Source organism: Hemitrygon akajei, chromosome 18, assembly GCF_048418815.1.
Source record: "Hemitrygon akajei chromosome 18, sHemAka1.3, whole genome shotgun sequence".
In the NCBI taxonomy this organism is placed as follows: Eukaryota; Metazoa; Chordata; class Chondrichthyes; order Myliobatiformes; family Dasyatidae; genus Hemitrygon; species Hemitrygon akajei.
The window spans coordinates 46,042,090-46,186,268 of NC_133141.1; the positions used below are offsets into that span (position 1 = coordinate 46,042,090).

The 144,179-nt window shown below is 40.5% G+C and overlaps 1 protein-coding gene and 1 long non-coding RNA gene across 6 annotated transcripts; one reads left to right on the top strand and one right to left on the bottom strand.

Annotated features, from left to right (window-relative positions):
* The first annotated feature begins 19,038 nt into the window (after positions 1-19,038).
* LOC140741424 (uncharacterized) lies at positions 19,039-22,352 on the top strand. Its single transcript, XR_012102060.1, has 3 exons — positions 19,039-19,237; positions 20,426-20,461; positions 22,305-22,352. It is a non-coding gene; the product is annotated as an uncharacterized lncRNA (long non-coding RNA).
* Positions 22,353-23,835: 1,483 nt separating this feature from the next.
* LOC140741423 (MAGUK p55 subfamily member 3-like) lies at positions 23,836-104,172 on the bottom strand. 5 transcript variants are annotated; one of them, XM_073071601.1, is made up of 20 exons: positions 104,033-104,172; positions 80,657-80,749; positions 74,160-74,278; positions 73,704-73,781; positions 70,779-70,859; positions 68,748-68,885; positions 66,503-66,584; positions 63,482-63,567; positions 59,862-59,936; positions 57,916-57,957; positions 55,185-55,381; positions 49,798-49,862; positions 48,823-48,843; positions 46,763-46,804; positions 43,030-43,191; positions 42,634-42,714; positions 38,465-38,558; positions 36,608-36,716; positions 31,631-31,759; positions 23,836-24,690 (listed from the first exon to the last, which is right to left on the bottom strand). In XM_073071601.1, the coding sequence occupies exons 2-20, from the start codon at positions 80,679-80,681 to the stop codon at positions 24,607-24,609; spliced, it is 1,710 nt and encodes a 569-aa protein (XP_072927702.1). In that variant the 5' UTR covers positions 80,682-80,749; positions 104,033-104,172; the 3' UTR covers positions 23,836-24,606. The 5 variants fall into 5 exon arrangements, with proteins under 5 accessions (XP_072927702.1, XP_072927701.1, XP_072927698.1 ...); XM_073071600.1 differs by having other exon boundaries at positions 23,836-24,693; XM_073071597.1 differs by having other exon boundaries at positions 23,836-29,646.
* Between the last annotated feature and the right edge of the window lie 40,007 nt (positions 104,173-144,179).

Genomic DNA, 144,179 nt, shown 5'->3' on the forward strand with positions numbered 1-144,179 from the left:
GCCAACCTTATGGAGCCTTTCACGGTACCTCAAAACATAGTCAATGACATTGACTTGCACATTCGGACTAGACCATTTTTCTTTGAGTAAGGTTAAAGGTCCTCTGGGCCTGTGACCAAAAATGAGCTCAAATGGACTGAACCCCAGAGATTCCTGAACCATGTCCCTCACTGCAAATAACAGAAGTGGTAATGCATCATCCCAGTGTTTTCCTGACAGTAAGTTTTAATCATGGTCTTTAAAGTCACGTGGAATCTTTCCAATGCTCCTTGAGATTCCGGGTGGTATGCAGAGGCTAGAATTTGTTTAACTCCCTCCTTCAGATAGTATCCCTCTGGTTCTTTATCAATCTCTACTACAGAAAGAGCTGATTCTCTCAACACCACAAGCTCCTCATCACGACTCTGTTCCTTTATAAATTCCCTCCTGGCTAAGGATAGATCTACCTCCTCTCCTTTACTCTCTTTCACCCCACTATCCTCCATTTTACCACCCTCTAACCCCTCTTGGTACAGGGTCGGTAAAAACATCTCCGTTAAATCAACACTGGACTCATTTAAACTGGCTCCTTTCTCAGCCGCCTGTCTAGACATGCTGCGAGTGATTGTGCATGTGGGATAAATCTTGGAATCTGTGGGCGGGTCCTCAGCGCTTACAGGCTTACTTGTCAATTTCACTGCTAAATACACATCACCACCTGCCAGATCGTTACCAAGTAGGACGTCAACGCCGTCCATCGGTAGTTTCGACTGCACCCCTACTTCGACTGGTCCAGATACCAGGTCACATTTCAGAAACATCCAGTACAAAGGTACGGCCTCGGTCCCTTTTCCGATACCTCTTAACACAACCTCCCCAGTCTCAGTCTCCGGACCAAAATCCAGCACCTGCTTTAAAAGCAATGACTGTCCAGCCCCAGTATCTCTCCAGATCCACACTGGAACTGGGGTTTCACTCTCCTTCACAGACACCGTCCCTTCCGAGATAAACTTCTCACGCCCCTCTTGGGCTCTATCTAACTTTGCCTTCCTCATCGATCTGTTGACCAGCTCAATGCAACCAGTCGGAATTGCTGTTTTCCCTTTTCCTGTCTCCTTCTTCGGAGCAAAACACTTAGATGCTATATGACCAGCTTTCCCACAATTATAACACGTAAAGTCGGGAACCTTCCTGCCAGCCTGCTTTTCCTCCTCCTTACCTTTTCCACTAGCTCCCAGCTTATTCTCTGCCTTAGACGGTGGACTTTTTCTACCGTCCCTACTGCCTCTCTGGTAGCTCTTATTTGAGGAAAACTTTGACTTGTGGGTTAAGGCATACTTGTCTGCTAACTTGGCAGTCACAGACAGAGTTTCTGTCTCCTTCTCATCCAAGTACGTCTTCATACTCTCAGGGATACAACCTTTGAAATGCTCTATCAGTATTAACTGTAACAGTTTATCATAATCTCCAACAACCCCTTTTGAGGCGCACCAACGTTCACAATACATTTGCATCTCACGGGGCAAACTCTAAATATGTGTGGTTCCACGGCTTTCTCAAGTTCCGGAACTTCTGCCGGTATGCCTCTGGCACCAACTCGTAACTCCTCAATACAGCCCTTTTTACTTCCTCGTAATCCCTAGACTCATCCATGGACAATGCCGACTACACTTGCTGAGCCTTCCCCCTAAGTATGCTCTGTAACAGAACAGCCCATTTCCCCTTAGGCCAGTTCTGATTCACAGTCACTTTCTCAAAATGGAGGAAGAACTTATCGACATCCATCTCCTCGAATGGAGGTACCAACTGGATCTCCTGACCAATCTTGAACCCCTCATTTGGGTCTGCTGCCCGGTCTCTTCCCTGCTGTACCTTTAATTTCTCTATTTCCAGCTCATGCTGCCTCTCTTTCTCCCTTTCCTGCATCTGCTTATCAGCTTCCTCCTTCTGCCTTGCAGCCTCCAACTCCTTTATCTGGAACTCGTGCTCCCTTTTCTCCTTCTCCGCAGCCAACCTTAATCTTTCTATCTGTAACTGAACCTCACCCTCGACAGGCTTCCTCTCAGGGAACAGGTCCAACACATCCGATGTGAACACACCCTCGGATGCATAATGGATAGCTATTCCTCTCTGTATATCTAACTTTCTCATCGACGATTTCACCGCCGAGAGATTTAATCATTTTGCAACTCTCACCAATTCCGCCTTCCTGGCATCCTCCAATGCCCCCAAAGTCGGATCTTTAAAAAATTTGTCAATTTCCATCTCTGCTGGTTTCCCGTCTGGTTATCCACACAACCAGATCAGATAAGGGACTTCTATCCCGATTCACTGACCCCCCAATTTGGTAATCAAATCCCGGAAGATGAGGCCCCAATTTGTTACGTACCCCGTAACTGGGTGTCTGACCAGCAAAGACAGAAGTATCCATTGGAGTCTGGTGGTATTATATTCAAAAGTGTTTATTAGTAAAATAAGCAAAACAATACCAATAATGCAAATATACATATAACACGGGTTAGCAATAATAAACCTAAAAGTGTAGGAATAATAATAATCAATAATAAACAAGCTCTATCAATATCTAGGGGTAAATGAATTGTCATAGGAAAGTATAGATTTCAGTTCATAAACGCTGAGGTGGTTATGGTTGTTGTATTGAAAATGTTGGGGAGAGAGAGAGAGAGAGAGAGCGAGAGAGATGTAACAGCAACTGTTGCGGCAGGCAAACCTTTTACTCCTTTCTTAATCCGTCGTGTCATTGTGGCCATTCAATTATGACCCCTCTGTCATTCAGCTAGACCACTCTTCTGTGGTGGACTCGTCACTCTGGCATGAGTGGACACACACACAAGCCCCCACCGGCCCTGCTGTAACACTGTAAGTTTAACTGACCGATCTCCTGGTTTGGTCTCCGATGTCCCCACCTTTCCTTGTGGGTTCCAACACTCAATCAGTGCCCACTGGTGTGTCTCCTGGTGTGTCTGAAGGGTGTCTCTCCAGACCTGTCTTTTATCCCTACTGTGACTGTGTCCATCAAACCAGCCCACTCCTGTAGTCCACTGAGGAATGTTAATGAGCAGAATAGTAGAAGATAAATAACCCTTGCAGAAGTCATAATACAGTAAATCAACAAGTCTCTCTCCCCTCTCTTATCTGTAGCAGATGTTCTTGCATGTTTTCCATCTCTCTCTCTCATGAGCAGCATAGCAACAGTAATGGTTCGTGATTCTCAGGGAGGGGGGATGGGTAACTCTGCACCCCATTGTCCATCAGATCTGTTCATCACTCATAGCACCTGTAATCTTTGATTTGTAAATCTTGTACATCTTATTTTAAGGTAACTTATTTTTATTCTTTCTTACTTTTCTTCTAATATTTGTATATCTGTGCACTTGTAATGCTACTGTGATGCTATAATTCCCTTTGGGATCAATAAAGTATTTATCTATCCATCGAAAAGGTGAGTTCACAATCTCTAAATATACTGTATATAAATAAATAAATAGATAAATAACAAACAAGGTCAAGCGGATAGTCAGTGGGTTAAAGTCAGATTGGATCAGAGGAGAGTGAACCCATAAATGTTTGAAAGATTATCCAATGATAAATAATTTCTTCCTAATTGAATAATAAGTGAAATTATTTTGTCAAATCGTGCCTGTACAGTGGAACAAAGATGGAGTGTCATAAAGGACTTCATACAGGCATTAGCATTTTTACAGGAGACAAGGTAGGAAGAGGTATAGTCAAGATAGCCATGGGAATAGGTAGGTTTATGAAAGATGTTGGTGAACAGTTTGACAGAGAGGGGAGAGAGGCATCGAGGAAGGGCAGAGAGGTATCAGAAATGGACCAAGTAAATTTAAGAGCAGGAAGTTGGAGGCAGTATTGATGAAATTGATCAGCTCAGCATGGGTGCATGAAGCAGCATCAGTGCAGTCGTCAGTGTGACACAGAAATAGTTGGGGAGCATTACTAGGAAGGGTTTCGAACACCGACTGTTCCATATGTAACCAATGAAAAGGCAGGAATAGCTGGGGCCCATATGAGTACCGATGGCTGCCCCTTGAATTTGGAGAAAGTGGGAGGAGCTGTAGTAGAAATTGGTAAGGGTGTGGGGACTGGTTGGTTCTTTAGTTGGGAAAGAAGTGGTAAGCTTTAACGCCCTCTTGATGGGGGATAGAAGTGTATAAGGACTGGAAATCCATGGTGAAAATGAGGTGGTCATGGCCAGGGAATTGGAAGTTGTTGAGGAGATGGAGAGCATGTGAAGTGTCATGGATGAAGGAGGAAGGGACTGAACCAAGGGGGATAGAATGGAGTTAAGGTAAGCAGACATGAGTTCAATGGGACACGAGCAGGCAAAGACAATGGCCCTACCTGGATAATCAGGTTTTTGGATCTTGGGTAGGAGGAAGAAACAAGCAGTGTGGGGTAAGAGAACTAGGAGTTTAGTGGCAGTGGATGAGAGATCTCCAGATTTGATGAGGTTAGTGATGATGCTGGAGAGAGTGGCCTGGTAGTTCAGTGTGGGGTCCTTATCAAGGGTTAAGTAAGAGAAGGTGCCTGAGTGTTACCGCCTGGCCTCAGCAAGATAGAAGTCAGTTCACCACACTACAACAACACCCCCTTTGTTTGCAGGTTTGATGGTGAGGTTGAGACTAGTGTGGAAAGAGTAGAGGGTAGTGTGTTCAGCAAGGGTAAGGTTTGAGGAGGAGATTTCTTTTAAAAATACAATTTACCTTTTGCACTTTTACACACATTGGAATTTGTGGACAGAATTGTGTCATTTTGCACAGTACTGTCCTGGAATATTTTTCCCGATTGAATGAGGGTTTTGACCACAATCTGGTTCAGAAATGAGAGTACTTGTAATAAAATTATTCCTAAATTAAAATATATTTTGTGCTTCTGATGAATTAATATAATTAAATGGATATAATTTTATTTAACTATGAGAAGCAGTATGCCATGACAAAGCAATATCAAAATAGTTAGGCATTGAAATACATTGACTATATATATGTCACAAATACATTTATGACATCATTGCCTCATGTTGAGGTAAACTGAGTCCCTCTTGCATCACATATCCTTAAGCGAGGATATATTGTACGCTTAACACCAGAAATCTTCCTTCACTTGAAGGCAAACACTAAGGGTAAGTTACATTTTAACACTAACTATTTAGTTCTAACTTACTTTTCTTTAGACAGAAGGAGCCATTGGAGGAGATCACAGCAGAAGGCATGCCAATCAGCAGAATTGCTCAGCATTCCACAGACAGAATGAGCAGCTGTAATGTGAAGTAGCTTTTTAGCTCTGTTGTTTAACAGCTGGCTTGCTTTAGTGTCCTCCTCTTCACCAGAAGCTAGTGAAAGCTGCCCATTGGGCAAAAAAGGACAGGCATTTCCTTCAACGACCAGAACAAGCGGAGCCAATTGTCCACAAGTGTTCATGGTCATGTTTGACTTCTTTCCAAGGCGAACTTTGTCCACAAGCAACATGCTCTCATTCCCAAAAATAATAGCACCCAGATGGAGGAACTTAACTGGATTTGTAATTCCAGAGCCCAAATGACATAAATTAAACCATTTCTATTACCACTGCAGAACTTTTTTCCAAAGAGTTTACCAAAGATCTTATTTTGACTTCCTGATCTCATTTAGTTGTTCATCGGCTTGTTGGTAAATAATAAGGACTCATCAGTTGAATATGGAGAGAAAGAACTGTGATGAAGATTTTTTTTAATATATCATTTATCCAGATGAATATATTGTGGGAATTTCCTGGAATTTTATTGATGAGAGGAATATGAATATAGACTCTTATTCCTTTTCTCCATCCCTATGAATTCAATGATTTAATTATTTCCCTTACAAGACTTTTTTTCAGATTTTTAGTTTTGCTACTGATTTTGCTGGAGCACTACTTATCCTTGGCAAGGTAGGTATTTTATATGCCACATCAACATGTGCCTGTCTTTTGCCCAGATCACACTGCACTTCCATTTTCACCCTGTAAGCATTATTTAACCAGTATTTGCAGTCCATTATCTTATTATATTTGCAAACTGCCATGTTCCCACTACTATCTGATCCCTCAATATTATCAAAAAGTTATATCTTTTTCACAACAGTGCAGTTCAGGAACTGGCCCTTCAGCCCACCATAGCTAAGATGACCAAAATACCAATCTAACAAATCCCATCTGCCTGCACATGGTCTGTGCCCTGTGTATGTATCTATCTAAATATCTCTTAAACATTGCTGATCTATCTGCTTCTAACACCTCCTCTGGCAACATGTTGTAGATATTTATATAACCATATAACCATACAACAATTACAGCACGGAAACAGGCCATCTCGGCCCTTCTAGTCCATGCCGAACGCTTACTCTCACCTAGTCCCACTGACCCGCACTCAGTCCATAACCATCCATTCCTTTCCTGTCCATATACCTATCCAATTTTACTTTAAATGATAATACCGAACCTGCCTCTACCACTTCTACTGGAAGCTCATTCCACACAGCTACCACTCTCTGAGTAAAGAAATTCCCCCTCATGTTACCCTTAAACTTTTGCCCCCTAACTCTCAACTCATGTCCTCTTGTTTGAATCTCCCCTACTCTCAATGGAAAAAGCCTATCCACGTCAACTCTATCTATCCTCATCATAATTTTAAATACCTCCATCAAGTCCCCCCTCAAACTTCTACGCTCCAAAGAATAAAGTCCTAACTTGTTCAATCTTTCCCTGTAACTTAGGTGCTGAAACCCAGGTAACATTCTAGTAAATCTTCTCTGTACTCTCTCTATTTTGTTGACATCTTTCCTATAATTCGGTGACCAGAACTGTACACAATACTCCAAATTCGCCCATATCAATGCCTAGTACAATTTTAACATTACAAATCCCTCTGAGCATCAAACTTGCTTTGTAAATCTCCAAACCTTTCTATCTCTCTCCTTAAACCTACACTATCTGGCATTTGACATTTCTACACCAGGAAAAAGAATATCCAAGCTGTCCAAGCCTGAGATAATTTTACTTATTTCTATCAAGTCTCCCTTCAGCTACCAGACACCAATGAAAACAATCCAAGTTGCCCAACCTCTTCTTATAGTCAATACTCTCCAATCCTGGCAAACCTCGTCAATGTTTCCATGCCATCCTGCAATGTGTTGAGCAGAATTGCACACAATATTCCAACTGTGGCCTTATGAATGTTTTACATAGCTGCAACATGACTTCCCAACTTTTATACTCAGTGTCTCAACTGATGAAGGCAAGTAAGCCGTATGCCTTCTTAATCATAACTTATTTTAAGAATTCACATTCACAGTTTCTGCTACATTTGCTTTGTCAATGTATTTTATTACTTCCATAAAGAACTATGTATAAGAAGTGATGTTTTTAATAGATGTTTCCTGAATGTGCATACCAATTCGTTGACTATCAATGAGAGTACAAAGCAATTTTCCTTAGGACTATGAATTGTGTGCCGATTTGTATCAGTACATGTTTGTGTGTCAACCATTTAAACATTCCTTCATTACTCTGACTATATATCTCATTTCTTCAGCAAAATCAATGATTGATGACAAACCACCCAAGATCTATGTTAAGAGGCTTGTTAAAACAACCTGGGAGAGAGAGGTAAGCCTGTTACAACAACCGGAAGACTAGTTCTCTATGTTCATGTGTAGAAGTGATTTCACAATATTGCAGTAAACAAATCCTATTTCAACACCATGTTATTGAAAATAGATTATCAAATGATCCAATATTAGATTAGTAAAAAAATACACTTCTTAAAACTCATCAGCTAATTAATACAAGTCTTGATTCATTATCCTGTTTCTTCTGTCTTAAGCCCATCATCCCTACTGGGCATGGGCTGCCGATAGCTACATCCCAGAGTCCTCTGTCCTGGGACCATCCAGAGCAGAGCTTTGATTCATTATGCTCATTGCCAAATGTGATCTAAAATTCCATTTGCTAAATATTTGTTTTAAGATGCAATTTAGTCTCTTAGGTATTGAAACTAAAACACTAAAAATGCACTAGTTTTCTACCATGTTGTTTAAGGACAGACAAGGTATTCTTAATACAGAAATGAAACAAGTATTTGAAAATTTTAAAAAATGCTGTAATTGCCAGAAAGCTGAACAGAAAATTCAGCAGGTCAGGCAGCATCTCTGGAAAGAGCAATTGCCGATGTTTTGGGTATGAGCTCCTTTGTTCAACTTGGAAAAGAGAGAAATACAAAAACATTTTCAGGAAGAGAGAAATGTGGGACAGAGATCAAACTGAAGTCTTACTTACTAATGGACTAATAAATAAAAGAAACTTGCAGTAGGTTACATGGCATATTCACAATGATGTGAGGCATATAATCAGACTTATGGAAATCAAGGGGTAAGCTTACATTTTCTTTGGTTTTGTTTATGGTGATATTCACTTTAGTTTTTCAAATGTAAACCTTCATCTGGTGGATAAATTACTTAAGAAAATGAAGGTCACTATGCTGAATAAGTCATCAGCCTTACAGTTTCCACTTGCAGATACAATAGTTTATAACATATGGAATTCCTTCATACTGGCTGTTTGGAATGTTTCAGATGGACAGACAAATAGCTGCCATTAAAAAAGATAATCTGAAGATGATAGAAAATCTGATTCATCAGTTGCAGAGGCCCCCAACAATTGACTGCTGGAATAACGCAAAACGAGGAATGTATGTCAATGGTTTTAGATTTTTTTCCTCTTATATTTGTCAGCAAATTTTGTTATCTTCTTATTCAGTTTTTAACTAAGGTGTCACTTTGATTTTAAATCTGCTTTTCATTTCTAACTTAAAGGTAAGTCATAAACAAAAAATGCAATAAAGTGTCCAGTGAGCCAGAAATACTTATAAATTCAAGCCCAGCTAGTCATAAAGTCTAACAGCATGGAAACAGGCCTGTTACCTCAATGAGCCCATGCTAATCAGCAAGAATCTATTTACAAAATCCCTTTTATTTTCCTACAGACTCATCAGTTTTTCCCAGATTCTACCATTCACTTTACAGTATGCAACAGTAGGCAGTCAACTTACCAACCTGCTTATCTTTGGGATGTGAGAGAATCTAGAGCTTCCAGAGGGAATGCAGAGGAGAATGTGTAGTTTTCACAAAGACACCACCAAAGGTCATCAAGTTACCCAAACGAGAAACATGTCAAGAAATTCCAGTATACCCAGATGCCGTGGTAGATGGAAGGTGGCAATTTTGGTCATGGACCTTTGGCTCTACTGAACTAGATGTACAATGAAATTAGAACAGACACGCAATGAACTAGGAAGTGTAATGCCCAGGACCAAGACCAGGTCCTGGGGAGGAAAGTAGGCCAGCTATGTAGATTGTGGATCGGGCTTGTGATTGAGTTGATGATTAAGATTACAGTGGGTGCAGTTCAGTTCAATTCCATGGAAATTGTAGTCATGGACAACAGTGGGGTGAGTGGCTGAGGAGCTGGATTGAATCAGAATCAGAATCAGTTTAATATCATTGGCATAAGTTGTGAAATATATTGTTCCTTATTGTGGTCTGGTCCTCATGGGTATCACAAGGTAGGCTCACTCACTTAACCTATCCAAATCCATTTCCAGGATCTATGTGTCCTCAGAATTTGCTAACCAGCTATCTTTGTAACATCAGTAATTGTGGCTACTATACTTCCAACTCCCTTCACTTGAATCATCAGTGTAAATTTAAGTCATTGAAATTGATCCCACAATTACTGACTCAATCTCTGTTACACATTGGTTACCATCTATATTAATAAATCAAATGCAACTTGTGTGTATATATCTTGTGCAGTATCCTTTTATATGACAACTTATGGAATGCCTTCCGGAAATCTAAATGCACCATAGCTACCAGTTCCTTTCATTCACCGTGTTGGTAATACTCTGATTCTATAAGGATTGTAAGCTGATCTATACAAATACTTAAATATCTACTCCCTTAGACTACCGTCCAATATCATTCCCACCACTGATGTCAGACTCATCAGCCTATAATTTCCTGAGTTATTCGTAGATCCCTTCTTAAGCAACAGAATAACATTCAATACTCTGGCACCTTACCTATGGCTGAGGACATTTTAAATGTCTCTACTAGGGCCTCTGCAATTCCTACGCTTGCCTCCCACAGTATCTGCAGGAACCCTAATTATCCACCCTAATTTGCCACAATAGAGCAAAAACCTCATGCTCTGTAATCTGTATATGGTCCATGACCTCACCGCTGCTTTGCCTCACTTCTATAGACTCTTTGTCTGTTTCCCAAGTAAATACAAATGAAAAAAATCCATTTAAGATCTCCCCCATTTCATTTGGCTCTGTGCATAGATTACTACTCTGATCTTCCAGAGGACCAGTTCTGTCCCTTGCAATCCTTTTGCTCTTAACATGTCTGTAGAAGTCCTTGGGATTCTCCTTCACCTTGTCTGCTAGAGCAACCTCATGCCTTCTCATCAGCCTTCTTAATTTCCTCCTTTGGTGCTCTCTTATATTTCTTATACTCCTCAAGTAGCTCATTTGTTTCTGTCTGCCTATACTGGCTATGCACCTCCTTTTCTTTAACTGAAATAGGGCCTCAATATCTCTCAAAAATCAAGGTTCCCTAAACCGGTTCTCCTTGCCTTTTATTCTGGCAGGAACATACAAACCCTGTACTCTGAGAATTTCACATGTTAAAGCCTCCCTCTTCCAAGTACATGTCAGTCAAAAAACATCCTGTCCCAAACCACACCTGCCAGGTCCTTTCTGATCCCTTCAAAAGAGTCCTCTCTCCAATTTAGAAACTCAGCTGAGGACCACACATATCGTTCTCCATAATTATCTTGAAACTAATGGCATTACTTCAGAACCCTGTTAATAATGGCATTATTTCAGACCCATTGTCCTCCATAATTATCTTGAAACTAATGACTTGAGTTTCTGGGAAAAATGAGGAAGGTGAAGGATAGATGTATTCAAAAATAAAAAAAAATACTCAAATGGCAAAATAGTACAACCGTGGCTGACAAGGGAAGATAAAGCTAATGTAAAAGTAAAAGAGAGGGCATACATCAAAGCAAAAATGTGTGGGAAGATAGAGGATTGAGAAGCTTTTAAAAACCTACAGAGAGCAACTAAAACAGTGGTTCTCAACCTTTTCTATGCCCCACACCCCTTGGATGTGGAAACTATAGAAAGGGTGCAGAGGAGATTTACAAGGATGTTGCCTGGATTGGGGAGCATGTCCTATGAGAATAGGTTGAGTGAACATGGCCTTTTCTCCTTGGAGCGACAGAGGATGAGAAGTGACCTGATGGAGGTGTATAAGATGATGAGAGGCATTGATCATGTGGATAGTCAGAGGCTTCTTCCCAGGGCTGAAAATGCTAACACGAGAGGGCACAGTTTTAAGGTGCTTGGAAGTAGGTACAGAGGAGATGTCAGGGGTAAGTATTTTACACAGAGAATCGTGAGTGCGTGGAATGGGCTGCTGGCGACGGTGGTGGAGGTGGACACAATAAGGTCTTTCAAGAGACTCCTGGATAGGTACATGGAGCTTAGAAGAATAGAGGGCTATGGGTAACCTTAGTTAATTTCTAAGTAAGTACATGTTTAGTACAGCATTGCGGGCCAAAGGGCCTGTATTGTGCTGTAGGTCTTCTATGTTTCTAGGTTTCTAAAAGATGTGCTGGCATTGGGGAGGTTTCAGAGGAGGTTTACAAGGATGATTCCAGGAATGAAAGGGTTATCATATGAGGAATGTTTGATGGCTCTGGGCTTGTACTCGCTGGAATTCAGCAGGATGGGAAGGGATGTCATTAAACCTTTTGAATGTTGAAAGGCTTAGACAGAGTAGATGTGGAAAGAATGTTTCCTATGATGGGGTCTCTAGAACAAAAGTGTACAACCTCTGGATAGAAGGGTGTCCATTTAAAACAGAGATGTGGAGAAATTTCTTTAGCCAGAAGGTGGTGAATTTGTGGAATTTGTTACCACAGGCAGCTGTGGAGGCCAGGTCGTTGGGTGTATTTAAGGCAGAGGTTGATGGGTTCTTGATTGCCCATGGCATCAAAGGTTATGGGGAGAAGGCTGTTAAGTAGGGCTGAAGTGAGGAAAGAAATTGAATGGCGGAGCAGACTCGATGGGCCAAATGGCCTAATTCTGCTGCTTTGTCTTATGGGCTTATGGTCTTATTATGATCACTAGATGCAAAGTGTTCCCCTACATAAACTTCTATCAGTTGCCCTGTTCCACTCCCTAATAGGAGATTTAGTATCGCACACTCTCTATGTACTGATTAAGGAAATTTTCCTGGTCACAGTTGACAAACTCTATCCCATCCAGCCCTTTTACAGTGTGGGAGTCCTAGTCAATACAGGGAAATTTAAAATCACCTGCTATCAAAACCTTACGTTTTTTGCAGAAGTCTGCGATCCCCCTACAGGATTGCTTCCCTAACTCCCATAATTTCCTTAACATGGTCATACCTTTCTTGTTCCTCAGTTCCACCCACATGGCCTCAGTAGACGAGCTCTCAAGTCTGTGCTGTCTGAGTACTGCTGTGACATTTTCCATGACTAGTAATGCCACTACTCCTCACTTAATTGAGTACACCTCATTTTCCCTTATGAGAGAGAGAGAGAGAGAGAGAGAGGGGGGGGGAGAGGGAGAGAGAGAGAGAGAGAGAGGGGGGAGAGGGAGAGAGAGAGAGCGGGAGAGAGAGAGAGAGGGAGAGGGAGAGAGAGAGAGAGAGAGAGAGAGAGAGAGAGAGAGAGAGAGAGAGAGAGAGAGAGAGAGAGCGAGAGAGAGGGAGAGAGAGCCTTTGGTATGCCGAATACCGGGTGAACGAGTAGTCCTTGGGGAGTCTTTATTGATGCTTTGCTGCACAATTGAGTGCTTGATGGGGGTGCCGATGCCTTTTTTGTTGATGGGGGAGGGGGGATCTGGGGGATAAGATACCATCCAGGAATCTTGCTCTCACCATAGAAATTTCTGTCTGTTTCCCTAACCAATAAATCTCGCCTCATCTCCCCACTTCCCGGCTGAGCCACAGAGGCAGTGTCAGCACCAAAGCCAAAGTCAGCACTGTGGCTTTCCTCTGCTAAATCATATCCTCCAGCAGTAGCCAAAGTGATACCTGTTGAGGGGAACAGCCACAGGGCTCGTCTGCACAGGCTGCCTATTCCCTTTCACCCTCCTGATGGTCAGCCAGTTACACCCTCCAGCACTTTGAGTGTAATTACCTCCTTGAATGTCCCATCGATCCACCCCTCAGCCTCCTGAATGATCTGGAGTTCATCCAATCCCTTAACATGGTGATGCACCATCAATAACTCACTCTGAGACGTAAAGGCGAGATATCGGCTTTTGACTGGAAGAAGGAACAAGCAGTGATTGACCACCATACTACATCCTGGAGACAGAGAGGCCGGGCCCAGGCTTCAATCGCCTTTATCCAGGGGTCTGTGGGAGGAGCCACAGGAGCAGTCAGCAGGGGGCGTGTCCAGACAGGTATATGTAGTTCACCACACATGGTCTGTTAGAAACTGCAGCTGGATGCACTTCTTGCAGGTGAATTCATCGAGGACACTGAAGGTTTGCCTGCCTTCCCACATCTGCCGGAGGAGCATTTTACTATCCTGCCTGGCATCCTCACTGCTCTAACTCTTCAATGAAAAAGAAAGAAAGAAAATCTACCTCCAGTCTTCACCTTTCCTCACCAAAGACGAAACTCCTCGCTCTAACACTGGTCCACTCGCACAATGGCCACTCCCACAATGTCAGGCTTTTCCTTATCTTGTCTGTGGAAAAGTTTCCCTGATCTTCTAAACATTTATATAACCCTATAACAATTACAGCACGGAAACAGGCCATCTCGGCCCTTCTAGTCCATGCCGAATGCTTACTCTCACCTAGTCCCACCGACCTGCACTCAGCCCATAACCCTCCATTCCTTTCTTGTCCATATACCTATCCAATTTTACTTTAAATGACAATATCGAACCTGCCTCTACCACTTCTACTGGAAGCTCATTCCACACAGCTACCACTCTCTGAGTAAAGAAGTTCCCCCTCGTATTACCCATAAACTTTTGCCCCCTAACTCTCAACTAATGTCCTCTGGTTTGAATCTCCGCTACTCTCAATGGAAAATGCCTATCCACATCAACTCTATCTATCCCCTTCATAATTTTAAATACCTCTATCAAGTCCCCCCTCAACCATCTATGCTCCAAAGAATAAAGACCTAACTTGTTCAATCTTTCTCTGTAACTGAGGTGCTGAAACCTAGGTAACATTCTAGTAAATCTCTGTACTCTCTCAATTTTGTTGACATTTTTCCTATAATTCAGTGACCAGAACTGTACACAATACTCCAAATTTGGCCTCACTAAAGCCTTGTACAATTTTAACATTACATCCCAACTCCTATACTCAATGCTCTGATTTATAAAGGCCAGCATACCAAAAGCTTTCTTCACCACCCTATCCACATGCGATTCCACCTTCAGGGAACTATGCACCATTATTCCTAGATCACTCTGTTCTACTGCATTCTTCAATGCCCTACCATTTACCATGTATGTCCTATTTTGATTAGTCCTACCAAAACGTAGCACCTCACACTTATCAGCATTAAACTCCATCTGCCATCTTTCAGCCCATTCTTCTAACTGGCCTAAATCTCTCTGTGAGCTTTGAAAACCTACTTCATTATCCACAACGCCACCTATCTTAGTATCATCTGCATACTTACTAATCCAATTTACCACCCCATCATCCAGATCATTCATGTATATGACAAACAACATTGGACCCAATACAGATCCCTGAGGCACACCACTAGTCACCGGCCTCCAACCTGACAAACAGTTATCCACCATTACTCTCTGGCATCTCCCATCCAGCCACTGTTGAATCCATTTTACTACTTCAATATTAATACGTAACGATTGAACCTTCCTAACTAACCTTCCATGCGGAACCTTGTCAAAGGCCTTACTGAAGTCCATATAGACAACATCCACTACTTTACCCTTGTCAACTTTCCTAGGAACCTTTCAAAAAACTCAATAAGATTTGTCAAACATGACCTTCCACGCACAAATCCATGTTGACTGTTCCTAATCAGACCCTGTCTATCCAGATAATTATACCCTCTCTAAGAATACTTTCCATTAATTTACCCACCACTGATGTCAAACTTTCAAGGCCTGTAATTGCTAGGTTTACTGTTAGAACCCTTTTTAAACAATGGAACAAAATGAGCAATACGTCAATCCTCTGGTGCCATCCCTGTTTCTAATGACATTTGAAATATTTCTATCAGAGTCCCTGCTATTTCTACACTAACTTCCCTCAAGGTTCTAGGGAATATCCTGTCAGGACCTGAAGGCTTATCCACTTTTATATTCCTTAAAAGTGCCAGGACTTTCTCTTCTTTAATTGTCATAGTTTCCATAACTTCCCTACTTGTTTCTCTACCTTACACAATTCAATATCCTTCTCCTTAGTGAATACCGAAGAAAAGAAATTGTTCAAAATCTCCCCCATCTCTTATGGCTCCACACATAGCTGTCCACTCTGATTCTCTAAGGGGCCAATTTTATCTCTCACTATCCTTATGCTATTAATATAATTGTAGAAACCCTTTGGATTTATTTTCACCTTACTTGCCAAAGCAACCTCGTATCTTCTTTTAGCTTTTCTAATTTCTTTCTTAAGATTCTTTTTACATTCTTTATATGCCTCGAGCACCTCATTTACTCCATGTTGCCTATAGGTATTGTAGTATCTCTCTTTTTCCGAACCAAGTTTCCAATATCCCTTGAAAACCATGGCTCTCTCAAGCTTTTAACCTTTCCTTTCAACCTAACAGGAACATAAAGATTCTGTACCCTCAAAATATCATCTTTAAATGACCTCCATTTCTCTATTACATCCTTCCCATAAAACAAATTGTCCCAATCCACTCCTAAATCCTTTTGCATCTCCTCAAAGTTAGCCTTTCTCCAATCAAAAATCTCAACCCTGGGTCCAGTCCTATCCTTCTCCATAATTATATTGAAACTAATGGCATTGTGATCACTGGACCAGAAGTGCTCCCCAACACATACCTCCATCACCTGACCTAGCTCATTCCCTAACAGGAGATCCAACACTGCCCCTTCTCTAGTTGGTTCCTCTATGTATTGCTGCAAAAAACTATCCTGCACACATTTTACAAATTCCAAACCATCCAGCCCTTTTACAGAATGGGCTTCCCAGTCTATGTGTGGAAAATTAAAATCTCCCACAATCACAACCCTGTGCTTACTACAAATATCTGCTATCTCCTTACAAATTTGCTCCTCCAATTCTCGCTCCCCATTAGGTGGTGTATAATACACCCCTATAAGTATTACTACACCTTTCCCATTCCTCAATTCCATCTAAATAGCCTCATTAGACGAGCCCCCTAATCTATCCTGCCAGAGCACTGCTGTAATATTTTCTCTGACAAGCAATGCAACACCTCTCCCTCTTGTCCCTCTGATTCTATCACACCTGAAGCAATGAAATCCAGGAATATTTAGTTGCCAATCACACCCCTCCTGCAACCATGTTTCACTAATAGCTACAACATCATATTTCCAGGTATCAATCCATGCTCTAATCTCATCCACCTTTCTTACAATGCTCCTAGCATTAAAATAAATGAATTTAAGAAATTCTCCACCTCTTACTCTCTGTTTATCACTAACGGTGCAAACAACTTTTCTATCTTCTTTTTCTTCCTTCTCCCATACATCTGTTCCTACACTTTGGTTCCCCTGCCCCCTTGTATCTAGTTTAAATCCACTGGAGCCTCTCTAGCAAACCTACCTGCAAGAATATTTGTCCCCCTCCAGTTCAGATGTAAACCGTCCCACCTTCCCTGGAAAACTGTCCGATTATTGCCTGCACGTGGCACTGGTAGCAATCCTGAGATTGCTATCCTGGAGGTCCTGACATTTAACTTGGCGCCTAACTCCCTAAACTCACCTTTCAAGACCTCCTCACTCTTCCTACTTACGTCATTGGTCCCTACATGGACCACAACATCCAGCTGCTCACCCTCCCTCGAGAATACTGAGAACTCGATCCATCCCCCTAACTATTGAATCCCCTATCACTACTGCTCTCCTCTTTTCCCTCCTTCCCTTCTGAGCTGAGGGTCCAGTCTCGGTGCCAGAGACGCAACCACTACAATTTGTCCCTGGTATGTCGTCCCCATCAACAGTATCCAAAATGATATACTTATTATTGGTGGGAACGGCCACAAGGGTGCTCTGCTCATTCTGTCTGTTCCCCTTCCCTCTCCTGACAGTCACACAGCTAACTGTGTCCTAACTCTTAGGGGTGACTATCTCCCTGTAACTCCTGTCTATTTCTGCCTCTGCCTCCCAAATGATCCAAAATTCATCCAGGTCCAGCTCCAGTTCCCTAACACGGAGTTCCTTGGTGTTTGTGAGGTGACGTTTAATGTGAATAAGTGTGAGGTTATCCACTTTGGGAGTAAGAACAGGTAGGCAGATTATTATCTGAACGGTGTAGAGTTGGGTAAGGGAGAAATACAAAGAGATCTAGGAGTCCCTGTTCATCAGTCACTGAAGGTGAATGAGCAAGTGCAGCAGGCAGTGAAGAAGGCTAATGGAATGTTGGCCTTTATTACAAAGGGAATTGAGTACAAGAGCAAGAAAATCCTCTTGCATTTGTACAGAGCCCTGGTGAGACCACACCTGGAGTATTGTGTACAGTTTTGGTCTCCAGGGTTAAGGAAGGACATCCTGGCTGTAGAGGAAGTGCAGCGTAGATTCACAAGGTTAATTCCTGGGATGTCTGGACTGTCTTACGCAGAGAGGTTAGAGAGACTGGGCTTGTACACGCTGGAATTAAGGAGATTGAGAGGGGATCTGATTGAAACATATAAGATTATTAAGGGATTGGACAAGATAGAGGCAGGAAATATGCTCCAGATGCTGAGAGAGTCCAGTACCAGAGGGCATGGTTTGAGAATAAGGGGTAGGTCATTTAGGACAGAGTTAAGGAAAAACTTCTTCTCTCAGAGAGTTGTGGGGGTCTGGAATGCACTGCCTCGGAAGGTAGTGGAGGCCAATTCTCTGGATGCTTTCAAGAAGGAGCTAGATAGGTATTTTATGGATAGGGGAATCAAAGGATATGGGGACAAAGCAGGAACCGGGTATTGATAGTAGTTGATCAGCCATGATCTCCAAATGGCGGTGCAGGCTCGAAGGGCCGAATGGTCTACTTCTGCACCTATTGTCTATTGTCTAATAAGGTCAATATGGATGGGAGCAACTTTAAACTCTGAATTCAGTGTTAGATTGATGCTTGAAGGCCTATGCAGTTTCCTTCTTTCCCAAGTGAACAAGATAAAAACGTCACAAACAAATGTCCTGCTAGGCCATTTTCAAGTGTGTTTAAGAGTTAGTCAGATTACTTTTCATAACTCAAAAAAAATCTCTTTTGTGTTATTGAGCTTTTTAATATAATGACAAATGGGATGTTTCTATTAAAAATAAATTAGTTATACCTAATGATAAACATAATGCTAACGTACATACACACTAGTTATTCAGGGTTTTATGTCATAATTTTCCTCAGTTTAAATAGGCCTGGAAAAGAAAAGAAACTGAAAGAAATCGCAGAGCATAATGTAGCCTTGGCAAAACGCCTGGAAATAATTGCGAACAAACCAGGAATATACAGCTATGATCACATACGTCAGAAGGTAACTTCTTACATCAGCATAAATGCATTCCTTTGTTAAATCTACAGAGTGGAAATTTGTGAAAGGTCAGAGCGGGGAATAGAGGAAGGTGGGGGTGAGGGAAATATGTTCACTGGAAGGAGAAATCGACATTCATGCAATAAGATGGAAATGGAATATAAGGTGTTGCTCCTCCACCCTGAGGTATAAGAGGAGGCCATGGATTGACACGTCGGAACAGGAATGGGAATTAAAATGTTTGTCCACCAGGAAGTATTGTTTGTGGCAGATGGTGCGGAGGTGCTTGACAAAGCGGTCCCCCCAATTTACGGCAGGTATCACCAATGTAGAGGAAGCCGCCTCGGGAGCACTGGACACAATAGTCGACCCCAGCAGATGTGTAGGTGAAGTGTCGCCTCACCCGGAAGGACTGCCTGGAGCCCTGAATGGAGGTGAGGGAGGAGGTGTGTGGGCAAATGTAGCACTAATGGTGCTTGCAGGGACAAGTGCCTGGAGTGAAATTAGTGGGGAGGAACGAATGGACAAGGGAATTACGGAGGGACAATCTCTGCGGAAAGTGAGCTGGGGGGTGGTAACTGTATGTTTAGTGGCTGGATCCCTTTGGAGATGGCGGAAGCTGCGGAGGATAAGGTGTTGGATACAGAGGCTGATGGGGTGGTAGGTAAGAAGAGGGACTCCGCCACTATTAGAGCGAAAGAAAGATGGGGTGAGCATGGATGTACGGGAAACGGAGGAGATTCGGGTGAGGGTAGCAACAATCGTAGAGGGAAGAAAACCCCGTTCTTTAAAGAAGGAGGACATCTCTGATATCCTGGAATGGAAAGTGGCGTCCTGCCCTGATATAATTTCAAATATTCACATTGCCTGCCTTTTGCATGAAAATGTTTATTTTATGTTACTGTGATGCAGTAACATAATAGTAAATATAGCTATTTAAAACCTGGGCAAATTGTTTTGCTGTATTCTCCAGCACCGAAGTAAACTGCAGAGGTGATGCTGTGGAGCAGTGTACATAAGAAACGCAAGATGCTGCAGTTGCTGGAAATCGGAACAGACATTCTGGAATATTGTTGGAAGACTGAGTTGGTGCAGCAGCATTGTGGTTAGGAAAGGAATTGCTGATCTTTTGGGTCCTGATGAAGGGTTTCAACCTGAAAAGTTAGCATTTCCTTTCCTGCCACAGATGCTGCTCAAAGTGCTGAGTTCCTTCAGCACAGAGTTCATTGTTCCAGTGCAGACACGAACAGGACAAAGGCTTTCAGCTCCTCAAGCTTGTTCTGCCACTCTGCTTTACGGTTCAGTGGCACCTTGAATCAATTACTGCTTTGCTCTGTTTCCTGATGACTTCACCTGACCAAAAATCAGCCCATCTCATCTTTTTTTTGTCTTTATGTGTATGTAGTTTTTCCTTGATTCTATTGTCTTTCTTTGTTCTATTGTGAATGTCTGAACAAAAACTGAATCTCAGGGTAGTAGATAGTGACAAACTATATTTGTAATTTGATAATAAATTTACTTTGAACTCTTTAAACATTTAAAGGCAGTTTTCTTATTAACTTAGATGACATTTAAAATATATTCCAAGAATTTATTTTTTAAAAAAAATTATGTCTTTACAGATGCTGAGATTATAAGAGTTGAGTTGGCGATGATTGGTAAGTTCATATTTGTTCTCTAGAAATTGCTGCTACTAGTGCTGCAAATTATATTGATATGTCGAACGTCACCTATAGGGCCGAAACAAAAGTTACTTGTCTGATTTGTATATTTTTCAAACTCATGTTTGGCAACTAACAGTCACTGGCAAAGCTGGCATTTATTATGCAACCCCAGCTCTGCATGAGAAGGTGCCACTGCAGTACTGGTGAGAGCACTTCCGTAGCGTTGTTCTGTGAGAAGCTCCAGAAACTGAACCCAGTAAGAAGGAAGGTCTCCAAGTCAGGCCGATGTACAAATTAGAGGGGAACCTGCAGGTGGTATTCCCAGGCACTCTTGCTCCTATTGGCCTTCTTGCACACAGCGCACGCAAGTGGGAGAGGTGCTCACAGAGTAACCTTTTGCTGGATGTGCTCTGCATCCGTGGCAGAGGGAAAGAAAGCTTGAATGGTAGGTAGACGGGGTTCCAAAGAGAGGCTGTTTTATCCTGAATGGTGTTGGGCTTCTTGGTGGTTTTTGGTGCTGCATTCATTTTTTATATGGCTGTTCTTGTTGGATTTTTGGTCAAAATAACCCCTAGGATATTGATGCTGGAGGAAGTGGGTGATGGTAATGTCACTGCGGTGTCAAGGGTAGATGGTTGGACCCTTGGAGATAATAATTGTTGTGTGAATGTTATTTGACTCTTAACGGTCCATGTCTGAATGTTGCCCAGGTCTTTCTGCATGCAGGCGTACGCTACCTCATTTACAAATGAAATTGTTCATTGTGCAATCAACGAAAAGCAATTGTGACATTATTATAGAAGGAAGGCTTTGACGTAGCAGTTGGGTTTAGCTCATTGCCCTGAAGAGCTCCTGTGGTGATGTCCTCGGGCTATAACGATTTCCTCCTACAAGCTCTCTTAATTTGTGCAAGGAATGACTCTAACCACTGCTGTGTTTTCCCTTTGAAGCCCATTGACTTCCAGTTTTATCTGGCAGCTTGATATCACCTTGGGTCAAGTGTTGTTTTGATGTTAAAGACAGTCACTTTCAGTTCTTTTGTAAATGTTATTTACAACTGGGTACATTGCTGTTAGATACCTGAAGGTTTTATAAATATACTTAGTGCAATAATAGTGAAAAGTAGGAAACATTTGCCGTTGTCCTTCTCAATGATCCCAATGACTCTCTTTTGACCACAGGCATGACAGGCTGTTACCATTTCATGTTCATTTGTGTACAGAGAGTATTTACTTCTATAGTACACATGGAACAAAAACTGAGTCCTGTTTTATTTCAAACAAGCTCAGCTTGCACATTCTTGACCCTCATTCAGTTAAGGAATTTACCTGAACTGCTACCTTGGTGGACTGTAGTGTTATTATGGCAACACTGTAACAAGTGTTATAAACAAAACCTTTTGACTTCCAATAATGGACTGTTTGTCCCACTCGCATCGGAGAGGAGGCTACATAGAATCCACGGCAGGACCACCAGACTCAAAAACAGTTACTTTGCCTAAGCAGTAAGGCTGATCAACAACTTCACCCACTACCTCACCCCTCCACACCTCCCACCATTACTTTATCATTTACTGTCCGTCACCTTTCGTATAGACTCTCCTGTGCATAGCATCAATTTATGAATGTATAATCAAGCTACGTATAGAAGATACACTATGTTTTTATATTTATTGTTTTTTTAATTATTGTGTTCTTAATCTTATTGTGCTTTTTTCTGCCCTGCATCAGATCCAGTGTAACAATTATTTTGTTCTTCTTTACATTTGTGTACTGGAAATGACATTAAATGGTATTTAATTATTGATCTTAATCGAAGCTAATTTTAATCCTTGCAGGCACAGAATGTGTACACCAGCTCACAACCAACCTCCCGCCTGTCATCAGACAGAAGACTTGGGATTTCTCTACCATTTTTCCTTTCTCTGGTTTTGCTTACTATTAAGTTAGCAATAAACTTCGGTGTTTGTTTAAGAAATCAGTTCTTTACTGCTAATTGCTGCCCTGGCTTTTATCCATATGTCTGTTCCTGGAATGGAAATGCCATACAGAAAAAGGTGTTCAGCCCAGAAACTCTTCTGCAACAAGAATTTGACTTAATAATTTAAGTCTTGTTGAACTGGCAACTAACTGGTTTTGGGGGTTTCCACCTAGTTTAGTAATTTAACAGAATTGAGATTCCTCCTGAACTCAGTCCTGGCAGAACTCACAGGAGGCAACATTAATGATATCCTTCACTGGAACCCTTATGTTAAGAACATTTATACAATCTGAGCTGTTGAGAACTTTGCTCACCTGAAACAATGCTTGAAGGTCTTCAGATATTCAGGAGCCATTCTTGTGAAATCATACATATTGATAAATAATCTGACCGTATTTTTAGACTGTTTTGGGAATCTTGTGCTGCTATCATTATGCTTATTTTTACACCCACATATAATTTATGTTAATTTAAGATTATGCTAACATGCATTTGTCGTGTTTGTAATGTAATCTGCTGTTGCCGGAAAAAGCTAATTTTCATGGCATTGTGCCTGTATGCCTATGATAAAAGTAAACCTGATACTCGAATTCTGTTGCAACAGCTGAGCAGAAATCTCAGAAATGGCATTAAGTAACCGGAGAACTAGGATAAACTAAGAGAATGCTTTCATTGTTTCTTATGCTGCAATTTAATTCCACACCCAGAGGCAGATAGCAAGGTGTTACAGGTGTTATAAGGAGGTAACTAGTACTATGGAATCAGTGTGTAAATCCAAGATCAATAGGTCTCGGGAACTACTCAACAGAAGGACAAGAACATGATGAAATGATTTTTAACAATATAGGGACAAGCATTTAGTGAAGGATTGTGGATCAGGATTCAGACCATCTATTTCCAGGTTCATATGAGAAACTGAAGTCTAATCCCGTGTTTGCTGATGATAACCTGAAGGCAAAGAGATAATAAACAGGAGTGACCAAGATTAAGTCTCTTGAAACCATCAGACAGTTGCATTGGGATGGAGGGTGCAAACATTAGAGAAAAATTAGTTTGTCCGAATGAAAGCAGAAGAGAAAAAAGTTACAGAGGCTAGGGCATGGAGAAAAGAAACAAGTGGTAAATTTGGTGAGAAGGGCAAGAATTCTTTGGGGATTTCCATCACAACAGCCTGCCAGGTGTGTGTGTGTGTGAGAAGAGGTTGTCTCATTGTGTCCTTTGGTCGAGAGTGCAGTCACTACTGGAATAACTATTGGTGGTGGAATGTAAATGTGGACCCTTTGAATCTACAGTGAGTTTACAAATAATTAGACAAGAGAATCTCTTGAATGCAAAGATCTTAAATTTTTACCAGTTATGATGATAACCTTCTAAAATATGGTACATTAATATTAATACAGCACACAATGATTACCAATATACTTTATTCTTGTGAAGATTTTTAAAGTGCTTCAAATACACTTGTCTGCCCATAAGCTCATAACCACACCTCTTATAACACAAATTAAGTCAATGCACCCACAAAATATTTTCCACTTTTTCAAACATGACACTTTTTGGTGTTAAGTACATACGAAAATAATGATTTGCTTTTGTTTACATTGTGAGCTGTGGATTGTTCCATGCTTATTAAATTATCCTCTATTGCACACGAAAATTATATATTAATTAGAGGTAATTTTGACTTTGAGTGATGATGTGCTACAACTCGTATGTCTCCAAATTAACAGAATATCACCTGCTTTGCCACAATAAGACTTAATTCCATTATACATCCCTAAGTATTTTTTTATAAACTATTTCATTATTGATTATAAGGGAAGTGACAAATGTTTACACCAGATGTAATTGGCGTTGGTCAAGGAATATATCTCCTTTTTAATTTAGAGACAAATACAGGAAATCGACATCAGATGGTGGCATTTTGGGGTAATTATTTGGTTACTGTTACTGAGATTAACTAGTTTCCTTAACTTTATTATTTAAATACTTGGATTTAATTTCTCTATTTGAAATTTAGGATGATAATAATTTTACAAATGACCTGCTTGCTGCTTTGAGAAATTATTATTCACATTTTAAAATTGAGCACGAGACTAGATTTGATTTCAGTTTCAAAACCAATGCCAACAAACAGCACCATGTAGACCTACCTAATTTCATTTTGACTTTTGGATGAAGAAGCAGTTCATTTTGCCATGTGATGTAATGTTAGTCCATTCTGCTGATTGGTCAGAACACAGCTGCTAGAATATAATCAGAAGCAGACGATCTGTAAATGTCCCTGGGGGCAGAGTCATCTCGAGCTATAGACCCAATGCTAGAATTGTATTTAGACTGGGTAGAAAGTTATTTTCCAATACAATGAAGGAGGCCACCTGGCCCATCATATATGTTGTAAATGTTCTATTGTTTTATAATTTAGTCAAGCATTTTCACTCCAGATCAGTGTCAACACATGCATTCCCAATGTTGAAATTTAATTTTATCACAGTAGCTCTATGGGTTGTAGGATTGAACATTCATTTCCCAGACCTTAGTGACAAGTTGACCATAGAAAGATACTCCGCAGATATCTTATGTATCAGTACAGATAGAACTATTACTATATATGTTCTGCTGAGGTGATTAAATGCATGTTTGACAGAGTGGTGAATAAACTTTAGCCTGAGTTTAAGCTGGGGGTAAGTAAATATGAATGGTAATTGGCCCCTTTCTATGCTGTAATATTAAATGTAATCCATGATACCTTGACTATTTAATGCTGATATTAGCACTATATCTTATAATTTCAATTCGCTGAGATTTTAAAAGGATGGGAAAAAGAAATTGAATTGACAATAGGTAGTGTTGAGGAAGCAGGGGGTCTGCAGAAGGGCTTCGGAATGATTGGGAGAATGGGCAAAGAAGTAGTAGATGGAATATAGTGTGGGAAAATGTACGGTCATGCACTTTAGTAGAAGGAATAAAGGCATAGACTATATTCTAAATCGGGGATAAAATCATAAATCTGAGTTGCAAAGGGACTTGGGCATCCTCGTGCAGGGGTTCTCTAAAGATTAACTTGCAGGTTGAGTTAGTGGTGAGGAAGACAAACGCAATGTTAGCATTCATTTCAAAAGGACAAAAATATAAAAGCAAGGACGTAATGCTGAGGCTTTATAAGGCAATGGCCAGACTGCACTTGGAGAATTGTGAGCAGTTTTGGACCCCTATCTAAGAAAAATTGTGCTGGCATTGGAGAGGGTCCAAAGGAGGTTCACAAGAATAATTCTGGGAATGAAAGGGTTAATGTATGAGGAATGTCTGATGGCTCTGGGCCTGTACTCACTTGAGTTTAGAAGGATGGGGGGGGGGGGGGATTTCATTGAAATCCATTGAATATTTAAGTATCTAGAAAGAGTGGATGTTGGGAGGATGTTGCCTCTAGTGGGGGAGTCCAGGACCAGAGAGCACAGCCTCAAATAGAGGGACACCCACTGAGAACAGAGATGAGGAGGATTTTTTTTTTATAGCCAGAGGGTAATGAATCTGTGGAATTCATTGCCACTGAAGGCTGTGGAGGCCAAGTCATTGGCTATATTTAAAGAGGTTAATAGGTTCTTGATTAATCAGGGTGTCAAAGGTTACAGGAAGAAGTCAGGAGAATGGAGTTGAGAGGGAGAATAAATCAGCCACGATGGAATGCTGGAGCACACCCAACGGGCTGAATGGCCTAATTCTGTACCTATGCCGTATAACCAAAGACCACAACAGTTGATTGTTTTCCTGAAGCCTAATACAAGTGTAAAGATGCCAGCAGGATCTCACATGAATAAAACAGTTAACCTGTCTTTTATTGCAATAATCATAGTCTAGAACAGATTTGCGGGTGATATCAATAGACAAGTACTTAATGGTTAGACAGTTCCTATAGACAATAGATAGACAATAGACAATAGGTGCAGATGTAGACCATTCGGCCCTTCGAGCCTGCACCGTCATTTTGAGATCATGGCTGATCGATTCCTATCAATACCCGGTTCCTGCCTTGTCCCCATATCCCTTGATTCCCCTATCCATAAGATACCTATCTAGCTCCTTCTTGAAAGCATCCAGAGAATTGGCCTCCACTACCTTCCGAGGCAGTGCATTCCAGACCCCCACAACTCTCTGGGAGAAGAAGTTTTTCCTTAACTCTGTCCTAAATGACCTACCCCTTATTCTCAAACCATGCCCTCTGGTACTGGACTCTCCCAGCATCTGGAACATACTTCCTGCCTCTATCTTGTCCAATCCCTTAATAATCTTATATGTTTCAATCAGATCCCCTCTCAATCTCCTTAATTCCAGCGTGTACAAGCCCAGTCTCTCTAACCTCTCTGCGTAAGACAGTCCAGACATCCCAGGAATTAACCTCGTGAATCTACGCTGCACTTCCTCTACAGCCAGGATGTCCTTCCTTAACCCTGGAGACCAAAACTGTACACAATACTCCAGGTGTGGTCTCACCAGGGCTCTGTACAAATGCAAGAGGATTTCCTTGCTCTTGTACTCAATTCCCTTTGTAATAAAGGCCAACATTCCATTAGCCTTCTTCACTGCCTGCTGCACTTGCTCATTCACCTTCAGTGACTGATGAACAGGGACTCCTAGATCTCTTTGTATTTCTCCCTTACCCAACTCTACACCGTTCAGATAATAATCTGCCTTCCTGTTCTTACTCCCAAAGTGGATAACCTCACACTTATTCACATTAAACGTCATCTGCCAAGTATCTGCCCACTCACCCAGCCTATCCAAGTCACCCTGAATTCTCCTAACATCCTCATCACATAGTAAGACCATGAATAAAGAAGCATTGTAAAAATGTGTTAACCTAACCTGTCAAAACATATTCATTAATAACAAATTACTTGATGGTTGGCACTATCATTGGCCATATGACTTCTGTAATCTTTTACTTAATACAGCTTGTAAGGAGTAAATTGTTGTAACTTAATCTTAAATTTCAGTTGAATATGAGAACTGCAGAGGGCAGCATGGTAGCGTAGTGGTTAGACCAATGCTTTACAGTTCAGACGACCCAGGGTCAATTCCTGCCACTGCCTGTAAGGAGTTTGTCCATTCTCCCCGTGACTTCGTGGGTTTCCCTCGGCTGCTCCAGTTTCCTCCCAGGTCCAAAGACATACTGGTTGGTAGGTTAATCGGCCATTGTAAATTGTCCTGTGGTTAGGCTGGGGTTAAGTCAGGTGATTTCTGGGTGGCATGGCTCGAAGGGCTGGAAGGGCCTATTGCACGCTGTATCTCAGTAAATAAATAAATGTTTAATTTCTTTAACAATATCTTCATCACAAAAGTTCCCCATTAACTGTCTTCATTGCAAGCATTCCCTTCCATGGAAATGTTTTATGACTACAATGACTCTTAGCAACCATGTAACAAAATAGGTGCTTCAAAACAAAATGCAGTTTGAATTTTTTTTTGTCAAAATGTTGATCTCTCCAATTGGTTGTTTTACACACAATATAAGTAATGAAAGGTAATTTTTCCAGAGATGTAACATATTCTCAACTCACAAATCATAACTCATGTGATTTCATGATGTGTGAATATGGATGCTGTAGGATTCAGTCTACTTATTCCATGATCTATACTCATATAGGGAAATTACACAAATAAATGCTTCATCAGACGACGGAAATGCATCTTGATGGATAGGGTTTACTGTATATACAAAAGTCCGTTGTAGTTCAAAAATACCTCAGTTTTCTAAAAACTATTTGGTTGTCACAATCATTCTTACAAAAGGTTTATTGACAACATGCAAAGTGACTGTTAATTTATTCACAGGACTTGGACAGTACTAGCAATGATGGTATTTATTGTCCATCCTAATTTCCCTTGAACTGCGGAGGCAATTAAGAGTCAATCACACTATTGGGCCATGAAGCCACATGAAGCCTGTACTCTATTGGGAAAGGACAGCATTGTATCCTTCCCTAAGCAAAACTACTGAACCACATGGGCTTTTTTTTTCAATAAATTAGCAGCTTTACAGTCACCTTTATTGTTAAAAAAGGATCTAGTGCGTTCCTGGCGTTTATGACGAATAAGCTCTTCTTCACTCACTGTGCAGTTATTTAATTATTTAAACCTAAATCCTCCAACTGCACTGGTGGAGCATGATTTCATGTCTTGGGATTAGAAGTCTAAAGCTCTGGCTTCCAGTCTACTAGCTTTCCTAAACAGTGTAGCTTAAAATGTAGCTTTGTGCACCTCACTCAATGCATTGCTCGCAAACACCTGGGCAGCAAGTTGTCAAAAATGTCATCTCTATCTTCATAATGCATGCATAATACAATGTACAGCCATCGTTATATTGCAAGTTAACCAAGTATGAATGCCTGCTCTCAGTACACAATACACAAGCTGAAGTCATGACTCTATATGCTCAACAGCCTACTTTACAGGCAGTGCAAATACATAATTTTGTATTCCTTTGACCAGCTGCAGTTTCTCTTCACTTATTTCTACAGTAGTTCATTGTAAATCTATCTTTATAGACTGAATTCTCAGAAGTAGAATTTTTCAGCATTACCTGGTACAACTCAGCTGAAGGAAGATGCCTCTGGATGCTGAGTGTAGGAAAATGTCATTACTCCTACAACATATATATCTCTCATCATTCTCCTCCTCAACTAAACAGCCCTCAAGTTTAAACATTGAACTTGAAATTCTTTATCCCATTTTCACCACTCACGTATTGCTAATAATAAAAAATACTTTTTTCAACTAAGTTAAAAGTCATAGTTGCAGTGATTTATATAAATTCCTTGTCAGCATATACGCACACAACTAAGAACGGAAAGACTCAATTGAATTATAGACATTTGCCATGCACACTAATGAGATATTAGCTTTTCATGTGTGTAAACTATCACTAACAGTAACAATAAAATTTATTTCAGATCAATGTTTTTGATTTGTTTAAAAATAAGATGGGACATTTTTACGATAGCGGAATTTGGTTCGTAGAGCTACGGACGGACCCAGCTAGCTGGGACCCAAGTCGGTTCCCTTTCTATATTCTCCAGAATAACTTTTAATTCATTGCATGCAGTTTGAAGGTCGCCTTTCACCAAGACTTTGTCGATGAGATGACCATACTTCTCTTCGATATGGGCTGCTGACTGAGTCATTTCCTGGTAATCATCTTCCTACGGTTAGAAAACAGAATATGCACAGGAAGACCAGAACCATTTGAAATGAAAAACAAATGGAATAAGTGAGAAATAGAAATTCATACTGGAGCGTGAAATGCCAGCACAATGATCCAAGCCGCTGATGCACCATGGACAGTTAACATATCCTGAGTTTCACCAAAAATATGAGCAAGGTTAATAACAATCACTACTATTCACATGGGAATTGGACAGCAAGGTCTAAAAATGAGATTTAATAATAAAATCCAGAAGTCACTGTCTGAGATGTGACAGTCATCCAAAAGTTTGCTGAAACAGCATCTCATTGTTTCCCCTATTCAACTAAATCGCAAAGCTAAAAATAGACTAAGCTTATTAGGAAAAGTTAAACATTACCTATTCTCTACTACATACACATTGAGTATCATACTAAGCTCCTGTTCAGATTGGCAACAACATCTCCTCCCCAATCTCCATCAGCACAGGAGCACCACAAGGCTGTGTGCTTAGCCCCCTGCTCTACTCGCTTTACACTAAACACAGCTCCAACGCCATGTTCAAGTTTGCCAATGACACCACTGTCATGGGCCGAATCAAAAGTAGCTGAGTGGTGTCATAACAACGACCTCACTCAATGTCAGCAAGACCAAAGAACTGATTATAGACTTCAGGAGAGGGAAACCAGAGGTCCATGAGCTAGTCCTCATATGAGGACCAGGAACAGAGGTGGAGAGTGTTAGCAGCTTTAAATTCCTGGATGTTACTATTTCAGAGGACCCTGTTATGGACCCAGAACATAAGTGCAATTATGAAGAAAGTATGGCAGTGCCTCTACTTCCTGAGGAGTTTGTGGAGATTCAACATGACATCTAAAACCTTGACAAACTTCTATAGATGTGTAGTGAAGAGTATACTGACTGGCTGTATCACAGCCTGGTATGGAAATGCCAATGTCCTTGAACGGAAAATCCTACAAGAAGTAGTAGGTTCAACCCAGTCCATCACGGGTAAAGCCCTCCCAACCACTGAGCACATCTACATGAGATGCCATCCTAGGAAAGCACCATCCATCATTAGGGACCCCCATCACCCTGGCCATGCTCTCTTCCCACAGCTACTATCAGGAAGAAGGTACAAGAGCCTCAGGACTTGCACCACCAGGTTCAGGAACAGTTATTACTCCTCAACCATCAGGCTCTTGAACCAAAAGGAGATAACTTCACTCAAATTCAATTGCCTCATCATTGAAATGTTCCCACAACCAATGGTCTCACTTCCAATGACTCTTCATCTCATGGTCTTGATATTTATTTATATTTGCATTAACACAGTTTCTGCACTCAGGTTGAACACCCTAGCTGGGTGGCCTTTCATTGATTCTGTTATAGTCATTATTCTAAAGATTTGTTGAGTATGCCCACAAGTAAATGAATCTCAGGGTTGTATATGGTGACATATATGTACTTTGATAATAAATTTACCTTGAACTCAGAACATTTTATTACCAAACAATTTCTATCGCTCTCATTACTTCACATTTAAATTACCAGCAATTTAATAAATAACACCAATAAAAGTCGAATGTATTTTTCACTTTTATATTTAGTGCTATGGGTTTGGTCACATATTTGGCAGATTTCATTCCCTGAAGGACATTGATACAATAATCCAGGGATGTCATGATTACAAATACTGATATTAGATTTTTTATTTCCTATGTTTTAATTTCCCAGCTGCCATAGTGAGTTTCAATTCTCAATTTAATGCTGCACCATTTCCTTCTCATAACTTAGTGAATGCTGTTGGAAACTTAATTGAATGCCAAAATAATATAGTGAGTTACAAATATTGCAGGGATAGAGCTTAGAACATAGTAGTGTTCTGCTATTTTGAATATTTTCCTGATTCTTTTACATTTTTTGAAAGGTTAAAGTGAGATTTATGAAAAACTTTGTAGCAAAAATTACTTTAAGTGTAACTTTGCTGTGATTAGACTTACCCCTAATTCCTTAATGACATCAGTCTCTGCTGTTTCAGCTGCTGTTGAGTTGGCCCGTGGTTCTTGAATAAACGGCTTGACAAATATCACATATGGTTTAAATTCTGCTGTTCTGAGATGTTTGATTGTCTGTAATTTAGACAAAAGCGCAACTCAGTTGTACAAAAAGATTAACTATTGTACAGACGTAGCTACAAAATGGATATTATGCCAGAGATCAGTCTACATCAGAATATTTAAAAAGATCACATTTTAGTATCATGTCCCTCATACAGATCTCAAAGTTTGGAACTTTCAATAAGCATAAAATGCAAATTTACTTTGTAACATCAATGCTGGCAATTTTTAAATAATAACATCTCACAAATAACAATGAGATCAATAATTAGCTGATTTGCTTGTACTGGCATTAATTAAAGATAATATTCGTTAAGACAGTTCCATGAGATGCTATCGTTTCGGTCTGCAGATTTCTAGCATTTTTTAACTTCATTTAAATACCTGCCCTTCACTTGTGCAGTGTTTCAACCAGATTAGAGGTTCTGCTGCAGTTCAAAATAGTATTTGTCACCTGAGAAAAGATTCCTTCAAACCTGTGTTCTACATTTGGCAGGAGGTACAAGTCAGTGTCAAATGTTACTTCAAAGTCAATTTATAATTGAATGCAAAATAAGGTGCAGAGTAGTGCACTATACTTGATGATTTCCAAAATCAATATAAATAGTATAAAGTGCTGGGTAAATGGACTGGAATCACACTGTTGAATAGAGTTTGGCAAACAGTCGTGTCTATTAAGGCAATCATCATCATTCCCCCTCTGTTCCACTATTGTTTTCAGCCAGTGTGTGTCTTCTGACCCAAGCAGGCAAGTTCCCATGAGTCCATTAAGAAGCAAACTTTTATGGATACTGTTGCAAGTATGAGTGAAAGAGTGAGTCAAGCCTTTTAGTATTTCTGCTTCTGTGTCTAGCATACGTGGGTAATAAAAACAGAAACTGCTGCAAACACTCATCAGGTCTGGCAGCATCTGTAGAGGGAAAAACAGTTGATATTTCAAGTCCAAGACCTTTTAACTGGACGAAAGCTTGGACCTAAAACATCAGCTGTTTCTATTTCTGCAAATGCTGCCTGGCCTGCTGGAGTGTTTCAGGCATTTCTGTTTTTATTTTGGATTTCTAGTATCAACAGTTTTTTTTTACAATTTTAATTATACATAAGTACATGTGGCATCACTGTCGGATATATTAGGTCACGTGTGAATCACTACAAGCATGTATTTAATTTGAAGAGAATTTTAAGAGTCACAGCATACTGCAGCACAGAAACAGACATTTTGGCTGATCTAGTCCGTGCCAATCTGTTATTCCGCCTGCTCCCATCAACCTGCACTTGGACCAGAGCCCTCCATACCCCTCCCATCCATGTACCTATCCAAACTTCTTTTAAACATTGAAATCAAACCCACATCCATCACTTCCACTGGCAGCTCATTCCACACTTCACACCACTCTCTGAGTGAAGAAGTTCACCCCCAGGTTCCTCTTAAACATTTCACCTTTCACCCTTAACCTATTCTAGTCTCGCCCAATCTCAGTTGAAAATGCTTGCTTGCATTTACCCTAAAAACGCTCATAATTTTGTATAGATCTATCAAATCCCCCCTTCATTGTGCCAGGGAAAGTCCTAACCTATTAAACCTTTCCCTATGACTCAGTTCCCCAAGTCTCAGCAACATCCTTGTAAATTCTCTTTCAATTTTATTGACATCTTTTCTGTAGGTAGCTGACCAGAACTGCACACAATACTGTATTCCAAATTAGGTCTTACCAATGTCTTATACAACTTCAACACAACATCTCAACTCCTGTACTCAGTACTCTGAAAGTCAATGTGCCAAAAGCTCACTTTAAGATGCCACCTACCCGTGATGCCATTTTCTAGGAATTATGGATCTGTATTGCCACATCCCTTTATTCTACTGCTCTGCTTAGTGCCCTACCGTTCGCTGTGTAAGTCCTACCCTGGTTTTAATTAAACTAATGTCACATTCTGGAGCTTTCAGTATTTTCACATACTTTGTGCACTACTTCACATTAGCTTGGAGCATGTGCATTCTAATATTCAAGTTAAAAGTTCAATAGTCAGATGACCTTCTTTAATGAAATCATAAAAAGGAAAGACCTGCAGATGCTGAAAATCTGAAAGTAAAACAAAAGTGCAATAAACACCTAGGCAGTTAGGCAGAATCTATGAAAAAAGAAACAAAGTTAACATTCCAGGTCAGAACCTTTAGCGAATCTGATCCGTAGTTTGCCACCTAGACTATGTCACTTGGCCTGATGTAATACTTTCTTTCTGCATCTGTTGAATGCACCATAATGAATTGCTTGCAGTAACAAGAATTGAAGTTTGATCCTTACCCATTTCTAGGTGATGTGTTTTAAATTTGTCACTTCTCATAGCTTAAAAGCTGCCACACCGATGATGAAGTACACCATCTCTGTCAATGTGCCAGCACAGCTTTAGTTAATAGAGGAAAAAGATGTTTGAATATCAAAGCACAGATCTCATGGTTTACCAGAAAGGAGTGCTTCCTACACTCTTATCTTCACTGAGACTTGGATCACCTGTGGCAAGCACCCGAAGGCATTGGAAAATACCACAGACTTGTCTCCACATAATCCTCCAAGTTCACCAGAAGAAAAAGGAAACCAATGTCCATTCGGTTTTGGCGATAAGGCAGAAGAATGGGGTGGAAAAGGAAAATAGATTTCCTATGATCGAACGGTGGAGCCGACTCAATAGGCTGAATGGCTTAATTCTGCTTTTATATTTCATAGTCTTCTTCTAAGCCAGCGGCCCCAGTGATACACCCTAGACAGGTCACATTATTTTCATGCAGTTTCCTAAAACAAACACTCTATTCTGAGCTCTTGTGGAAAGAGATTACCAGACAGATGGAGAAAAAGATTTAAGGATACAATCAAAGCCTTCTTGAGAAAATGCCATATCCCCACATGACACCCAGGAGTTTCTCAGTTTTGAATGCTCACAGAGCAGAAGCTTTTGGGATAATACTAAGAATGTCAAGTTCATGCATCAGACATGCCTAGAAATGCTGCAAAGCTGACGGAAGGGGCACACCACTTCACACCCTTCAGACTACGGAGAGGGATTGGATAAGTGCTCTTCAGAACACCTGCATTCAGTCTGCAGAGCAACCCCGAGCCTCCTGTTGCCTGGCCCTTTAATACACCATCCCACTCCCTCTCTGTCCTATCAGTGTATGCTTTCCTACACGGTCACTGTGATGCTCACAGTAAGCTTGAGGAAATACCGCCTCCCCCCATCAATATCGCCCCCCCCCCCCCAATTTTCCCATTGGGTATGTTGCAGCCTTCTGGATTCAACACTGAATTCTACAACTTTGGCTAACTTGATTTCTTAGTCAGAGTCAGTTATCCATTTGTAATATTAGCTCAGCTTGCTTTGTGTCCTCTTTTTCTCTCTGGGAGTGTATGAGATACCAAGCCTTGCTTTTGATAACTCACACATTCTTTTGTCAAGGTGTTTCTGTTTCTGTTCTCACTCACTGACCGAATAACCTTCCTTTCTGGCTGTTAGAGACACACCCCTTCACCACCTTCCCTGCTGCTTTACAAACTTTTTGTGTCACTTTTTCGGTTTTCATGAAGGATCTCTGACTTGAAATGTTAACTCTGTTTCTCTTCCCACAGACACGGCCCAACCCACTGAGTGTTTTCAGCATTTTCTCTTCTTGTTTTAGGTTTCCAGCATCTGCAGCTTTTTTGATTTTCTCTGGCATCTACTTACTAAGGACACATAGATAAGAAGGAATTTCTAACTGCCTTCTTCATTTTTATCTTCAAAGACTCTTCTGCTGGAATAATTGCATGAGACATGATGGGCAGGATATACCACCTCCACTCAAGAGATGGAATTAATCTAATATTTATGCACCAAGCTCTGGTGTCTAATCAGTGGAAGTCACAAAGTGTTCACCTTCTAACAAAGAGATGGGAATGCTACTGCTAAATCAAACATCTTGTAGTTTAACCAACAAATACAAAATGCTGGTGGAACACAGCAGGCCAGGCAGCATCTATAGGAAGAAACACTGTCGACGTTTCGGGCCGAGACCCTTCTTCCTATAGATGCTGCCTGGCCTGCTGCGTTCCACCACCATTTTGTGTGTGTTGCTTGAATTTCCAGCATCTGCAGATATCCTCGTGTTTGGATCTTGTAGTTTAACTATTGTTTTCCAAGCCCTTAATTGTTCTGTATTGTTTGATGGCTCTGGGCCTGTACTCGCTGGAGCTTAGAACAATGAAGGGGGATCTCACTGAAACCTATTGAATATTGAAAGGCCTAGATAGAGTGGATACAGAGAGGATAATTTCTGTAATTAGGAAGTTTGGGACCAGAGGGCCCAGCCTCAGAATAAAAAGATGTTCCTTTAGAAGAGAGATGAGGAGAAGTTTCTTTAGCCAGAGGGTGATGAATCTGTGGAATTATTGCTACAGATGGCTGTGGAGGCCAAGTCATTAGGTATATTTAAAGTGGATGTTGATAGGGTTTTGATTAGTAAGGGAGTCAAAGGATACAGGAAGAAGGCAGGAGTATGGGGTTGAGAGGGATATTAAATCAGCCATGACAGGAGCTGACTTGATGGACTGAATAGCCTAATTGCCCTATGTTTTGTGGTCTATGGTCTAATGTAAACTAAATGAATCTGGAACATTAAGTCTGTAAATACAAATCAGCTCAGATTTATGATAACCTTTATTTTAATTTAGCAGCATGTTCAGGACAGACTTGGTGGGCCGAAGGGCTGTTCTCTACTCTGTTCTGAAGCTTTATTTGATGAAAATATTTTCACATTCATCATTGCTAACATTACAAATTATTCACCTCACTTTGACTGGAATAGAAAGCAATGGTTACCAAAGCACTTACTTGAGGATTTGCATCCACTAAGCAAATCTTCTTTTTTAACATTACTGTGCGGATGGAATCTACATTTATTCCATACAGATTGTCCTTGTATTCCCCATGTTCAACAAATCTAAATCAAAAGAACAAAACACAGCAAATCAACCCTCTGGACTCAGTATCAAGAGCTTGTCTGATGTCTGATAATGGTCAATATTCCTCCCTCAATCAACGCCAGTGCAGAAACTCATTCACTGTCTGTGGAACTTCACTGGCATATGTTGGATGATATTTCCCCTATATTACGACTGTGAGTTTAGAAATATTTAATGATATGACTAAGCATGTAAGGCTTTGACGCAAAACTCTAACAATTCCTTTCAGCCTACAGATGCTGCCCGACCTGCTGAGGAGTTCTTCCAGCAGATTGTTTGTTGCTCCAGATTCCAGCATCTGCAGTCTCTTGTGTCACTCAAGTACACTGTTTTGTTACCTTGTGTTACTGCAGCTATCTAACAACAGGCACATCACAAACACAAGAGATTCTGCAAATGCTGGAAACCCAGAATAACACACATAAAATGCTGGAAGAACTCAGCAGGTCAGGCAGCATCTATGGAGAGGCCTTTTGGACTGAGACCCTTTATCAAGACTGGAAAGGAAGGAACCTGATAGAAGAGCAGAGTGGACTATGGGAGAAAGGGCGCCAAACGGAGGTGATAAGATTCCTTCTTCTTCAGCCCTTTACCTTTTCCACCTATCACCTCCCAGTTTCTCAGTTCATCCTCCCAAGCCCATGCACCTGGCTTCATCTATCATTTTCCAGCTTATCTTTACATCCCCTCCTCCCCCCCACCTTCTTATGCTGGCTTCTTTCCCTTTCTTTTCCAGATCTGATGAAAGGTCTCGACCCAAAATGTCGACTCTATTCCTTTCCGTAGATCCTGCCTGATCTGCTGAGTTTCTCCAGCATTTTTGGTGTGTTACTAACCAGGGGCACCTGCTGCTTTTAACAACAAAAAACTTTTAAACTCTTACATGGGCTGAGCTGCAGTGACTCGGAAGTCAATGCACCGTACTTTCAACAAAAAAGTGCATCGAGTCCAGGACGTTTTAGACAGATCTGGAGTATTAACCTTCTCCAGCAAAATGGCCAATATTTAGGGATAAATGCTTTGTTTTTTGCCGCCTTCTCTGCTTTCTTATCTCCTTCTCCGCTGGTAGAGTAGATCAGAATTTCTAGACAGCCCGAGATATTGTTTTTGGCTTCTGATCTACAGGGGACCTTTCACCATTCCTTAAGAAAATGATCTTTGTGGTGTTAAAATATTAATCAACTGCTCCAGAAATAACACAATGGTGATACTGCATCTTAAGAGCAGTATAAGTGGTGGCATCAGTTCCGCTCTGTAGGATACAATCTAGGAAACCAGGACCACACTTTTTGGAATGCTCTTGAATACAAATGAAAATTAACCACAGTAATTCTGTGTGTTTTGGAGAGATACAGGAAGTGAAGACACAAGATAAATGCATTGCAGGAATCTTGTTTATAAAAAGGCAAATATTTGATTTAGAATCTAGCTTTTAGCCAGACCTTAAGAATGTAGAAATTGCTGGATGAAATAAAACTCATTTCAATTGCCTTCTATCAGTCTAGTAACTATATGATGAATGATCCTAGAGTGGCTGACTAATTATTGCAATAAAATATTCATAATGCAGAGAAGTTCCAATGGATTGGTTGCCATAGAAACTCATTTAACATTAATTTTTAATTCTTGCTGTCAAAATTAAATTGAAATGGAGGGCTTTGTTACAGAACAAAAATGGACATTCCTGAATTTTATAGGGCATATCCTGTGAACAAAGCATCCCTACCTGTTCTTCTGAATATCTGCTTCAAATGAGGGTTTGCTGACAAAATGGTACTCCATGCCTTGCCTCTCATGGGCTTTCTTTTGCCTTGTTGTTGCTGAATTCAAATAAAATAAGCAATTACATATATAATAACCTTTCCGTTGAGATCAATGGACCAATTCTTTGCCCATATCATTCATACCAGCCTTTGATTTTAGTTGATTGAACATCACCTTTCAATCTAGAAGACTTGGGTTTAAATCCCACCTGAATTCACTTATACTTAAATGTCTTTCAGATGGTAATATATAGGTAGAGAAAAAGAAAGAAAAAAAGTCATTACTTGCACATTGCCACAATAACTGATTATAAACACTCAGGGACGTCAGCATTGGACCCAACACATATCTATTGGACACCATGTAATCCCTTTTTAATATTAGACACCAACACTAGTTAGGCCATAGTTGGACTCTCCAACCCATTGCTACCTGAACATCCACCTGATCGCTTTCAAATCTGGGATCTTGATGTTTCATTTCATAAAAATGTGAAGTCACAAAGTACAGAAACTATTGACCTACCTTGTCCATGCTAACTATGATGCTTATCTACATTAATCCTTTTGGCTTACATCTCTCTATGCCTCTCCCATTGAAGACAGAAATGGGTGAATTTATTATGGGGAACAAGGAAATGGCAGAGGAGTTGAACAGGTACTTTGGATCTGTCTTCACTAGGGAAGACACAAACAATCTCCCAGATGTAATAGTGGCCAAAGGAACTAGGATAAAGGATGGACTGAAGGAAATTTATATTAGGCAAGAAACGGTGTTGGATATACTGTTGAGTCTGAAGGCTGATAAGTCCCCGGGACCTGATGGTCTGCATCCCAGGGTACTTAAAGAGGTGGCTCTAGAAATCGTGGACGCATTGGTAATCATTTTCCAATGTTCTATAGATTCAGGAACAGTTCCTGCTGATTGGAGGGTGGCTAATGTTGTCCCACTTTTCAAGAAAGGAGGGAGAGAGAAAATAGGGAATTATAGACCGGTTAGCCTGACGTCAGTGGTGGGAAAGATACTGGAGCCAATTATAAAAGAGGAAATTACGACACATTTGGATAGCAGTAGAAGGATCAGTCCGAGTCAGCATGGATTTATGAAGGGAAAATCATGCTTGACTAATCTTCTGGAGTTTTTTGAGGATGTAACTATGAAAATGGACAAGGGAGAGCCAGTGGATGTAGTGTACCTGGACTTCCAGAAAGCTTTTGATAAAGTCCCACATAGGAGATTAGTGGGCAAAATTAGGGCACATGGTATTGGGGGCAGAGTACTGACATGGACTGAAAATTGGCTGGCTGACAGGAAACAAAGAATAGTGATTAATGGGTCCCTTTCGGAATGGCAGGCTGTGACCAGTGGGGTACCGCAAGGTTTGGTGCTGGGACCGCAGCTGTTTACAATATACATTAATGATTTAGATGAAGGGATTAAAAGTAACATAAGCAAATTTGCTGATGACACAAAGCTGGGTGGCAGTGTGAAATGTCAGGAGGATGTTATGAGAATGCAGGATGACTTGGACAGGTTGGGTGAGTGGGCAAATGTATGGCAGATGCATTTTAATGTGGATAAATGTGAGGTTATCCACTTTGGTGGCAAGAACAGGAAGGCAGATTACTATCTAAATGGAGTCAAGTTAGGAAAAGGGGAAGTACAACGAGATCTAGGTGTTCTTGTACATCAGTCAATGAAAGCAAGCATGCAGGTACAGCAGGCAGTGAAGAAAGCTAATGGCATGCTGGCCTTTATAACAAGAGGAATTGAGTATAGGAGTAAAGAGGTCCTTCTGCAGCTGTGCAGGGCCCTGGTGAGACCCCACCTGGAGTATTGTGTGCAGTTTAGGTCTCCAAATTTGAGGAAGGACATTCTTGCTATTGAGGGAATGCAGCGTAGGTTCACAAGATTAATTCCCGGAATGGTGGGACTGTCATATGTTGAAAGATTGGAGCAACTGGGCTTGTATACACTGGAATTTAGAAGGATGAGAGGGGATCTGATTGAAACATATAAGATTATTAAGGGATTGGACACACTGGAGGCAGGAAGCATGTTCTTGCTGATGGGTGAGTCCAGAACTAGAGGCCACAGTTTAAGAATAAGGGGTAGGCCATTTAGAACAGAGATGCGGAAAAACTTTTTCACCCAGAGAATGGTAGATATGTGGAATGCTCTGCCCCAGAAGGCAGTGGAGGCCAAGTCTCTGGATGCATTCAAGAGAGAGTTAGATAGAGCTCTTATAGATAGCGGGGTCAAGGGATATGGGGAGAGGGCAGGAACGGGGTACTGATTGTGTATGATCAGCCATGATCACAGTGAATGGCGGTGCTGGCTAGAAGGGCCGAATGGCCTACTCCTGCACCTACTGTCTATTGTCTATTGTCTATCTATGTGCCTGTCCAAATATATTTTAAACATTGTATATGTATCTGTCTTCACTACTCCATTCCAGATATTCATCACTCTATGAGTAACAGAAGTTTCCCTTAAATCTTTCTGATATGCTTTCTACAAGAAGAATTTGTGAAGTATTTCACACTTAATTAATTTAAGAGTTTAAATGCGACAATTAAATGAAATTAATGTGACAATTACATGAAATGGAAACTGCTTCACTTAGAATCAAGCAAGGAGACATATATTGTGTTCAGTTCTGGTCACCTTATTTTAGGAAGGATGTGAAAGCTTTAGAGAGGGTGCAGAGGAGATTTACCAGGATGCTGCCTGGATTAGAGAATATATCTTATGGGGAAAGGTTAAGCAATTTAGGGCTTTTCTCTTTGGTGCGAAGAAGGATAAGAGGTGAACTTATAGAGGTGTGCAAGATGATAAGATGCAGAGATGGAATGGACGGCCAGGACCTTTTCCCCAGGGTGGAAATAACTAATATTTATTAGTGGAAGTGGAAGTGTAGAGGCATTGTCAGAGGTAGGTTCCTTACACTGAGAGAGGTGGGTGTGTGGAGCATGGTGTCAGGGGTGGTGGTCGAGGCAAATATATTGAGGACAATTAAGAGACTCATAGATAGGCACGTCGTTGAAAGAACAATGAAGAGCTCTGTGGGCGAAAATGGTTAGATTGATGTTTAAGAAGGTTAAAGGGTTGGCACAACATCGTGGACCAAAGGGCCTGTACTGAGTTGTTCTGTTCTATGTTCTTATTAACTGATTAATGCCAAAAAGCACCTTCTGCAATGCTATTGTGGAAAAGAGCTTGACCTTTAAATTGAAAGCCTCTGTTAAAGGACAGGCGAAGCAAAGCAACTAACCATTTCATGCAGGACTAGCATTTCGTAGTTTTCAACACAGAAGCTGTAAGTGCTGTTGTACAGGCCTAACAGGCAAGTCTGGCATAAGACAGAAGTGTTATCAAAGAGGTGAGAGACCAGATAGGGGTAGAGTGGGGGTTAAAGGGAGGGGGATGTGTGTGAGGAGGGTCATGGATCAATAGGAAAATTGCTGTGTGGAAATTGGAAGGAGGGTGCATAGATCTTCATGCAGGCCAAGGATCAGTCGTCAGGGAGTATGGGCTGCAGACTGGTAATTGGGTGTTTGGGCAAGGATTGTGAGCTTGTGGTAGAACTGGGAAGGGAGTGGCCAGATGAGTTTATTGGGGTTGAAACTTGAGGATGGTTTGGAAACTTGAAGGAAAGCCAGCTAAGCACATTATCTAATGGATGTTCCCAGCACCGGAGTCTCAAGGTTTGGGATATGCTCAGGTTCACTAACTAACTCCTTTACAAAACCCTGGAAAAGCATGTGGTCCTAGGACCACCACTCATAAGACCCCTACTCTGGGATTCAGAGAATACTGTGAACTCCAAGTGTGACTGATGGCGATCACCTCAATTTTTGATGTGTAGTGTATAGGGCAAGGTGTGGGTGCTTGCCCTTTGATTTAAAATTTGAATTAATTTAAGAAGTATACATTTCACTAATTGTTAGTGGTGTATCTGTAACATAGTTGGAATTTGGTGCAACAGCCTAAAGGTTAGAGTAATGAATTACCGACCCGTGTGAACATTTTCTAATAATTACTTGGAATTTGCAAATTAGTTAACCTCACCAGTCTGTGTTGAATGAAAACACACTAGAGAAGTGCACATTTAAACACGCTTGTACTTACAAGGGACAGCCACATTATAGCGATTGGGATTTTCTGCTATTATTCTTTGCCTCATCTCATTTATTTTTGCTCCTAAAGATCCTGGAAGAGTGCACAAAATCAATGAGGTATATAAAGGCACAAAATATAAGATCTGACCAGTTTATTAAACTATGATATTTGGCCAAAATGCTAGAATAGGTACATTGTTATAAAATATTTAATTTTTCATTTTTTTCATTCCAGTGGCTTTAAGGGATTTTGCATCAACCCAGCATCCAGCAGTGATAGGACATGGCTTTATGTGATATTAATTATACACGCTGAGTGTTCTTCATCGGCTGCACACCCTCTCACTACAAAAGTGTGGAAGCAGTCTGCATGATCATGATACTTCCAGTGCGCGATAGGACTTACCAACCAGTACCACCAGTCTGTGTGTATCATTAGGGCGACGCTGGTAGATGGCCACTTCTTCGTAGGTTAGGTATTCCACACTCTCATTCTGCTTGGTCTGTTTTTCAGTTTGGTTATTCTGTCGGCATTTCCTGCTCAGCCGAAAGCTTCTCCGTAAGCCAGCTGTAACACAACATCAAGGACACAAGGACAACTGAGGAAGAAGGAAACAGCTCATTGGGGCTCAGCGCAGGAGACATTGTTACCATACAATTCATATGAATATAATACAAACACAATGCAAACTGATGAACATTTCCTTTCAAAATACATACAATTTTTAATTCCATTGGAAATTTCACAGAGATAAGTTAATCTGAGCAAGTCCATCTGGCCCACACTGGTTATCCTTCCAGAATCTCAGGATCTTTTCAATTAAAAGACACATAAGAACTTAAGACCTAAGAGCAGAATTAGGCCATTTGGCCCATCGATCTGCTCTGCCATTCCATCATGGCTGATTCTCCCAACCCCATTTTCCTGCCTTCTCTCCATTACCTTTGATGCCCTAATTAATCAAGACCCTATCCACCTTAAATATATCCAATGACTTGGCCTGCAAAGAATTCCACAGATTCTCCACCCTCTGGTTAAAGAAATATTTCCTCATCTCTGTTCTAAATGGACATCCCTCAATTCTGAGGCTGTGCCCTTTGGTCCTCGACTCTCCCACTATAGAAAACACACTCCCCCACATCCACTCTATCTGGAACTTACTCTACAATATAACCATATAACAATTACAGCACGGAAACAGGCCATCTCGGCCCTTCTAGTCCATGCCGAACACTTTCTCTCACCTAGTCCCACTGGCCCGCACTCAACCCATAATCCTCCATTCCTTTCCTGTCCATATACCTATCCAATTTTACTTTAAATGACAATACCGAACATGCCTCTACCACGTCTACTGGAAGCTCGTTCCACACAGCTACCACTCTCTGAGTAAAGAAATTCCCCCTCGTGTTACCCTTAAACTTTTGCCCCCTAACTCTCAACTCACGTCCTCTTGTTTGAATCTCCCATACTCTAAATGGAAAAAACCTATCCACATCAACTCTATCTATCCCCCTCATAATTTTAAATACCTCTATCAAGTCCCCCCCTCAACCTTCTATGCTCCAAAGAATAAAGACCTAACTTGTTCAACCTTTCCCTGTAACTTAGGTGCTGAAACCCAGGTAACATTCTAGTAAATCTTCTCTGTACTCTCTCTATTTTGTTGACATCTTTCCTATATATTTCCTATATTCGATAGGTTTCAATGAGATCCCCTATCATTCTTTTAAACGCCAGTGAGTGCAGGCCCAAAGGTATCAAACACTCCTCACATGTTAACTCTTTCATTCCTGGGATCAATCGCTTCAACTTCCTCAGGACTCTCTCCAAAGCTAGCACATCCTTTCTTAGATTAGGGGCCCAATACAGCTGGCAATACCCCAAGTGTGGTCTGACCAATACCTTATAAAGCCTCAGCATTACATCCTTGCTTTTGCATTCTAGTCCTCTTGTAATGAATGCTAACATTGCATTTGTCTTCCTTACCACCGACTCAACCTGCAAATTAACCTTTATGGGATCCTGCACAAGGATTCCAAAGCCTCTCTGCAGCTCTGATTTTTGAATTTTCTCTCCATTTACAAAATAGTCATGTGAATCATTATGGAAGAAATTCTCAATTTCATTCCTGTGATTGATTTATTTCTACATTAGTTGTTCTATGACTAGCTGTCATTATTAGCTTATTTTACTTCCTTTAAGGAATGAAACTCTACTTTGATTGGTATTTTAGTGTACTAACATTCCCCAAAACTCAGTAACTCCCTGGTAGAGCTCATGTGGGTCATCATGTAAATGGCAATGAAATTGCTGTCGTTGTTCAGCCACCTCCGTGAGTGGTTTTCTACTGATGTCTTTTTGGGCGAATGCTTCCAAATCAGTAGATGTACTAGACATGAAAGGTCAGTGCAACAAAAACACTTTGTTACACCAACATTGGACAGGAAATGTTATCAGATAAAATGGTTTACGTCATGTTTTAGCTATTGATTGGCTGAATTGTTATTGATTAGAAACAGAACATTTCCTCTTTACAGCCCTTGAGACGCTATGATGGCCTTCTAACTTAATAATATGGAGAAAACATTGAAGATTTCATGGTTGGTACAAAATTGCTATAGAATCAGAATAAGTTGCTGGACCGAGGTTGGCCAAAAGTAGAACTGATACTATATTTGCGTTGTGGCTCTTTGCAGTTTTTGGACAAATGTGACCTTGTGAGAAGCCAGGAGAAGCCTTGGATTTCTACAATCAACATAAACTATTACTGGTTACATGTAATGTACTGGACCATAAATCCTGCAAAATTTGTAAGAACTATTAAATTTAAAAAGGGATGCAATTTGGAAATGGATGGAAATAATTGGAAGTTATGATTTATATTTAAACTAAACACTCCTATCAGCTAAATGCACAAATTAGCATAATTTATTATTGCTGGCTGTATTTAACCTTTGCTGAAGGTTACAGTAGTTCACATTTTCTATTTTCTTTCACAGTTTACGTTCACTGGGAATGGACTGAGTTCTCACACAGACTACAACTTTTGCTTTACAAAGAATACATTGCATGTTTTCACTTAACAGCAAACTATTTACTGCTGTCAATTGTTCTCCTAATTGATTTGCTCTCAATGCATAGGGAGGGTGCGTTGGTGTAAATCAGTTTCATGTTCATAAATCTGTATTGATTTTAGAGTAAGATTTAGAATGAACGCCAATTTATTCCAAAAAGAAAACACAAATATCATTCTGAATTAACAATCATTCTCTCTGTATCTATCAGTGAAACATACAACAATGTATATTCATTGATCTATTATTCCTGTGACTGTTAGAATGGAATCCATAGCTTCTCATCTTTACATTAACTGTTGAAAAAGTGAACTTCATGGATCGGATTCTCACAGTATGTACTACATAGTGTCATGCTAACAATTCAATTTAAACTTTTCGTTTTATGTCAGTAACTTGAAATGAGTGACCATTGCTAGTGTTAAACTAACATGATCACAGAATTTACTTTCTTGACTGACAAATACTTTAAGAGTCATTTGGAGAAGAACTTGATAGCTTTTACTACCCATGGTATTGTGGTCATGTAGCCTTTTAAGAGAGGGTGATAAAGGACAGGAAATTGTGCAGAAAGGAACAAAAGCATTTATACTGGAATTTACAGGCACAGGATGAAGCAGGTTCACTGTTCCAAAGCCTTCAACTGATACTATGCATCAGACTACACATAGGATTGGGAAACAGATACAAATTAATTTAAATTTGACCCATACATTTCAACAAGCAAACCAAGGTGACAAAAATGTCATATTTTGAAAGGAGTTTCATTGTAATGTCATGAAAAGCACATTTAGGTAAGACCACTGTTTTATGATTTTAGGTAAAATAAAATCCTGTTTATATTAACTGCGATTCTGATATTTTCCATGGATTTCAGGGCAATTACATTTAATTATTCCATTAATTTGTGCTTAAGGTTTTGGTTTATCTTGCTGCTGAAGGATTAAATCCCACTTTTGGTTGAGATTCCAAGATTTTGGGATCAAATTTGATCATCTTTTTCCAATAAATTCTAAAACAGTGGCCTTTAGAAAAGTACTGAGCAGAATCTCGATTCTCACCTATATACAGCCCATTCAAATACCCATCACAATCACAGTCCTCTATGAGGCAGAGAAGCAGCAAATAGAAAGGGAAAGAATGATCAAGACCAGAAAATAAAAAGCAGAAAACCACTCAGTTTTTGAGAAGAGCAAATCAATAAGCCACCAAACTCTAGAGTAACAATAGCAAAATGCTGCAGGTCCATGTCTGAACCACACTTCCAGGAGTTCTTTAATACATCCTTGTGCAAGTTCTTGTGCTTACTCATTATCTATTTATACTTTAAAAATTTATCTATGTTAATCACATTTCCTCAATTACAAAAATTTACATTTTAATTAGGTTTCGAGCATTTTTTCAGAAAATGGCACTCGATCCATGACCTAAGCATTTACTCCTTCCAGAATTGGTTGTAGTGTATACGTTTTACAAGATGCAAAGCAGCATTCCCATGCTTCTTCAACAATAGCTCCCATATCTTGAAGGACAAAAGCAGCAGATTCATGGAATATTGCCCACTTGTACTTTCTACTCCACAACAGACACAAAATTAGAATCAGATGTATTACCACTGTCCCATATGATGTGCACTGGGACTTATCACTGACCCTTCATTATTATAGACCTCAAATCCTGGATCTCCTTCCCTTCTTGTGGGAGTTCATAGATAGAATGGCTTCAAGAGGAGGCATCATCATTTTCTCAAGGATATTTAGGGATGGGCAATAAAAGGTGGCTTTGCCAGTGATGCCCACATCCTACTGATAAACAAAAGTAAGGCAGAATATCTTAAAAGCTCTCCATCTTTGATGATACCATAAAGATATTTCTTTACATCACTTTCATTATATCCCCCAAACACATTGGTGTGGTAGAGTTAGGTCCAGCTCTGAGGTGGGAGATGGATGGTGAAATGGATCCATTGATTCATTAATTCAAAAAGCACATGTTTCAATAGGATCTATAATAAAATAAAGAAACCCAGGCTAATTAAAACAACAAGCTTTCCACCTCTGCCTGCTTTGCAACTGTTCAGTGGAAACCCCTTTCTAGTGCAATGAAGAATCTTTGGCTTGTAATCAAGGTCCTCGTTAGCAAAAAAGCATCATGCCGTTGTTTCTAAGAGAAATAAAAATAAATTGAAATTCAAATCTGTTGTCCTTATCTGTTCAGGTTGGTATGCAACCCAGAGCAAAGAAGCTTACTCTTAACGGCTTTACTCTCTGTTATGACCTAGTGCACCACACTGCCAATTAAGTGAAAATAAATATTTTTATGCTTCAAACATAAACATAGAAAGTTGAATAAAATCAGAGAGCTGTTGCGATTCTTATGATAAATACTCTTTAGACAAGTTCAGAATTGAAATCATAGAAACATAGAAAACCTACAGCACAATACAGGCCCTTCAGCCCACAATGCTGTGCTGAACATGTACTTACTTTAGAAATCACCTAGGGTTACCCATAGCCCTCTACTTTTCGAAGCTCCATGTATCTATCCAGGCGTCTCTTAAAAGACCCTATTGTATCCGCCTCCACCACCATTGCCGGCAGCTCATTCCATGCACTCACCGCTCTCTGTGTAAAAAACTTACCCCTGACATCTCCTCTGTACCTACTTCCAAGCACCTTAAAACTGTGCCCTCTCATGTTAGCCATTTCAGCCCTGGGAAAAAGCCTCTGACTATACACACGATCAATGCCTCTCATTGAAACAGTTGTTATAAAAAGATATTAATGTAAAAAGAATTCACTATTGATCATTCACTGGCTGGTTTCTTAATTGCAAGCCAGAAATTAATCACTTAAATCAATTTAAAAGTGGAGCAATTTTCCTCGTTCAATATTTAACGCAATAGTGCTTTACCGCATGATAATTAATCTGAAATAATACTGTTCACACCTTAATCTGTGTGCATTAATCCTTCTATGATCTTGGAAACAAAAATAAAATGTTAATATGTGGATATGTTCTATATTATTGGTAAATACTGAAGAGTTACATTCATTATTTAGCTATGCATGGTTGTTTATCGTGAAAATGTACATGCAATTTACAGATGTGGAGCACCCACCTTTCTCACAACTTTGGTCATCTAAGAATAGCATTGATAAAGAAAAAGGAAAATATTGAAAAAAAAATTATTGTCACCAAAAAACTGATCTGGCTCATACGATTAGAGAGGATATAGGTATTAAATCAAAATGTTAGGGTGCTCAGATTCATATAAACTGAAATTTCCTTTTCAACAGAAACACTTCACTTGTAACACAATGAACTATTAATTGTAATCCTTTTAAAGAAAATGTCACTCCACGTGTATAGGAAGAAAGGTGGGATTTACTGACTCTTTGATGATATACCCTTGCTCAGGGTATTCTGATGAAAAGCTTATGCCCAATGCCTTGTGGAAAAACTACATGTACAGATTACAGAATAAACTGTCTTTTCTCTTTACAGATGATGACAGATCTGTTTTGGCTAAGAACATTTTCACTCTTAATTCAGACATATTGCACTGTATTTTTATTTCAGTTTGCACTCCACTGGAAATCATGAGTAATGTTTTCAGTCATGAAGTTTGGAAGGTCCTGAGGTAGTTGGTAGAAGCAAATATATTAAATAATTTTCAGTGGAATTGGATAGGTTATTGAGCTGGTACTCGGTTACAAAAACAAACCAGGGTCATTAATTTTTTGCATGATTGTAGTTTTAAAGAGCCACTTTAGGCTGAATGGGTTGTTATGTTGTAGGCTTGTGTTATTCTATGCTAGAAGCAGTCACATTCACCAAAGTCACCATTTCTAGTGGTTTCAGTTGAGAAAACGTTAATGGAAATGAGTCACGAAGTAATGGAATCGTGGGCCTTTCTACAGGAGTTAATAGATTGTGACCAATGATGCAAAACTTGCTGAAATTGATTTTTCCTAACTTTGGATCTACAGGGAATTCATAATTTCAGTCTTGCAAAAAAGTACTTTTTCAGACTTGAATTAGAATTTAAGTGGTGAAAACATCAGAAACGTAAGACACAAAAAAGTCTGCTTACATGATGATCTTTTGCTGCTTTTCTCTTGTTCCAAGGTAGCATGTTTTTGCCAATAGGCAAGCCGCCTGAAATTAAAGGAGAGATGTCTAACTGAGATGGAAAGTATTTCATCAAGATTACCAACTTTTTTCAAAGGCTCTAATGTCTACAAGTTCTAGGCTTGTTGGTGTTCACATTTTTAACTATAGAATTGCTTTTATTTTCAGGTCTTTCTGTGGGTCTGTTTGCAAGTGCATCATTCCATTTTGTATTGGGTCTCATTGCCCAAAAATATTTATGTTATTTGGGATTAGGCTAATGTCAGTTGGAGCAATGGTTTTCACATTGCAGTTGACTTCTGTGCCTCTAAACCAGAGAGGGGAAATACAGTAATCATATTAAATACTCAAATGACTGGGCAAAGATGTGCAACAGGAGCAGGAGTAACATTCCTTGCCACATTGTTGGAAATACTGGCTGGAATCTATCTTCCAGATCCACATAACATAAACTAAGAAAGCAGAGGGTATCCTTGTATGAAATCCAGCTCATAATTTCATCATCTCCATTGACCCATTAAATAATCATTAAACTTGGCACTGGGGGTGATTGATAAATTCGTGGCCTAAGGTAGAAGGAGTCAATTTTTGAAAACCTAGCACCTTTATTTTTCAACATAGTTCCCACCTACATTTACACACTTAGTCCAGTAGTTGTAGAGCATACGGATCTTGGACCTCCAGAAAGTGTCCACAGCAGGGGTGATTTACTAATTTCAAACTTTCTGCATAATCACACAGAGCTGACCTGCATGTGCATGTAACGAGAGCTGTATAACTCATCTCCTTCTACCTTAGGCCATGAACTTATCAATCACCCCTGCTGTGGACACTCTCTGGAGGTCCAAGATCCATATGCTCCACGAGCGCTGGACTAAGTGTGTAAATGTAGGGGGGGGGGGGGACTATGTTGAAAAATAAATGTGCTAGGTTTTCTAAAATTGCCTCAATAGACAATAGACAGTAGGTGCAGGAGTAGGCCATTCGGCCCTTCTAGCCAGCACCGCCATTCACTGTGATCATGGCTGATCATACACAATCAGTACCCCATTCCTGCCCTCTCCCCATATCCCTTGACCCCGCTATCTATGAGCTCTATCTAACTCTCTCTTGAAAGCATCCAGAGACTTGGCCTCCACTGCCTTCTGGGGCAGAGCATTCCACATATCCACCACTCTCTGGGTGAAAAAGTTTTTCCGCATCTCTGTTCTAAATGGCCTACCCCTTATTCTTAAACTGTGGCCTCTAGTTCTGGACTCACCCATCAGCGGGAACATACTTCCTGCCTCCAGCGTGTCCAATCCCTTAATAATCTTATATGTTTCAATCAGATCCCCTCTCATCCTTCTAAATTCTAGTGTATACAAGCCCAGTCGCTCCAATCTTTCAACATATGACAGTCCCGCCATTCCGGGAATTAACCTTGTGAACCTACGCTGCACTCCCTCAATAGCAAGAATGTCCTTCCTCAAATTTGGAGACCAAAACTGCACACAATACTCCAGGTGGGGTCTCACCAGGGCCCTGTACAGCTGCAGAAGGACCTCTTTACTCCTATACTCAATTCCTCTTGTTATAAAAGTCAGCATGCCATTAGCTTTCTTCACTGCCTGCTGTACCTGCATGTTTGCTTTCATTGACTGATGTACAAGAACACCTAGATCTTGTTGTACTTCCCCTTTTCCTAACTTGACTCCATTTAGATAGTAATCTGCCTTCCTGTTCTTGCCACCAAAGTGGATAACCTCACATTTATCCACATTAAACTGCATCTGCCATACATTTGCCCACTCATCCAACCTGTCCAAGTCACCCTGCATTCTCATAACATCCTCCTGACATTTCACACTGCCACCCAGCTTTGTGTCATCAGCAAATTTGCTAATGTTACTTTTAATCCCTTCATCTAAATCATTAATGTATATTGTAAACAGCTGCGGTCCCAGCACCAAACCTTGCGGTACCCCACCGGTCACAGCCTGCCATTCCAAAAGGGACCCGTTAATCGCTACTCTTTGTTTCCTGTCAGCCAGCCAATTTTCAGTCCATGTCAGTACTCTGCCCCCAATACCATGTGCCCTAATTTTGCCCACTTATCTCCTATGTGGAACTTTATCAAAAGCTTTCTGGAAGTCCAGGTACACTACATCCACTGGCTCTCCCTTGTCCATTTTCATAGTTACATCCTCAAAAAACTCCAGAAGATTAGTCAAGCATGATTTTCCCTTCATAAATCCATGCTGACTCGGACTGATCCTTCTATTGCTATCCAAATGTGTCGTAATTTCCTCTTTTATAATTGACTCCAGCATCTTTCCCACCACTGACGTCAGGCTAACCGGTCTATAATTCCGTTTTCTCTCTCCCTCCTTTCTTGAAAAGTGGGACAATATTAGCCACCCTCCAATCAGCAGGAACTGTTCCTGAATCTATAGAACATTGGAAAATGATTACCAATGCGTCCACGATTTCTAGAGCCACCTCTTTAAGTACCCTGGGATGCAGACCATCAGGTCCCGGGGACTTATCAGCCTTCAGACTCAACAGTCTATCCAACACCGTTTCTTGCCTAATATAAATTTCCTTCAGTTCATCCTTTACCCTAGTTCTTTTGGCCACAATTACATCTGGGAGATTGTTTGTGTCTTCCCTAGTGAAGACAGATCCAAAGTACCTGTTCAACTCATCTGCCATTTCCTTGTTCCCCATAATAAATTCACCCATTTCTGTCTTCAATGGCCCAATTTTGGTCAACTATTTTTTTGCTATTCACATACCTAAAGAAGCTTTTACTATCCTCCTTTATATTCTTGGCTAATTTATCTTCGTACCTCATTTTTTTCTTGGCGTATTGCCTTTTTTGTTATCTTCTGTTGCTCTTTAAAAGCTTCCCAGTCCTCCAGTTTCCCACTCATCTTTGCTATGTTATACTTCTTCTCTTTTATTTTTATACTGCCCTTTACTTCCCTCGTCAGCCACGGCCGCCCCTTACTCCCCTTAGGATCTTTCTTCCTCGTTGGAATGAACCGATCCTGCACCTTGTGCATTATTCCCAGAAATACCTGCCATTTTTGTTCCACTGTCTTCCCTGCTAGGGTATTGTTCCATTGAACTTTGGCCAGCTCCTCCCTCATAGCTCCATAGTTCCCTTTGTTCAACTGTAATACTGACACATTCAATTTTCCCTTCTCCTTCTCAAATTGTAGGTTAAAACATATCATATTATGGTCACTACCTCCTAATGGTTCCCTTACCTCGAGGTCCCTGATCAAATCTGGTTCATTGCACAACACTAAATGTAGAATTGCCTTCTGCCTGGTAGGCTCCAGTACAAGCTGTTCTAAGAATCCATCTCGGAGGCACTCCACAAACTCCCTTTCTTGGGGTCCAGTACCATTCTGATTCTCCCAGTCTACCTGCATGTTGAAATCCCCCATGACAACTGTATCATTACCTTTGTGACATGCCAATTTTAACTCTTCATTCAACTTACACCCTACATCCAGACTGCTGTTTGGGGGCCTGTAGATAACTCCCATTAGGGTCTTTCTACCCTTAGAATTTCTCAGTTCTATCCATACTGACTCTACATCCCCAGATTCTATGTCCCCCCTCGCAAGGGACTGAATATCATTCCTCACCAACAGAGCCACCCCACCCCCTCTGCCAGTCAGTCTGTCCTTTCGATAAGATGTATATCCTTGAATATTCATTTCCCAGGCCCTGTCCGCTTGAAGCCATGTCTCAGTTATTCCCACAACATCGTACTTGCCAATTTCCAACTGAGCCTCAAGCTCACCTACTTTATTCCTTATACTTCGTGTATTCATATATAATACTTTTAATTCAGTACTCCCCTCTCCTTTCATATCAATTCCTATTTCACTTGGCCATACTGTATGATCTCTTCTTGAGCTTTCTACTCCATTGATTCTGTTGTCCTTTTTAACTTTTCTTATTTTCACTTTCCCTTTAACTCCATCCTTATATTTCCAGTTCATCCCCTCCCCCCACTACTTAGTTTAAACACATCCGTGTTGCAGTGGCAAACCTGTCTGCCAGAATGCTGGTCCCCCGCCTATTAAGGTGCAACCCGTCCCTTTTGTACAATTCATCCCTACCCCAAAACAGATCCCAGTGGTCCAAGAATGTAAATCCTTGCTTCCTGCACCAGTTCCTCAGTCACACATTCAGATCCATTATCTCCCTGTTCCTGCCCTCTCCAGCACGAGGAACTGGAAGCAAACCAGAGATAACCACCCTGGAAGTCCTGCTTTTCAGCCTTCTTCCTAGTTCTCTGAAGTCCCGCTGCAGAATGTCTTTCCTCTTCTTCCTGATGTCATTTGTGCCGACATGCACTACCACTTCTTCTACCGTAGGCCACAAACTTATATTTTGGAAAAAGTATAAGGTATATTGCAGTAGAAAATTGGTGAGTTTAACAAAGGTCATGGTTACTAATATGTTAGAGAGCAACTTCCAAAAAATGCACAGCACAGTTAAAAGCCAATATCATAACACAGCTGTCTGAAGTAGCTTGCTCCTACTTAAAATGCACTATATCAAGGAATCTGCCTTTTAAGGATGATGCACACTGTCGTTTTCCTTCATTGATAATTGGGGAGAAAACCCGCTTACATCGTAGGTAACACACACAAAATGCTGGAGGAAGTCAGCAGGTCAGGCATCATCTACGGAGAGGAATAAAGAGCCAATGTTTTGTGTTGAGATCCTTCATTAGGACTACATTCATCCAGTCCTGTTATAGAAAAGTAATTTTTTTAAAAATCCACCATTGTGCAAAAGTTCAACCCAGCATCAGAAAATGTAACCTTGATTTCCTCTTAGGTATTCTCGCACAAAAATATATGAGAATAAATGGACACAAATGTATCATTAATTTGTATTGTAAATAAAAATGCAGAATTATATCAGAAATATTTGAGATATTTTTGTCCAAGATGCAACTTTTTAATAATAAATTTTATTTAAAAATTTTACAAGACAACTTTATCCAATTATTAATGACGGGATGAAATGGACTAAAGAAATATGGAGAACCGTTAACTTCAATCCCAGTCAGTATTAGGTTACAGAAGGAACGATTGAAGTGAACTGGAGAACTGAATTATGTTGCTCATGAGTGAACTTGTGTTAATTGAGACCAAGCTCAAACTTTGGCAAGTAAGGTTGAGAGGTAATCAGCTTTGAGACATATATTTGTCTTGTAGTTGGCTATCCACTTCTGAGACATTTAATTTGGCAGTTTACCAAAAAAAATGTTAGTGACAGTTTTTACTCTATTCTTGACCTTAAAACCTTTAAGAACAAGCATACATAGATACCTACTTCTCTTGAAATCTTTTTGATGGAATAAGACCAGCCCGGAGACTTGCATCTCCCATACGCTTTGCTTGCCACCACACAGAGTCATCCTGGCTCACAACTTGAAGAATGTCTCCTTTCCTGAAAGGTAACCCTGCCTCTTTACAGGGAATTGCTTTATCCTCACTTGGGTCATAATCAAACAAAGCTTTCACGTGCATCTATGGAAAAGAATAAAGTCATTTAGTTTATTTACATAGATGTGATTTTCTTAGGTCTCCTACTCTACAAATCTAAGCTGAAAAAATCCATGATTTTACTTTGCAACGCACACAAAATCCTGGAGGAACTCAGCAGGCCAGGCTATGGAAAAAAGCAGCTATGGAGAAAAGTACAGTCGACGTTTTGGGCTGAGACCCTTCAGCAGGACCGGAGAAAAAAAGATGAGGAATAGATTTAAAAGGTGAGGGGAGGGAAGGGAGAAACACAGGGTGATAGGTGAAACCAGGAGGGGGAGGGATGAAGTAAAGAGCTGGGAAGTTGATTGGTGAAAGAAATACAGGGCTAGAGAAGAAGGTATCTAAAAGGAGAGGACAGAAGGCCGTGGAAGAAAGAAAAGGAGGAAGGAGCACCAGAGGGAGGCAAAGGGGCAGGCAAGGACATAAGGTGAGAGAGGGAAAGAGGATGAAGAATGGTGAAAGAGGCAGTGGCATTACCAGACATTTGAGAAATCGATGTTCATGCCATCAGGTTGGAGGCTATCCAGACAGAATATAAGGTGTTGTTCCTCCAGCCTGAGTGTGGTCTCATCGTGACAGTAGAGGAGGTCGTGGGGTTATATACTGTCTTCGGTGCTCCCGATGTGGCCTCCTGTATATTGGTGAGACCTGACGTAGACTAGGAGACCACTTCCCATTTCCATTCCAATATGTCGATCCATAGCCTCCTCCTGTCACCCTATGTTTCTCCCTTCCCTCCCCTCACCTTTTAAATCTATTCCTCTCTCACCTTATCTCCTTGCCTGCCCATTGCATATCTCTGGTTCTCCTCCCTCCTTTTCTTTCTTCCATGGTCTTCTATCCTCTCCTATTAGACTCACCCTTCTCCAGCCCTGTATCTCTTTCACCAATCAATTTCCGAACTCTTTACTTCATCCCTCCCCTCCCGATTTCACTTATCACCTTGTGTTTCTCTCTCCCCTCCCTACCTGTGAAATTTACTCCTTATCTTTCTTTCCACCAGTCCTGCCAAAGGGTCTCAGCCTAAAACTTTTTTTTCCCATAGATGCTGCCTGGCCTACTGAGTTCCTCCAGCATTTTGTGTGTGTTCCTTGGATTTTCAGCATCTGCAGATTTTCTCTTGTTCATGATTTTACTTTTATCAATTTTAACTTACAGCATGTTTCCTGATAGTCAAACTTTTCATTTCAGTGAAAAAAAATCTTTAATGAACATTGAAAACTTGCATTAGGACATGTAGAAATGTTAAGTCAGCATGTCCAAACTCCTTAAATTCTATTTAGCATTATTATAACCCAAGATGATTCGAATAATTCATTTAAGTTATGTTATGTTGCCAAACATCTCTTGATTAAGTGATCAGAACAATGGAAGTTATAAATAGATCTAGCACCTTATACAACAACATAATTTATTTTATGCTTATGAATGTATGACTTTGGCCCGTTGAACCTTTACAATCATTTAAGAACATGGTTGATCTCATTGTAACCTCCCCTTCATACACTGAATTAACCCTGGTAATATTTTACACCCTTCTTAAATTTACTACACTGAAAACCCCACATTACAGAGAGGTTGTTTGCCCAGAAAAATAGTCCGTATTGTGATTTTCTGTAATGCAAATCTTTTATTTTATTGACTCCCCAATAGTAATGCAACACTAGATAAACAATTTATAGGCAAGCTAATTTCTGATTGTGTTGTAGCCAGAAGAAAAATAATTATTTTAATTAATCATAAATTAATATTAATTTTGTTTGATAAAATATCAATAGCAGAAATTGCTCCGTCAGTTTCCAAAGCAAACTTCTGAAGTGGCTTCCTGCTGTAAATTGACAACCTACGTAAACGAGTTCAGTTCTCTGTATACGTTTGGTCTTTATTTATTTAAATTTTTCACATAAGTTCTATTAAAAGCAGTTTTTCCATACCCCAAATGTTTTGGTAGTGATTTGTGAATTCCATAAGGACACATTTCCATTATCCAAACATAGTTGTGTACAATAACTTTGAATGTATTTGCTTAAATGCTTTCACCCTTTGAAGACGAGTGTTCCAATGATTCATAATACTCTGAGAGAATAATATTTTGACCTTAAATCTGTGTTAAACAAGTGACCCTTAAATCCATATCCTCTCACAAGAAGAAACATACTCTCTGCATCTGTCCTGTCAAGAGCACTCTATGAAAGCTATCCTTTACATTGTTTATTCACATCCCCCCTACCCATATCTCAGCACTTGGTTAATAGTTTTAGTGCTTATCTACTGTTACTTCTTGTTTGCATTCTGATCAGCAGGACTCTGCTGTTCCACTTAACACAACTATCTCCATCAATTTCTTGGTACAGACCAATTATCATACATCGCCTACCATTAACTGGACTTTAGAGTATCCTATCCTCTAGCCCTCTGCAACCTGCCACATTCCATTTATAGCAACTGTATTTCCTAATTTTGTACTTATTGTTTAACCAGCACAATACTTTACCTCCTGTTTTGTGACTCCTTACCTTTGACCTTAATCGACGTCTTGAGACTTTGTAAAATGCATTCTGAAAATCCAAGATTAAAATATCAACTTATAAATCAGCCTAACTTGAATCTTCATGCAACTCTGTACAAAGTCAAGAAAATTATCCTACTACTTCAGGTTACTTGACTACAAGTTCAGCGATCATTAATTTTACCTTGATGCATGGTCTCCTACAGAGAGTTCAGCTTTTACATGTCTCCAGCAGCCGTTTCTCACTGAGTTGCCAGTTCTGTATCTAACTTACTGTTTCTTCAACAAACACCTACACTTTTCTGAGTTCAAATCAACATATGAAATGGATCAGGAATAGACCAAATAGGGCCTCAGGTGTGCTCTGGTGTTTACAACCAATCCCCTACCCTCTCCTATTTCCCCATCTGATCTATATACAGTGGCTTGAAGAAGTATTCAGCCTCCACAACTATTTTCACATTTTATTGTCTCAGTTTCTAAATGTTAAGTATATTGAACTAGGATTTTTGGACCTAATCTACAAAATATTGTGCATCATTAGATTATGAGACCATAAGACATAGGAGCAGAATTAGGCCATTCAGCCTACTCCACCATTCAATCATGGCTGATCCTTTTCTTTCCTCTCCTCAGCCCCACTCTCCGGCTTTCTCTCCGTAACCTTTGATGCTGTATCCAATTGAGAACCCATCAAGCTCTGCCTTAAATACACCCAATGACTTGGCCTCCACAGCTGCCTGTGGTAATAAATTTCACAAATTCACCACCCTCTGGCTAAAGAAATTTCTCCACATCTCTGTTTTAAATAGACAACTCACTATCCTGAGGCTGTGCCTTCTTGTCCTAAACTCCCCCACCATGGGAAACATCTTTTCTACATCTACTCTGTCTAGGCCTTTCAATATTTAAAATGTTTCAATGAGATCCCCCCCCATCCTTCTAAATTCCAGCGAGTACAAATTTCTGAGGGGCAACTTCTGTAGAAGCCAAAGAAACAACTTATGAAGGAAGAACTGCATCTAATCAAGCTTCGTTTTCTATAGAATTTATCAGCTATAGTTCCATATGAGATAAAGTTCAGATGTTGTTAATCAATTGAAGATGTATTGTGCAGAAATTTTGCAGATATTGTATGCAATGGAACCTGATGAAGTGTCAGACTTGAACTTTCCATGTTAGTTGACAGATATAGGATTATAGAAACAGATATATCAGTAATAGGACCAAGTTTCTTATTGGAGGAAAGAGAGCATATCTGAAATTATTATCTTGCTGATGATTTCTTCAAGGCACCAATGCCCAGAAATCGTCCTTGGTCCAATATGCAAAATGCACTGTGATCTTGGTCAGTGCTTTGGATTCTGTGCCAGAGGTTCACTTCATTGACTTTAATGAATTGAATTTCACAGGTAGAATATAATGTCGAGATCAAATTATATAGTATATTGACTGCAACTGATCAATTGCTTAAAGAACACAAGAATTATTTATAAAATAAAATATCCATTAGGGCTAACAAGCAAGACTCTAATGTAAATCCCACTTACTCTCTTTCCTTGGCATTTGTGTCAATCCTTCCTCTCCTTATAATGTAAACAACAGTCTCAGAAACCCACTTAAATCATTCATTTCCTTGGCTATCCCTTATAATGTTTGATATTTATTGTCGTCTTGTGAAACAGTTCCTCATTTTAAATTTGCCTTCCTTGGGTCAAGATCACCCTTGTCATTTCTCTTTCTTATTTAGAAAACTTTTCATTGGCTTACCCTCCTGTTAACCGTATGCTGTCAGGCAGAGATTTAATTATTCATCTATTAATATTGCTACTGTTTAATTGCTCAGTTAAGTCCGTGCAAAACCTTTGATTAGGCCTTGTGCTCCTGCAGCATTACTGAGCGGTTTACTTAACAGCAGCTTCAGTGAGTGCCTGCTTCACAGGCTGTCCTTACCCTACTTTCATTCAGCGGATCCTCTTCTTTGACTGCTGGGATTAACTTCAGGGTTATTGAACCCTGACAATGGGCCTGCAAAAAAATAGTGACACCAGGGGAACACAGTCAGTTCTTTTCAATATGTAGCATTCAGCTTCTGTGAATGTCCGGCTTCTTTGCACTTACTAGTTAATTACAATAAATCACAGAGCCATTCAACACATAAATAGACCCTTCAGCCCACTATGTCCATGCTAATCATCAAGCACCCATTTCTAATCTTTCTGCTTGACCAGCAATTGACCTGAAGTGTTCTTTGCCTTGGAAATTTAAGTGCTTGCCCAGACACTTTTTAAATATTGTGAGAGTACCTGGCTCCGTCACATTCTCAAGCAGTGGCCCTCTGGACAAAAACAGTTTTCCTCAGATCCCTTTGAATCTTTTTTTAAACCTCTGCTCTCTGGTTTAAGATGTCTCTGCTGTAGTTAGAAGTTTTTCACTATTCACCCCCTGTAACCTTGTACCCCTCTTTCAGATCTCCTCTCAACCTCTTCTGTTCCAACCCCACATCAGATTAGGTTTCCAGTTTGTAATGGGGTCAGATTACATGAAGTACCAAAGAAACAACCTGTGTCTAGCCTGTGAAGTTCATCTAACTCAGGGGTTCTCAACCTTCTTTATGCCATGGACCAATTCCATTAAGCAAGGGGTTTGTAGACCCCAGGTTGGGAACCCTGAATCTTATGTTATCACCTCTTTAAAAGTGCCTATCCCTGGCATTTCCTGATTGGACCTTTAATCCTATAAATCTATTCCACCTATTATTAAACTCACATATTTGCAACTTTACAATTGATTTAATCTATTCAGTTTGATTAATGACACTGTAAAGAAAATGGAGAAAGTAATTTGTATAAAACTTTGATTTAGATACATTATGCTCAATAAATTTTAGTGTAATATGGATGTAACCTTACAAACAAGTTTGCTTTATCAATCCTGTCTCTTCATTTAAGTGTTTAGATATTTTAATGCCAGATTTTTGTGCTAAGATAGGCTGCCTCAGATTTTCATGTAATTGCTTTGCTTTGCCATTTTGTCTTCTTTTACACAACCCAGGGCAAGTGAATCGAGAGGAACGATGTTTCTTTTACCAGATGTAGAACTGAAATTAGTCAACAGTGGTTCTCATAACCTGCTGGTGTGATATATCAGCACCAGCAAGGGAAGTGAGCATCTCACTAACACCTAAGGTTATCAAGGTTTACAGACAAACATTTGGCATTCAACCCTACAACTAGTTCAAATGTTTTATAACATTTTTGACAGTGAAACATGTGCTAATAAAGAGGTATGCAGGAAAAGCCTGAAGCAAAACCAAATTTTAGAATTCCCATATATCACCGTCTGGCCTAATGAGGCAATCTTTATGCTCCAGGATTGTTTTGAATGGACTAATTGGCAAATTTTCAAGGAGGCCACCACAAATGGAAAAGGCACAGACCTTGTGGAATATGCTTCATCTGTCACCGGATATATCCAGAAGTGTGTATGTGAGGTTGGTACCTCAAGTACAGTCATCTCCTGGCCCAATCAGAAGCACTGATTGAACACTGAGGTGTGCTCCCTACTAAAGGCCCAGGATGCTGCCTTCTGGTGACAGAACAGCTTTTAGAGCAGCCAGGAATAACCTTCTCTTAGGTATCAAGAGGGCAAAGGCTGCCTACACAAAAGAAATTCAGGAATACCTGTCTGATAATGATCCCTGGTGTGTGTGGCTGGGCATCAAGGGCATTACTGACTATGCAACAAAAAACAGTGTTGACTGTATCAGTGATGCCTCCCTCCCTCACACGCTAAACAGTTTTATGCATGCTTTAAGGCATACAACACAGTGCCAGCCATCTAAAGCTACCCCTCTCTCAGGTGAGCAGCCACTATCTGTAACAGCAGCAGACATGAGAAGGACTCTACAGACAGTCAACCCCACAAGGCAGCCAGGCCAGACAATATCCCAGGCTGAGTACTCAGGGAACATGCACACCAGCTCACTGATGTCTTCACAGACATCTTCAACACTTCACTCATCCAGGCTGCTGACCCACGTGCTTCAAACCAGTCACCATCATCCCTGTACCTAAGAACTCTACACCCTCAGAGCTAAACAACTACCACCCAGTGGCACTGACGCCAATCATCACGAAGTGCTTTGAATGGCTGGTGATGGCATACATCAACAACTCCATTCCTGCCACACTGGACACTCGCAAATATGCTCACTGACAGAACTGCTCTACGACAGATATCGCAGCATCTGTCACGCACTTGGCCTCGACACACCTAGAAAACAAGGACATTTGCGTCAGAATGCTGTTTCTGGATTTTAGTTCAGCATTCAACACTATCGTCCCACAGACCTTGGTGAACAAACTCCTACTCCTCGGTCTAAATACACCCCTGTGCAACTGGGTATTGGACTGACTAACGAATAGACCTCAGATAGTCAGGGTGCACAACTGCCCCTCCCCCCATCATCCTGAAAATGGATGTGCCCCCCCCCCCCCCCCAGGACTGTGTGCTGAGCCCACTGCTGTACGCTCTGCTCACACATGACTACACGGCCAAACACCCGAGTAATCACATCATCCAAGTTCACCGATGACATGACATGAGGTGGAGCTCATCACCAACAACGATGAGATGACCTGCAGAGAGGAGATGGAGGAGCTGGAGGCCTGGTGCCAGGGAAATAACCTCTTCCTCAATGTCAACAAGACGAAGGAGATGGTTATCGACTTCAAGAAGCTCGTGCCACTCACACCACCCTTTACATCAGTGGCTTGGCAGTGGAAACTGCAATTGGTTTCAAGCTCCTGGGAGTGCACATCACACACAACCTATCGTGGTCCCAAAACACATCCTACACAGTCAAGAAAAATCACCCATGCCTCTGCTTTCTGAGGCTGAAGAGAGAGTTGGACTTTGCACATCTATACTCACATCATTCTACAGATGAGCAGTAGAGAGCATCCTGACAAGCTGGAGTACCGAAACTACACTGCAGTTTACTGGAGGGCTCTATGATGGGTAGTCAAAACTGCCCAACGCATCACCGGCCCTAGCCTACCCACCATCAAGGACATATATATAGAAAGGTGTCAGAAAAGGGCCAGTAACATCATGAAGGATCCCTTCCAGCCTGCTCTTCATGGAGTTTTTGTCCCACTCCCATCAGGGACGAGGCTATGCAACATCCAGGCCAGGACCACCAGACTCAAAAAGTGACTTTCCCCAAGCAGTAAAGGCTGATCAACATCTCCACCCACTAACTCCACCACTAATTTATTATTTTCCATCAGTCATCTTATCTACAGCCTTACATCACTTTATGGACATAAAATCAATCTATGTATAGAAACTATTTTATGTATTTATAATTATTGTTTTTATTATTATTGTGTTTTTGTGTGCTTCATTAGATGTGGAGTAACAAATATTTTCTTCTCTTTTCAACTTGTGTACAGGAAATGACATTAAGTAATCTTGAATCTTGCAGTATCTGACTGAGCATGCAATGTTTTAATGGTCACGCAAAAATCCTTTTATTGTAAGTTTCTTTTCAAAGAGAAATTATCTACCAGTATTTGACTGATTTCTTCTGGTGTCTTGTGCTCAACTGGAATGTCATTAACTTCTCTTAGTTCATCTCCAACGTACACTAACCCTGTAGAAACAAAATCAAAATATTTGACCATCTTTGCTAAAATCAGAGATAATCCTTGGCACCCAGAATCAATAGTTCCCTCCCTGTGTTAAACAAACTGGTTCCAGAGAATGGTAATGAAGGAGCAGTGAGGAGATGTTCAATCAAGCTGTGTATCAGATACTGTGGTTAGCAGCACAGGGGCACCTTAGGGGACTGTCCTGTCCCCCTTCCTATGCACCGTCTACCTCGGACTTCAGATACAACTCGGAGTCCTGCCAGCTGTAGAGGTTTTGGGATGAGTTGGCAGTTGTGGGCTGTATCAGCCGGGGTCAAGAGGCTGAGTACAGAAGAGTGGTGGACAACTTGGTTGAGTGGTGTGGGATGAATCACCTGCAGCTCAACATCACTAAGACAAAGCAGTTGGTGGTGGATTTCAGGAAGGTGAAAACATCCTGCATTCTCATCTCCATCAAGGGAATGGATGTGGAAGCCGTCCAGGACTACAAGCACCTGGGAACTCACCTGGACAAGACTGGAAACACAGGGGCTGTGTACAAGAAGGGACAGAGCCGACTGTACTTCTCGATGAAGCTCCGATCACATTCAGTGTCTACAGTACTATGCTGCAGATGTTCCACGACACAGTAATGGCCAGCATTCTATTCTACGCTGTAGTCTGCCGGGGCAGCAGGGTGAGAGCAGCTGGCGCCAAGAAGATCAATAAGCCCGTCAGGAAGTCTGGTTCTGTTCTGGGGGTGGAACTGGATTCCCCGGTGTTGTGTCTGAGAGGAGGATACTGCAGAAACTATGGAGCATTATGGACAATCCCTCTCACCCCCTCCATGACATTCTGGACAAACAGAGGAGCACCTTTAGTAACAGACTGATTCCACTGAGGTGAACCACAGAACGCCACAGGAGATCCTTCTCCCAGTGGCTATAAGACTCCACAACTCCTCCTCACTTGTACAAGTATATGGTTTCATTGCACATCTGTATTTAGCACTATTACTTCTTAATGCACATTTTGTATTTTTTTCGTACCTTAATGCTTACATTTTGTATTTTAAAGTATAGATTTCCGACTGAACAACCTTGCAACAATAATTTTCTTCAGGATAAATAAAGTTTTATTTGATTTTGACGTATCTTATTCTAGGGCTCTCCTAATGCCAGAAAGCATGATTCTACAAGAGACTTCAAATAGAGAATGGAGAACACAAAATGCACCAAATTTAGCGAGTCAGGCAGCATCTATGGAGGGAAATGGACAGTCGATGTTTTAGGATGAGACTCTTAATAGAAAGAGAGAAGATAGTCAGTCTAAAAAGATGGAGGGAAGGGATAGAGCATGTCTTGTCAAGTGATCGGCAGATGAGAGGGGGAGAAAGTGGGAATGATCTCAGAAGGTTGAAGGTGATAGGTGGAAATGACAAAGTGTGGAAGATGATGGAATCTGATTGGAGAGGACGATGAAGCTTGAAGAAGGAAGTGGGAAGGGAAATGGTAGGAGGTATGTGTGACAGGGGGATGCAGAGGCAGAAAACACAGGGTGATGGAGGTCAGTTGGATTTGGAGGAGAGAGAAAGAATTTGGGAAAAGCGACAAAGTGGGAGCAGTTACGGGAAGGTTGAAAATTTGACATTCAGTACACCAGTTTGGAGACTACCCACATGCAATATGAGGTGCTGTTCCTCTAATTTTTGTGTGTATAATTTTAGGCACAGCTATGAAACTGTCCAACATACTTACTAACAGTCACTGTGCTGACTCACATGTGAAAACTAGCAACTTAGTCAAGAGGTTTAAGTTTGATCTCTATGCTGGGAACTGTGCAAACATCCCTGGCATTTAAAGATCAGAAAACAAAAAGGGGTATAAAATTCTTCAATACTGCTCTTTTAGTTCAATAATACACTTCCAGTTACTGCCTATGTCCTTTATAAATTAATCAAAAGCAGTGTGTTATGAACAACTGCAAGTAAAGTTCTGCACTGCACAAAGAATTGCTGTCAATTAGTCAAAATTACTATGGTGAGCTCCAAAGAACCATATTTGGTTATTATTATTGGACATTAGTTTCAATGCCAGTGAAGATCACTTCTAAGTTGGTAGAATATGTGGAATTTATCAAAGGCAAAATGAGGATTTTTTTTGTTCTACAACTATCAGTCTCCCTGACCTAGAGAGGAAGAAAGTGCAAAGTTTGCAGAGAAACAAATAAACAAATTAAAAGAAGCTGGAGATCGTGAGATGGAGGGAAAGGCAAAAGTGATGAGCAATGACTGGAGGAAGTGAGAATTTAGAGAATCGAAAGGTGAAGACATCTTCTTCTCTCTGAGGATGGAAAAACAGTTAATCGGAAAGTAGTTGGAATTTTGTACAATAACAGATCCCTAATCTAATACAACAGGATGGTACTCCCACTTTTCTGACACGTGGTAAACTTTCTAGTATTATGGTACGTTAAATATTGCCCACGGACTGAGTAATCCCTTAAATCAGCTCCACCTTCGCCTAAGCTCAAGTGCTTCCTTGACTAAATGCTTTGGGCAATACTTTCCACTCATCTGCATTGGCATGTCCTGGCCCTAAATAACCTGGACATATTCCACACTCCCAGTCACACCCTCAGTTATCTTGTTGCAAGCTGCTCCACTGTCCCGGATTTGCATCAGCGATACCATGTGAACATGGTGAAAGAAATACAAACCCTTCCCTTGGTTCTGTATTTACAGAGCACCATTCTCTAATTGTGGCAGGTAACCAAAGAGAAGTTGGTTAAAGGCTTGAAGGGGAAGCACTTATCGAGATACGTTGCACAAATTGGACAGATCTTCCATTGTGCCAGTTTGGGTAAGTCGGGCCAAATGGCATCCTTCTTCGCTGTACTATTCTACTGATATTTGCCTAAGGAGAATAGCAACCGTCATTACAGTGAGAAAAAACATACCACTACGGTCTGCTGCTCCTCCTCGCATGATCCGAGCCACAACAATCGCACCTGTTTGCTCATTCTTCCTAATTGTCGCGCCCTGTTGTTGAAAAATAGTTGCTTTAAACGACAAGGGTTGAAGTTTGTTCCGGCATTTTACCTTGTTTTTCTAATTCCTATATTTCTTTCAATCAGCTAATCATTGCCCTGGTTTAGCCACAATGTGGCATGACAGGTACAAAGAACTTATTCTGACAATGGGTAAATTTGTTTATTAAGTTGAAAGTCTGAGCAAAGAAATTTGAAATTTAAGCTTAAACCATCAATATCATATAGTGCTTTAAGCATTAACATCTATCAGAATATTAAGATCTTTCAAAAGAATGATGATATCTTCAAATATAATTATATTTTAACACATGCCACAAAAAATAACCACTTCAGTCTCAGTTTTTTGCCATTCTTTGATAATGCTCTTAATGCTCTTCTTCTTCGTAAGCCCATCACCCCTACTGGGGCATATGCCACCGACAGCAGCTCATCAAAGCCCTCTGTCCTGGGCTGAAGGCTGACTGGCCCTATGGCTTCCACTTTCACCACATGACTTCATATGTCTTTGAGGCGAAAGTTCTTCCTTTCCCAGGGCTGAGGTATTTGGAGCTTCTCTTGGCATTTCTGTAGCTCTGGGTTTTTAATGGGATGGGGTTGCTCGCTCCATGCCCAACCCTCCTCCTTTCACAGCCAGGCTTGGAACTGTCCATGGCAGAGTTCTTAATGCTCTTAGTTATAATCATTTCACCTGTCCTCAGACCAATTAAATACAAGTAAAATGTAAGCAATCTGTACTGCAGTGTATACTGATTGCTGCTAATTTAATTGTTATCCTAGTCTGCTATGAAAGAGTTTTGCTTTGGACTTTCTTAAGGAAAAAAAAAGATAGTTTCAGCCATTTCAATGTGCTATGTATCATACAGAGTCATAGAGATACCGCATGGATACAGGTCCTTCGGCCTACCAAACCCATGCCAACCATCAACACTAATTCTAATCTCATTTTACTCTCATTAACACTCCCCCTAGATTTAGCCGTTCACCTACACACTGGGAACAATTTACAAGAGCTGATTAGCATACCAACCCATATGGCTTTGGGATGTGGGAGGAAGCTGGACCACCCACATGGTCACAGGGAGAACATGCAAACTCCACACAGAGAGTACCCAAGGTCAAGATCCAACCCAGGTCTCTGGCACTGTGAGGTAGCAGCTCTACTAACTGCCCAATGAGAAAGTAAGCCCTCATTTTCTTGAACCAATTTTTCACACATCCAATTCCCGTGCTCCCTACTACATTAGCCTTGCAGAAAAAAAGTTGTCTAAATCAATGCTTAGCAATGTCAAGTGTAATGACATTTTAAACTGCAGGTTTTTAATCACTCCATTGAATTAAAACTGTACTATTTTGGCTTCTTTTTAAGGACTGCTTTCTCAAGGTAAAATGCAATAATGTTCTTATTTAGTATATCATTCACATCTGTTATCTTCCATCTGCACTTTCAGATGCATTAAACATTGATATAAATTATTACAGTTGAATTATTAAGTATAGTTAATTATTCAGCATGATCTTTCATCCAGATTTGTTGCAGAATATAGAGGAAGCTACTGTGACATGTAAAAGTAACAGGATAAATTTGATGGGATGGGAATAGTAATGTGCTGGTTTGCACCAGTCTTCATGAATTTAATTTTCCAAGATATAGATCCAAAGTTATTGTGAACATTTATTCTGGGCTTGGATTTTAATTAGAACAATTAAACTATCTACTTGTATAAAGAAATTTACTTAAATAAGCTGTTGTTAGTTAATTTTGTACCTGATTGTCATTAAAACCCAAATAGTTCATTCGTCTCCCTCAGGGAAGGAAATGCAATTACAGTGCCACCAATGTTTCAAAGGTACATTTAATGTCAGAGAAATGTATACGATATACATCCTGAAATGATTTTTCTTCGCAACCATCCACGAAAACAGAGGAGTGCCCCAAAGAATGAACGACAGTTAAATGTTAGAACCCTGAAGCCCCCGCAACTCCCCCCTCCCACGCATAAGCAGCAGCAAAGCGACGATCCCCCCTCCCTCATCACTGGCTCCCGAGTTGATGGATGGCAAGTAAGGCTGGTCGTGATCAGCCAGGTCTATATCCTGGGATTGAATTGAAACAACTTATGTCAATTAAAGTTTAAATATTAATTCTGAATACCAATGGTTCTTTGTTTTTCACAAGATGGACAATCTTCATCGATTCCTCCTCATCCTCAACTTCCAGATCATCTGGCATTGGTGGTAGAACTGGACCAAAGGCCTTGCGTGCAATCGTATCATGTGCTGAGAGTACAGCCTGTGAATGTTCAACAAAATTTGCTTTTGTATCAGATACAGCAGCATTTCTAGATCCTCACCAATGTGTTCCAAACTTGGAGATCACAAAGTGAACAAACTCTTCCAAATATTTTACAGTTTTTATAAATGCTATCAGCACTTTCATTTCAGAATCTGAAATTATTGATTGAGTTGACTAAGTTACATTGATTGTGTCCCACCATTAACATTTAATATATTGTGCATCAGTCTTATGGTGATCACTGACAATCAGCAATGATACTTATTGTAAAAGATCTAAAGATGAATTAGATAAGTTGTATGATTACAATGGATAGCATAGAATAGCTCCAACTCTGTAATCGGACCGTCCTCTCAGGTATCATTGGGTGATTAATAATTAATAATTGCTTGATTTGAGTTCCTGGGGTTTAAATTACGATACAAACTGTAGAATCGTGCTGCAACGATTGTGTGTGGTTTTGTGTGTCGGAGAAACATGTAAGAGAGAGGCAGAGAGTTAGAAATGCTGCATTTACCGAGAAGTGAGCAGGAAGTTTGCCCTTTGTGGCATTTATTCCCTAAAGGAAAGACACCTGAAGTGCCTGGACAGGAATGTCGATTTGTGAGAATGTTACATCTACTCAGCAGGGTAAATGCACTACTCCAACTCCTTTCCCTTAGGCTCTTCATCCAGAATGGTTATCACTAAACTTGAAAAACAGTTTGCAGATCAAAAAATCAACTAAGTACAGGCCTTTGGTCATTATCTGACTATAAACACAACTGGGACCTAAAACTTTCATGATTATTTGAACAAATGGGAAAACACCCATTTGTGTTGGTCAACCAACCTGTACCATACCAGCCAAAACTATGTGATACATACTTGGTATACAGGTGGCCCCAGCTTTTGATTGCAATCCTTCTAATAAATGTTCATTTTTGTGAAAGGTGATGTCACCGGCCCCTCCACCTTTTATGGTTAGTGGTGTCCTGGAGTATTAGCTTTGCCTCCGTTTCGGTGGATGCTACCTGGTCTGTTGAATATTTCTAGCATGTTGACTTCTTTTTTAGCTTCTAACTGAGAACTGATGATAAGTTGCAAGCAGAGCTTATGTATGTCTGAGTTCCTTACTTCAGCAGTGTTTGGTATGTCACCATTCACTGGTTGCATCACAGTATGGTATGGAGGCTCCAATGCACAAGATCACAAGATTTTAAATGTATTATTCATTACTTTCCAGAGATGTACTTCCATAACTTTCACTGTGGGTGTTGAGGGAATGCCATTGGCAAAGACATGGAAAGAAAAGCTATTTTTAAAGCTGCAGCTTCTTAGCTAACAACTTGCTCCAGACACAAGAAAATCTGCAGATGTTGGAAATTCAAACAACACACACAAAATGCTGATGGAACGCAGCAGGACAGGTAGGGGAGGGATGAAGCTAAGAGCTGGAAAGGCGATTGGCAAAAGGGATACGCAGCTGGAGAAGGGAAAGGATCATGGGGCAGGAGGCCTAGGGAGAAAGAAAGGGGGAGGGGAGCACCAGAGGGAGATGGAGAGCAGGCAAGGAGTGATTGTGAGAGGGACAGAGAGAGAGAAAAAAGAGGGGGGAAATAAATAAATAAGGGATGGGGTAAGAAGGGGAGGAGGGTCATTAACAGAAGTTAGAGAAATCAATGTTATTGATATCAGGTCTTGCTCCAGATCTTTGAGCTACAGCTACTCCCTCCTAATTTCTAACCTTTTGTTTTGGCATATGCCTGTGACTTGAATATACCCCTAGGATTCTACAAGGAACTAATTGCATTAAAGTGCAAGATGTCAGATTTAAAATCCAAAGTTGAAATGGATGTGTTTTAATTGAAATATAGAATGTGTTGCTTCTGCATTACACATGATTCTTACCTGAAGGTGTGGTTTGGCTAGTAAATGTATCAATTCTCTTATGTCACTGTTGTTTGGTCCACTTTGCAGCTCCTCTTTTATCTAAAAGGAGTTTTAAAAATAAGTCTATGACATAGCATCATGCAATTTCTATACCATTTTATAGCCAAATTTTAGGAATGCATCCTAAAACTCATTAATCTTAATACAAAAGGAATCAGGAATGCAGTGATTCTCTGCAAAGTCATTTGTTGGTCATATTTAGGACCATACTTAGTAAAGGCTCAACATACAGTATAGGCCTGGAAGTGACACAACATTACAATGACTCCAGCTATGGTACACACTGAAAGGTGTCACAAGTCATCAGTACATAGCAATTTCAGTACACTTGTGCATTCTTTATGGAAGTGTAATCAGTTTCAAGTCTATAAAAGAAGTAATATAAACAGATAGTGATGTTTGTGCGTAGAAGTCAAACAGGGTCAAGCAGTATGCAATACAGGGTAAAGATTCCAAGTTAGTTTTGAAAGGAAATTTACAGATAATCAGAAACATGGATCTAAGGTAAAGTCTTAGTTATAATGAATAATGTTACATATGTATTATTTAATTCTTAAGTGATGCCTAATCACAACTTCTAGATTTTAACATTTTAGTCTTCATCATTCTTTCAGTTTCATTGAATCACACGTAGTCACACTACAGTCTTGCTGATGTACATACAAGCTAAAATGAAACTGATCCTTATCCATCTTTCAAACAGTTTATATTGAGCATTACTCTTAGAAACTGAAGCGACAGGGACTACAGACAAGGGTTCTGATCTACCACTCATCACCTCATGCAGATTCCAGCTTGTAATTTTTAAAAGAATATTACTTTTTTTGTGCTTGACGTGATCTCTGTTAAAGCTGTAGAGTACAAAGTTGGCTGAGTAAGTGGGAAAACTTATTTGGTCTTCTTATGAAAACCCAGCAGGAACTTTTGACTCCAGTGTGATATCTAGTAGAATTTTAATTAACATAAAAGTAACAAACAGAAATTGAGCAACTGTCCCTGTAAGGATGGAGATAGTCCAGAGAAAACAATATGCTCAAAGGAGATATCAGTGGGATAGGGAAAGTATGCTCCCTTTTCATCATGCTAGTTTCCCTTCTTATCTTAACCATAGCTGTCTAAACTATATGGATAGAAATTTAAACTTTTTCTCCAATCTGAAGGAAATGATTAGAAGAAAACAAAGCAAATTGTCCAGCAAAATGCATACATACAAGGAGAGATGTTACAGAACTATGATTGGCTCCTTCTCTGATGAGGTCAGGCACATTTTAGTCTCTGATTTTGATACATCATCCACTAGTAGAATGTACTCAAAGCTTATTTAAAACCAAAATAAAAAGCGATTGGACCCAACCAGCCAATTCCCTTAGTCTGAGCATTACTAAACATTATGATACACCATCACAGGCTTGCTATAGATTTAAACTTCTGAGTGAATCAAAGTTTGAAGAAACTTCTGCACATGATGAGTTTAGACAGTGGCAAAAACCAGCCCTATCCATCAGCAACTGCATTTTTCACTCTTATTAATTGCTGAATTGACTTATCACTCAATTTAATCATCAAAATTTCTCAACAAGAGGCAAATTTGTTTGTAATCCTGCTAGTGGCTTCCTACTAGATTCCTGGTCTAATAGCCATCAGCTGTAATGGAATTGCTGGATTTTACAGCTTTTGATCTTAATATTAACTAATAAGTATTTAATGTTCACATAATTTCCCTGGTTTGTTGATATCTTTAATGGCATATTCTTAATTTTTCATCAAAACTGATTATACTAAAATTAATAACTAGCATAAAAACAATAGCATTGTGAAGTTTATTTATAGTGAACGAGTTAAATTGCATAGTTTTAAGGAAAGTAATTAATTATCCTAATTTTGCTTATGACAAAACTAATTAAGACAGTTTTCCCGAGAGAATAATCAACAGCTCAGCTATAATGCAAACATTGACCTTATGTTAATTAGCTCACTACGAGCAGTGGAATTAAAAACATAAATCATTGACGCCTGTGCACCCATCACAGTGTCACTTACCGAAGCACTTAATTGCACTTGCCAAAAGTGGAGCTCATCGATTTAATCTTCTGAAGAATATAAAGTTTGTTGATGGCTCGTTTGGTTAATCTTTAGTGAGATTACCGAATGGCTGCTTATTTCAATGTCTATTTTTAAATATTTCATTTTTAACCTTCACCATGGGAACAGTAGCATAGCATTTAAGTTATTGAAGGTGAATCAAGTGCATACTACAATACATTTTGAACGTTGTGACAGTCCCTGCTTTTCAATGATTAGGGTAAAGGTAAGGAGGTTTAGAGGGGATATGGAGAAAAATGTTTACACGCAGAGGGTGATATCAGAAATGCACAGGCTGAGTGGGAGGGAATTAGAATCAGAATCAGGTTTACTGTCACTGACATATGTCATGAACTTTGTTGTTTTGTGGCAGTGATACAGCACATAAAAGATTACTATAAGTTACGAAATATATAAAAATAAATAAATAGTGCAAAACAAGAGCAAGACAGGTTTCTTCCATCCTGCCATCCCATTACTGAATGGTTCATCTCACATCCCCCTAAACCGCTGATCACTGGTAAATAACAAATGCAGAAATTAAAATAGACCAGAAAATGCTGCAAACGTCATCAGGCAGCATCTGTAGAAATGGAAACAGTTGATATTTCAGATTATTTCTCAGTTTCTCTTTCCTGTTTCCAGTATTCGGTTTTTATTACAGCGTTACTTCCCAGCATTAAAAATGATCTTTTCCACTTACCTTAAAGTTACTTACAGTCGAACTATTTTTCAACGTAATCAATGCCTGGCCTTGACTAGAGGTCGAAACTACCTAGGCCTCTGACTGTAGCTACTCACCTTCTCGGCTAAAGCTGCTGCACTGTGTACGGCAGGCAATGGACTTTGCCGGACGTACTGCTGAAGTTTCTGATGAATCTGTAATACAAATGAAGATTGTTAACCCCACTTTTGCTCTTTCCTGTGAATTCTACTCTTAGACAAAAAGCTTCAGAGGCATCCAGGCTGTTGGAGTTAACATTTGTTTCAGCTTCCGTGCAAAGAACTGACATTTTGTCATGCTCAAGTGTGAGGCTGCAAGCTATCCAATCCTATGGATCAATTCACAACATGTGGCCAGCAATATTATTCTGCAGTAATCTTTCAGTCAAGTCTACCCAATCTCTTTAATGTGGTTTCCATTTATTCCTGCAAATTGCACTTTAACTGATGACCTTCTGAGGCCAGGTCTAGGAAGGGATTCTATATGTTGCAGTAAATGTGAATGCTTCGTGCATCTGCATTGCAATACTGTACCTTTATAAGTGAGTTGAAACTATTTTCGCTGAAGACTTCGGTAAGGAAGCCAATTTCTGCTGTGAGATTCGCATCTGGCCTTAGCTGTGCAGTCAAAAGAGCTAGCACCTCATGTAATCCTGCAACATGAAATGATAATAATTCTCTATTGCATTGTGTCATAAACAGCACAACTATATATATATTATCAGATTGTCCTAGAAAACACTACAATAGTACACTATGCAATTGTCATAGAAAACACTATAATAATAGACTGTGGGATTGTCAGAGAAAAGACTACAATTAAGTGCCATGGAACTGTCATAGTAAATACCATGATGATACCTGTGGGGTTATTGAATTATTGTTTCTGTTTTGGATTCTTGATCCTTTTTCATTAAGCATTTAGGAACATTTGTTTTTGCTCAGAATTGAAAATGTACTCTTGCCACCACTTTAAGTCAATCCTTGTTTCACCGAATTAGATCTTGTCCCTCAGCGACTAAACCTCCATGGCTTTAACATGCTCGGAGACCGAGCTCCAAAACATCCTTGACTCATTCACTGAAGCACTTGGGCAGATAGGCCTCATATTTAACATCTGTAATACAAAAAATCTCTACCAACCAGCCAATAATTTCAATACTTCTGACAATAAAACTCTGGAAAACATGACCCACTTCTTGTATCTCTGGAACCACCTCTCTATAATGAGACATGCAATCCACTTTCAACCTCAATGTGCCAGCACAGCTTTGATAGATTGAGAAAAGGGTACTTGAAGATCAAGACCTCACATCCGAGACAAAACTTGTGGTCTACTGGGCAGCAGTGATCCTTCACCTATAAATTTCTAGGATTTGGACCACTTACAGTAGACACCTTAAAGATCTGGAAAAATATCAACAACATTATTTCTGCAGAATTCATATTAGCACATCGATAATTATAAATTCAACTTCTAACATAAAGAAGAGCTGCCCAAAAGAGTGGATAGACTTTAAAGAAGACCTTCAATCAAAGAATACTTTCATTGTAATTTCATTTTACATTTTACTATAACTGAACTCAAATTTACTGTGTACTTCATCAGTGAATGGATTAGTGTCCTCTCACCGCAGGCCAATGTACCCTGCATTAAGGCCCTAATTGCAGTCAGATGACTAAGTTGAACAGGTCATGGCATTTATATGTCTGACATGAAACTCCAAAAAACTGGTACTATGTTCTAAGCCATATTACATAAGGATATTAATAGGCAGATGGAGGAAATATATGCTCAAAGCTTCCTTGAAAAGGTACAACATTCCAATTGACTCTTGGGACAAACTGGCCTATATTCATTCAAAATAGCCATGCAACAGAGCAGACTGAGTCCGAGTATAAACATTGGTAGGGGAGCACTACTTTCCAGACTACTCACATACCTACCCTAATAGATACGGTATCTCCTGCCCCTAATAGTGAAAGAGTCTGCATTTCTCACATTGGCCTAAGTCCTTAGGCAAAGCAAGACACCCTCAATCCTGTGGGACTGTTTGAGTGGAATTAACTAATTTATTATTTAAATAATATCCCTTAATAAAGGTTCAAAGGCTCAATACAACTCTGATATTTGTCTTCTCTAGTTAGCCATGAAATACAGAAAAACCCATTGGCGTTGTTGACATCAACTCTCCCCGGAACAAAAAAGAAAACAAAGCAAAACTCACAAATGTCAAAACCCCCACCCTCTCCCTCGCATAAAATAACTAACAGATCATCCACTTGGAAAATGGCAGCTGGAATATCAAAAAACCCCAAACCCCCAACCCCCTCCCTTGCAAAAAAAAAGCGATGGTAACATCAAACCCTCGATCCACTCCCTCACAAAAAAGCAGCGACAATAACATCATTAATGCTATGAAGATTCAAAAACTTTATTGTCATTCTAACCGTACATCAGCTCTGCAGGGCAGAATGAGACAGCGTTTCCCAGGAGCAGTGCAATCATAACATAACAAACGCAACACTAAATAATAAACATAACAATAAATAGTAAAACACAACAGCCACATGTCAGTTAAAAACAAGTTATAAGTGTCCAGTGCAAGTTAAGAGTGTCCAGAGCAGAGTCAGGTAGAGCAGCTATTTAGCAGTCTGACAGGAAGCTGTTTAGTAGCCTTGTGGTTTTAGTTTTGATGCTCCTGTAACGTTTACCTGATGGCAGAAGAACAAACAGTTCATGGAGAAGGTGTGAGGGGTCTTTAATGATGTAAGATAATGTAATAAGATAATGTCTTTAATGTCTTTAAGATCATGAAGAACACGAGATAATATTTCTTAAAATATCTACAATTTTTCACCATAGACTAAATCACTTAAAAGGGACACTGATACCCTTGTTTTACACCCAACATTTAGTTTTCAATCAATATTATTAAAGTGGATTATCCATGATTTATTTCAATGGTGTTTGCAAGATCTTACTGTGTATAAAATTAAAAAAAACAGAGAGTGCTGGAAATACTCAGTAGGTCAGACTGAATCTGGTGGAGAGTTAAACAGAGCTACTGTTTTAGATTGAAGAACTTCATGAGAACTTGCTGTATAAACTTGGGCTGTCACATGGCAATAATGATGACAATGCATTGAATATATCCTGCATATGTGAAAAATCCTATATGAATTCAAGTTTGTTATGAAGCACATGAAAATATTAATTTCTAGCTGAGTTTACAACATGCTGTTGCACTTTTATCATTTTTTAAAATATGTTGGGAATTTATAACCTAAATATGCATCCAAAATTAGATAGTTTAAAATCACAGTTTGAATCAAACAATGCTTCCATTTTAATTTCAGCTTTGTTTTAACTATAACTGACCACAAATTTGCTGCATCAGATCAAATGTCTGAAATACTTCACTTGCGGTAATGAAATTTGGTCTTTAGCAAAGAAGATATAATTAAAATTACACCCTTCTTCAGAATATATAAAAGTTATGCTGATAACTGTCATAATGAGAAAACATCATGCACTATGACATTGCCATTGCTTACAGTTACAGTGATGCAACTGCAGTTGTAATCATAATTGCATAGACCTATATCATTTCCCAGTGGGCCAACAGTGCCCTTGTTCAAAACAGTCAAAGGCATTTAGCATGCTAATTAGTTACTTCTCTCACGAGCCTCAAGTTACTAATAAGAAGATGTAGAAAGAAATTACTGATTTATATCAAAAGCTAGCATTAGATATACATCTTCAAGATAATGACTGTTTCACATTAACTTTATTGAAGAGTGGTTTGTTTCAATTATTGTTTGCAGGGGGGGTGGAGGAGGGGGGGACATTTAAGCCAACAAACTTGCAATTTTACATGTTCTGCCTCAGAATTCTCCAGGGACGTGCTTCAGGGATGTCCTTTTGAAGTACAGTCCTCATTGTAATGTGTTAATCAATCTGCACATAACAATTATTTTAAAGCAGCATGTACTTTGATAATAAATTTACTTTTGAACTTTAAAACTTGCTTATGGTTCTTTAAAATATTATCTTTTAATAGTTTTGAGCAAGCTTGCATCAAATACTATTTTTAAAATGTATTCTGAACTTAAAATTTGTTTGCTAGTGTATAATACTAATTACATATTAAAGTAATTGTTTGGAAAATATCTAAGTTTGAAATTGCAGACATCGAGTGCTTGAAAGTTACCATTCTAAATTTCTCAATATTGAAAATTTGATCATTTTCATTTTAGCAGATCAAGCCACTGTTTAGTCAAAATGGGACAGTTGCAGTCATGATAATTTTTTCCTCTCAAGGTAGCTGATGTAATCTTTATTCTGCATCAATACAGAAGCAAATTTGTGTGTACTTTATGTATGAAGTGAAACATTCTTTTACCTTGACTTTACTCATAAATTTGGAATAATTACTGTGAACCCTAGATAACTGTCTTAATTTCGCTTTTTCTGTTCATGTTGGTAATCATGATATCTGCTGGAGCATCTGACGCATCGGCTTTGTAATGTTGGCCACATTTCCATTGGTTGCAATTTTAATAGATGATAAAAATCTGAAAGTTTATTTTAATAAAAGTTTTAGACATCTGCAATTATTTAGCAGACTTTATGCTGAGCTTTATGTTATCAATAAAGTCCAAGTGTTAGAGTGGAGATACTGCAGTAATGCTGGATCAGAATTAGAATCAGGTTTCGTATTACTGGCATATGTCATGATATTGTTGCTTTGTGGCAGCAGTAGATTGCAATACATAATAAAAAGCTATAAATTACAAAAAGAAATACATTAAAAAATTAAATAAGTAGCGGAAAAAGAGAGTAAAAAATATTGTGGTAGTGCACACAGGTTCTTTTCCATTCAGAAATCTGATGGCTGTCCCTAAAGCATTGAGTAACTGTCTTCAGGCTCCTGTTCCTCCTCCATGGTGGTAGGGGTCCTTAATGATGGATGACGCCTTTTTGAGGCAGTCAGTTTGCGCTAGAAGGACTGGCTTTCCAGCTCTCCAGCACATATCTCAGGAGTTCACCATTTATACACTCCATCTTTCTGCTCCAATTTATGTCAGTACGGGCAGAACCTCTTGCCCAAACCACCATATTGTTTGTTGCTTTCCTCCCTGTTTAAAGGAAGAATGTTGAGGCTTTACAAAGGGTACAGAAGAGATTTATCAAAATGTTGTTTGAATTAGAGGATATGAACTGACTGCAATTGCTTAGACATTGGCATGGTGACGTTCAATTTCCACTGCTCTCTGTAAGGATTTTGTATGTTCTCTGCAAAGGTTTCTTCTCGGTGCTCCAGTTTCCTCCCATATTCCAAAGACATAAAGGTTAGCGTTAGTGAGTTGTGGGCATGCTATGTTGGCACCAGAAGCGCGGCGACACTTGCGGGCTGCCCAGCAGAATCCTCACTGATTTGATTTGATGCAAAGCAATGCATTTCACTAAGCGTTTTGATATACACGCAATAAATAAAGTTAATCTTAACATTTTGGCACATCAAAGAAAGGTAAAGTCCACATTCTCAGCTATAACAGTTCCTGTTAATCTTTTTCTTTATTTTTTAAAAGATACACTTAATTAAAATGCATGCATTTGTGTTTGAGGGCAGCACAGTGGTATACCATGTAGTGGAGCTCCTTTACAGGAAGAACGTGGAGGCTTTGGAAAGGGTACAGAAGAGGTTTGCCAGGATGTTGCCTGGATTAGAGGGTATGAGCTCTAAGAACAAGCTTTTCTCTAGAGCACTAGAGATTGATGGGAGATTAACAGTGTGTTTAAGAGGCTGTTAGACATATGTATATGCAAGGAATGGGGGCATATGGATCATATACAGACAGATGAAAGTGGTTTAATTTGGCATCATGTTTAGTGCAGACATTGTGGGCTGAAGATCTTGCTGCGGTGCTGTACTATCCTATGTTCTATACGCAGTGCTTCAGTGATCCGGGTACCATTCTGATCTGAACTTGGTCAATAAGAAAAATACAAAATTAATAATCTAGTATCAGTAATGTTGATCATGAGTGTGTGAATTGCTATATTAAAAATCTAATTGGTCCATAATATTTAAGAAAACCAATCTGCAATTCTTAAATATTACTGAACAGCTGCTAAAACGGATGACTCTTCACATTCGCTCTGAAATGGTTCAGCAAGCCTTTCATTTGAAGGTTAATAAAAGCTGGCTTTGCCAATGACGTCCACATCTCATGACCAAACAGTTTTTTTAAAGCTGCATGTATGCAGATAGCAGCCAAAATGGGAACTTGATATATTATGTTGGAAATAATTACAAAGCTAATGGATGTTGCACACCTCAGCATGGTGCACTGGCTCTGTCGACTCAGTTTCAGCCCAATGATTTTCCCACATGGGATCTTCTCATCTGTTTACTACCATTATTCTTGTTTACTGAGATAGTTGATTGTATGACTGATCATCTGCAGAACGAAGATTGGGATTTCTTAATTTTGGAAAGAGGCATGTGCTTCCATAAATTTACAGGTCACGTATTGAAAGCAACACAGTTTGCTCTATTTCAGATACAGGCTTACCTTTCTAATCTCCTTTGCAGTGGTAACACAGCAAGTTCATAATTATAAGGATACAAGTATCAAGTGTACCAAACTCTAAACGAATAAGCATAAAATTTACAGGAAATACTCAGCAGGTCAGGATAAAAAAAAACATTATTTGGAAACCTTGACTTTACTTTGCACTCTCCATAGATGCTGCTGAATAACTCCTTTATTCCTATGTCAGAGTGTTACCATTTGCTGTTGGGTTATCATTCAAACTGATTAACTGCTTTTATATTACATTTAGAATATTTGTTCCATTTTGCTATATTATTGCACAGCTCAACTTCTGGTTGAAGGTTTAGGCAAAATAGTTGTCTTAAAAAAACCTTGCATTAAAAATTAGGTTTATTTTAAAGGAGAAATGTACAACAGTTGAAATTGTTTTACCAGAGTTTTCACAAAAGGAATGTTTTTTTATATACCTGCTGCAGTAGACAGAGCTGGCATGGTCGCATTGAAGCTGGAGGGCAGACCTTTCACGATTGAGGATACTATTGTTTAATTCAGTGAGACTCCTGCAACAGAGGATGCAGATCAAAAAAGAATGTGTTAATGAGCAGACATTTGTCAACTAAATACACATGGTAGCCTTAGCCACGATGCACATTTTTTTTGTATGAATCAGGTAACTGGGGGAAAAACCCCAGCTCATAATATTAGCATTACCAACAGAAGCCCTCAGAACAGTTCCTGTGCCAGGACTGTTAACATACAGACTGACGTGACGAGTTGTTTCCATGCTCATGAGACATAAATCCAAGCCATTCTGTAAACTGAACAGAAAGTGTAATGTTTGTATCTGAGCATGAGAAGGTGTTCGGTCCAGCTATATTGACGGTGAATGCTTCAAAAAAAAAATCCATACATTTTCTCCTCATTTTTTTTTCCTTTTAAGAGACCAAGTCTTTAAAGATATCATCACCATTCCAAAGCTGCCACCTTTTAGTTCTCTACCCATTCACTTAAGCAGGTGGATATTGGCAGTAATTTTTTTTACTAACTTGCAGTCTTGTTCAAACATGTATGCAAAGGCTTGTTACAAAGTATTAACTCTGTCCTGCAAAAGTTAAGAACTTTTTTCAGTTATGTTATTTTTTAATTTATTGATTCACCTTTCCATTAGTGGATTGGAAAGTAAGAATTAGAAAGTATGTTTGGCTTTATTTTTCTGACCCTTTTTATTGCATCTATACTGACATCAGCTGCTCTCAATAGAAATCAATTAGTTCAGTAATTGACTGGGATGAAAGCCAGAACTATCTCACTGAGAAGCGAGTGTGTTGAAATAGCTGGATGTTATTGAAGCCCAGGATTTATGTCTGTGTTGTGGTCGTGGTAGGTCTTCTCCATTTTCTGCTCTGCGAGTGGAAATGGATCAGATGCCATTGTATTTGTGATGATTGCTGGTAGCCGTGAATTATTGGTACACCTCAGTGGTCATGAGGATGATTATCCAACTAAGAATACATCGAAAGATCGTTGGGAACGTCAAGATTTCAGTTTTGGGTGTGAAGGAAATCATCAGACAGAACGTGGCTCTGTCTAGTTTGACCTATGCTCCTAGTGTGGTTTTATCCATTACTCCTCCCGGGCTATTTCCTTTACCTAGGGTAGATTCCACTCTTCAGGAGAGGCTGTCAGAATGTGCCTGGTGTGTAACAGAAGAGGTGGTGATTCTATGTGTATCATCAATATTATAGAATGGTTCCAGTGTTTACAGATGGCTCTAAAGACCCAGTGTCTCATAACACCAGTGCAGCAGTCTATGTCCCTGAAGCACCATCAATAACTCTCGGAGACGGGAGGTGAACGATAGGCTTTTATTAGCAGCAAGAGACCACCACACAACATCCTGGAGACTGAGCAAGGGGCAGTGCCTCCAATCGCCTTTATACAGGGGTCTGTGGGAGGAGCCACAGGAGCAGTCAGCAGAGGGGCGTGTCCAGACAGGTATACATAGTTTACCACAGTCCCCGAATTTCAGGTGTCAAATAGAAAATGGTTATCTAATGAGCTTTCAGTTTATACTATTGAAATAGTGGCAACCCTTGCACTGCAGTGGATAGAGGATGCACAGCCTAACTGTGTTATTGTCTGTTGTGATTCCTTCTCCGCATTGTGTAGTCTTAAGGTGGGGGTGTCCAATAGTGGTCCAGACATTTTGTTGGAAGTTTAACAAACATTTTACCAGTTGCAGTGTTTGGGAGTGGAAGTATGCTTTTTGTAGATCACAGCTCAAGTAGGGGTGGAAGGAAATGAAATAGTTGACAGGTTGGCTAAACAATCTCTGAAGGTCAGTGCTATTAATGTTCCCATCCCACTAAGTAAGGGGGAGGCAAAGGTTTTAATTAAAGGTTATGTTCTCTCAATCTGACTGGATTGTAGGACACACAATTGAAGGGGAGGCATTTATATGGAATTCAGAAAAAGGTTACTTCACTTTGCAGGAGAGGACCACCCAGAAGGGAGGAAGTTATAATTACTTGGCATAGACTTAGCCATACTGGGTAAAATGCCACAGTGTTTAAATGTACCAGGCGACTGTAGATAGTGTCAGCTTCCAGAACAGTCTCATATTGGAACATAGAGCATGTGAGTGGGAGAGAAAGCAGACCCTGGGAAACAATATTGTTACAGTAGACAATATATAACAATATTGTTACTTTGGATAGCTTGGTGGAGTATGGGCAAGAAGTATGAGAGAAACATGAGTATTTAATTTCTTCAAACTTGTTGGGATTTTTAAATCAACACGTACAAAAGCTGGATGAACTCAGCAGGTTGGGCAGCATCCATTGAAATAAGCGGTCAACGTTTCGGGCCGAGACTCTTCGTCCAATCAAATACAATTCAAGTCAATAGCATTTGGTGTTTTATACATTTGTGAAGTTATTATTATCCTTATTAGTATTATTTCTTCTTGGGGGGGGGGGTAGTGGTAGATGTTAGGACCACTCTTCTGAATCTGCCGAACACTCCAGCTCAGTAGGTGGTGGTAATGCACCTTTTTGTTGGTCTGACAACCACCAATAAAAAAAGTGTGTGTTAACTTAGATACAGCATATGGACATTTGACAAGGCCAATTTGTGGTGTGTCTCCCATGTTGATATGGCTGAAAGAGTACGAAGACTGTGTTCTTATGGCACAATGATCTCAGCTTTCATTTGACGTTCTTAGCTGATGGATGGGGCCAAGGTAGAAGCGTTCACGTCACGGCCCTGTTTCAACCAATTCTACCACCACCACACGCAGCAAGTAGTGTATTCAACATTTTTGTACCTTTGGTTTGATCATGCCTGAAGACAGAGGTCATGGATGTCAGAAACACGGGTCTTTTTCAAGATCAGCATTGACTGTTATATCTGCTAACTTTGAAAGATTCTCTGCAGCTAAACAAAACATCCTCGCTACATTATGCAACGAGTTGCAGTGTGATGTCCTCTGCCTACAGAAGACACACAGAGGAAACGAAAACAACTGCCCAAAAATATCAGGAACGTCCCTGGTTACTGAAAGACCTCATCGAAAATACGGCAGTGCTGTATTTGTTAGAGCTGGTTCAGTCGTAAAAGCCACTTCTAAAACAGAGGAGGACAACATCGAAAATCTAACTGTAGAGCCAAGCAAAGTAGTAGTGACCTCAGTGTACAAGTCACCGGGCACAGTTTTCAGCTTCTCCAACCCTGTATCCAACCTGCACAGTAAACTACAGATCATCATTGGAGACTTTAATAGCCACAGTACCCAATGGGGGTACAAGGAGTCTAACAACGATGGAGAAGCAGTCGAAGAATGGATGGATGCTAACCAGCTTAGTGTCATCCATGATCCTAAACTGCCAGCCTCCTTCCACAGTGCCCGCTGGAAGTGCATTATAACCCAGATCTCGCCATTGTCCGCAACGACATCGCTGGCCTCTGCAAGAAGCTTGTCACAGACGCATTACCACAGACACAGCACCGTCCTATTGGTATTCAGATAAATGCAGCAGGGTTACCAACTGTCGTACCATTCAAAAGGCGCTTTAACCACAAGAAGGCCAATTGGAATGGGTTCACAAGAGCACTTGACCATGAGGTTAAACTTATTAAACCACTACCTGAGCACTACAACCTGTTTGCAAAAGCTGACCAGAAAACAGCCAAAAGGAAGATCCCCCGAGGTTGTGGAACACACTACATCTCTGGTCTCACCAAAGAGAATGCTGAACTCTACAGGGAGTATGTCTCAATGTTTGAATCTGACCCCTTCTCAGAGGAAACAATAACTGCCGGTGAGAGGGTGATGTTAAATATCTCTCAAGAGCGTCAAAACACCTGGAACACCTTGATAGAGACAACAGATCTTACAAAAACCAACAAGAAGGCATGGTCTCTCATACGCCAACTTGGAGGCGATCCCAAGAAAGCTGCCCAACATCCCAATGTGTCCGCGAACCAAGTTGCACATGAGCTGCTCCTAAATGGAAAAACCAACAAGAAACAACCAAGAGCACAACTAGATAGGAAGCAGTACAGCAATGACCCTGGCTTCACTGGACCATTCACCACGGAAGAGCTGGAAATTTGTATATCTAGTCTAAAACATGGGAAAGCAATTGGTCTTGACAACGTAGCATTGGAGCAGATAAAGCATTTTAGACAGCAAGCAAAGAAATAACTCCTACAATTGTTCAACCACTGTCTGGCAACACATAAGCTACCTAATATTTGGCAGAAGTCACATGTAATAGCACTATTAAAGCCCGGAAAAGATCCCTCAGATCCTAAAAGAGTTTTTGGCCAGTCTCACTGCTTTGCCACATCAATAAGCTGTTTGAACGCCTGATACTCAATAGGATAGCACCAACTCTAGATGAGAAGATCATTCCAGAGCAAGCAGGTTTTCACCCTGGCAAATCAACAACAAACCAATTGCTTAACCTCACACAATATATTGAAGATGGTTTTGAGCAAGGGATGGTAACAGGTGCTGTTTCTGTAGACTTGTCAGCAGCTTACGATATACTGAACCACAGAGGTCTCCTCTGCAAGATCCTAGAGATGACAAAAGATATTAACAGAGCTGTTAGAAAGCATGCTTCAGAGTCGCCGGTTCTGTGTTGAACGAGGTGGGAAGCGCAGCAGGTGGCGTATTCAGAAGAATGGCCTTCCTTGGGGAAGTGTGCTTGTACCGCTGCTGTACAACATCTACACGAATGACCAACCTATAGATGATGTCACACACCGTTTTATATATGCTGATGACTTGTGCATCACTGCCCAAAGCACTGATTGTAACACAGTGGAGAAAACGCTTTCTGAGGCCTTGGAGGGACTAACATCCTACTATGAAGAAAACCACCTTCGCACAAACCCATTACAGACACAAGTTTGTGCATTCCACCTCAGGAACCGTGAAGCCAAACAACAGTTTAAAGTGACCTGGTGTGGAGCAACGCTGACGCATCGCGAGCACCCTGTCTACTTAGGAGTCTCCCTTGACAGATGCCTCACTTTCAAGAACCACATCAATAAGACAAAGGCAAAAGTGAGCACACGAAACAACATCCTGAACAAGCTCACTAACACAAAGTGGGGAGCAAGCTCGAAAACACTGCGAGCCAGTGCACTTGCTCTTTGCTATTCTGCTGCCGAATGTGCCTGCCCTGCATGGGAAAGATCTACTCATGCTAAGAAGATGGATGCCTTTCTGAATGCAAGCTGCAGACTTATCACAGGTTGTTTAAAACCAACAAACACCAACAGCCTATATATCCTGGCTGGTATCGCTCCCCCGATATAAGAAGAACGGTAGCCAGCAAGAAAGAACGACTCCGTCAAACATCAGACGAGAGGCACCCTCTACATGGTCATACGCCTACACCCAACCGCCTAAAATCAAGGAAGAGCTTCATGAACAGTGTTGTTCCATTACAATCAACCCCATCTGAAGCCCGTATCGCCTTGTGGAAAGACCGGCTCGCCAGTCTCAAACAACCCCCAACGATGGAAATTTCACCGGATGAAAGCCTTCCCCCAGGAGCTAATTGCAACTGGGCAACCTGGAAGTGCCTTAACAGACTTAGGACTGGTGTAGGTCGTTCAAAGGTGTCACTAAGCAAATGAGGATATACAACCAGCCCGTCAACTTGTGAACGTGGAACTGAGCTACAAACTATGCAACATCTCCTGCAATGCCCATCGCTAGAGGAACCCTGTACTGTTGCAGATCTTGCCGAATTCAACAACAAGGCGCAAAAATGTGTCCAGTTCTAGCTGGGCCATGTATAGACTGTCCGTGGACACCATAAGAAGAAGAAGCTGATGGACTATTTCCAGGATGATCTAGAGCTAGGTGGGAGTGATGTCTGACTAACATCTGAGTTGTTGCAGACAAAAATGAGGAGGAGGAACAAGGCTGGAGATTTATTTTTGGTGTGGGTACATTATTGGGAGTTCAAAATGCTGTTTAAAATGATTTGGACTAGAGGTGCAAATTCAAGTTTGCTGCAGATGCCAAGCTAAGTGGCAGTGTTGGCTTTGAGGAGGATGTAGATAAGTTTTGTGAGATTAAGACCAGCTTATTCAATGGCAAGAGCATGGCAGAATACAATGAGGCAATTTATCAAAAAATAAAGGTGAGCATTTTTAAAAGTAGTGATGTAGTCATGGGATTTGGATGCCCTATACATGGAACAATGAAAACTAACATGCATGTTTGACAAGCAACTAGAAAGACACACGTTATGCTGACATCTATAGCAATAAGATTTGAATACAAGGGTGGTGATGTCTTGCTCCATTTATATGGGGCCTTGGTGAGAATCCATCAGGTATTTAGTATAGATCTCTTTGCTTCCTACCCTGCAAATCTCAGGCTTGCCATAGAAGGAGCGCAGCAAGGATTTACCAGAATCATTTCTGAGCTGGTGGATTTGTTCAGTAAGGAGAGGACAGACAATCTGGGCTTCCTTAGTTTACAACAAAGAGGTTCTCTCATGGAAACAAAACTCCTTCAGGACCTGACTGGGTCGAAGTGAAGCTGATATTTCTTCTAGCTATCTGCAGCTAGGGGCCACAACCTTAAAAACCAGCAGCTGTTCAGGGTAGATAAGAAAAAGTAATTCTGCACACAGAAGCTAGTGAATCATTGGCACTGAACACCCAAGAAGCTTGTGGAAGCTTGTTGCTCAATATGTTCGAGGCAGAGTAATAGATTTTGAGATATTAAGGGATATGGGGGTAACCAGGAATATGACTCTACAATTCATGTTTTCAATATTTTATGTGTACAATTGCTGTCTTTTGCACATTGGTTGTCAGTTCATCTCTGTTGTATGTAGTTTTTTTATTGATTCTATTGTTTCTTTATTTACTGTGAATGCCTACAAGAAAATGAATCTCATGGTAGCATATAGTGGCATGCATGTACTTTGATAATAAATTTACTTTGCACTTTGTATTGGTGTTAAAGTAAAAGTTCAGCCAAGAATTTCATGGATATCAATGTAGGCATGAAGAGTTGGTTGTTTATTATACCTTTTTCTCTGTAGAAAACTAAGATGTAGATGTTAAGCAACAACTGTTCCCTGTTCTAATTAGTACAAAGTTCTGTTTAAAGAGCTGAAATTTATTGCCCTACATTGATTTTCATTTAAGCAACACTTACACTTAAGAATTCTTATTCATATGCAAATTCCCGCACAGCCCATTGATCAACATTGAATTTAATCACTTTATCAGTGGTAGTTCTGCTATTAGTCACCATGGCCCTTGAACTCAACACTTAAAGCCTCTGCCTCTCTATCCCCTTAAGAGCTACCTTTATGGTCACCTGCTCCCATACCTCTTTTTGCAGCTTGACAACAGTTTTGAGAACCATGTGAGTGTGCCTTGCAAAAATTTAATGTCAAAGGAAATGTGTAATTAATTGCTGATATGCCACCAATTAATAGGTTACTTGCTGCTATTTCTTTTTGGGAAGAATAAATTGGTTTGGGTAACCTGAACATACATTGGATCGTATTCACACAAAAGTCATTCCTTCAAAATAGGTGAAGACAAAAGAGTCACAGGGCAAGAAGCCAATGAAAGCCAATAGTCTGATACAATAAATTGGATGAAAGAAATAGCTATTATATTCCTGCATTTTTATTTAATGTTCAGATCACAATTTGAGATTACAGCTACTCTGGAGAGCAATAATTGGGTAAATTAGCAACTACTGTTTAATCCAATGAGTCCTCTTTGGTATTTCTCATTCACTCTGCCTGATATACCTTTATCTGTTTCCAAGACTTCTATTCACATTTCCTTTGAATTTTTTTTTTCTTAAATGTGAACTTGGGTCTTGAAAAACATTGATGTACTGAGCTGGTTGTCAGGCGGGATAAATGTACTGGAAAAGTCATTTGTTACCATGAAGACACTACACTATCAATGGACATATGATCGGACTGATGGAAAACTGGCATGGATTGCTTAGTGCCCATCTAATTAGTGTTAAATTTTATAGCATTGTTGGTCTGTTGTGAGAGGTCTGGTAACTGAAGTGTTGAATAGGCAAGTTCAAGTTAAATTGTCATTCAACCATACATGTGTATACAGCAAAACAAAATGGCATTCCTTCAGAGTCAAACAACAAAATATACTACCAACAGTCAAACACAGCACAGACAGTTCCCGCATGGGAGGTTAGTTCGGAAGATTCAGTCACTAGGTACACATGGTGAGGTAGTAAATTGGATTACACATTGGCTCAATGGGAGAAGCCAGAGAGTGGTAGTGGAGGATTGCTTCTCTGAGTGGAGGCCTGTGACTAGTGGTGTGCCACAGGGATCAGTGCTGGGTCCATTGTTACTTGTCATCTATATCAATGATCTGGATAATAATGTGGTAAATAGGATCAGCAAATTTGCTGATGATACGAAGATTGGAGATATAATGGACAGTGAGGAAGGTTTTCAAAGCTTGCAGAGGGATTTGGACCAGCTGGAAAAATGGGCTGAAAAATGGCAAATGGAGTTTAATGCAGACAAGTGTGAGGTGTTGCACTTTAGAAGGACAAACCAAGGTAGAACATACAAGGTAAATGGTAGGACACTGAGGAGTGCAGTAGAACACAGGGATCTGGGAATACAGATGCATAATTCCCTATATAAGCTGGTAAGGAAGGCGGGCTCTGTCGTGGGCAAAGTACTCGAGAGTTTAACATCGGTAGCTGAGCGAAGGGCGCTGAGTAGGCTACGGTCAATTACGAATAACTCTGAACATCCTCTACATAGCACCATCCAGAGACAGAGAAGCAGTTTCAGCGACAGGTTACTATCGATGCAATGCTCCTCAGACAGGATGAAGAGGTCAATACTCCCCAATGCCATTAGGCTTTACAATTCTACCGCCAGGACTTAAGAACTTTTTAAAAGCTATTAATGCTTTTTGAGATAGTGATTTAGATGCATATCATATTTTTTACTGAGTTAAGTATTGTATGTAATTAGTTTTGCTACAACAAGTGTATGGGACATTGGAAAAAAAGTTGAATTTCCCCATGGGGATGAATAAAGTATCTATCTATCTATCTATCTATAAGTGGTGTCACAGGTAGATAGGGTAGTAAAGAGAGCTTTTGGTACATTGGCCTTTATAAATCAAAGTATTGAGTATAAGAGTTGGAATGTTACGGTGAGGTTGTATAAGACATTGGTGAGGACGAATTTGGAGTATTGTGAGCAGTTTTGGTCAACTAATTACAGGAAGGATATTAATAAGGTTGAAAGAGTGCAGAGAAGGTTTACAAGGATGTTGCCGGGACTTGGGAAACTGAGTTACAGAGAAAGGTTGAATAGGTTAGGACTTTATTCCCTGATGCATAGAAGAATGAGGGGAGATTCGATAGAGGTATATAAAATTATGATAGGTATAGATAGAGTGAATGCAAGCAGGCTTTTTCCACTGAGACTAGGGGAGAAAAAAACCAGAGGATATGGGTTAAGGGTGAAGGGGAGAAAGTTTAAGGGGAACATTAGGGGGGGCTTCTTCACACAGAGTGGGGGGAGTGTGGAATGCGCTGCCAGATGAAGTGGTAACTGCAGGCTCACTTTTAACATTTAAGAAAAACTTGGACAGGTATATGGATGAGAGGGGTATGGAGGGATATGGTCCAGGTGCAGGTCAGTGGGACTAGGCAGAAAAATGGTTTGCCACAGCCAAGAAGGACCGAAGGGCCTGTTTCTGTGCTGTAATGTTCTATGGTTCTCTAGTTAGAAAAGCAGAAAAATGTAGTCACAAAAAATAATACAGCCCAAGATCATACATGAAGCTTCATAATGACTTGATGAATGATCTTGGAAATTTATCAATTAAATTGATGGACACATAAATCTTCAACTTTCATGCAAAGTTAATTTCATATTTTAAATTACAGTGGATTCTGGTTAATTGGGATATATTGAAACCAGTACATTTTGGCCCAATCAAACATCTACCCCAATTCATTGGAATACTGTAGTTAAAAAGATAGAATGAGTATCAAATTTGTATTTAAATGAAATACAGAACAAATTAGAACACTACCAATTGTACAACAGTACTATGAATCTGTATTAGTTCCTAATAGTTATCAATGAAGGAATTCAGGCACTGTACACAATGAACAAAATTAGCGCAGACACCTAGTTTAGATAATGGACTGCCTTCATACAATGCTATCGGTGATTGCATCCTCAAAATCTTAATTTTCATTGTAACATTCAAGATGCTTGTTGATACCTTCAAATCAGTTCTGAATTGCTTTTTGCTCACCAACTATCAGTGATAAACATCACTGCTTTTTGAACACAAACACACATCTGACACTACGTATTTAAAAACTGTTTGCTCTAAGCTATAGCATCTAACAGCCACACAAGTGCACATAACTGATGCTAGTTAGAACCTGTTCAGCAATAGTCTCCTGCCCTAATTAAGTGGCATAGTGTCCCAAGTTAAAGAAAGGAATCCTGGCTATTTTCTTGATTAGTCTTTGTTCTTTAAGAGTTGTCCGAAATAAGCAGCTGCCTGATTAACCGATGGCCCAATTCACTGGAATCCACTATATTCCCAAGCAGTTTCATCCACAAATCCACATGTTTATTGATTTTTCATTGTGGTGCTGTTACTTCATGTGCAAAGCACTCTTCTGTTGTCAGTGGATAGGCAAACAAACTCATCCCAGAAGAAAAATACACTGAATGAAAGAATCAACTGTTGAGGATGGAACAGGTAAATATCCTATCTTTCTTCTCCTTTACTCAGGAGGAAGCAGACGGCCTCTAAAGCAACCACAACAGCTCGGCCACATCTTGGCCACCAAGTAACAGTGAATGTGTGGGCAAGTCACCATCTCACATTTTCTTTTCAGAGCACCTGCCTTCGGTCTGCTGTGGTGATCTCCTGCTTCCTGTTGCCCACCGGTTTAATTCACCATCCCACTCTCACACTGATTCCTGTGGCCTCCTAAACCCTTATGGTAAGGTTGCACTGCAGCACAAGTTTCAGAGCATTTGCAAACTTCCACTGAATTTGATAACATTAGGAAACTTTCTGTCTGTACCACAATCGGTCACTTCTGCCTATCATCTATTTGAGTGTGTTTTTCTATTGTCTAACCTGTTGGGAATGCCCCACAATTTTATCATTTGCAGCACATTACACAAATTAAAATTACTAATTAGATCTTAACTGCCATTATCAGCCACCCTGGCCTCACCGTATCTGTGATATTTCTTTTGATCTACCCATCCCTCTGCCACCTTCTCTGCTAACCACTGTCTTCAATTCCCGAATTCTGATGGACGTTCTGAACCTGAAATGTTAGCAACACGCAGAGTCCTAGAGGAACTCAGCAGGTCAGGCTGCATTTATTGAGGGAAATGTTTGGAGTTGAGATCCTTTAACATGACTAGAAAGGAAGAGGGGAGAAAGCCAGTATGAAAAGGTCGGGGAAAGTGTGGAGCAAGAGATGGAGGGTGATAGTGGATCTGGGTGATGGGGGGGCGGGGTGGGACGGGGTTGTTAGGCAGATGAGGGAGCAGGAAAGTGGGAATAATGTAAGAAACTGGAAGGTGATAGGTGGAAGTGACAAGGAGCTGAGAAGATGGACTCTAATAGGAGAGGATGGAGGAGGTGAAGAGGGGAACTGGTGGAGAAATGTGTGCGTGATGGGCAGATCGACTGGTGAGGGGTGATCAGAGCTGGTGGGATAAAGCAAAAAAAAAGTGGGGGAGAGACTCCAGATTTCCAGCATCTACAATATCTTATGGCTCTAATGTGAAATGTTGACTGTTTCCCTTTTCTCAGGTGTTACCAGACCTCCTAAGTGTTTCCAGCAATCTCTGTTGTATTTGTTTTTCATGCACTGACAGATTTTTGATTTTAATTCATCATTTTCCTTCCCCTGCTCAGTGAATAATCTGACCTAAATTCTCATGTTCATACTACACTCTGGTTTGCTAAATTGCATACCAGATACACAAGTCTTTGGAATTAGTGCTGTCTTGTGGATTCAGAGAAAAGTATGAAGAATAAATTATTTATCAATGCTTGAGGACTGAACCAATAATTTTCCCAAAGGGACAATATAATGATACATTTTCATAAATTATTATCAAGCTAAGTTCCAAACTTTTTATAATGCTTGTTGTGAGCTAAATTTGGTGTTTAAATGCTTACTATCATTCAATAAAATATTAAATTTCACTGTAATAGTTTCTTCCTAAATAGTGTTAATGTGTGCTCTGTGTAAATAAGCACAGAAGACTAAATTTAAAAGTTAACAAAGTTAATTAATCACACATTAGGATTTTGCAGGTCATTTACCCTATTAGTTCTGTGCCAGCTTTCAGGAAATCCCTCTCATCATCTATATTTTCTCTGTGATCTATATTCTCCTTCCATTCTACATGAGTCAATTTGTGGTAAAGCAGTGGTTGATTGGCAGGAGGCAAAGCGTGGGAATAAAGGGAGCCTTTTCTGATTGGCTGCCGGTGACTCCTCGTGCTCCACAGGGGTCTGTGTTGGGACCACTTTTTACATTATAGGTCAAGGACTTCGATGATGGAATTAATGGCTTTGTGATCAAGTTTGTAGACAGTACAAAAACAGATGGAGGGGCAGGTAGTGTTGAGGAAGCAGGGAGTCTGCAGAAGGACTTAGACAGATTATGAAAATGGGCAAAGAAGTGGCAGATGGAATACAGTGTCAGGAAATGTAAGGTTATGCACTTCGATAGAAGTGGAAAAAACTTTTTTCTCAGTGGAGAGAAAATTCAAAAAATCTGCGGTACAAAGGGACCTGTGAGTCCTTGTGCAGGATTTCTTAAAGGTTAATTTGCAGGTTGTGTCCATGATGAGAAAGGCAAATTAATGTTAGAATTAATTTTGCAAGGACCAGAATATAAAAGCAAGGATATAACGCTGAGGCTTTATAGGACACTGGTAAGGCCTCACTTGGAGTACAGTGAGCAGTTTGGGGCCCTTTATCTAAGAAAGGATGTGCATTGGAGAGGGTTCAGAGGAGGTTCACAAGAACGATTCCAGGAATGTGCGTTACCATATGAGGACCGATTGATGCCTGTACTCACTGGAATTCAGAAGAATAAAGGGAGACATCATTGAAACATGTCAAATGTTGAAAGGCCTCAATAGAGTGGATAAGGAAAGGAGGTTTCCTATGGTGGGGGAGTCTAGGATCGGGGGCACAGCCTTGAAATAGAGTGATGTCCATTTAGAACAGAGGGTGAGGAATTTCTTTAGCTAGAGAGTGGTGAATCTGTGGAATTTGTTGCCACAGGTAGCTGTGGAGGCCAAGAGGTTGATAGATTGTTGATTGGTCAGGGCATGAAGGGTTACAGGAAGAAGGCAAGAGATTGATGCTGAGACAGGAACAGATCAGCCATGATGAAATGATGGAACAGACTCGATGGGCCAAATGGCCTAATTCTGTTCCTATATCTTATGGCCTTCCGGATATTATAGGGAAAGCTACAAGACCATGGGGAGAGTGTGCAAACTCAACATTGATACCATAGTAGATCTTTGTTTCAAAAACAAAGAGGAGATCTATTGAAGATCAAGTTCTTACTGGACTCGTGCAGATTTGATACATCTCCTTGCTGGGTATCCTGACTCATGCATGACAATCTCAAAGTAATTGATTTGCCCTTCAGAAGTTGGATGAGAAGTGGACCTTCACCTGGAGATTTCTAGAATTCTCTTTCAAAAGAGTTGTGGAAATTTAGTCCCTGATGAAAGTGAAGATACAGAGTGACTTTCAGATATCAAAGGATTCTGGGGTTAATCCAGGGAAAAGGCTCAAAGATAAAATGTTAGCCCTGGTCTTGTTGACTGGCAGAGAAACATAGCGGATAGACTCTTGCATCTATTATAGCACAGTTAGAGACTGGCAGATACGATGTTAGGGGCATCACTGAGTCATGGCTGAAAGATCATAGTTCAGAGATTAACATCCAAGGATACACTTCATATTGAATGGACAGGCAGGTAGGCAGAGTGGGTGGGATGGCACTGTCGGTAAAAAATTAAATCTAATCCTTAGAAAGAGGTGACATAGGATCGGAAGATACAGAATCCTTCTGGGTAGAGTTAAGAAACTACAAGGGTAAAGAGACACTTCTGGGAGTTATATACAGGCCGCGGAGCAGTAGGCAGGATGTGGCATATAAATTACAATGGGAGATAGAAAAGGCATGTAATAAGGGTAATGCTACTATAGTCACAAGGGATTTCAATATGCAGATAGATTGGGAAAATCAGGTTGGTGCTGGAACCTACGAGAATGAATTTGCAGAATGTCAGCGAGATGCCTTATTAGAGCAGCTTGTGGTTGAGCCCACTAGAGGAAAGGCAATTCTGGGTTGGATGTTGGGTAATGAACCAGATTTGATTAGGGAGATTAAGGTAAAGGTACCCTTATGAGGCAGTGATCATAATATGATAGAATTCACCCTGCAGTTTGAGGGGGAGAAACTAAAGTCAGATGTATCAGTATTACAGTGGAGTAAAGGGAATTACAGGAGCATGAGAGAGGAGTTGGCCAGATTTGTTTGGAAGGAGACACTAGCAGGGATGATGGCAGAACAGCAATGGCAGGAGTTTCTGGGAGAAATTCAGAAGGCGCAGAATAGACACATCACAAAGATGAAGTAGTATTCTAAAAGGAGTATGACTCAACAGTGGCTGACAAGGGAAATCAAGATAGCATAAAAGCAAAAGTAAGTTCACATAATATAGCAAAAAACTAGTGGGAAATTAGAGGATTGGGAACATGAGAACATAAGAAATAGGAGCAGGAGTCGGCCATCTGGCCCGTCGAGCCTGCCCCACCATTCAATAAGATCATGGCTGATCTGACCATGGACTCATCTTCAACGACTTGCCTTTCCCCCATAACCCTTAATTCCCCTACTATGCAAAACTCTATCCAACCTTGTCTTAAATATATTTACTGAGGTAGCCTCCACTGCTTCATTGGGCAGAGAATTCCACAGATTCACCACTCTCTGAAAAAAGCAGTTCCTCCTCATCTCCATCCTAAATCTACTCCCCTGAATCTTGAGGATATGTCCCCTAGTTCTAGTCTCACCTACCAGTGGAAACAACTTTCTTGCCTCTATCTTATCTATCCCTTTCATAATTTTATATGTTTCTATATTATCTCCTCTCATTCTTCTGAATTCCAGCGAGTACAGTCCCAGGCGACTCAATCTCTCCTCATAGTCCAACCCCTTATCTCTGGAATCAACCTGGTGAACCTCTTCTGCACCAACTCCAAAGCCAGTATATCCTTCTTCAAGTAAGGAGACCAGAACTGCACACAGTACTCCAGGTGTGGCCTCACCAGTACCCTGTAGAGTTGCAGCATAACCTCCCTGCTCTTAAATTCAATCCCTCTAGCAATGAAGGCCAACATTCCATTTGCCGTCTTGATAGCCTGCTGCACCTGCAAACCAACCTTTTCTGATTCATGCACAAGCACTCACAAGTCCCTCTGCACAACGGCATGCTGCAATTTTTTACCATTTAAATAATAATTTGCTCTTTTATTTTTCCTTCCAAAGTGGATGACCTCACATTTACCAACATTGTACTCCATCTGCTAGACCCTTGCCCCCTCACCTAACTTATCTATATCTCTCTGAAGACTCTCTGTATCTTCTGCACAATTTGCTTTACCACTCAATTCAATATCATCAGGAAACTTAGATACACTATACTTGGTCCCCTCTTCCAGATTATTAATGTATATCGTGAACGGTTGTTGGCCCAGCACTGACCCCCTGTGGCACACTGCTCACCACTGATTGCCAACCAAAGTAACACCCACGTATCCCAACTCTCTGCTTTCTATTGGTTAACCAATCCTCTATCTATGTTAATACATCACCCTCAACTCTATGAATCCTTATCTTATGGATAAGTCTTTTATGTGGCATCTTATTGAACACCTTCTGGAAATCCAAGTAAATAACACCCATCTGTTGCCCTCTATCTACTGCGCTCATTATATCCTCAAAGAATTCCAGTAAGTTTGTCAAACAGAACCTGTCTTTGCTGAATCCATGGTGTGTCTGCCTAATAGTTCCATTTCTTTCCATATGTCTCACTATTTCTCTAATGATGACTTCAAGCATTTTCCCAACTACAGATGGGAAAATTATAAAACTATAGGCCAGTAACTAACTGGCCTACAGTTACCTACCCTTTGCCTACAACCTTTTTTGAACAGTGGTGTGACATTCACCATCTTCCAATCCACTGGGACCTGCTCAGAGTCCAGAGAATTTTGGTAAATCATCACCAAAGCCTCTACTATAACCTCTGCCATTTCTTTCAGTAACCTGGGATGCATTCCATCAGGACCAGGGGACTTGTCTATCTTCAGGCCCACAAGTTTGCTCAGCACTACCTCTTTAGTGATAGCTATTGTATCAAGGTCCTCACCTCCTATTGCATCAATATCTCTCTTTGGCAAGTTAAATGTGTCCCCAGCCATGAAGACCGACACAAAATAGTATTCAAAGTCTCAGCCATTTCCTCATTACCCAATATCAATTTCCCCTTCTCGATCTCCAAGGCATCTACATTCACTTTAGCCACCATTCTCCACTTTATATAATTATAAAAACTTTTACTATCCATTTTTATATTTTGTACTAGTTTACTAGTTTATTTTCATAACCTAGTTTCCCTTTCTTTATTGCTTGCTTATTGGTACTTTGTTGCTTTTTAAAGTTTTCCCATTCTTCTAGTTTCCCACTACTCTTGGTGACTTTGTATGCACAAGATTTAGAAGATTGGCTGATTGGCAGGTGGCAAAGAGAGTCAATAGAGAGGGACATTTCTGGTTGGCTGCCATCTATGAGTGGTGTTCAGCAGGCATCGATATTGGGAATGTTGTTTTTCACATTACATGTCAATGCTTTTGATGATAGAATTGATGGCTTTGTGGCCAAGCTTGTGGTGATACATATATAAGTGGAGGACCAGGTAATGTTGAGGACACAGGGAGTCTGTAGAAAGACTTGGACAGATTAGGGGAATGGGCAAAGAAATGGCAGATAAAATATAGTGTGGGGAAGTGTATGGTCATGCACTTTTGCAGACAGAATAAAGGCATAGACTATCTTATAAACAGGGAGAAAATTCAAAAAGCAGAGGTGGAAAGTGTCTTGGGTGTCTTTGCGCAGGATTCCCTAAAGGTTAATTTGCAGGTTGAGCTGGTGGTAAGGAAGGCAAATGCAATGTTAGCATTCATTTCCAGAGGACTGGGATATAAGAGCAAAATGTGATGCTGAAGATTTATAAATGTGCCAGACCACACTTAGAGTACTGAGAGCAGCTTTGGGTTCCTTATCTGAGAAAAGAAGCACTGACATTTGAGAGGGTCCATTGGAAGTTCACAAGAATAATTCCAGGAATGAAAGGGTTAACATATGATGACACTGTACTTGCTGGAGTTTAGAAGAATGAGGGGGGAATCTCACTGAATCCTATTGCATATCGAAAGGCCTAGATAGAGTGGATGTGGAGAGGATGTTTCCTGTAGTGGGGGAGTCTAGGACCAGAGGGCACAGCGACAGAATAGAGGTATGTCCATTTAGAACAGAAATGAGGAGGAATTTCTTTAGCCAGAGTGTCGATTCTGTGAAGTTCATTGCCAAGTGGCTGATGAGGGCAAGTCTTACCAAACCGCAAGACCAAACACTTCCCTACCCTCTATTCCATTTGCCATTTCTTTGCCCATTCTCCTAATCTGTCTAGTCCTTCTGCAGACCCTCTGCTTCCTCAACACTACTTGCTCCTCCACCTATCTTCCTATTGTCTGTAAGCAGCTATGAATCCATCAATTCCATCATCGAAATCACTGACATGCAACGTAAAAAGGAAGTGGTCCCAACACCGACCCCTGCAGAACACCACTAGTCATTAGCTGCCAATCTGAAAAGGATCCCTTCATTCCCACTTTGGGTCCTGCCAATCAGCTAATGCTAGTATCTTTCCTGTAATACCATGGGCTCCTATCTTGTTAAATAGCCTCATGTGTGGCTCCTTGTCAAAGGCCTTCTGAAAATCCAAGTACACAACATCCACTGAATCTCCATTGTCTATCCTGCCTGTTATTTCCTCAAAGAATTCCAACAGATTTGTTAGACAAGTCTTTCCCTTAAGGAGACCATGCTGATTTTAGCCTATCCAGCTTAATGATATCATTTCTATGACCGGGTGACTAAAGCAGCTTCGCTAACGTCTTATACAGCTGCAACATAACTCCCAACTTCTATAGTCAATGCTGTAAATGATGAAGATCAAAGGCCTTCTTCACCACCCTGTCTATCTGCTACCAATCTTGCTTCCTCTGAAGCCAAAGCATTTGAAGTCAGTCATTAAATGCATTTTTCCTCACTGAGATATCTGACTATCACCACATATGCCCTGACTGCCTTGCCCATGATCTTTTTCAGCTTCCTACCTCAATCATTCCAGATTCTGTTGCAGTTTCTGCCATTTCTCCTTACTACATTGGGGAAGCCACAAAAATTCTCCATTGAGGGGACTTTGTCTACTCCACACAAATAGGCTAAACAGCCGTGAGCACTTCTCTAATTTCCGCACAAATTGCAGGCATTCGTAGACATGTCTTTGGTCATCTCCCTGGCAAGGTCGCCCTGGAAGCAGTCTTTAGCCCCGTGCATTAGGACTATAACACCTACAGCTTCTCCAGCTCTCTCTGGACCCTAGGGGCACATTCCCACAATCCATTCACTCATCACTGGTCCACCTGGTTTGTGGTAACACTCTCCTTGCAGCTGCAAGAATATTGCATGCATTATGGATTATTATGCTTGCAAAGCAGGCACCTGGTCTGCTACCTGTAAGAACTGCAAGGTCATCACTAAAGAATGCTGCTTGAAACCAATACCATCAATTTCAGTGTGTATTACACAGGTAAGCCCAGCAACTGGGTGACTCTTGAATTCAAGACCCCTTGAGTTCCTGTTGGAGCATCTCAGCCTTATTTGGCTCAGGAGTTCTAAAGGTGATCATTGCTGATTAATACTGGGATAACCTGAGTTTCACAGAACTAGATTGAGAAACTTGTCTGCCAAGCCCTTAAATTAACTTTCATACTTCTGTCTCCTCTCCTCCATTCCTAACCCCCAGCTGACGTAGGTTCCATCCTCTTTCTCCTCCCAAGGCTCTGGCCAGCATCCTCCTGAAGACCCCCGTATTAATCCATCCAGTATTTACATTTCAAGAATCAACTTTATTTGCCATATGCATTTACATGTATTAGGCATTTGTTGTGATGTGTTGATGCGACATGCAACAAAAAATATTCAATTATTTTAAAGAATAAAGAATTATATAAAAATAAGTGGAATAAAACATGCATAAATACAATGAAAACAGTTATGAAAATTGGTTTAAAGTGTTTACAGTGCATTGCAGTGACTGAGGTAATAGATAGAGGGGAGTGCCTAACTGGAACGATTGATCAGATTAACTACTTGCGGGAAGGAACTTAAGATGGTGTTGAGTTTTTTTTGTTTTAATAGCCCTATCCCCTCCTCCACCCACCTACCAACCAGCATCGACTCCACTGATTCATCACCTAACTGGGTATCCAACAAAAATGTGAATCCAGGCAGATGGCCACCAAAACTTCCTGATGACATTGGTCCACATCATTATCCGTTGCTTGTACGTACTCGATAAGTGGCAACCAAGTGAGTCAACCTTGGGATTTGATCCATAACAAACTCAACCCTCCTCTTTATTCTCTTGAGAATTACTAAAAGACAGAAGAGTGCAGGCAGAGAACTCGGCTAATGGATTCATATTTACCAAGGATACAATTAAAACTGAGCATTTGCATGAGTTTGAGGCTGGCAATGGTCTTGGAGGACTAAAGTCCATTAGAGAAATGGTGTGTGAGATCATGAAGAGAGTTGAAGTTCAAGCTGTTGTTTCCTTTGGTGATCATAGGGAGACTGGGCAAAGGAATCATGGGTGAATGGAGTTTGCTGCAAATTGGGCAATAGTATTTTTTATTTTGCTCAAGTTTATGTAGACTGGAGGCCAATTGGAACTGCTTTGACCTAGAGATTGAAGACACATTTGAAGCTTCAGTAGCAGTTGAGCTGTGGCAGGTTAAGTTGAATAATAATACAGAAAAGAAAGGTGACAATCATGTGACAAGAAAGCTGGCAGGTACGGGACTGCCCAGCTCAAAGTTTTGGCCTAAAGCCCCTTAAAATAATGGGGGTGAAGGGAGAGCTCGCATTACTAAATTTCACCCTCACCTGCTCTCACCTAACACCTGCCAGCTTATACTTTTTCTGACACCCCCCCCCCCACCTTATCCTTCCTTTCCAAGTCCCGATGAATGGTCTTGACTGAAAATGTCGACTGTTTATTCCCCTGCGTAGATGCTGCCTGACTTGCTGAGTTCCTCCGGCATTTTATGTGCTGCTCAAGATTTCCAGCATCTGCAGAATCTCTTGGGTTCATTATTTTCCAGTTTCAGTTCAGTGTCAGAAGCTTTTATAATACTAACTTATAACTCAACATTGTGTTTTATATCATAGAATAGAACACAGAACAGTATGGCACAGGAAGAAGTTCTTTGGCCACATGAAACATGAAACATATCTGCATGAAACATTTCTGCCTTAAGACCATAGACATAGGAGCCGAGTTAGGCCATTTGACCCACTGAGTCTGCTTCACCATCCCATCATGAATGACTTATTATCCTGTTCTATCCCATTCTCCTGCCTTCTATCCATAACCTTTGTGCCTTTACTAATCAAGAACCTGTCAACCTCTGCTTTGAACAAATCCAATGACTTGGCTTCCACAGCCATCTGTGGCAACGAATTCCACAGATTCACCAGCCTCATCTTTGTTCTAAAGGGATGTCCTTCTAACCTGAGGCTGTGCCCTCTGGTCTTAGACTCCCCCACTATGGGAAATATCATCTCCATGTCCACTGTACTTAGACCTTTCAATGTTCATGTGGTGAACTACATATACCTGTCTGGACACGCCCCTCTGCTGACTGCTCCTGTGGCTCCTCCACAGACCCCTGCTGACTGCTCCTGTGGCTCCTCCCACAGACCCCTGGATAAAGGCGGTTGGAGGCACTGCTCCCCTCCCCCCCCCCCAGTCTCCAGGATGTTGTGTGGTCGTCTCTTGCAGCTGATAAAAGCCTATCTTTTGCCTCCCATCTCCGAGAGTTATTGATGGTGCATCAGTTCAATAAGTTTCAACAAAATTCCCCCTCATTCTTCTGAACTCTCTTCAACTGTTGACCAACAGGGAGAAATGTCCTTCGTCATCATTGAAGCATGAATGTTCCCAAGAATGAACAAATTTAACACTTTCAGCAAGGCCTAGGCCACATCAGATATCATAAGATACAGCTAGGAAATAAAATCTGCCCCAGAAAACGAGCTGTCCTGTCCTCCACAGTAACGTTGTGATGCTCATGTTGGATTTTGAACACAAAGTATCCTATGAATTAAGATACACTGGATGTGGTTCATTGGCCAGTCAGTCAGTCAAGGCAGCTTGGGACAACTCTTAAAGAAGAAAAACTAATCGAGAAAATTGATGGGATTCCCGTTGTTTATTTGGGCCACTATTCCACTTAATTGGGCCAGGAGACTGTTGCTGAACAGGTTCTAACTAGTGTCAGTCACATGCTCTTGTGTGGCCGTTAGAGCAAACAGCTTTTAGATAGCATAGTTCCACACGTTTGTGTTCAAAAAGCAGTGATTCTTCTCATTGGTTGTCGGCGAGAAATAAGCAGCAAGACAATTCCGAACTGTTTCGCTCACTGATGTTTCCAGCATTCTGGCTTGGAGATGCCAGAAACAGTGGGGAGTGAAAATGAAACAATTTCACTGCCTTTAACAAGTTAGATACTATGAAGAATTCGAAGGTGTCAACAATCATCTTGAATGTTACAATTAAAATGAAGATTTAAAGGATGCAACTATCAATTGCATTGTATGATAGCAGTCCTTTATCTGCACTAGGTGGCTGTGCTAATTTTATTCATCCTGTGTATGTAATGAATCTCTGTCGATAACTATTAGGAAATAAAACAGTTTTATTGTACTGTAGTGCTATTGGTAGTGTTCTAATTTGTTCTGTATTTCATTTAAATGCCTAATTTGTTACTCATTTTGTCTTTTTTATACCTTTTAACCTATTTCCACAAAACTTCGGCTAATTGGGCAGCCACTTAATTGGGCCAAAATGTACTGGTCCCAATGTGTCCTAACTGGAATCCACTGTATTTAAAAATATTCCCTCCCATCTGGTTTCCAGCCCGAAACCTCTATCCTTGCATTCAAAAGGCTAACAATAGTACTCTTAGAAATATTATACCTGCTTAAACTACACCATTCTCACTATTTGAGACAATCTCAACGTTTCTATATACAAGCTTTTCTTCTGATTTTTTAAATGTAAAAAGTAGGTATAACAAGTCTTAGATGTTGATAGGCACACGGATGTAAGAAAAATGGAGGGTTATAGGCTGTGTGGCAGGGAAGGGTTAGATTGATCACGGAATAGGTTTATTTGGGTCAGCACAACATTGTGGGCTGAAGGGCCCGTACTGTGTTGTACTGTACTGTTCTATGTCCTAAGACTGACTACCCATAGCACTGCGCTTGCAGATTGCTTTCCTAAATAAAACATAGTTTTCTTGCAGAGAGTGAGATTTCACAGGAAGGCATTGCAGAACTTTGTAGATCTTGAAAATGAAACATTTTAGTCTTGCTATTTAAACCTTCAAGCAGTAAAATAAGCAGATATTTGTCAGAGCAGACCACAAAACATGCAGGCATTTTCTAGGAGAGACAGCGAGCAAAACTGGCATTTGCAGTCCATGGGTACATTTTCAAACTGGGCCCTTTGCCACCTACCAGTTCAATTCTCTGCCTGTTTTTTTTTCCCTGGGATTGCATCATTACTCTGTATTTTAAAACTGAAGACATTAAGACTCCCCCAAGCTGAATTAAAATACTCTCCCCCCAAATCTGAATTTAATGTGTTGCATCACTCATGTCAGCCAAATTGGTTCTGTGAAGATTTAACAGTGCTACTGCATTAGTGAAAACTGTAGCATTTAGGATCAGCTAAATTTAGGAGGAGAAAAAAAAATACAGGTTGCTAGAATTTTGTCAGCATTCTGCTTTATAAAAATCACCAAAATGCAAAAGGGAGAAAACTGTTACTCACAAGAGCCTGTGGTATTTTCAGCAATAATCAGCCTGAGATTTCAATGAGCTTTGTACATCATACAGTCACAGTAAAGTGAAATAAATCCTCCTGTGTATCCATCCCGGGTAATTAGTGAAATCTCTCTGCTGCTTTCCTATAGGAAGGCATCCTCATCTGAGAGGGCTGGGTTGTGGCCACGAGAACAGCTTGCGACGTCACAATCTGACTTGTTATGGCAGGAGCTAATGTAACATTTCTACTCTGCTGTTTACTGTAACACAGTTTAGCACTTGTGCAGACAGTGTTAACCCTTTGAGGTGCAGAGCACATTATGCAGAGAAGGCTAATTAACTGTTGTAGAACAGGTATGCACTTTTGTCCCCCCCCAGTAAGTCTCTTTTGCATTTGAAACCTTGTTGATTAAATCAACATTCTTCATTTTTCTGCTACGTTTAACGTTCACTTTGGGCTGGGAGATGGTGTTGCAATGATGCGTTTTCAATTACAAGTAATTTTTCCCCCCACAGCAGGAGCACTTGAGCAACTGGCTGTTTTGAATGAAGACTGTTCAGGAGGAGGGTAGAAGTCATTGCGACCCAATCAAATTTTGCAAACATCTCAGAACACAAGGGAAATCTTGGCTGATTTGTGGTCCCTATTAACAGGGGGAATGTTCTTCCTGTTCTAGCCTATGATTAGCCAAATCTTGATATTCAATGGTTTCAATGGCTCCATTTAATTTCAGAGAATATATACAACCAGAAATTCTTACTCTCTGCAGACATCCACAAAACAAGGAAAACCCCAAAGAATGAATGACAGAAAAAAATCACAAGAACCCCAAAGCCCCCGTCCCCCTCCCACGCACAAGCAGCAGTAACTTGCCCCCCCACTTACTCCAGCATAAGACATCGGCATTCCCACCACCCACCATGGAAGCAGCAGCAAAGCCTCCAAAGAGAGACCATGGTCTGCAGTACATCAAAAACTAACTGCTCACTCATTTTGACATCCCACAGGCCCTCTCTCTCACTAACAATGGAGTGACAGATATCGCTCCTTCCACAGCGAAACGGGAGACAAGCAGTCACTGTTTTTGATGTTACAGTCAGTCTGAAGCATTGCTTTTATTTTAAGTTCCCCGACTCAAGAATTTGCAGTAGTCTCTCATTCACCGTCGAGAGAGAGAGAGAGAGAGAAAAAGAGGGTGATTGATCAACTAGTGCAGAGGCCTCTAACAGCCACCCTCACTGTCTTCAATGTTCTGGCTCCCGCTATGCATCAGTTTACAACACTGGCAAGAATTTGTGTCCACAGGACTGCACAAGACCGCACCCCAAAGGCGTCCGACTTCAGTTTGAACCTGGACATATATTGGTGAGCAACAAGAATGGGTTCACGCCGCCATGTAGAACTGCAGTTTAAGTGCCACTGTAGATCAAAGATCCCAGCTACCTTGAAAAGGAAAATTGAGACATTAGAAGAAGAAGAATTTCACTGTTTCGCTGAATGGGCTGGGAGAAGTCACCCTTTGGCACTATCTATAGCTCCACCTGCCTCTCAAGGACCAGCAAAACTCAGATGTGTTGGACAACAGGTTCAATTTATAAAATTGATACACTGAGTATCTTAAATCATATGAAAACTTCTGTGAATATGAAATTAAATTAGAACACATGGATCAGGCCATGTAGCACCTTCCTCAGATTTGGCTCCAGGGTCCCCACATTCAACCATCAGGCTCCTGAACGCAAGCGGCTGACTTCATTTACCACTATTCTGAACTGATTCTACTCACTTTCAAGACCCTACAAGAGGAATCATTATTTTTCTCCCCGCACCCCTTCATCAGAATGTCTGTCATCTTGAGAACTTCTCCCAGTCTGGAGCCAGAGTTTAAAAAAAACAAACTGGCAAACACAAGAATATCTTTGTAGAGTAATGGCCCAAAACATCAACTGTTTATTCCCCTCCATAGACACTGCCTGCTCTGTTGAGCTCCTCCAGCATTTTGTGTGTGTTATATTGATTATACATTGAATGTGCTTTTTAGTCTGGAGAGGTTTGGGATTGGCTGAATGTTTTAAAGAAGTTGCAAGACTGCCAACATGAGGAAATCTGCAGATGCTGGAAATTCAAGCAACACACACACAAAATGCTGGTGGAACACAGCAGGCCAGGCAGCATCTATAGGAAGTACAGTCAACGTTTTGGGCCGAGACCCTTTGTCAGGACTAACTGAAAGACAAGATAGTAAGAGATTTGAAAGGGGGAGGGGGAAGGGAATTCCGAAATGATGGGAGAAGACAGGAGGGGGAGGGGTGTCCTATCGAAAGGTCTCGGCCCGAAATGTTGACTGTTCGGTTCCACGGATGCTGCCCGACCTGCTGAGTTCCTCCAGTGTGTTGTACGTGTTGCTTTGACCACAGCGTCTGCAGTGTACTTTGTGTTTCCTATAGATGCTGCCTGGCCTGCTGTGTTCAACTGGCATTTTGTGTGTGTTGCAAGACTGCCTTTCATTTTCCTGTTTAATGTTTTCTTATGGCATCAGGCACTGGGTCCCAATTACAAAGAACTAGGTGATTAACACTGAGAAGAATCGTCAGCTTTCTTCTTTGATCTTAACACCTTATTTAATGGAAATTTCAAAATAAAATCAATTGATGGCCTCACTGGGGGAACTATCTTGAAAGAGATGATTATGTGAGGGAACTAAATAAAACTTGTTGAACTGCATCTCTCCTATTTAGCACATTTAACTCCTATTTAACCCTCACCTCATCTTCCTACCACCCCACCAGGGATAGGGTTCCTCCTGTTCTCACCTACCATCCCACCAGCCTCCGCACCCAGCACATAATTCTCCATAATTTCTGTCTTCTCCAACGGGATCCCACTACGGAGCACATCTTTCTGTCCCACCCACTTTCTGCTTTCCGCAGGGATCGCTCCCTACGTGACTCCCTTGTCCATTCATCCCTCCCCGCTGATCTCCCTCTTGACACTTATCCTTGCAGTGGAACAAATGCTACACCTGCCCCTACACCTCCTCCCTCACTACCATTCAGGGCCCCAAACAGTCCTTCCAGGTGAGGTGACACTTCACCTGTGAGTCTGTTGGGTCATCACCAGTGCTCCTGGTGTGGCCTCCTGTATATCAGAGAGACCCGACATAGACTGGGAGACCATTTTGCCGAGCACCTATTATGCTCTGTCTGCCAGAAAAAGCAGGATCTCCCAGTGGCTACCCATTTTAATTCCACTTCCCATTCCAATATGTCATTTCACGGCCTCCTCTACTGTTGCGATGAGGCCACACTCAGGTTGGAGGAGAAACACCTCATAGTTCTCGATCTACCAGTAATGGACCCCCTCCCTCACCATTTGCCGTGCCTATTTCCCTCTCTCACCTTATCTTCTTACTTGCCCATCACCTCCCTCTTCCCTTTCCTCAATGACCTTTTGTCCTCTCCTATCAGACTCCCCCTTCTCTCGCCCTTTATCTCTTTCACCAATTGACTTCCGAGCTCTTTACTTCACCTCTCCCCCTCTCCCAGTTTCATCTGTCATCTGTATTTCTTCCTCCCCTCCCCCACCTTCTTATTCTAACTTCTCATCTTTTTTCTCCAGTCCTGATGAAGAGTCTCAGCCCGAAACATTGACTGTTTATTTTTTCCCATAGATACTGCCTGACCTGCTGAGTTCCTCCAGCGTTTTGTGTATGTCGAACTTCCAGCATCTGCAGATTTTCTCGTCTTGTTGGACATGGTTTTTACTGCAGTATTTTAACAAATATGTTGGCTCATTGACACAAGTATGGCAGGGTGATACACCAGTTAATGCCCCTTTCTCTTAACTTGGGTTTGATCCTGACATTGAGCAATGCTAGGATGTTCTCCCCAAAACTGTGTGAGGTTTCTGCTGGGTGCTCTCTGCTTCCCTCCAATGTCTGAAGGTGTGCTGGTAGGTTAATTGGTGATTGTAAATTACCCTTTAGTCTTGGCCAGCAGTAAAAGGAGTTCTCTGCTGAAGAATGACATGCACTCAAAGGGCCAAGTAGTTGTAACTAATTTCATTGAGTTCCTTCTAGATTGTTAGAGCATTTTTCAAACCTCTGTCTTTCTTTGATGAATTTAATTTGGCTCTTGTGTTTGAGGGGGAGGTAGGTTAGACAACCCTACCCCAACTCTGTAAAGTGAGCCAGATTTTACCACCTGGATCTCTGGAGCTGTCCAAACTGAGAAGGTGCAGTGATTAGAGCTGCAGAAAGAAGTGCATTTTTATGCAGCAGGAAGCCATGGCCCTTATCCCAAACCACAGAGTTCCTCTCTCACCATGTTCCGTATTAATATCCTACACCATTCTCGAATGTCTTACATTTTTTTGAAGGTTCCCCTGATCTGGGAAGCACAATTTTGGTTTACCCATTCATTCTATTCTTCTTAACGACCCCAAACCAATTCTGTATACATCTTCAAAACTACTGACATTTCAAGACAGATGAACAGGATTTTGTTCTATAGTGGCATTGCAGGTTTGGGAAATAAACAGGAAAATGGAGCCGAAGCCAAGATCAGATCAACCATGATTGGTGGAGAAGGCTCAGTCCTGCATTCTGTTGCTGCTATTGTAGGTTAACACAAATAAAACAAAGTGAGGTATTTTATGTTGAACAAAACCCGTAACATGTTAATGAACTCCAAAACCTAAATCACAAAAACGTGATTAAAAATCTCTACATAACCACATCATTACATCAGACCAGCCTCTTAAAGCAAAACCACAATTCAATGCTGGTGGTTGTTAATTATGTACATTTCTCTCAATTACGTTACCCTACACAGGCCCCCCTAGAATTCACTAAAACCAGCAATGTGAGCCTGTCCAGAGCTCAGACGAGCCACCCGACTTGGGTCTGGTGTTCCATGACATGGAGAAACTGCAGATGCCTCTGGGTCATCCAGAGGTGCATTGACACAATCATGGTCATGTTGTAACGTCAGGGGCATAGCAGCAGAATATCTCATATCTTGTTGGCAAGTTTAAGGTGATCTACTGAAATACATTCAGTTTTACCCCTTTTAATCGATGATTAAAGTCTTCTCCCTGTTCCAAAGCACAGAACGGACTATTGTATGGGGGCCTAAGGGGACAAAAACAAACAGGACAAAATGTAGGTCAACAGGAACCAAGAGTGCTGTACGCCATGATGGGAGGTAGGAATAGGTGCAAAGGAATTGAATTTACTGAGGAAGGTGGAATGCTGTTGAGAGGCCAACCAGGTGGTCATGGCATCAGGAATGAAATCACCTGGCACTTATAATAGCTGTCCTTATACCAATTCAGCAGTGGATGACTACAGGTCCTTTTTTGGAGCTGTTCTGAGCCCTAGCAGGACGCATGGGAGATGATCAGTCAGGGACGTCCTCAGAGCACCCTTTAAGGAGCGGTGAAACCACTCACGTAGGCCATTGGGCTGCAGATGATATGACGTGGTACGATGTAACCTCTGAGCACATAAGCATCTGATGGTAGTCCCTAACTAAATCAACTTTGGAAAACTTTCCAACTAAACGTGCCAAAAAGGTTTGAATGTGTGGGACCGGGTAACGATCAGGGAGGTGGGGGTGGTGACTTCGTTAAGGTGTTGGTAATTACATGGGTGGCAACCACCATTGGACTTAGGGACCATATGGACTGGTGAAGCCCAGAAGCTCTTTGACTGGCGTCCAATGCCAAGTCCTTCCATGTTGGCAAACTCAGCTTTCACGGTTGTCAGCTTTTCTGGGTCCAGTCTATGCGCGCAGGCAGGGACTGTTGGGCCAGTTGTAGAAATGTGGTGCTCAACCCCATGTTTTGTGACTAGTAGAAAATGTGGGCTTGGGGTGGTCTGAGATTCGTCCAGCAGTCAAATAAACTCACATGCAAATTGACTAATATTTCCTGGGCACACAGGAAATCTGCACCGAGCAGTGGTCTAGCTACTTTAGTCAGGACAAAGTCCCATGTGTAACGTTGCCCACTGAAACAGAGCGTCACCCCTTGTGTCCTGTAAGTTTGGATCTTGCTGCATTGGCAGCCTCCAGTGAGGTTTCTTTGCTCTTTGCCTTTTTATCAATAGGCGAAGCTGGCAGTACACTCACTTGAGCACCCGGGTCACACAGGAAGCATTACCCTGAAAGGGTGTCCGTAATGAACAGTAGACAACTTTGGCAGCTGGAACCCATGGTGTTCACAGACCTCTGAGGTCCCGATGTGCTGGCACTGTCGAAGCTGCAAGGGGGTTGGCACTTCCTAGCGTTTGTACCAAAGTGAATGTGGTAAAAACACAGGCCCGCCATCATCTGTTTCATAGCTGACGGCATCCTTATGTTGGGGGCCTTGCTGACCGGGCTTATTGAGGCAGGGAAAGGAGGAGGACTGATGCACCTCTGCCCAGCTGAGTGTAGACTATCAGGCATTTTAGCAAGCTCCATATAGGTACATTAGCAAGGGTTATATGAACTTGCTCAGGCACTTACTCCATGAAGAGTTCTTTAAAAATAAAACAAGGATGGTGATTTCTCAGGAGAGACAGCATGTGGTCCATTAGCTCTGAAGGCTTAGTGTCACTGAAACCAGGCAAGGACAGCAACTGTTTGGTTCACTCAGACTCCGACAGTCCAAAAGTCTGTAACTGGTGAGTTTTCAGCGATTGGTATTTATCATGTTCAGCTGGTGTTCAAGCACACTCACCACTGTCGTACGCCGTGGGATTGCTGAGTAATACTACTACTACGTAGTTGAATCTAGTGTCATCAGTGGAGACCTCGCAGAGCAAACTGAGCCTCAGCTCGTATGAACCAAGCGACGGCATTTTACTTCCAAACCTCCGGCAGTTTCAGAGCGATTGCATTGGTTGACAAGTTCAATAACTCTGGAATCGTCCTAGAGCATCAGGGTCACCAACGTAGGTTTATGCAAATAAAACTAAATGAGACATTCTACGCTTAATGAAACCCATAACATTTTATTGAACTCCAAAACCTACACAACCCAAGTGCACTACAAATCCTTATGTAGCAATGTCAACACATCAGACCAGCCTCTTAAAGCAAACCCCAACTCAATGTTGGTGGTTGTGAATTATATACATTTCTCCCAATTACATTACCCTACACAATGTATGCTGTAATGAAATGAAATATAATCATATGCTGTAATGAAATGCAGTACAATTGGACAAAAACTTGACTAAGATACCCATCCAGCCCTTGATTACTCGAAGGTTCCCTAACATTGTTACCAAGCACTATATTTATCATTTCTGTGTACCCCTAAAATATTCTGTAACTTAACCAGCAATAAATATTCTTGTGGTGGATCTTGATCTTTGACTGTTTGTCCCTGGCCAACATTGGCCTGGGCAAGGACCTACACAGAGCATCCAGTCCCAGAACTTTGGCCAGCTGAAAGCACCCCAGCTCAATATTCAGCCTGGATGGAATAACCCCTCTGTCTAATCCATACCCTCTATGTAAAGCAGTGGGTCCAGATTAGACAGCATAATCAAAGACCCCACCCACACTTAACATTCTCTCTTCTCCCTTTCCCATCAGGCAGAAGATATAAATGCCGGGAAACCCATACCATTGGGCTCAAGGACAGTTTCTATCCCATTGTTATCAGACTCTTGAACAGACCTCTAATATGACATGATCGACTCTTGGCCTCACAAGCTACTTGATTAGGATCTTTCACTATATCTGCACAGTAGCTTTTACACTTTAGTCTGCATTTTTATTGTTTTGCCTTTTTGTAGCACAATGGACTATGTAATGATTTGATCTGTATAACCATTATACATGACAAGATTTTCACTGTATCTTGGTGCAGGGAACTATAATAAACCAATATAAATATCCAACCTGGTGTGTTATTCAAGACTGAAACTGGCAGTCTGGGTTTTCCATTGAAAACTGCAGTGTCCCACTTTGAGATCTGCTCTTCTTATCTCCTGCTCCAGCAAAGGATCTGGACAATTATGACACTGTCATAATTGAAACCATTATTTGCTGGTTTTTGGCTTTGGTTATGATTTCTATGGAGGTATTGTTGATATATTCTGTTTCTAGCACTGCAGTCTCTTCTAATGAAATTGTCTGGTGAATGAAAATGCACAGATCAGCTTGTTTTGCTCTCAGTTTAGATGCTATTACAGATCAGATTGGCCACAATACAAAGCATTGAAACACGGAATTATTTAATCTGCTGAGGAAGAAAACTTTTATTGAATTGCTGCAATCTTAGTGAAATTGTACACTAAATGCCCATGTTCGATGTGTCTTTTCATTCCTTCAGCCCCATTCAAAGAGGGAAAGAAAGGAATGCTATTTAATTATGTCTTGCAAATTGGAATCTGTGAAATACAGCTGCTCATCTGAACTGTCATATTGACTATTTTGAGAGTTCTGTAAAAATAAGTACATTTATGCATAATATGTTTCAGTGAGTAATGAAAATTCAGATGCATTGGGACTCACTCAGACTCCATTATTGCCTGCAAATATCAGCATATCAGTGCTTGGTTCTTCTAAAACTGCCGACTCCCTGGACCAATCAAACTGTATTTCTAATAAATACCAATGTTGCTAAATTATCCATAGACTCAGATTGTTGGTACTTAATTCTCACGTTGCGTAATTTGCTCTTAAATAATTGAATAATTCAATATTTCTTGCAGCAAAAGTGTTCAGTGAACCATTGTAGTTCTGTCTTATTAGTTATTCTTGTGTTTGATGAAATTGGAGTCACAAATAACTTATCCAAAAGACCAAAACAAGCTGTCCCTGGATTATGAATGTCTGATTTGTTGACAACTACACATAATGAGTGAGCTCCCTAATATAATTAAATTCAAAAGTCTAATTTTTCTCCCCAACAAATGGCAAAACTAGTTTCTTCTCTCCTTCCACTTTTAGTAATTGATCTTTATCAGTCTTATGTACTTTTGATACAATTTCTTACAATATGGTGGAAGTATGGTTACCATATCAAGAAATTTGTGTAAATTTTTTAAACTTGCGTATAAATTGACTTACAGATGCCTGTTAAAACAAAACTATCTGTAACCCTTCATGGTCAATATATGCTGGACATCTGCTTTGGGAATCCCCTAAAGCATGGACATGCTTGGAATTCATTCAATGTACTTATGTGATTTTGTCACAATCTGAAATTTGTGTTACTTTAAACACAATTTATAAAGCATCTACAGATGGAAGAGAATATTCTTTCATTAATATTGACTGCAACGGAACAATTTTGTGCTTCAAATACCAGTGCTGTACACCTACAAATATTTTAACACTGGTAGAAAATAGGATTGAGAAGTATGACACAATGATGCTTTGGGATGGGCTACAAGTTGAAGTTGCATAAGATGTTCATGTGGGCCAGCTTGGACTATCGTGTGCAGTTTTTGTCACCTACCTACAGGAAATGTAAATATGATTGGAAGAGTACAGAGAAAATTTACAATGATGTTACCAGGACTGGAGGACTGGAGGATCATTAATGGAGAACGTGTGGAGCAGGTTAAGACCTACAAGTATCTGGGAGTACAGTTAGACGAGAAGCTAGACTGGACTGCCAACACAGATGCCTTGTGCAGGAAGGCACAGAGTCGACTGTACTTCCTTAGAAGGTTGGCGTCATTCAATGTCTGTAGTGAGATGCTGAAGATGTTCTATAGGTCAGTTGTGGAGAGCGCCCTCTTCTTTCTGGTGGCATGTTGGGGAGGCAGCATTAAGAAGAGGGACGCCTCACGTCTTAATAAGCTGGTAAGGAAGGCGGGCTCTGTCGTGGGCAAAGTACTGGAGAGTATAACATCGGTAGCTGAGCGAAGGGCGCTGAGTAGGCTACGGTCAATTATGGAAAACCCTGAACATCCTCTACATAGCACCATCCAGAGACAGAGAAGCAGTTTCAGCGACAGGTTGCTATCGATGCAATGCTCCTCAGACAGGATGAAGAGGTCAATACTCCCCAATGCCATTAGGCTTTACAATTCAACCGCCAGGAGTAAGATATGTTAAAGTGCCAGGGTTGATTGTATTTAATGTATTTAAGTAAACTACTTAAGAACTTTTTAAAAGCTATTATTAATGCTTTTTGAGAGAGTGATTTAGATGCATATCATATTTTTACTGAGTTAAGTATTGTATGTAATTAGTTTTGCTACAACAAGTGTATGGGACATTGGAAAAAATGTTGAATTTCCCCATGGGGATGAATAAAGTATCTATCTATCTATCTATCTACAAGGAAAGATTGAATAGGTTGGGACTTTAGTCACTAGAACATAAAAGATTGAGAGGAGATTTGATAGAGATATCCAAAATTATGAGAGGTATAGATAGGGTAAATGCAAGCAGGATTTTTCTACTTAAGTTGTGTGGGACTACACAGAGGTCATGGGTTAAGAGTGAAAGGTAGATTTTCTCTGTGCTCTTTCAATCTCATCCACTTTAAGATTAGAAGTGCTGTGCAGTCAGAGATGCTCTTCTGTACACCACTGTTGTAATATGTAGTTATTTGAGTTACTGTCACCTTCCTGTCAGCTTGAACTAGTCTGACAATTCTCCTCTGACCTCTTCCATTAACAAGGCAGTTTCATCCACAGAACTGCCACTCACTAGACATCTTTTTTTTTTGTTTTTCACACCATTCTCTGTAAACTCCAGAGACTGTTGTGCATGATAATCCCAGAAGATCATCAGTTAGTGAGATTCTCAAACCACCAACAATCATTCCACAGTCAAAGTCACTTAGGTCACATTTCTTACCTATTCTGATATATGACTACCTTTATCCATTGAGTTGCTGCCAAATGCTTGGCTGATTAGATATTTGCATTAATGAGTGGATGTACAGGTGTACCTAATAAAGTGCCAATGACTGTAGATCAGCTGATCTAAAAAGCCATTTGTGCAAGAAGGATTTCACCACAAATTTTATTTGCTAATATTCTGAGTTACTTGACTTAGTGAAAACACAGTTAATGCAATTTGCTATTAATGTCATTAATAAAATGCTGAGAGAGGTTGTATGACATTTTTTAGCTATTAAGTGAATAATTTCTCTGCCCAACTATTGGATATTGTGTTGACAAAGACACGTCCATTGGGTTATGGTGCCCTTAAAAAAACACTGGTCAGAAAGAATAGAGTAGAAGTGAGTGTGGTTCATAGCAGAATATATGCATTTTAACCTAGTGCCAAAAATAGGTTCAATTGAAATCAGTGAAATATCATTTTGGAACAGAATAATGTGCAAATGCAACAATATTTTGCATTTTAAAACCAGAAACTACCGGAAGCACTCAGCAGGTCAGGCAGCATTTGTAGAGTGGGAATCTGTTTAAATTTTTAGGTCAATGACCATGAGAAATGTGCCTTTCATCCATATTCCAACTGTGATGCCTATTCACCCATCTACATCTCTCATTTACCATCATTAGGCTTGTTTACCTTAATATATTTTTGCTCTCTTTTGCAGTATTTTTAATATATATTTTTACTATAACACAGTAATTTTTTACATACTGCTCTGTACTTTTGTGGCAAATCAATACATTTTATGATATATGCCATTGATAATAAACATGATTCTGATTTTGATCCCCTAAAGAAAACAAATAAAACAATTCAAACAAGCATCAGTTTCCCTGCAAGATGCCACAGGATTTTAAAAAATTATTTTACCAACTATGCCTTTGTTAAGCTATGAAGTTGTGTTAGCAATACAGAACTTCACACTTGAGGCAATAAGTAAGATGGCATGAAATTATACAATGACTATCCATTGCATATTCTAATTTAAATTTAAAAATAACAAAGGTTTGCAGAACTGTAGTGTGATTAAGTCTGTGCTTTTTTAAAAACCAGGCAGCAATGAGGAGTGTATGCTTAATTAATTATCATGGTGGAACAAACCAACAGTGTTCAGGTGATGCCACTAAATCACTTGTATTGTTCCTAGGGGTTATTTGTGTTATCTGACTGTATAATTGCCTTTAAACTGCAAATCTTCTGCTGTAGTCCACATGAACATGTGGGTGTTACTTTCTCAGATGAAGCAATAACTAAATCCCAGCTACCAAATTAAATCTTCCAGTCCAATCGTGCCACTAGGTTCATATCCCTGCAAAGGATGCGCTGTTTTTAAAGAAAAGTATTCTGCTTCTGAAAATTGAATTTGTACTATTTTTGGATAATCCATTAGCTAAAGAAATGTTTTGATAAATTATTCTCTTACAGCCTCTTGTGTAAGATCCAAGGTAGTTTTAAATACAAAATATATGATAACATTGTCCACAATTTCTTTAGCCAGAGGGTAATGAATCAATGGAATTCATTGTCACAGACGGCTATGGAGGTCGTCATTGAGTATATTTAAAGTGGGGTTTGATAGGTCTTGATTAGATTATGAGGGCACTCAGTCCTTGTTTATTGTCATTTAGAAATGCATATGCATTAAGAAATGATACAATGTTCCTCCAGAGTGATATCACAAAATAAAAAAAGGACAAACCAAGACCCACACTGACAAAACCACATAATTATAACATTAGTTACAGCAGTGCAAAACAATACCGTAATTCAATAGACGCAGACTATCGATTAGTCAGGGCGTTAAAGGTTATGGAGAAAAGACAGGTGAATGGGGTTCAGTGATAATAAATCAGCCATGATGGAATGGTGGAACAGACTCAATGGGTCAAATGGCCTAATTCTGCTCCTATGCTTTATATTTTAGATGCATGCAGATGTCAGACTATTTTTTTGTGTGGAAAAAAACTATTACCACAATTCTTGAAGGAGTACCAACCTTTCAGAACTGCTTTTGAAATATATTTTCTGGGGAGTAAATTCACTTTCAAATGATAAATTAACAGGAGCAGACAAAAAAGCATCTTTGAAGAAGGCTTTCCAGCAACAAGAGCTCATTAATCATTTAGTTAAGTTTTGATGACTTCAATGTTTTTGCATTTTGGAGAAACAATATGATTCTCTTTTGCTTATGGAGGTATTAATCTAATTCTGTGAAGTATACTGCTATCAAATGCAAATCCTGGTTGATAATATTTAAGCCAATATATCGGGTAGCTGCTTAGAGACTGGCTTAGATAGCGCAGGGAGTCAGAAATATCAAGTACTAGAAGGCACTTGATAAGGTGAGGGGTGATAAAAATTAAAACAGATTTATGAGGCATTTTTTATATACAGAGGGTAATGTCTGGAACCAGCTGTCAGTGGAAAAAAATAGAATCACAGGCAGGTAGTGCCAGGTGTTGAAGGGTGTGAGGGAAGAGAAGTGAGTGCAGTTACTATTACAAGGGAGAAGTTGCTCAAACAGCTGAAAGACCTGAGGGTACATAAGTCACCCGGACCAGATGAACTGCACCCTAGGGTTCTGAAAGAGGTAGCTTTAGAGATTGTGGAGGCTTTAGTAATAGTCTTTCAAAAATCATTGGACTTTGGCTTGGTGCCAGAAGACTGGAAAATTGCAAATGTCACTCCACTCTTTAAGAAAGGAGTAAGACAACAGAAAGGAATTGATAGATCAGTTAGCCTGAACTCAGTGGTTGGGAAGATTTTGGAGTCAATTGTTAAGGATGAGATTATGGAGTACTTGGTGACACAGGACAAGATAGGACAAGGTCAGCATGGTTTCCTTCAGGGAAAATCTTGCCTGACAAACCTGTTGGAATTCTTTGTGGAGATTAGAAGTAGGACAGATAAAGGGGATGCAGTGGATAGTGTATATTTGGACTTTCAGAAGGCCGTTGACAAGGTGCCACACATGAGGCTGCTTATCAAGTTAAGAGCCCATGGTATTACAGGAAAATTACTGGCATGGTTAGAGAATTGGCTGATTGGTAGGAGGCAGTGAGTGTGAATAAGAGGATCCTTTTCTGGTTGGCTGCCAGTGATCAGTGGTGTTCCACAGGGGTTGTTGTTGGGACCACTTCTTTTTATGCTGTATATCAATGATTTAGATGATGGAATAGATGGCTTTGTTACCAAGTTTGCAGATGATATGAAGATTGGTGAAGGGTCAGGTAGTGTTGAGGAAACAGGTAGGATGCAGAAGGACTTAGACAGATTAGGAGAATGGACATGAGAGAGCCAAATTAAATACAATGTTGGAAAATGCATGGTCATGCACTCTGGTAGTAGAAATAAATGTGTAGACTATATTATAAACAAGGAGAAAATCCAAAAATATGAGATGCAGAGGGACTTGGGAGTCCTTGTGCAGAACACCCTAAAGGTTAACCTGCAGTTAGAGTCGGTAGTGAGGAAGGCAAGTGTAAAGTTAGCATTCATTTTAAGTGGGCTAGAGTACAAGAGCAGCGATGTGATGTTGAGGCTTTATAAAACACTGGTGAGGCCTCACCTTGAGTATTGTGAACAGTTTTGGGCTCCTCATCTTAGAAATGATGTGCTGGCATTGGAGAGGGTCCAGAGGAGGTTCACAAGGATGATTCCAGGAATGAAAGGGTTATCATACGAGGAACGTTTAGTAGCTCTGAATCTGGAGTTTGGAAGGATGAGGGGGGTGGAGGATCTCATTGAAATCTTTTCAATTTTTGAAAGCCTAGACAGAGTAGATATGGAAAGAGTGTTTCCCATGGTGGGGGAGTCTGGGACAAGAGGGCACAGCCTCAGGATAGTGAGTTGTCCATTTAAAACAGAGATGTGGAAAAATTTATTTAGCCAGAGGGTGGCAAATTTGTGGAATTTATTAGCACAGGCAGCTGTGGAGGCCAGGTCATTTAAGGCAGAGCTCAAAGGTTCTTGATTGGACATGGCATCATAGGTTATAAGGAGAAGGCTGGAGAGTGGGGCTGAGGAGGGGAGAAAAGGATCAGACATGATTGAATAGTGGAGCAAACTCTATGGGCCATATGGCTTAATTCTGCTCCTATATTTTACAGTCTATGGTCTAAATTTAGATTAGCATCATAGCTAGGGCTGCTATCATGGGCTAAGGGACTGTACCTGTTTTGTACTGTTCTGTGTTTAGTAAGAACAATAAATTGGTGCATTCTATGTACAACAGACTAGAATAATGGAGTCACAAGAGGTAGTGGAATCTGGAGAAACACATAAATGCTGCAGGACCTCAGTGGGTCGGGCAAATGGAGGGAAACGGATGGTGGGCATTTCAGGTTGAGAGCTTTCATCTGGACTGAAATAATGGCCTAGAAATATTTCAGTCCTGGGGATGGCCTTTAAATATACAGCAAGCTGATGAATGTTTAGTGTGAGGGACTTTATTCCTGTAGAATGTTATTGTGTTTGGGGGCCTGAGCATTATCTGCAGCAGAATAGGCCTTGCCCCTTCAGGATATGGGGACTGGACGAAGTCTCAGTAATGAAGCAAGGTGAAGGGTATTGGGACATAGAGAGGGATCACAGCATCAGGAAGGGCTGCGATACTACTGACAGGCATTGGACACGTGATTAGATGAAGGTGATGGTCTTGGGATTAGCTTAAAGGGCACCTGTCTGCTGTAGTTTCCCACAAGCAGGATCTACGGCCTGTGACCTGCTCAGATGGGACTCCTTTGTGTTTCGTAAATGTGAATGAGCTGCTGCTCCCTTCCTGGCCGCACATACACAAATTAATTTTGTAAAAGGGGCTTATAGATACTTGGTGCACATTGTTGAATACCATTGCAAACTGGCAGGCCCCTTGCATTAGCAGGTACGAAGCACTGAGGACTTGGAAGCAAAATTATAGATCAAGTTCAATGCAGGAATTTCCTGATAATATTCATAGAGTCATAGAGCCACAGAGTTAAACAGCTTAGAAACAACCCTTCAGTCCAACTGGTCCATACTGACCAGACATCCATTTAAGCTATTCCTATTTGCCCATATCCTTCTCAACCTTTCCTATCCATGTACCTGTCTATCTATGTTAATGTACCTTCCTCTGGAAGTTCATTCCATACCACCCTCTTATTTAATTACCTGTCAAGTTCCTCATAAATCTTCCCCCTCTCACCATAAAGGGATCAGTTAATCCAACAAAATGTTATTGTGTAGAATATGTACACATTGTACAATGATTAGAGTTTCTCAGGCAGCAAGTCCTTTTTAAAAATTATTTTCAGTTTTATTTAACACGGAACACAAGTGTAAGATATCTGCAGTAAAGAATTATTTCTCTGGTTGTCTCCTCTATAACGTTTTGGCTTTGTCATTAATTCTCATTAAAATTAGTATGAACAACTCCCTGGAATATATGCACTGCTTTCCCCATTCCCAAGTCAGTATTAATAATACTGTAAAATAATACTGACTTCAGAATGAGGAATATGCTCTTTACAAACATTTCAGTAAAACAGAAACATAAATCTTGACTCTGGTAGCACTCTGGCATTGGAGGCAGTCAGTCGGTGGTTCCACTCTAGAGATTTGAGCGGAAAATTTATGCTGACATTACTCCTTAATCCTGAGAGTGCCACTGTCTCACGTGCAGACCTTTAGCTCTCTTTGGTAGATAAAAGATCTTACGACCCTATTTTGAAGGAGCGGGCATGTTTGCCCTGGAGCACTAATCAGTGTTTATCTCTCAATCAACACAGGAACAGTTTACCTATCTACCGCATGTGACCTTGAGACGCACAAATGGACTTGCGTTTTTCCTACATTAGGACAGGGATAACATTTCAAAAATACTGACTTAATTAGCTAAGGAGTGTTTAGGCTCTGGTTCCTCACCCAGTCTTCTTGTCATTGCATCAGAAAACTAAGTATTCCTCAGATGTAATGGACAGGAATGTCTATCTAACGTGTGGTGTGACAAATCATACCAAAACCATATTATATGCTGTCAGCATTCTAATCCTTGTAACATTTAAGATGTTGTTATTCATGAAAGAATCAAGAATTTTCTAAGTATGAAGAACTTTAAGTTAAAGGAAAGTTTAAGGAAGTTTGTTTTTTCGCTTTGAAAATAGAGGGAGGAGGAGTGTTCAATGAAATCTAATTCAACAAAGCTGGTCATTTTTGTAGATGGTTCCAATTCCTAAAGGCAGAAGTTTTCAAATTAGGATAGGGCATTACTTGAATGTTTTCTCCCAAGGTATGGTAAAGTTTTGTCCCAAGCACCTGGGGAATGCTCCTAAGCAAGTTAGGTTCCAGCAACGCTTGAAGAAATCTCTAGAGAATGATCTGAAAGTTAGTGCAATTAGCTGGGACAGAAGTTCTGCTGTTCTAAAAACTCTCTGCCAAGATATTCATCACTAGCAAAGTTCAAAGTAAATTTATTATCAGAGTATGTACAGTATATGTTATGATATAATACCTTGAGATTCATATCCTTGCAGGCATTTATAGGAAAAAACTACAGAATTTACAAAAAGCTATGCATAAACAGACGAAGACTGACAAATGACTAATGTGCAAAAGAAGACAAACTGTACAAATAAAATATATTACTGAGAACATAAGCAATAAACACACCACATGGTTATTTAGTATGTTCTACTTTAATTCAACAACCACAACACACTTTAAAGACAGTGTACAGTTCACTAACATGAATAAATATTATATTTAGTGCCATTGAACAGAGACGAAATTCTAGATAGTGGTGATTAATTGTGAGATTAAAGAAATCTTGTGATTACATGTAATATTCAAACTCATATGAACTTGTTACACAGATATATATTTCATTGTAACTTAATGCAGTAAACTGGAAAGACTGGAAAAAGTGCACAAATACGTACTCCGATGGGAAGTTAGATTTATTCGTGACTTTTCTATCACGTATGTTTCTTGCTTAAAAACCCAATAGCCCATTTGTGATCCGAGACGTGATGTACTCACAATCAAATACACATTCTCTGAAACTTACCACATCCATTTATTGTCACAGTTACAATGCCCAGTGGAGGACATGGTACTGGGATGGAGGGGCCACTGGGAAAAGCTGCAGAAAGTTGTAAACTCAGCCTGCTCCATCATGAGTACTAGTCTCCCCAGCATTGACGACACCTTCAAAAGGCAATGCCTCAAAAAGGTAGTGTCATCATTAAGGATCCCTATCTCCTAGGACATGCTTTCTTCTCATTGCTACCATCAAGGAGATGGTACTGGAGCCTGAAGACACACATTCAACGTTTCAGGAACAACTTCTTTTCTCCCCTCCACCATCAGATTTATGAATGGCCAATGAACCCATGAACACTACCTCAGACAACAATACACACAAAATGCTGGTAGAACACAGCAGGCTAGGCAGCATCTATAGGAAGAAGTACAGTCGACGTTTCGGGCCGAGACCCTTCGTCAGGACTAACCGAAAGGAAAGATAGTTCAAATCTCTGGTAATGCAACTTTGGTATGTTTTGTAACACTACACATCAGATAGTCTTTCCTATTCGTTGCGTTTGAGGAACACTTAGTTTCCTGATGCAGGGACGATAAGACTGGGTGAGGAGTCAGAGTTAAACCCTCACTAACACAAGAACTGTGATTGTCTTAATTTAAACTAACACATAGCCAACACTGACACTCAAAGTACATAAATCACTTTGTCTTGATCTTGCCCCTAAAGGTGACAACTGAATGTACTTGAACACATAAATTGGAAATTGGAGGCAGAATTGATACACTGCCATAAAATAATGGAATTAGTTTGTGATTCAAAGAGAACACCAGCTTTTTGTGTTGTGAGTTATTATTAAATGAATGAGAGGTCAATCAATATTTTGAATGTGGTGCCATAAAAAATTGGCTGACGAATAAACAACAAAAAACTGAGCATTGTGACCTTGGAAGACTTTTAACCATGGTAACAAGCCCAAAATGCTGGAGGAACTCAGCAGGTCAGGAAATATCTATGGAAACAGTTGACGTTTCAGGCCGAGACCCTTTCTCAGGACAGGAAAGAAAGGGGAAAGATGCCAGAATAAAAAGGTGGGGGGAGGATTGGTACCAGGTGATAGTTGAAGCCAGGTGGGTGGGAAAGGTAAAGGGCTGGAGAGGAAGGAATCTGATAGGAGAGGAGAGTGGACCATAGGAGAAAGGGAAGGAGGAGGGGCACTAGGGGTAGGTGATAAGCAGGTGAGAAAACGTAAGAGGCCAGACAAAGCAGTCCTGTAATTTAAGATGGGCCTCACCAATGTAGAGGAGGCCGCATTGAGCGCACCAGACACAATTGATGACCTCAGCAGATTCGCGGGGGGGGGGGGGGAGATTAGTGGGGGGGGAACAGATGGACAAGGGAATCATGGATGGAGCAATTCCTGTGGAAAGTGGAAAGAGGGAGAGAGTTAAAGATGTATTTAGTGGTAGGGTTCCATTGAAGATGGCGGAAGTTGCAGAGGATGATGTGTTGGATGTGGAGGGTTACGGGGTGGCAGGTAAGGACAAGAGGAACCCTATCTGTTCCCAGGCTCGGATATGACCCAAGTGCAGAGTGAGAGACACTGAAGCAGGTCGATTGTTCACAACTGAAGCAGGTTTGAGCGAGAGAGATGTCCATAAGATTCCCAGCTGCACCAGAGTCAATAAACAATTCAAGTTCACAGGTCTGAGACCTCCACAACAAGGAAGCTGTGAGCATTACAGAATTAGGGGAAGCTGACTGAAGAGAGAACCGACCCGTCACGATTCCCCTCCCTGCTGACAGGTGTTCTCTTTTACTGGACGCTTGGAACATTCCGCCTGGAAGTGTCCTAGATCACCACAATAGAGGCAGGAACCTGTCCTCCGGCGCCACTCTCATTCCTCCTGGGACAGGCGCATGCACTCCACTTGCATGGGGTCCTCCGTGGGCTGGGTGCTGGGTGGTGAGGGAGGGGGAGAGGACGAGGAAAGACGGTGATCTGGCGGCGTGTAGGAAGTTTGAAACATTCTTCCCCTGCGCCACTCAGTCACCTGGTCGTCAACTCGAATAGCCAGATTAATCTGGTCATCCAAACTATCCTGCTCGTCCCGGACAGCGATCTCATACCAGACCCCTGCATTCGGTCCACGCTGGAAGGCGGTGATGAGGGGTCTCTCACTCCATTCCATCTCTACTGCAAGAGTACGGAATTTAACTGCATAGGCTCTCCCTGTTCCTCTGCCTTGGCGCAGGTCCAAGAGTCGGTGGGCAGCCTCCTGTCCCCGTACTGGAATATCAAAAACCCTCCTTAACTCTGCCACGAAATGTCAGAACGACTGGGTTGCAGGGTATCCTTGCTCCCGTAGAGCGTTGAAAAGGCTGAGTGGAGGCCCATCAAGAAGGTAGACTATGTATGCCAATTTTCGTGCATCATCACCAAAACGACCAGGCTGGGCTTGGAATGTCAGCTTGCATTGCTGCAACCATCAGGATCACCAGAATATTGGCCTGGTGGTGGAATACTCGGTTCCTGAATGGTTGTGGGAGTCGGCTCTGGTCTGGGCATGGGAGTGGTTGCATTAGTAGAAGAGACTGTCGGGGCAGCAGAAAAGGAGGCCCTGCGAGATGCTGGAGTGGGACTGAGGCAGCCTGAAGCTACTGAATTGCGCCGGTGAGAATGTTAATGGCTGTCAGCTGATGCTGGCTGTTCATGACGCATGAGTCTGATTGTCTGTGGTGAGCTGTTGAACAGTTGCGGCTAGGGACGGTACCTGTTCCTCCAAGTGAGACTGGCTGGTCAGCACGAGGTTATCTGCCTCATTGCCTCCATAACTTCACTGAGAACAGATTCCATTGCCTGTAGCTTGTCCAATGAACCTCATGGCCAAGGTCAGCTGCTCTCCCTCTGTTGGGACTATCTTTGTTGTTCGAGACTTGCTGTTCCCAGGCTCGGATATGGCCCAAGTGCGGAGTGAGAGACACTGAAGCAGGTTGATAGTTCACAGATTTTAATACGAACAGTGTTAAATGGAAAATAAAACAAAAAACGCAAGGCCAAACAGGGCCGTTAACTAAAATTGTCAAATGGAAAACGAAGTCTACACTGCGGCTGAAAAGAACGTCTAAACATTAAACGAATACCGCTAGTCTTCAGAGTCAGTTGACTTGAAAGACCAATTTCTCAGGGAAGGCCGAATGCCAAACAGGTAGCGAAGCGTTGCTATGCTCTGTCCAAGTCTCAACAAGCACTATAAAGACAAGTATGGAGTTAAATACTATCACGATTAAATAATAATTAGCTGACAAGTGCAAATTCCAAGTGAATTTAAGAGAAGGGTGGAAGTTGGAGGCAAAGTTGATGAAATTGATGAGCTCAGCATGGGTGCATGAAGCAGCACCAATGCAGTCGTCAGTATACACAGAAAGCGTTGGTGTGTATTACTGGGGAAAGCTTCAAACATGGACTGCTTTACATAGCCAATGAAAAAACAAACATAGCTGGGGCCCATGCGGGTGCCCATGGCTACCCCTTGAGTTTGGAGAAAGTGGGAGGGGCCAAAGGAAGATTTTTTTAAGGTGAGACCAGTTCTGCCAGATGGAGGAGGGCTGGTTGGTTCTTTAATTGAGGAAGAAGTGGAGAGTTGTAAGGCCATCTTGATTGGCATAGAAGTGTATAAGGACTAGGCATCCATGGTGAAAATAAGGCAGTCAAGGCCGGGAAATTTAAAAAGTTAGTGAAGAGATCAAGAGCATGAGAAGTGTCACTGATGTAGGTGGGAAGGTGACTGAACCAAAGGGGATAAGATGGAATTGAGGCATGCAGACATGAGTTCCGTGGGGCAGGAGCAGGCAGAAACAATCGGCCTACCCGGACAATCAGTTTTGTGAATCTTGGATAGGAGGTAGAAGCGAGCAGTGTGGGGTAAGGGAACTATGAGTCTGGTGGCAGTGGATGGGAGCTCTCCAGAGTTGATGAGGTCAGTGATGGTGTCGGAAATGTAAATTGGTAAATTGTTTTATTATTGTTACATGTACTGAGGTAAAGCCAAAAACCTTGTTTTGCATGTCATTCCTACAGATTGCTTTGTCACATTGAGGCAGAATAAGGGAAAACCAATACAAAATGCAGAATAATGTTATACAGTGTAGTTCAGGCAGACAATAAGGTGCAAGTTCTTAATGAGGCAGACTAAGATTAAGAGTCCATCTTGACCTCAGTCTCTCTTGTAGGCGACCATTAAATACCTTAGTTAGAAGTTACCCATGAGCTTGATAGTGCGTGCTTTCAGGTTATTATATCTCCTGCTCGATGGGATTGAGGAAACAAAATGTCCAGCTTGGGTTGGGTCTTTGATGAAATAGGCTTTTTGCGGAGGCATTGAGAAAGCAAAGTCCATGGAGGGGAGACTGGTTTCCATGATGCGCTGAGCTTATTCAACAACTCTCTGCGGTATCTTCTCATCTGAGACTGCAAGAAACTGCACAGAATTGTGGACACAATTCAGCACATCACAGAAACCAGTCTCCCCTTCTTAGAAATTAATGCTTTACATTGACAAAAGAAGGAGCAGCCTGAGGAGGGATGTGAACATGAGCTGACATTTGGGTGAAATCAAAGGCTGCCACTTGTTCTGGGGCATTGGGGACTAGTAGTTGTGGGGAAGAATGGTTGGTAGATCAGGCATTGGCTGACCAGGGTTTGGGTCTTCAGGATCAACTGGTCAAGGTATTAGTATTTGGTACTTTAAATGAGGTATATGTCATGTATATCACTAGAGATGTAACATAATAGTAAATAATTATTATGAGGCCATTTGATCAATAATTTACTATTCACAATTGATAGCAGTTCTGAGAGTTAGAGTCAGCTAGAAATGTTCCATATATTGATATATTTGACACCCAACTAAGCCACTGAGCTTGGCCACCATTTTCCTTCACAACTGCCCCACCCCTATCTCTACACCTCATGATGGAACACAGGGCAAGAAAGCCCAGTGGTGCAGAGCCTTGGTGATTGTAGGTCTCAACAGCCTCAGTAAGGAAGCTGCAGCTGGAAAATTCATACAAATCAAGTGCAAAATTAGAAGAGAGATGAGTCTTGGCAGGCAATTCTGAGTCAAAGTTTCTTTTGAAAAGGAAAGTTACAAAGAAGTATGCCATAGTAGTATCCATATACCTCAACTCCATTCTATCCTCCTTGGTTCAGTCCCTTCCTACTTGCATCCATGATACTTGTTATGCTCTTAATCACCTCACTAACTTTGAATTCCCTGGCCCTGACCGTCTCGTTTTCACCTTGGATGTCTAGTCCCTGTGTGTTTCTATCCCCAATCAAGAAGGCCTTAAATTTCTTCACTTCCTTAATAAAAGAACCAACTAGTTCCTCTCCACCTGGCAGAACTGATCTTCACCCTCAACAATTTCTCCTTTGGCTCCTCCCAATTTCTCCAGACTGGAGGCGTAGCCATGGGCACCCACATGGGCCCCAGCTATGCCTGTCTCTTTGTTGGCTATGTGAAACAGTTCCAAGCCTTCCCCAGTAATGCTCTCCAACATTTTCTGCACTACATTGATGATTGCATTGATGCTGCTTCATCACCCATGCTGAGCTCATCAATTTCATCATTTCACCAACCTCCACCCTGCCCTTAAATTCACTTGGTCCATTTCTAACACCTCTCTCCTCTTTCTCAATCTCTGGAGACAAGTTGTCGACCGAGATCTTTTATAAACTGACAGATTCCCAGTTATCTTGACTATACCTCTTTCCACCCTGTCTCTTGTGAAAATTATCTTCCCTTTTCTCAGTTCCTTTGTCTCCACTGCATCTGTTCCCAGGATGTGGCTTTCCTTTCCAGGACATTTGAAATGTCCCCTTTCTTCAAAGAATGGAATTTCCCTCCCTCCACTATTGATGCTGTCCTTATCTGCCTCACCCCATCTTCACGCTGCCTTGACCTCACCTACCACCCCACGAACCTCTGCATCCAACACATCATTCTCTGCAACTTCTGCCATCTTCAATAGGACCCCACCACCAAACACATCTTTACCTCCCTCCCCCACTGTCTGCTTTCCACAGGGGTTACTCCCTCTGTAATTCTCTTGCTCTTTCATCCCTCCTGGCACACGTCTCTTCAAGCAACAGAAATATTACACCTGCCTATTCATCCTCCCTTACCTCCATTCAGGGCTGCAAACAGAGGGTTCTGAACATTCTCACGTGCAAATCAGTTTTTAGTGTCTTACTCACTATTCCCAAAGTTAAAGAGTTTGCATGAGCCAAATATGATTAGAAACTATCTGGGTATTTTTTGTGACTTTTTTTTAATAGAGGAAAATAAAATGTTAAATGTGGTTCTGCAAATCACGTTTAATATTCAGCTGGTAATGGCTACTGCAGCTGGAGACAAGGTTGAGTGAGGTTTCCTCTGGGTGTTTCTCAACCTTGGGAACTATTTAAAGATCTTGAATTTAAAGGAGGATCTATCATGTACACACAGGCTTAAAGCATTGAACTAAAGTGAAATGTAAAGTAATTATCCACATACCTTTCTTATACCAAAAAAACCATAAACACTGTTGAAATGAATGACTGTTCTCCAGAACTATAGGATCACTGTTGAATCTCAGGAAAATGTAATATAGCCTAACTGGACTATTTATTGATGTTTTATTTTTGACTTTACTTTTGAAATTACTTATGATTATTGTGTGAACTAGAAATTAGAACAATGTATTCCAAATGGCTTCTGCAACCTCTTGCAAATAGTGATTTATTTATTACAGCACTTGAGGAAGCTGTTCAGCCCACTAGGTCCATACAGGCTCCCAATCGAGCAATCCATCAGTTTCACTACCTGACCTGCTGAGTTCTTCCAGCATTTTGTGTGTGTAACACTTTTTGCACAGATGATGTTGACATGCTGAGTGTTTCCAGTATTTTTTGTCTTTTTACAGATTTCCATCATCTGTAGATTTTTTTAAAGTTTAGCTTTATGAAGTACCTCCTGTCAGTGTTTCCGTCCAGTTTTCGCGTGGTGCTGCCCTCTAGTGTTCGCATGGTGAAGGAACAAGCTGGACCGGGACAATTTACCATGCCATGTCAGTCATGCAACTCAGGGACTTGGGCTATATTTTCTTTCTTTGTGACTATCATGTTTTTTTGAAATCATAATTATATGAGCTATTTGTGCTATATGCTATGTGTAGTATGCTGCGTGTAATGTGTTTTTCACCTTGGCCACAGAGGGTTGCTGGTTTGTTTGGCTATATTTGCGCATGGTTGAATGATAATTAAACTTGAGCTTGAAGTTTTATAGTTTTAAAGACAGGTTTTTGAATACAATAGACAATAGGTGCAGGAGTAGGCCATTCGGCCCTTTGAGCTAGCATTGCCATTCACTGTGATCATGGCTGATCACACACAATCAGTACCCCGTTCCTGCCTTCTCCCCATATCCCTTGACTCCACTATCTTTAAGAGTTTTTCTTTTTGAACAAATAATTTATCAATGATGGAGATGAGAAATTAAACATCGTGTTAAATCCGAGTAAGAAATTTGTAAATTTGACAGAACTAAGAGCAGGTCTGTGGGTTGGGAGTAATTTGATTCTCAGCAAAAGAAGGTCAAGAAACTGATTTTTAAAAAAGGACAAGCTAGAATGGTAGAGTAAGTAGGGGAAAAAAATTAAAAATATGAAAGATTTTATAGGTGTATAAAATGGAATAAATTACCAAGAGTAAGTGTGGGTTTCTTACAGTGATAGAATTCTTAATGGGGAATAAAAGTCAATGATTACTTTGTGTTTTCAGGGAAGGTGCTTAAACCTGTCTAGTTAGAGAGCAAAGGTCTAACTAAGGAGCTGAAGAAAATATTGTAAATAATATTCAGAAAGTAGTACTAGCAAAGTTAGTGAGTTTTCAAGCTGATAAAACCCAAGGATCTGATTATTTGCATCCTAGAGTTTTGAAAGTGATGGATTTAGAGATAGTCAATGTTTTAGTTACCATCTTCTGGAGTTCTGTTGAATTTGGAATTGCTCCTATGGATTTGATGAGGGCAAGCATTAACCACATTTAAGAGAGGAGACAGGGAGATAGAGAAAGACCTGACCTGTTAGTTTCACATCAGTGAAGGATCTAATAACAGAACACCTTAAATATGTTCCATTATTGTTTTGGGGATTTAGTAATTGCTTTAACTTTAATGTTCCTTTTACAGCCTGTCTGTTAAATAGTTAAATGTTAATTACATGTGTAAAAGTTTCTACAAGGATGTAATTTGAAATCCTTTTGGATTTGATGCTGTCTGGCCTGTTCACCTTGGCTCTCTGATGGCAGTCTTACCACTAAACCAGAAAGTTATGCGTTACTGTTCTGCTGTAGAGCCCTAAGCAGATCAGTCAAACACCTCCAGAGTTGTTCTGAGATGAAGAAATTAAAATGGGTCCTCTTGTACATCTGTAAAAGATCCAATAGGCACGGTAGCTTATCAATGAGCGTAACGCTTTACACCAGTGATTGGGGTTCAATTCCCACCGCTGTCTGGAAGGAGTTTGTACATTCTTCCGGTGACCTCGTGGGTTTCTTCCGGGTGCTCTGGTTCTCTCCCACATTCTAAAGACATACGGGTTATGGTTAGTAAGTTGTGGGCAGTGGAAGCATGGCAGCACTTGTGGACTGCCCACCCCCCAGTTCACCCTTGGACTGTGTTGGTTGTTGATATGAAACAATGCATTTCACTACACATTTCATTGTTTCGATGTACACGTGATAAATTCAACTAATCTTAATCTTAACCTTGATAACATTATTCAACAAATAGCAAAGGAGTTCTCCCCAATGGCCTGAAAATACTCATCCTTTAGTCGCTGTAACTCAGACAGATGATCTTGTTATTGACTGTGATGTTTTGGTTCCTTGTTCTTTCACTGTGTTTTGTACTTTGCTGCAATGACTATACCTCAAAAGTACTTTATTTAGCAAGGATTTGAAGCAGTGCAAGGCTCTGCACAAATTGCTGACTTGAGGTTCGGTCGCATTGCAGTGCATTAGGAGTTGAATCCATTATGTCTCTGCAGAGTGGCAGAATAAATCTGAGGGACCGATTTTACATACCTGTCAGCTGCCACTCACAAAGCAAGTTAAGAGTTGATAAACAAATCCCCTTGTGTTCTCACTTGAATCTACACCAGAGTGAATGGATTATTAAAAACACAAAATGCTGGCAGAACTCAGCAGGCCAGACAGCATCTATGGGAGGAGGTAGTGACGATGTTTCAGGCCGAAACCCTTCATCAGGAGTGAAGTAACATGGGATGGTCAAGGGGGGATAAGAAGTGGGGGGAGGGATGAAGTAGAGAGCTGGGAAGTGATAGGCTGGAGAGAAATGGGCTGGGGGAAGGTGGAGAATTATGGGAAATAAAAGAGAAAGAAAGGTAAGGCTGGGGGGAGATTATAGTGAGGGGGGGAAAAGAGAGAGAAAGAGAACCAGACTAAAATTATAGATAGGGATGGGGTAAGGGGGGGGCAGGGGTATCAACGGAGGTCTGTGAGTTGAATGTTCATGCCGGCAGGTAGGAGGCTACCTAGGCGGGAGATAAGGTATTGCTCCATCAACCTGCGCGCGACCTCATCTTGACGGTAGAGGAGGCCATGGACAGACATGTCGGAGTGGGAGTGGTCTGTGGAATTGAAGTGTGTGGCCACAGGGAGATCCCGCCACTGCTGGAGGACTGAGCGCCGGAGTTCGGCGAAACGGTCTCCCAGTCTGCGGCGGGTCTCCCCAATGTATAAATGGCCACATCGGGAGCACCGGATACAGTATATCACCCCAGGTGACTCGCAGGTGAAGTGGTGCCTCACCTGAAAGGACTGTCTGGGGCCTAGGATGGTGGTGAGGGAAGAAGTGTGGGGGCAGGTGTAGCACTTCTTCCGTTTGCAGGGATGAGTGCCTGGAGGGAGGTCGGTGGAGAGGGATGGGGGGGGATGAATGGACAAGGGAGTCACGTAGGGGGAGATCCCTGCGGAAAGCTGAGAGTGGGGGGGAGGGGAAGATGTGTCTGGTGGTGGGATCCCTTAGGAGGTGGCAGAAGTTACAGAGGATTATACGTTGGATCTGTAGGCTGGAAGGGTGATTTACTAATGGATTATTTACTGTTTCCAAATCTATCTTGCACTCAGAGTCCAAATCACTATTGAATGTGTTCGAATTTAGTTACAACTAATGGCTAATGTTCTAACTGATACATAAAAAAATACTGAGCATATTGATTCCTAGTCTGCATTACAAAATTTTGTCTTTATTAATTAATTAGTTCTCCGATTCCAGAAGATTGGGCACTAGGAGTTCAGTTTGAAAACAGTCACAGTGGACAACACATTCCTTAAGCTCTGCTTGTTCTGTTGATTTCATGACCCATCTTAGGCCCTGGGCCTCTAATCGATTGTTTGATTGTTTAATATTTAATGACATTTCCTGTACACAGTGTAAGGAGAACAAAATAATTGTTACTCTGGATCTGATGCAGCACAAAAGAATACAAAACGTAAAGAGCACAAAAATAATAATAATAATAATAATAATGAACACACAATAAATATAAATACATAAGATAGATCCTATACATAGATTGATTGTGTGCCCATAAAGTGACGCTAGGCTTTACATAAGATGACTGACAGGAAATAATGCAGTAGTGGTGGAGTTAGTGGGTAGAGGTGTTGATCAGCTTTTCTGCTTGGGGAAAGTAGCTGTTTTTGCGTCTGGTGGCCCTGGTGTAGATGCTATGTACGTAGCCTCCTCCCTAATGGGAGTGGGACAAACAGTCCATGAGCAGACTGTGTAGGATGTTACTGGCCCTTTTCTGGCACCTTTCCATATATATGTCCTTTATGGTGGGTAGTTGATGCATTGGACAGTTTTGAGTACCTGTTGTAGAGCCTTCCAGTCCACCACAGAGCAGCTCCCGTACCAGGCAGTGATGCAGCTTGTCAGGATGCTCTCTACTGCACATCTGTAGAATAACATGAGCATAGTTGTACATAGTCCAGCTCCCTTCAGCCTCCTCAGAAAATAGAGGCATTGGTGAGCTTTCCTGACTGTGCAGCATGTGTTCTGGGACCATGGGAAGCTGTGTGTGCACTTCCCGAAGTTTGCAGCTTCCACTGCTATGCTGCCAGTGTAAAGGGGGTTATGAGTGGTGCAAGTTCTCCTGAAGTCAATAACCATCTCCTTTGCCTTGTTGACATTAAGGAAGAGGTTGTTTGCCTGTCACTAGGCCTCAAGCTCTTCCACCTTCTCTCCGTAGGCTGTCTCAACATTGTTGGTGATGAGCCCACAGCTGTAGTGTCATTAACCTCAGCTTTGCAGTTCACAGCTTTCCCTCTGATGTCCTTGCAACCCTCTCCATCCCAGTAGCCTCTTCTAGCCTGCTGCAGGCATAAAACTCTGGAATTCTTTCTTCAAATAGCACCACACACGCACCTCCCTTTTCTTCTTTAAGACACAACAAAATTCAATGCAGGCCACATTTTCAAGCATTTTACCTAATGTTGTCTTCCAGTCTACACCGGATAGTGTACATTAAAGGAATTTGTTGCAGATTTTATGATGTACCATATTGAAATATTGCTGATAAAACAATTTAATCTAACATGATTATGACACTCCCTCCATTAAAATGATATAACATGTTGTGTACTACCATTCACAGGTAAGCTTTTTATATTTTGTCCATCAAATGTTATAACATCTTAAACATCACAATTGAGTTACCCTGTAATGTCTATCAGTGAGTAAGATGAGCAAACGTCATTGCATTTGTTTCTTGTTTTTCTTTTCTTTTTCCAATATTTTTATTAGTTTTGACATAGAAGAATACAGAGTACAAGAAAGTGTATATAAAAGGTCAGATAAGATAAAAAAAACTACCAGTTTCATTATATCTGTTCATAATAATAATTACATTACCCCGTATTCATATAAGTTAATCAATAGTTATATTGAACTATACTAATATATTACAAAAGAAAAAAGAGTCTAACCCCTACCAAGACCGAAGCTGTTCATTAAGGAGAAAAGAAGGAAAATACCTTCTTATATAATAAAAATTAATTATAGTCAACATCTGAGTTTAAATAACGAATTGAAGGTTTTGAAAATAATTCAGAAAAGGTCCCCACAATGTTTGAAGGTCTTGAAGAGATTCAGAAATTGAACAACAAATCTTCTCTAAATCTAAATATGACATAACGTTGCATAACCATTGAGCATGAGTAGGAGAGAAAATATCTTTCCATTTAAACGAAAGCATCCTCCTGGCTATAAGAGAGCTAAAGGCCAAAATATGTAAATCAGATGCCTACAGCTTAATATCTTGTCCTGCAACAATACCGAATAGGGCCGTCAGAGGGTTAGGCTTAAAATTGACTTTAAAAAGTAAGGAAAAAATTTTGAAAAACTTCCTTCCAATATTTTTCAAGATTCAGACAAGTCCAAAACATATGAATTAATGAAGCTTCTCCATTACTACATCAGTCACAGTAGGGAGATACATCTGAATAAAAACGAGATAGCTTGTCCTTAGTCATATGAGCTCTATGTACCACCTTAAATTGTATGAGAGAATGACGAGCACATAGTGATGAAGTATTAACCAATTTGAAAATTTCATTCCAAGTTTCCTCAGATATTGTTGTCTGTAAATCTTATTCCTAGAGATTCTTAATTTTGTCTAAAGGGACATTCCTTGTCTCCAGTAACGTACCATAAATCTTAGATATTGAACCATTATGAAAAGGTGTCAAACTAAAAATTACGTCTAGTAAGTTCTTATCTGAGCTTATAGGGAATGTGCATAATTGAGATCTTAAAAAGTTTCTAATTTGTAAATATCTAAAAAAGTGAGTTTTGGGTAAACTATATTTGGCCAACAATTGCTCAAATGAAGAAAGGTTTCTTCTAACAAACAGACCCCCAAAACATTTAATACCCAACCTGTCCCATTCCTTAAAAACTAAATCAACCATAGAGGGTTTTAAAAAAATCCGAATAAATGGGGCTTGAAAGGGAAAATATCAATAAACCAAAGTGTTTTCTAAATTGTATCCAGATCATCAGAGTATGTTTAACTATTAAATTATCAGTTAGTATACTTACAGATAAAGGAAGTGAGGATCCATGAAGAGAAATAATAGAAAATTTATTAACAGAGTTAGCTTCTAAAGAAACCCATACTGGACAGTCTACACGATTAATATAATAGTAAGATATCGTATATTAACTACCCAGTAATTAAATCTAAAATTAGGTAAGGCTAAACCTCCAGACTTTTTATATTTTTGAAGATGAACTTTATTTAAATGAGGACATTTATTTTTCCATATGTAAGAGGATAAAATAGAATCAAGAGAGTCAAAAAAGGATTTAGGAATAAAAATGGGTAAAGCCTGAAAAAGATAAATAAATTTAGGTAGAATATTCATTTTAATAGAATTAATTCGTCCAATCAACGATATTGAAAGAGGTGACCAATTTAATGATATCCTTTTTACATGATTCAATAAAGTAAGAAAGTTTTCTTTAAACAGGTGTTTTGTATTTCTTATTAACTGTTACACCCAAAAAAGTAAATTGATTCCTTACAACTTTAAAAGGGAGATTAGTATTAATTGATACCAGATTATTTAAAGGGAATAATTCACTGTTATTTAGGTTCAATTTATATCCTGAAAACTGGCTAAAACGGGAGAGTAAAGAACGTATGCAAGGTAACGGGTCTCAACATTGGAGATAAACAGCAATATATCATCTGCGTAAAGTGAAATTTTATGAGTAATACCTGTGGTGGTTCAGTCCGAAGACTGGGTTTTCCAGTGGTCCCTTGCTGCGGTTGGACTTAACTAGAAACACCTGAGGCTCATATTGGAACTGGGAATGTAAGTGGCCCTGGTATGGAGTGTGGTTGGTTGGCGGAGGGTTGTCTTGTCAAGAGATCCATGGCACAGATGGCTGGTGGAAGGCTCGAATGGACTCTTGCCAGTCTTGGGGCTGTGTTGGATAACCATGGCTTCTGGGAGCCTTGCTGGTGGTAGTTGGAGTGGTCATTGTGGTATGGATTCAGCTGTTTCCTGGGCCAGCTGGGTGGCTGTCAGCCACTCTGAGCTAGGTAGGGATCTGGTTGCTTCTGTAGCCAGCCAAGGCTGCTGGCTGTAATGGCTACTCGGAGCTACCCTCTTGCAGAGGTGGAACTGTCTGTTGTTCCTTGGTGTTTGTCTCTTCCTGTCCTTGCCCCCATGGGTAAGTCTGGCTGTTCTGCTGTTGCCCTGTGGGGGGATCTGTCTTGTCTTGCCTTTGCCTCTGTGGGGTAAGTCTGGTTGTTCTGCTGTTGCCCTGTGGGGGGAATCTGACTTGGTCTTTGCCTCTGTTGGGTAGGTCAGGCCATTCTGCTGTTACCTGATGGATGGTCCTGCCCCACCTTGGTGTGGAGTTATAGATGAGTTCCGGCTTGTTGGAGGATAAGTCCTGGTTCCATGTTGATGTACAGTTCCTAGTCTGCCCCTAGCTCCAGCCAGTGAGTTCACCAATCTCCAAGCCTGCAGCCTCCAGCCTCAAGCCTCAAGACCCCAAGTCCCTAGCCAAGCCTCGTCACGTCCTCACCTGGGTTTAGGGGTCTGAGCCTGAGGCAAGACCCAGGTTCTGGGTCCTTGTCCAGTCTCGGGCTTGGAGTCCACCCCGGGCTCCTTGTTCCCAGTCCCTCGTCCTGGTACTGCTTCCCCTGCCTAGACTGCATCCCATCCTGTCCTTGGGTTCTGTCTCATCCTGTTTCTGGAACTCCAGTGTCTGTGTCCTGCAGCTGGGTCCTGATTCAACACCTGACTTATGACAATACCTCTCCTTAAAATACCACAGATATCATTAGATTCTCGAAAAGCAATGGCAAGGGGATCTAAAGCTAGATCAAAGAGCAAAGGGCTCAACGGACAGCCTTGTCTAGTTCCATGATGAAGTTTAAATGGTTTGGAATTTTGAAAATTAGTGACAACCTGGGCAGAAGGAGATAGATAAAGAAATTTAATCCATTGAATAAAATCTGGTCCAAAATTAAATTTTTCTAAGATTTTAAATAAATAATTCCATTCAACCCAATCAAAGGCCTTCTCAGCATCTAAGGATATCACACATTCCGATATCTCCTGGGATGGAGAGTAAATAACATTTAATACACAGCGTATATTAAAATGGGGATGTCCGGTTTTTAATAAAACCAGTGTGATCACCAGAAATAATAGAAGGTAGAATATTTTCAATCCTATGAGTCAGAAATTTAGAAAGGATTTTAGTATCAACATTGAGTAATGAAATTGGCTTATATGAAGAGCATTCAGTTGGGTCCTTGTTATTCTTTAGGATAAGTGAAATAGAGGCTTCATGGAAAGATTGAGGCAAGCTACCCAATTTGAAAGAATGCAAAAAGACTAAGTGCTACTGCGGTATAAATAATGAAGATAAAGCCTTATAAAATTCTCCAGAAAATCCATCTGGATCCTTCTCCGAGTGTAATGAACGTATAGCCTCGGCAATTTCCTCATAAGAAATGGATTGATCCATCTGTTTGCAATTATCTGCAGAAAGTGCGGGGATGTTTAATTGATCTAGAAAATTATTTATTCTAGTATTATCTTTAGAGGAATCAGAACTATAAAGTTTAGGATAGAATTCTCTAAAGGTATCACTTATTTCAGAGTGATCAGTTGTCCTAACACCATTAGTTTTGCAAATTTCTTTAATTTGTCATTTAACTACAGAAGTTTTTAATTGGTTGTCCAATACTTTGCCTGATTTATCTCTGTGAATGTAAAATTGAGTTTTATCTTTAAGAAGTTGAGTTTCAATTGGATAGGTTAACAAAGGATCATATATAGTTTTAACTTCAACACGTTTTTTATATAAAACAGGATCTGGAGCTATAGCATATTTTTGATCTAATTGTTTCAATTGATTGGCTAATTCAAATCTTTCTTTATTAGCTTTATTCTTAACACTCGCAGTATAAAAAATAATTTGTCCTCTAATATAGGCCTTGAAAGTGTCCCTTACAATAAGATTAGAAGTTTCTTCCTTTTTATTTTCTTCAAAAATAAAATAATACGCCTCTCTAGAAATTTTAAAAATTCCTCATCAGATAACAAAGTTGTACTTAAAATGCCAAATTTTGTTTGTTTGAGGAAAACCAAGAAGATTTAAAGATAGAAATACAGGGGCATGATCTGAAACAGCAATTTCTTTATATTCACAGGAACGAACTGATGAAATCATTTGACTATCAATAAAAAATAATCAATCCTGGAATATGTATGATGGGCATGAGAAAAAAACGAATGCTCCCTATCTAAAGGATGTAAGAAACGCCAAATATCAACAATACCACATTTCAATAAAAAAAGATTGAATAAACAAAGCTGATTTGTTAAGAGACGCTGGTTTAGAAGATGATTGGTCTAAGATTCGGTCTAACCAGCAGTTAAAATCAACTCCCATCACCAAAGAAGAAAGACTCAGATCTGGTAGAAACGAAAAAAAACGTTCAAAGAATCCTGGATCATCTCCAATGGAGGTATATACATTGGCAAATACTGTTAATTTATTGTCTAGTTTTCCTGAAACTGTAACAAAATGTCCATTAGTATCAGACACTACTTTATGTTGGACAAAGGAAAGTGTATTATCTATAAGAATCGAAACTCCTCTAGATTTGGCCAGAAAAGATGAATGAAAACAAAGTCCATTCCAATGGCTAAGAAAAACATAGATGATCACATTTGCGTATGTGAGTTTCTTGTTAAATAAAAAATAATAGGGACCTTAAATTTCCTGATATCAGCAAAAATCTTATTACGTTTGACAGGGTGATTTAACCCTTTCACGTTAAAACTGAGTAGATTAATAGTTTGGTCCATTTTTAGAATAATTTAAAGAAAGGTTTAAAATGTAAGTTAAAACCAATCCATAAACCTTGAGAAATGGTAACCAAGCAACAAGTTGGCTAAAAACAGTTCGAAAACAGCTTCTGAGAGAAACCCCCCCCCCCCACCGCCCACCTCCCAAAGAAAGAAAGTCGACATCTACAACTACAGACAACCCCCCAAAAAACCTGGTGATCGCTCCAATTAGTTTCAGGTTTTTTTTATTCTAACCTAGACTAAACAATATCCAGACAAGAAATTCAATTCTCGTATATCAAAAATACAGTATTAAAAATACAAAAGGAAATTGGTTACAAAGGTTTACCAAAAGTAAAAGTTACCATTATTCATACAGAAAGACATTAAACATTTAATCTTATATCTTCATGAAAAAACAGGATAAGCAGTTAGCTTTCAAATTTAAAAAAATCTTTATGCTTCAGCATTCCAACGAAACCATTCGAAGGGTCCATCTTTAATAAGATTCTCAGCCAAACAAGGTAGGCAAGGGACGGGTTAACCCTTAATAAAAAAATTCCAACAAAGCTTGTTTAAATATAGCATATTCCTGCATAATCTCAAGCAAATAGTCTTCAAGAATCTTAATATCCCATCTTATAACGAATCATGCCCTTTCAACGGGATTTGCGAATTAAAAGTTTCTCATTTAATCTTGTGTTTTCATACAAGGACAGACTAAACAGCTAGCCTTCGGATTTTAAATACCTTTGTGCTTCAGCAATCGACTGAAACCATTTGAAAAAACCGTTTTTAAGTATGATTCTGAGATGAGCTGGATAACGAAGGGAGGGTTTAAAATCTTTGTTAAAAAAACTCGGACATAACTTCTTTAAACTTAGCATGTTCCTGCATAACCTCCGGTGGGTAGTCTTCCACGATTCTAATCTTGCCACCACGATAGTCAATCATGCCTCTTCAATGAGATTCACATATTAACAAATCCTTTGTTTTAAATTCATGAAAGCAAATTATTACGGATCTTGGTTTATCTCTGTTAGGAGATTGAAACACGGGGGACCTGTGAACTCAATCAATCATCGGCAAAGACGCCAAAATTTCCAGAAATAATTCTTGCAGAAAGTTTTCAAAGAATTCCATAGGATGATTACCTTCGATTAATTCTCTGAAACCCAGAACCCATAGGTTGTTCCTTCTACTTCTACTTTCTATGTTGATAATCTTCTGTCTTAACTTTTTGTTGGACTTCAATTGCTTTTCACAAAGCTTTTGCAGTTCATCCACTTCCGTTTCCAGAGATGACAAAATTGCTTCATTATTTTTTATACGTTTATCGTGTTCAATGAGAGTTTGTTGAATAGAATCCAATTTGCCATCTATTTGTTTAAATTCAGAGCTGAATTGCTGAAACTTCTGAAAGGCTTCTCGTGTATGACTTTGCAGCAAATCCATAATAGAATCCAAAGAAGCAGGGGTATCATCCTTTTTAGTACTTCTGCCACCCCTTGATGTAGCCATAATGAAAAAATATCACACTTAAAAAGGAGGTTTCAAGACAGGTTGGAAGTAGTAAGATAATTAGAGTTGGAGCAACGGGAGATTGCTGCTACTTCATCAGCCACCACCAGGAAATCTCCATTTGTTTCTCGCTGAAAGGTAATTAACCTGAAACATTTAACTCTGTTCCTCGCTGCACAAACCTCGCTGAGCCCTTCCAGCATTTTTATTTCTTTTCTAGCATCTGTGGTATTTTGGACATTTTTGATTCATCCATTAAATGTTCACATCAAGATAAAACGTTCAATAATGGATATGGATTTGGCATACAGTTAACATTGCGGTACTATTCCCAATCTGGCATTTGTTACTGTGTTTTTTGTGTGATATTTGTGTTTCACTGAAAGCTGATAATGAGCTGTTGTCAGAATAAACTGCAGCAGTATATGGAGGTTTACAGCAGATGGTGTACTGTGAAGCATGCAAATTATATTCCAATGAGACATCCACATTTTAATAATTAACATTGTTTTTAATTACCTTTATTCACACATTCTTCATATTCAATATTAATGTTTTGGAAGAGGGCCACTGTTCACCATTGTACCCCACACACCTATTTCACTTTCATCACATACACTGAAAATTTGAGTCCATTAGGAGAACTGGCTTTAAAAGTCTCAGACTGATTTTTCAGTTTGGGAGGGTTAGCTCCTGCTGAGGACATCTATGCATCCAACTTCTTGAACTTTGAAGCAAAGGAAAAGCCATCTGCTGCCCCTTATTAGAAGATTCCTCTACATACAGTATCTCCAATCACGGAACATAAGAATCAAACAAAATAAGAGCAGGAGTAGCCTACTGGGCCTAGTGAACCTTTCAAGTTGATCATGGCTAATTTATGCTGGCCTCAACTCCTCTCCATAACACTCGATCTTTCAAATATTTTCTATCTCCATCTTAAATATATCTAATGGTCTGGCTTCTGTCACCCTAAAGGTAGAAAGCTCCAAGATCCACCACTCTCTGAGAGAAGTTTCCATGCATCTCAGATATAAATGATCACACCCTTATCTTGTAGCAACTGTATGTCCCCTTGCTCTCAATAGTGGGAGACTCACGAAAATGTCAACATCCACCCTATCAAGATGTCAAAAGTGCTTTTATGCTTGAACAAAGTCACTCCTCATTCATCTAAACTCCAAGGAATACAGAACCAGACTGTTTCCTGATAGGACAATATCATCCAGATATTATCTTGGCAAATCTTCTTTGGTTTGTCTCCAATGCTACTATATTCCTTTCTGGATTATGAAACAAATACTGTTCACAATATTCCAGGTGAAGTATCCTTCTTCTTGGTGAATACCAACAAGAAGTACTAATTTAGGATTTTGGCCACCTCCTCTTCCCCTTTCCCTTGCTCCAATTTTTTTTCCGAATATATATTTAAAATGCATTAGATTCTCCTTGATTCTGCTTGCCAAGGACATTTCATGACCACCTTTAGCCATCTTAATTCCTCCTTTAAGTTCTTTCCTGCTTCCTTTATACTCAAGGGCTTGTATGATTGGTCCTAACCCTGACCCTAAACCTTACATGAATGCTTCCTTTTCCTTTTTGACTAAATATACAATGTCTCTTGTCATCTAAGGGAAGTGGTGTGCCAAAAGTTCTCACTTTTTTTAAAATTTCATTTGACATGTTGAAGTGTGATAGAGAACCATTTAATGGTTAAGAATTTGCCTTGAACCTCAAAGCCTTCTTTAGTTAATGATGTTGCTTAAGCATCAACAGCTGTCCACAAGAAGCCTTCGGGACCTTCGTCTCTTCATTGACATTCTGTCTATGTCTGTCTATCGCTACCTTGTTTTATTTCTTTCATTTTCCTATCTCTTTCTGGTTCCTTTTCTCCGTCTTCTCTCCATTCCCTCTTCCCTCTTTCCCACTCCTCATCATCTCTCTCTCTTTCTGTATGTGTGTGTTTCTTTACATCACTGGGTTTTAATTGGCCTGATTTTTTTTTTTAAACTCCATATCATACTGTACTTGTGCATTATGGCACATGTAAATAAATCATCAGCATAATTAAGGGCAAGATGGTACTAGCGTACATTGGCAACTCTCTGTAGGCTACAGAAAATTGTACCAGATTTCCTTTTGAACTACTTCCGCTGCAATCTGTAAACTTCCTCTTAACAATGGCTACGAAATTACATCAATGATCTTCCGATCTCATGACTGACAATCGAATAGGGAGCAGAAGTCAAGAGCTCCAGCAGAGCTGTTAATTGCCCTGCCTTTAAGGGTCAACACCATGGCTGGAAGTGCAGCAAGAGAGGTGGAATTCAAACCAGGCTGAAGCACAGAGGGACAAGGCCTCCTCTACCCAGCAACTTGTTAGTGAATGTTCATTCGCTGGTGAATGAGATTGACAATCTCAGGGCAAGGCTGTTGTATTAGAGGCAGATGAAGAGATCTCAATTGTTTGTTGCATTAAGACTTGACTAACAGCAAACACACTGAATCCAGGGATACGACCGGAAGGTTTTACAATTTTCAGAATGGATCGAACTGTGAATTCTGGTAAGGAAATGGGTGTGTGCATGTCAGTCAGTTCTCAGTGGTGTTCAGATGTGGGGGGTTACATTGACCTCCTATTTCCATGACTGAGAACAACTAATGATTAAATATAGACCATTCTTTTGGTCTCGGGAGTTCTCATCCATGATCCTGACCACAGTTTATATACCACCAGTGGCTGATTATAAGCAAGTACTCATGAAATTGCACGATGTCTGCAGACAAAAAATAGCTCATCCCGATGCATTTCAGATTATAGTCAGTGAGTTTAACCAGGCTTGTTTGATGAAAACCCTACCCAATTATCACCAGCACGTAACCTGTTGCACCAGAGGTCCCAACAGATTAGACCACTGTTACACTATGATAAGGAAGCCTATCGTTCCTTCCCAAGACTGCATTTTGGCAAGTCGGATCATTTGGCTGCACTCCTGCCATCTGCATACAGACAGAGCCTAAAGAGCAAGGCTCCAGAGATCAAGACAATAGGAGGTGGTCGTGGGAGGCTGAGGAACGGTTACAAGATTGCCTTGAGTCAGTGGACTGGACCATGTTCAAGAACTCATCTGAGGACCTGAATGACTACACCAGGGCCATTACAGACTTTATTAAAACAGCTGTGGATGAGTGTGTCCCCACAAAATCATTTAGGGTTTTCCCCAATCAGAAGCCCTGGATAAACAATGAAATCCTGAACCTGTTGAGAGCCAGATCAGAGACATTGACATCTGGAGATCAAGAATGTTGCAAAAGGTGTAGGTATGATCTCCAGAAAGCTACCTCATGAGCCCAGACTAGACTGGAATCAACGAGGGGTGTTCGACAGCTTTGGCAGGGTTTGAATGCCATAACCTCCTACAAAGTTAAATCTTGTGACATAGGAGACAGCAGAGCTTCACTTCAAGATGAGCTCAATGCCTTCTATGCTCACTTTGACCACCAGAACAGGGAACAACCATCATATATCCCCAAGTCTCTCGATGATCCTCTGGTCTCAGTATCTGAATATGACCTGCCGCTGCCTTCAAGAGAGTGAATCCAAGGAAAGCATCTGGTCTGGATGGAGTACCTGGCCGAGTACTGAAGACCTGTACTGACCAACTGGCTGGCGTACTCCCGGATATTTTCAACCTCTTGCTCTGGCAGCGTGTGGTACCCACCTACTTCATGCAAGCTTCAATCATACCAGTGCCCTAGACGAGTGTGGTAACCTGTCTAAATCAGTATCGCCCAGTGGTA

Excerpts from the sequence above, each read along its gene's own strand:
- LOC140741423 (XM_073071597.1), bottom strand. The coding sequence starts at position 80,681 with ATGCCAGCTCTGTCTACTGCAGCAG. Across the intron at positions 42,715-43,029 it reads CAGACTGGTGGTACTGGTTG|GATCTTTAGGAGCAAAAATA; the intron begins GTAAGTCCTATC and ends GCACTCTTCCAG. Across the intron at positions 36,717-38,464 it reads GCAGATATTCAGAAGAACAG|ATTTGTTGAACATGGGGAAT; the intron begins GTAGGGATGCTT and ends CTTTTGATTTAG.